The 144,179-nt window shown below is 41.8% G+C and overlaps 7 protein-coding genes and 1 pseudogene across 12 annotated transcripts; 4 read left to right on the forward strand and 4 right to left on the reverse strand.

Annotated features, from left to right (window-relative positions):
* Positions 1 to 20,504: 20,504 nt before the first annotated feature.
* On the reverse strand, positions 20,505 to 33,129 carry card14 (caspase recruitment domain family, member 14). Its single transcript, XM_076729571.1, has 20 exons — positions 32,217 to 33,129; positions 31,688 to 31,825; positions 31,279 to 31,604; positions 30,723 to 30,881; positions 30,465 to 30,584; positions 29,917 to 30,042; positions 28,529 to 28,678; positions 28,324 to 28,440; positions 27,897 to 27,997; positions 27,205 to 27,260; positions 26,917 to 26,977; positions 25,963 to 26,179; positions 25,757 to 25,883; positions 24,720 to 24,960; positions 24,503 to 24,566; positions 24,288 to 24,408; positions 23,983 to 24,147; positions 23,346 to 23,464; positions 22,150 to 22,265; positions 20,505 to 21,295 (listed from the first exon to the last, which is right to left on the reverse strand). Exons 1-20 carry the CDS (start codon positions 32,428 to 32,430, stop codon positions 21,088 to 21,090), a joined length of 2,946 nt encoding a protein of 981 aa, XP_076585686.1. The 5' UTR covers positions 32,431 to 33,129; the 3' UTR covers positions 20,505 to 21,087.
* A 1,718-nt stretch (positions 33,130 to 34,847) lies between these two features.
* ccdc40 (coiled-coil domain 40 molecular ruler complex subunit) lies at positions 34,848 to 45,141 on the reverse strand. Of its 3 annotated transcripts, none has more exons than XM_076729570.1 (18): positions 44,865 to 45,141; positions 44,462 to 44,567; positions 43,800 to 43,888; positions 43,450 to 43,533; positions 42,830 to 43,049; positions 41,994 to 42,151; positions 41,757 to 41,879; positions 40,630 to 40,751; positions 40,008 to 40,251; positions 39,711 to 39,893; positions 39,352 to 39,597; positions 39,005 to 39,218; positions 38,704 to 38,873; positions 38,520 to 38,611; positions 38,152 to 38,272; positions 36,587 to 36,775; positions 36,355 to 36,513; positions 34,848 to 35,938 (listed from the first exon to the last, which is right to left on the reverse strand). In XM_076729570.1, exons 1-18 carry the CDS (start codon positions 45,051 to 45,053, stop codon positions 35,699 to 35,701), a joined length of 2,949 nt encoding a protein of 982 aa, XP_076585685.1. In that variant the 5' UTR covers positions 45,054 to 45,141; the 3' UTR covers positions 34,848 to 35,698. The 3 variants fall into 3 exon arrangements, with proteins under 3 accessions (XP_076585685.1, XP_076585684.1, XP_076585683.1); XM_076729569.1 differs by having other exon boundaries at positions 43,800 to 43,891; XM_076729568.1 differs by having other exon boundaries at positions 43,800 to 43,951.
* An 879-nt stretch (positions 45,142 to 46,020) lies between these two features.
* Positions 46,021 to 73,259, reverse strand: LOC143319320 (testis-expressed protein 2-like). 3 transcript variants are annotated; one of them, XM_076728192.1, is made up of 13 exons: positions 73,186 to 73,259; positions 72,419 to 72,510; positions 58,184 to 59,759; positions 56,995 to 57,195; positions 56,553 to 56,880; positions 56,043 to 56,281; positions 55,659 to 55,826; positions 55,196 to 55,295; positions 50,989 to 51,115; positions 49,690 to 49,803; positions 49,150 to 49,359; positions 48,561 to 48,681; positions 46,021 to 48,081 (listed from the first exon to the last, which is right to left on the reverse strand). In XM_076728192.1, exons 3-13 carry the CDS (start codon positions 59,732 to 59,734, stop codon positions 47,932 to 47,934), a joined length of 3,309 nt encoding a protein of 1,102 aa, XP_076584307.1. In that variant the 5' UTR covers positions 59,735 to 59,759; positions 72,419 to 72,510; positions 73,186 to 73,259; the 3' UTR covers positions 46,021 to 47,931. The 3 variants fall into 3 exon arrangements, with proteins under 3 accessions (XP_076584307.1, XP_076584308.1, XP_076584306.1); XM_076728193.1 differs by having other exon boundaries at positions 49,690 to 49,797; positions 73,073 to 73,235; XM_076728191.1 differs by having other exon boundaries at positions 73,073 to 73,213.
* A 1,249-nt stretch (positions 73,260 to 74,508) lies between these two features.
* LOC143319062 (myeloid-associated differentiation marker-like) lies at positions 74,509 to 75,417 on the reverse strand. Its single transcript, XM_076727632.1, has one exon. The coding sequence runs from the start codon at positions 75,415 to 75,417 to the stop codon at positions 74,509 to 74,511; it is 909 nt and encodes a 302-aa protein (XP_076583747.1).
* A 5,512-nt stretch (positions 75,418 to 80,929) lies between these two features.
* LOC143319815 (perforin-1-like) lies at positions 80,930 to 83,090 on the forward strand. 2 transcript variants are annotated; one of them, XM_076729042.1, is made up of 3 exons: positions 80,930 to 80,936; positions 81,125 to 81,660; positions 81,864 to 83,090. In XM_076729042.1, exons 1-3 carry the CDS (start codon positions 80,934 to 80,936, stop codon positions 83,041 to 83,043), a joined length of 1,719 nt encoding a protein of 572 aa, XP_076585157.1. In that variant the 5' UTR covers positions 80,930 to 80,933; the 3' UTR covers positions 83,044 to 83,090. The 2 variants fall into 2 exon arrangements, with proteins under 2 accessions (XP_076585157.1, XP_076585156.1); XM_076729041.1 differs by lacking the exon at positions 80,930 to 80,936 and having other exon boundaries at positions 81,057 to 81,660.
* A 6,842-nt stretch (positions 83,091 to 89,932) lies between these two features.
* Positions 89,933 to 91,903, forward strand: LOC143319825 (perforin-1-like). The gene is made up of 2 exons (XM_076729054.1): positions 89,933 to 90,468; positions 90,672 to 91,903. Exons 1-2 carry the CDS (start codon positions 89,933 to 89,935, stop codon positions 91,849 to 91,851), a joined length of 1,716 nt encoding a protein of 571 aa, XP_076585169.1. The 3' UTR covers positions 91,852 to 91,903.
* A 13,250-nt stretch (positions 91,904 to 105,153) lies between these two features.
* LOC143320216 (5S ribosomal RNA) lies at positions 105,154 to 105,272 on the forward strand (annotated as a pseudogene).
* Positions 105,273 to 106,274: 1,002 nt separating this feature from the next.
* LOC143319817 (perforin-1-like) lies at positions 106,275 to 108,669 on the forward strand. The gene is made up of 3 exons (XM_076729044.1): positions 106,275 to 106,349; positions 106,473 to 107,008; positions 107,298 to 108,669. The coding sequence occupies exons 2-3, from the start codon at positions 106,473 to 106,475 to the stop codon at positions 108,472 to 108,474; spliced, it is 1,713 nt and encodes a 570-aa protein (XP_076585159.1). The 5' UTR covers positions 106,275 to 106,349; the 3' UTR covers positions 108,475 to 108,669.
* The last annotated feature ends 35,510 nt before the right edge of the window (positions 108,670 to 144,179 follow it).

Genomic DNA, 144,179 nt, shown 5'->3' on the forward strand with positions numbered 1-144,179 from the left:
GCACTCAAACAGCCTCTGGAGACCGCAGATTTACAGGATCATCTTCCTGCGTGTGTGTATGTGTGAGTGTAGAGTGGTTTGTGTATGGCTGAGGGGTATAGATTGATTTGGTTTTGTTAGGCAGAGAGGATTTGCACTGCAGCAAAGCTTTAGCTCTTTTAAAGTCTCTCTCTCTCTCTTGATTTCTCTCCAGCTCTCTTCCTCTTTTCAATAGGGACAGGGAAGTAATTAACAGCTACTTAAATTCCCCTGATGGATTTTGTGGACAGAGGAGAGAGGGGAAGAGGACAATATGGTGAAAGATGTGCTCTGTCCTCTGAAGCTTAATGTCGCCATTTGCAGACAGTAATTTTGTCCGAGAGAATTTTTTTTTTTTTTTTAAAAGACTGGTTAGAAAAAAAAAATCTATTTCTTGATGTAGCATTATTCAGTAATGAAGCAGAATAATACAAGAAGCTGCTCTTGCATTATGAAAACCTCTTTGCATTTATGCCCACTGCCATTGATTGCTTCAAAATTTCACCTCCCTCTCCTGTGGGAGAGTGATTCAGCATAGAGCTGCCTTGTCTCACACACATGCTTTTAATGCCAATCAATTCCCTTCCAGCATACTCTATATGTCAAACTCTATTTCCTATTGTTTATTCTCTAACATGCAAACCAATAAACACTGAACAGCTGACTCTCCTGCTGTTACAAACTAAAATCAATTCCCAACACGTTTTAATGATTCACACAATGACCATAAATCAACTTAATTCCTGTCCACTACATTTTTAACAGGAAAAGTCAATCACAAGCATATTTTACTCCTCCAATCAAACAATAGTCCCCAGATGGAAACGGCAGCACTTCCTGTCAACATGTTTCAGCTTCCTCTCTGGTCCCCCTGTGCTAACGGCTATGTGTCAGGGCTGCCAGATCAGATGTCCCGTGTCCTGCGCGGATATCAAACCAGACAATGGACCTCCTGCTGCAGGCAGAGAGAAAGACGTCTACCCAGAAAGCATTCATTTCCCTTCTTGGGCTAATCCTCCATCCCAGGAGAGACGAGCAGGAGGCTAATTAATACAGAGGAGGAAATGTGAGTCTGCAAAGCGCTGCATGCTCCACGCCATCAAACGCAGACTGTCTTTATGCACACATATAGATTGTTTGGATAGATGCATGCATACATGAACATATGCACATATATCACAATCTCACACAATCTCACAGCATTTTGTTCTGCTCGACTGCTGGTCAGCAGTATAAATATTCATTGCAATGTAAGGGGAAACGAATGTGCAGAGCCACACACACACACACACACACACACACACACACACACACACACACACACACACACACACACACAAATCCAGTTTATTTGCTGTGTAAATCCTATCCATTCTGGGATCAGCAGTTAGATAAGTCTCATTACGAAAGAGTGTGATTATAGAACTAACATGGCCTACTTTCAACACAGGTGTGTGTGTGTGTGTGTGTGTGTGTGTGTGTGTGTGTGTTGTATAACTGTGCCAATGAAATATTCACTTTCCATCAGCCTGAGCTAAGCTCATGCTGTTATGCAGGCAGGAGCTCGGACACACCGATTTATCCACAAAGATCATTTATTCACTTATTTATTTATTCAGTTTTCCATGTTTGCTACAAAGTGTTGTTTAAATAAAGTTTATTATAAGTTTCCAATTACATAAATTCCACAAATCTTGCAAACTACTGTGCAACTTTACGATTATGAACTTAGCTTTTCTACTTTTATTTTACCACGACAGCAAGTGAAAGAACATTAATTGAAATGATTGAATACTAACTAAAAATGAGCTCGACAGGCTTCATGTATTTGCAATGCAAGGATTCATCCAAAATTAGTGACGCCTTTCTTACAATAAAAAAAACTGATTAAATGAACAAAACATGAACATACACAGCCATGTACGTTCATTTACATAATAAGAAATAACTCTATCTATAAACAGATAAATTAATAAATCTTTAATGCTTCAGGCTGTATAAAAGGAATTAATGTACAGTGTAACAGTACAGTCCTTCTTCAAATTAAATTAGTGCTAATAATATCCATTGTTACCTTTCCATATCTAATTTTAATGCTGACTCACTGATCCTTACCTCTATTCTGTGTTGCTGCTGTGACTCATTTGCAAAAAAATCCCCCAGAGTGTGACACCAATCATTTCTGTAATTTCCCATTTCTCTGAGATTTAACACGTGACTTAAACTTGGCACACTGTATTTATCAATTTTATTCCTTTTCAAAAAAAATAAGCTGGTCTCAAACCAGCCAAGCTATACCATGGTATTAGCTGTGATGCGAGGTGGCAGACAGAGGGAAGAATCTTGATGTTGTAAAAGTGAGGTGTGACACCACTATAGCTACCTGTCCAGCCACAAGCCTGCAATCTGCCTCCATCAGGTGTCTGATAGCTGTGCATATAAATACCCACCATTACCGAGAGCCTGGCAGGGGACTGATCGAATGCAGGCTGGAACCGTTGCCATGCACACACACACACACACACGCACAAACACACACAGACACACTACAATGGAAACAAAAATATCACTGCCTCAACTGGTAACGACAAGCAAATGTTCTCAAAATAGAAGTGATAACTTCTACTCAAAGCCAATATATAGATCTAGTGAAGTGTAAAAGGCCTTGGTAAAGCTTTTAGGCCCTAACTGAAGAGCTGTGTGTGTGTGGTTGGGAGATGGGGGGGGGGGGGGGGGTACCAGGGCCATCTCAGCCTGAGGGACAGATGCCTCCTGATTGCCCATCCCCTGGATCAATAGCCCTCGCTCTAGGTTTTAATTAGCTAATCAGTGGAACACGAGCTTTTAAGAGTGGTGGGAGAACGTGGCTAAAACCTGCTGTCAATACCTATTAAAATGGACGCTTAAGCTGCGGCTGTGCAGGCGAGGCCATTGACTCACAGCCATTGTTTTTCACAGCACTCGAACCAGCTTGGTGTTGTCATGAAACTTGATGAATGGCTGGAGGGGCAGAGTGAGTTAAACAGCACAGACTGGAGACAGGCCGACACAGAGGTGTCTGCTCTTGGGTGTGCCACAAACTTGCATTACTCTCCATTACAGTTTTACAGCCAGGGTTATTTTATTATGTTATTCTTCAGAACACACACTGAGAAAAATATTCCTTTCTATTCAGCTGTTATTAATGATACCGCCAATCCTCCACTTGTTCCTCTAAACTGCACACAACAGTCAACCCATGCATCAATTTGCAGCCTTCTAATCTTTCGGCTGACATTTGTTTCCATCAGGTCGGCACAGCTAAGTCGTAACAACTGGTCGACTCACAAAGACAATGTTACACACTAAAAGTAGTAATGAAATTGCACACAAGGAGGGTGTTTGTTGTCTAAGAAAACAAAAACAAAACCACGCCCTGTGAACCCTGGCTGAATTGTCCTGTGACTGGCTGCTGGGTGAACTTGTCACATGCTGTAAATACTGCACCGGAGGGATTCGATACCACCACAAGGAGACAGGCCGAGTACTCAGCAGCCACTACGCACTGTTTCGCTTCTGTATGTGTGCGTGTGCCGGCGACATTCATGTTTACCTTGAGCTCAAGCCTGGAGGTGTTGTCTAAGTTTGGGTGACAACATACTGTTGGTTTTCCACCTGTGGTCACCCGTCAACTTCCAGGACAGCACAGGGGCCTCCGGATGAAAACACACTGACTGCAGGGCGAGAGACAGAGACAGAGAAGTTATTAGTAGATCCAGTAAAACAGGAAATGTTTGCATATTGCAGCTGATGCAACTAAAAAATTTAAAAAAAAGGGAAGGAAAAGCAAAGAATGGTCCACAATATCCAGAGTTGGAACAAGCAGGCTTTGTTACCTGTGTGACACTTTCTGTTTCCTCTCTGTTTCCACACTAACCACTGACTATCTCTGGGACAACTCCCACGTAGCCACCAGTGGCCTGTAATTAGGAGTTAAGTTTGATTTAGCTTCACTCTGATGATACGGCGCAGAGTTACAAAAACACAACTGATGCAACCCAGAGCAACTGTTTAGTCTGTCACTGCTCAGACACCATCTGCATTCCCAGCTATGACTGAGACCAACTAAAGCCTTACTGTATGTGCTCCTGCATATGTGTGTACAGACACAAACACACACACACACATATACACATACTTGTCTGGTGCCTCTGCTAGAGAATGTGACTCTACAAGCAGCATAAGACAGCCTGCTTTTGTCAGCCTACGGCATCGCTGTGAACGGTCACTGAAGTAACATCGACGCTGCATGAACACAGTCCACACTGAGTCTTTGCATTAAGCGCACTGATGAGTCAAGTTTAAGCCATTATTCCTCATTGATTTCCCTTTTCCCTTTTTAGCACCACCACAAAAAAGAGATGCACATAAAAACAAGGCAGCCACGGCGAAGAGTGTTTGAAGCTTTGAGACAAGTTTGGACATTGGATAGTGAGGTTATTCTCAACCACACGTACACAAACTGACTTGCCGTTTATACTCAAATGTTTCCTCATAACAGGGTGTTGCTATGTGATTACAACATCAGCTTAAGGCCGTCAGTCCATCAGCTGCTGACAAGTTTATCCTGTATGTCATCACTGCCGTCCAATGTACAAAGTACACATGCAACCTCTATGGGAATCCCAGTTTTATTACAAGCTTTCAAACAAACAAGCCACTGTCATTGTGAGACTTCACTGAAATATTAAACCGTCGTCAGTCGTCAGCTGGACTCGCTGGCTTCGGGTTTTTGTTTTTTTCCCTCAAGATATTATGATGTGGCTTCACTGAAATATTAAAGAAGAGTTTTCAGTAGTAATATTGGATAAAGAAGACTTCAATATCTGCCGAGGTCTAATCCAGCACTGGGCATATTTGAAGGTTGGCTGGTAAGCAGAAATATTTTAAGATGCATTTTCAACTTCTTGTCTTAGCAGCCTAATTACAATGTTCTTGCTGGATTAAATCCTTTCCCCCAAAGCAGCAACAGCTTAAGCAGGAGGTTTCGCTAAAAGGCTCAGACTGTCTTTTGTGGCCTGGGAAGAAATGTTTCTCATTTGACAAATCCACTTTCTTGTCATGAAGACGGCTGACCTTCAAACACTGATTTTAATCACTTTCAGATGCGGTGAGTTCATGGGGACATTTGGAAAAAGTCCCTGAAGCTCTCTGTTATCAGTAACAGCTTCAAAAGCTTACAGTAATGTTGTTTATTTAACCAGAAAAAAAATGGGAATTTTCTGAAAACAAAGCACTTTGTCACAGCTATTTAAATTATGATAGCATGTAAAAGACAAAGACAGAAGCCTTTCATTTTGGTTTCTGTCATAGTACCATTCACCCAGATATATGCATGCATATAAATTACTTATTAAATCAATATCTGAACTCTTTGTGTGAAAAACAATTTCAGGACAGCCCCTCTTTGACAAGCACTCAAGTACAGTACATTTCACACATGAAATAAAGTATTAAAAACACATAATATCTGAAAAATGTGATTCAATTCTGTTTCTTTCACGATACTGACACTGTATTCTGCAGGCGTACACACTGTTTGCTCTGCCACATCATCCACCTGCCACAGTGCATGAGTTCACCCGCACATTACCGCTTTACAAATCCACAGCTGCTTTTATGAGGTGTGATTGCTTGGCCCAGAGAACTCTGGGGAATTCAATATTTTTTCAAAGGTATAATACACACTGGTATCGAGCAATAAAAGAAAGAACAACAAAAGTGTCCATTTTCACTAGAAAGGAGCGAAAAAGGGAGAATATGAGGGAATTGGTCAGAGAGGGAGGAGAAGAGGGAAGGGAGTGTGTGTGTGTGTGTGTGTGTGTGTGTGTGTGTGTGTGGAATCATTCAGTGCTTTAATATGATGACACCAGGCCGGCCGAGGCCATTATCAGCCTTGTAGACTGCTCTGAACACAGACTGAGAGACAGAAAGAGGGAGCACCCCCACTTTAATAAAAGGGGCCCTTTGCCGTTGTCTGATCAGAAATATAATTTCCTGATGCCCGTTTTCCCTCCATTAAATTGGTCTGAGCTGAGCAGGGATAGACTGTATATAATAAGCTGCAGGAAAGGAGGACTGTAAAATAACCGAGGTGATAGACGGGGAATGGCTGCAGTGCCTGCTGCCTCGCGCAGGTTAACAGGCACGTGCGCACACACACACACACATCCACGTGCACACACATTTACACGCCCGTTGTGCACTTGCTAAACCTGGTGAGGTGCAGGCGCTTTAATCTAAATCGTCTGCCTTTGCTTTGATTTCCTTCCATGAGCTTAATCTCCTGCCTCTTCAGCCTGTCCCTCAAAGAAAACACAGGAATAAATTAAATATACCAGCAGCTCACACTCACACACACACACACACACACACACACACACACACACGCACGCATGCACGCACGCACACACACACACCAGGTGACCTACATAACAAACCTGATCACCATCATTAACTGCAGTATCTTCTTCAGCGTAACTCCCATAATTCATGTGTTCACACTGTTAGTGAGATGACTGTCATGTAAAGAGTATTCCAGGGTGACATCAAGCGGTGCTCTTTCATTGCTATTACTGTGATTGTTAGTATCAATTAGTATCATCATAATTATTCATGAGGCTAATTATCATGTCATTTTTCACGTGTAGGTTAGCATCACTGCCACAGCAAATAGATAACAATCACTATTATTAAATGGTTCATCTCCATACGTGTGTGTGTGTGTGTGCCCGTGTGTGTGTGTGTGTGCCCGTGTGTGTGTGTGTGGTTGCATGATTACATTATCACCACAAGGAAAAATGGTCGTTTTGGAATGAAACAGACACTCCTTCCCGGCTGAGTGAGGGAGATGGCCTGATAAGTGGGGAGGTAATAAATAGCATGATCCTGCCTAGAACAGCATGCAGACACACACACACACACACACACACACACACACACACACACACACACACATCTTTCTCTCTCTCTCTCTCTCTCTCTCTGTTCGGCCCCTGTGGCCAAAAAGGCATCTGCTGCTCATGCTGATGTCATCTGGAGATAATAACCAGGCCCAGCGTGGCACCGGGCCACAGCCAGCGTCTCAGACCCCCTCCACACTGCATGGGCTCACTATGATCTGGCAACCTGCATCTGGGGGGGACTGAGGACCTGGCAACCCACAGCTGGGAGGGTGGGGGTACTGGAGACATGTAAAGCACAGCCGCTGGGCTGGAGGGCACCAACAGTGAACAGTTAACAAGTTACTCTGGGTGTGTTCAGGGTCTGGCAGCCCACAAGTGGAGTGGATGTATGCTTTTCTCCCCTGCTATGAGCCTGACAGCCTCAGTAACTGTACAGATGAGGTAGCAGCACCGCCTGCAGCTGAGTGGGATATTTTACAAACAACAGCGACTGTAAACCGGAGACAAAGCCAACATGTAAACACAACATGGATTGTTGCTTTTGGGTGCAGAGTGTGTGCCATGTTTTAGGAGCGTTCGGAGCTGTTGTGGAGGGGATGCACGAGTGATGCCGATAAGTGTTTTTCTCTATTTTAAATTTTCAGTGTGCAGTTTACTTTTTTAATTCTTCAGTGTACAAACGCTTTATTGGCACGGAGCAGCGTGGTAGCAGGAGGGTTGATAAAATGATCTTATTGCCCACAGTCTGACTGTATCATGTCTATTCTTTAGCAGCTTCTTCAAAGCCTCCAATAAAACACTCAGTTGAACTCTGTGTGTAGATGTGTGGATATATTTGTGTTTGACTGTTTCCCAATGAACAACTGCATCAGTTGTTTCAGCAAATGGTTTTAGTTCAAGTGACAAAGCCCTCTAGCGGCCGTTGTAGTTATGATTACTGCCCATCACAAGCAAAGGAGGAGGTTGTTACATTCGAGGCAAACATCTAACAAATTGTTGGACTTAAATGCAGGAGGCTGCTGTTCATTTGCCCTTTCATACCAACACTCAATGATGATTCTTTAAACTATGAGTCTGGTTGTTCTCTAACTTTATTAAGTGAGTTAAGAGATTTTAGTTGTTAGTGGGCTCGCTATCTTATGTTATTCATTGTCTTTAAAAAAGACTATGCCGTGCCATTTTATTGTTTGTTGTTTCTTCCCAAAACCTCCCCAGCACCACAACAGGGTGTTTTCTTTTTTCTGGGACAGCTTTGGGCTGTACCCAACACAGATAATACCCACAGTGAGGTTAAGCCCGTGGAACACATTCTGGGGTAGACTGAAATAAGCTTATTTTGGTTAATCAAGAGAAATGGTGAATCTGAGTCCACTGGGAAACTGGGAGACTCTGTTATGCTTGTTTGCTTCAGAGGCCTGGGGACTAATTGGCAGAGTGCGCACACAAGGTGAAAGACTTTCTGAGTTCTCAAATTGTTGGCTGCCACTGTATTAAAGGAATAAGAGAGTTTGAGGCACTTTGATGCTTCTGTTTTCATCCTTACTGTTATCTTTTTTTAATGTGACGCACTCACAATGCATGTGATTTCTTTGTTATAAAACACTTTGTGCTGCAATTATTGCATGAAAAGTGCTATACAAAGAAGATTTATCGTTATTATTACAAATAATGCAAATCATTTTGATTTACAATTTGTCTTTTGTTGTTCATTTTATGCTATTATTACAGTGTAATGGTTTAATAATACACATAGAGCTTAAATATGGTCTCACATGAGCTGAAACGAAACAACCTGTCCAGCAGTAGTAAGGTGTAGACAGCCAAGCTCTTTCTCTTTGTTTTTCTTCCTGACACTGGAACCTTGTACTCAAGTCAACAGTTTATTTGCCTCAACCATCTGAGGGAAACACACCTAACTCTCTTTCTATTTGTTGTAACATTTCTAAAATTAGCCAGGTTTCCATTTACATGTGGGGCAAATTCTAAATGAATTTAGAGAAAATATGCAAAAGAAAATACAAATTAATGTATGTGTCCATCCACTACCATTATGCAAATATCAGAAGCTAATTAGTGGCACTATTTCTCCACTCAGTGGCCATTAAACCACAGCAGGAAAATGGGGTGCCACAAGATGTCATTAACAGAGCAACGGTGAACAGTGCAAAACAACGTGGAAATAGTGATGAAACATGACATTTCTGTTAGTTTCATCCAGCTGTTCCTATGCAGGTGATTTGAACAATGATCCTGATGATTACACAAAATTTTCATGGTCAGCTCAAATAATCACAATCACAACAGGGCAATTATGTCACAGCTGTTACAGGCCTAGAGATGATCACTGAAGACATAAACTCTCTGGTCTTGGTCTCAGGTTTGGCTGGTGAGACCACTTTTAGTGAACATGGCGCTATGTACGTAAATCTAAAGCTCAACATTACAATGGCAATGTATACACACATGGTATTAGCCTGACATACAGTATTTGGTATGTTTGCAAATGTTTGGATCTCCACTAGAATATATAATTAAGTTCTGTGAATTTGAGTGACTTTTGGCTGCACAGCAAGAGTTCGACTGAGATTTAAGGCTTTAGGATGTGTGCGTAAAAACAATTTAAATCAGACCGGAGGCCATATGAGTCGATTTATCAAGAAACAGAATCCAAATATAATATAGCTCAACCGGCGCTTCCCTCCAGATGCTGACTCTCACATTTCCCTGTAGCAAAGCACACACACAGACATATAAACGGACACGCAGCATTATGTGTACACTGTACACAAACACAAATGGACCTTCACAAAGGCAGACATGCACACAGGCGCGCGCATACACACACACACACACACACACACACACACACACCAAAAAGACACACCTCCAGTGTGCGTGTTTATGTTCATCATGCACATAATGTACAGGACCCACAGAGACACACATACACACACACACACACACAACTCAAACTGACATTACGTTACCACAAGGTCGGCCACTCTCGCCATAATTCACCTTGCCAGAGTCCTCTGCGGGCTGGTAAATCTATCTGTGTACATGATCACGGCGAGGTAAAAGCACAGTATCTGTTCACTGCCCTGCTGTGCTGAAAGGGGATGAAACAAGAGAACACAACAGAGGAATTGAGTTACTTTGGACAGGATGGCTCCCTTTCCTGCCACCCACCTAAACTGCAGTCCATTATAGGCGCTCTTAAAGGAGCTAACAGGCGTCAATCTGCCCATTTGGACAGCGGCTAGTGGGTGGACTATTAAGCAGCTGCCTGGATGGCTTCTCCTATTGTCTTCCTCTGTTTCTCTCCCACTCACACACTCAACCTTTCCCCTGCTCCGCTGTTTTACTTTCTGCTTTCTTCTTTTCGTTATTGTGCCTTTTTTTTTGGGGGGGGGGGGGGGGGGTCAATTTTAATTACCTGCGCATTTCTTTCTTATGTGTTTCAAAATGCCCTCTTTAATTTTGCCTCTATCTTGCGCTTCCAAACCGTCTCTGTCTTTATCACTCTTTACATTCATCTGCTTCTCTGTCTGTCTGTTTCTATCTGTGTGTCCTTCTCTTCTCAGACCGGCTTGTCTGCTATCAGTGAGCAGGAAACTCTCTGCTCTGTCTGTTACTTGTGGAGGAGAAGGAAGCCTTGAAGACGAAGAAATCAAATTGTCTGCTAGCATCTAATTCCCCTCGACATCCACTTCAGCCTGGCTGTCTTTACCCGCATCCTGGAGGGAGGGGGGGGCAGGGGGTGGGATGGAGGGAGGCTGTGGAGGTAGTAAACGAAGGAGCAGGGGTGAATGTGTGTATGTGCGTGTAGAGGAGAAGGTGTGTGTGTGTGGGGGGCAGTTGGCTGGAGGCGGATTCTGACTCCCTGTGCTTCTTGTCAGATCGACCGTGGATCAACCTGAGGCACAGGCCTCACCTCAGCATGAATTTACAACACGTGTACACCTGCACACGCACATATCCTACATACACCACCTTTGCACACACTGCTACATTTCTTCATGACCAGGTGTGGAGACGCTTACAAACAAGCACTACTGGACTCCTCTCTTTCAACTGCAAAGGGAGCCTTCACAGTAAAAATCTACTGGATGTGTTTTGTGAATCATTGAAGGAATTCACAAAATCACTGGAGGTTCCTCATTCATACAAATCAATGTGGACATGAATAGGTGGTTATATGAATAGGAGGTTAAATATTGGTATGTGTGGAGCTAGACTGACGTATCGGAGGGCCTTTTGATTACAGAAATATTAGTGTAATTATTGTCAAGATAAACTAAATGTCTCGTCATATTTGATGGGAATCTGTTTAGTTCATTAAAAGCACAAAACATTAAACATTCAATGTACAATCTAAAATCTGTTTAGCTCACATGTTTTGTGTAGATCTTTTTCATGGATCTAGAAGAATGTAATGTTAGTTGGAATTAAAAAAAAAAGAAAAAGCAAATCATTCAAATGCTTTAAGTCAGCCGAAAGCATGCACAGAACTCTGCAGTACAGCAGCATGCAAACTGCATGTCACAGATGTGCATGCATAGCGAGTGGAGTCTGTTAAATAATAATGCTGACTGTTGAACATGCAAATATACTGCATCCCCTACATACTCTTTGTCAGAGCTTACTGACGCACATGGTGTGTATTGCAAAAAAAGAACATGGCTGACATACTGTAAAATTACCGGCATTTTCACTCAATACCATCAAAAATCCAGTATTGAAGAATATAGCCTCAGTTTTTCTGTCGTCTATAGTTTGTCTGTGTCAATAAGCCTGTTTGCCAGTATCAGTTAGATGCTTCTACATGCTACACACGTCTTTGTCTGAAGGGTTCAACCCTGTGACACGCTCCTGTACGCGTTCATGAGAGGGTTCATGTAACAGTTGATCCCTGCATTGAGACAAAACCCATGAAATGAGGTAATAACAGGAGACCTCCAGTCTCGTCATTATCCGTGGTTTACTGTGAGTAAATGACATCATTATCAGAGGGTATTGATTGTCTTCTGGCTGGGTGACAGCAGGTCAGCTAATAAATGGTGGTTATTCCAGCCGAGGCCACGTTTATAGACTGGAGAGAGCTTAAAAGCAACACATTAGCGCTTCAGTGGAGATAGACAGTAAACTACAAGATGTGATTATCGAATGTAACATTGACATTATGTCTCATATTAATATAAAGACTTTCTGAAGAAATTAAAAAAAAAAACAAAAACAAAACAGAGCTAATACAATTCAGCTATTTCTGCAACAGCCACAGCCTGCATGTGCACAGAAAGACACACCTGTAACAGGGTTTGAGACTAATGGCGTCCTGCCATCCTGGGGACAATAGAAAATGTGTCTGGGATGAACAGAGATCTTCCCCTGGACGCCTCTAGAAGAAAAGGAACATTTATATGTATACACATGTATGTATAACCGCTTAGCAAACTGAACGGAGCGCTACGTACAACACTGTGAGTCTTCTCGTGCTATCATCACATACGACTGTGGCCTTTTTTTTTGTTGTTGTCGGTTATATCCAACAACAGGCAGCTCTTAACACAACTCATCCTCATGTACCACTAATTTACATTAGTGGTACATGTATTTGAACCGAGTTTCTTGTGAAGAGGAGGAGGGGATGGTGGTTACGTGATGACTACTGCCAAGCAGCAGACCACTGTTCAAGCTGTGTTTGTGGTGACAAAAACCAGTATTATAAGCCAGAACAAGATCTTTTCCTAACCCTAACTGGATACTATGCCTAAACCTAACCAGACCTTAACCACAGTGCTGTCACAACAGAAAACTGAAACATAAAGAAACATAAATACTGAACATAAAGAAGTGTAAAGTTCTTGGTTTACGTGCCAACATTTATTCTGGTAGCTGGGTTGTGTCTGAATAAAAGACATGAAAGACCAAAAAATGTAATGTCCTGAATGTCCTTAATGTCTCCATAAGACTGCATGAACAGGAAATTAATTCTGAATTTATTCCATCAAAAGCAGCCTTGAAAACACTGTCTAAGCCCAGCACAGAGCCATTTTAAAACTCCATTATTTTTGCATGAGTTACATAAGCATGTCATTTCAAACTTCAGGAATATTTGTCTCTGATGGTCTTCATCAGCAAGCTCATCTTTATGTATTTATTTTCAACTGTCTCTCCATTCCCATACCCCACCTACTGCTACATACAGTTTTTGCAGGCCCGACCTCTTTCTTCTGCACCTCTACTCTCATTGCTCCACTATTTAAAAGAGACTTAAACTCAAAGTGTATTTTAGGTAATTATGCTGCACATCTTTTGTGTTAGAGTATGCCGGTGCTGCCAAGTGGTCGGGCCATCACTGCAGCGACTCTGACCCTGGCATTGAGTTTCTCTGACTCTCGCTGACCTCTGGGCACAATGGCTCCACTCACAGCCTTCCAGCCTGCCTCAACCCTCACTGTCAGCCAGAGAATGGAGGGTGGGAGGAGAGGGTGATGGCGGGGGCAGGGTGAGAGGAGCAGAAAGAGGGGATGAAAGTACATGTGTGTGCGGGTCTATGTGTGTGAACATATGATAAGTTAATAAGGTAGGCTCCAGCAATTCTATCGCTTCTATTGTAAAATATACATATGGCATAATACTTATGTCAGATACCGTCCGCCCTCCACTGAAGCTATGTGAAACCCCAGACAGCTCTTTTTATTGATGCACCTTTATATCAGATGGAAAATTCTAGATATCTTTGTGCACCATAGGAACATTTCCTTGTATTCATAGTGATAGATCTGCTATTTTTAGAGGGTATCGGATCATGACTGAAATTTAAATAATGTCGTGTGGGTCTAAACAACAATGTGTCCAGACAAGTTTGCAGTAAACGTTATGTGGTGTTGAGATGCCAAACATCCTGGATCTGCCTGCTCTGATTCTGTCATTTTCACTTTTACTTTACTGTCCTTTCATTTTAAATCCAGATTTGATTTATGAGATTTGTCTTCCGAGGCATCCTAAACGTTTCTTAATTAATTGTCATTATTCATATGTGTGCTGGAGTATGACACAGCCAACAAACCAAGACATTTACCACATTTATGTTGCAAAGACAAGCTGATGGGCTTTTTGTGGCAGGTCCAAGGTGAAGACGCCAATAAAATCCATTGAACACAGAGTGTATCTGTTTTCACACACTGATCTTAAACATGGTCCAGTGTCACACCTTCAATGTTTTTTAGTTGTGTCTCATCTAAATAACCAGCAGGTCGACCTCTCACTACAGGTGGTGACATGATGGATTGTGCAGATCTCAATTTTAATGTGCTACAATATTCATCCTTGACTGTTTTATGGGATGTTATTACACCAGCTCACAGCAAGTCTCAGCTGAAGTGTTGAGGATTTGTGAAGGAGGATTCTGAACGGTACCATGAGAGTGTACTCCACCTGAAATGCGGGCTATGTTTACATAAATGACACAATAATCAGGCAACGTCAAGAACAGTCCATCACTCTCTACAGCAGAGTGAAACATTTCACCTTGTTTGGCAGCTTTTCTTTTTTTTAATTTTGCATGTGTTTATTGTGCAGTAAATCTATTTTTATTGGCACTGTGGCTTGCATCACATTTCTACTCATCCTTTGGGCTTTTGCATCTGCTGTCTTACATTTCTGCTGTGATATTTGCAGCATTTCTCAATGAATTTTGCATGTAATACTTGTGCGTTCACTGCTGTAAGTATTTTGATATATGTTTTTGGAAGTGCAGCATACGTTTAAACTTGCACTCACCACCACACTGAATGTGCTGAAGACATATACATGTTATACACACATGTGACTGGTTTCTAATTACTAAGTGTACATGCTTCTATAATATTACTGTGATTATGCAGAGAGGAGCAGAATTAGGCACAATGACACCTCTGTATGAGCCCCACTTATTCACACTGCTGCACTGCAATCATGTTTTTGGTAACATTACATTTGACAAGTACCTTTCTGGTTATATACATGCTGATAAGGAGAAGTCATTCAAAACACTGGGCAGTGCTGTGAGGCTACGTGCGTCTCTTCAGGAAACAAAAAGAAAACTTCTGATGATAGATGGTGGATTAGCTGTTGATACAGCACTTGTGCACTAAGAAAGTGTTGACTGAGCAGAGTTCCCATGAGGGCTTAATCCATGCTGGTACACAGAGAGGCAAGGCTGCCCTGAAGGTGAGCTGTGAGTGTGTGTGAGTGAGTGTGGGAGACAGACAGATGATAGCTGCAGAGACTCACACATGGGTTTCCAGCCACTCCTATGTGACGTGTTTCACACCATGCCGGGTCACCAGAGGGTCAGCGCTCTGCAAGGAGGGAGAGGGAGGGAGAAAGATCTCTGTTTCAGTTTTAAATATCATCCCCGACTACAACAATGATAAAGGAATAAAGAGGAAAAAGAGCTCAGCGGTCCTGTGAGCTTGTTAGCAGAGAGTATGTTTGTTTGTTTGCTCCATTGTGAGACTTCTTGAAGAATTTGGACACTCTAATAAAATGGTGGACAGTAAACATGGTGCACTATATATTAGTATACAAGGAGTGATTCTGAACACGGCCAGGGGTAAGTCTCTTAAGCACAGTCTGCACACTCCCACACAGCTCTGAGAAGAGCTCCAATTAGACTAAATAAGTGAAAACACCTGTGTATGTCGACCATGGCTGTGAGTGGATATAAGCAAAGGTGTTTACTGCTTACCAGTGGCAACAATGACGGAAAAATCATTATATACCAATTATTATATAATAGATCCAGTGCTTGCATTTTTGTTCAATGCTCAACACTGCTGATGCAGATTTTGATTTCACAGCCTGCTGAGTGGGTGAGTGTGTGTGTGTGTGTGTGTGTGTGTGTGTGTGTGTGTGTGTGTGTGTTTTAGCCTGCAGCTTTTTCCCATAAGTGCAGCACATATATCCATTTGCAACATTTTCACAGTTAGGTTCAGTTTTTGTTGAAAATGCTTTAGAGAGGAGTCATTTTTGAGGATGGCGTTCGCACTGCTGTTGAAATCTACTGTAATATTCTGAGAGGTAATTCTAATCTTCAATCTACAAGGCAATCAGGCGGAGGTAATTTTTATCATATTTATATCGAATTTCCAAGAAAACTCACACCCACACATATTGCCACTAAAGCTACTGCCAGTTAATCACAGCTTTTTTCCTCCAACTTTTAATAATCCTCACAGTAACGTACTGTAGAGCTGAGCCCCATTGTTTTTAATTAACGTGACAGTTTTACTCTCACATCTAGAAGAGAGGAATTTGGCAGTGAAAGGCGTTTCTGACCGTAGTATGAAAACGCTCACACTTACAGCACACAAAGACACGGCTCCTGGCTGTAAATCTCACACAGACAGACACGCACACACACCCACCCACCCACACACATATGGACACAGACAGACAGACAGATGCGCACATGCACACACACTCTGTGCACTGTGATTTAGGGTAATTGGAAATAACAAGCGCTCTGCTCTGACATCCAACCTCTATCAATTAAACATCAAATATTCTCCCCAACAGTTTTGCTGCCAAACACATTCTTCATTCCTTTAATCCCAAAAGCTCAAACTCAACCCAGTTAACATGCCAGTGGAGAGCGAGCAAGAGAGGGAGCGAGAGACAGGGGAATCAAAGCATGTTAATCGAGCCCTACAGTGCAGCGTGTGTGTGTGCGTGTGTGTGTGCACATGTGTGTGTGTTTCAGAGAGACAGTACAAGAAAGAGAAAAGGAGTCAGAGTAGATGTGCATGAAATCATTTCTATTCTTGAACCCTCACCTCTCTTTCTTCCCCCTTTCTCAAGCCAAGGCCTCTCTCTCTCTCTCTCTCTCTCTCTCTCTCTCTCTCTGTCACTGTCTATAATGCACTCTGACAACACACAAATCACTAGAATGGTTTCCCAGCAACAGGAGGGAGGGTTTGGGGTTTTGGACCCTGATGGAGCCAAAAACGTCTTCCAGGAGAGGAAATTGATTCAGTGGAAGTCTTAAAAAAAACCTTCAGATCCAGTCAATAATCACCACCAGATAAAAAGGGGAGAAGGGGTGTGTGTGTGTGTGGGGGGGGGGGTGTGTGGGGCATTGATTATCCTTGTTTTCTGCTACACACGGGCAGTAAAATCAAGAGCTGGGGAACAGCCAATGAAACAGCATGACAGTCTGATGAAAGACACTGGTGCTTTGGGCTTGTGGTCAGAAATCAAAGTGTCCCCTGTCATCTCTCCCTGCTCTTCCCTCTCTCGGTAGGAACCATGTTTTCCTCCCCCAACCACTCCCTCCAACCCACATTCATTTCTCTCTGCCTCCCCACTGTGGCCGCTCATGATCATGGCAGCTCTTTGAGCAACAAAACACTTCTCGATCTGTAATCGTGAACTGTAACTGATTAAAAGGATTATTTTTCTTTTTAAGATCCAAGGACTCATTATTTCCACCATGTGGCATCACTTTACAAAAAGGCATAATCACAGGGTTCATAAATTAAACTAATGATTGCTGTTAGTGTTACTCATCTGCAGATTAGAAATAATCCCTGATTATGTAAAGTAATAGAAACCTTTGGTTTGCCAGGTTCTGAACACAATGTTAAATAAAGGAGCCTAATGTAAACAATCACGTGGCTTGTAGTCTGTTAACCTATAATAGTATAATTTATGCACTTTTAACAGGTTTCTATGAAAAAGAATCTGTAAAGCTATAGAAACGATAATGACACAAAGTCATGACAATTTCAGCCCTTTAACTATATCCAACTGTCAAGTGGTACAAAGATATCTTGATCCTGGATGGTGAGAAGAAGAGAGGGCCCACACTTTGAAGTATACTGTAAACTGGAAGTGTTACAATGCCACAAGGAAAAGATATAAAGCCGTCCTATAACACAGAGCATAAAGCTACCTCATTTCTTCCCTTAGTACATGCAGACTTTTTCACTTTAGCTTGGAGGTCATGTCAGTGTTCCTCATATTAAACAGTGCCGTCTGAAGCCTACAGTCAAACTATCCTGATAATTAACTACAAGAATAAGGTATAATTCAAATAAAATCTTTGGTCAGTTAGATATAAGCTGCAGCTCCTCAGTTTCCAGCTGTAGCTCACAGCCCTGAGCCTGTGCTAACACCACATGAGCTCGGCTACATGCTGCTGACAAGCTTCACATGATGAGGCGGAGGATGGCAGCTGGGGTCTGAGGCCGAAATGTCAGTCACCTGCAGAGCTACAGGCTCAACCGAAGGTGTTGCAGTGGAAAGACAACACTTTGCTGGCATCCGGTTACAGTTAGCTCACACTCAACTTTCACGAAATCACCTGGAAACACTTTCACAGTTTACAGAACAAGAACAATTAAGCTAGCGTGGAAGCTACCTGTTGTCTCCCCCTCCGTCCATGAAGCTCGCGCTGCAGCTCCAGCCAGTGTCACAGTGTTTGTACTGTTATTAAACTAAGTGTCACTGAACAGACCAACCCAGGGGTAGACACACTGTAAGCGGCCTTCCGTATGTTTTATTCCCTCAAAATGTCAAATATTCCGTTTCTCTCTTGCTCCTGGGACAGTGAAGCAGTTGATTTTGTGGGAGCTGTCACGTAAATTGCGCACGCGCTGGCGCTGTTTCCAAACTGCACTTAAAAATTTAAACTAAAAAAATTAAAATAACTGAGGATATAGTTTCTGGAGACAGTAAAGTAGTAGTAGTAGTAGACTATATTAGGTCAGATTTTTACATTTGACCCAAAAAACACCTCGCTCAAGGTAATATAAAAATCTTGTTTTATACTTTATATGAAAACTTTCAATTCCAACAGGCTGTAAACACCCCCACTGAACCGACATATATTTCCAAAAAAAAAAAAAAGAAAGAAAGAAAGAGTCCCATAAATTTATGGACCTGTGTAATATGCTTTAAAGCACACAAGCGCACCATTTATCAAGTCTACTGATTGTATTCACACAGAAATATGCATGTTGCCCAACAGTTGGTTATCTCTTGGGCCTCGTTTGGCTCTGACAGCTGGTCCTGGTCTCAGGGAGAGATGTGAGCCTGTGCGCCGCCTGCCTGTCCGTGGACGTGGAGACTGAGGACACTCTGCTGGTGGAGCGGCTCAGGCCTTTGCTCCTCTGCACCTTTACACAGTTTGCGTTTTCTGCGCAACCTTTTGTGTTTTTTTGTCGGAACTCTTTGCGGCTGTCAGCTCACCAGGTAGTCTGTCAGTGTGTCGCTGCAGCCCTGTTCTGTTCTTCAGCTGTCTTGTGAGATCCAGGACGGCATAGGCGGCCATCTGTGCAGGGTGTCCATGTGCAGAGGGACCGAAAGCTTCAAATGAAGACGTGGACGGCACGCAGATTTTAGAAGCCAGGGTTTCTCCTGGAAACAACACATCCTCGCTCACATGCAGCTGGTCCATAAGCTTCAGATTCATACACAAATGACAATTAGAGTGACACTCGGGAAAATGTGGCATTCTGTCAAAGCCTTTCACTCTATTCACAGTTGACAAATCAGATCTCCAGCAGTGCAGGCACAAGAAACTTTTGTTTCTCTGCTTCAGTTTCATCTGCTCTTTGGGTGAAGACACTGTGTCACAAAGAGGAGATGAGAATCCTCAGATTGCTGTCAGTGACTGAGAACATTGAGACAGTATCACTTGAAGAATAATATATGTATGTTTTTTTTTTTTTTAAACTCACAGATATGCATTTGTCAGAGTTTTCCTTAAAGTATGATATGTGTACATTGAATAGAATTTATATTAATAAGGAATGAATGAAATCTTTGTTTTGGTGAAGCCCCCGACATCACAGAAACTCTTTGTGCATGAAGTGCTGTCTGTCCTCATTAAAGCGTGGAATTGGAATTATCTGAGCACAACATGAATATTTAGTTCAGTTACTCCAAGTTATCACTCATAAAACCACGTTCTGTTAACTGAATTTGAGAAACAAGTAATAAAGAAATGCTATTACGATGAATAAACAACTGTTTAGTCCTCCACAGCTGTGTCCTCTGTTGATGGACTGACTCTTGAACCAGCCAAATGACTGTTGGGACTAAACTTGATACAAGAAACAACCATGCCATGTATTAAAGACACAACAAGTTTAAATCATGTGTGTCTTCTTCAAACTATAAAAAGAACGGTCTCTGGAGAACTTCGGTTCTCAAACAGTGCATACTCGGAAGGCTGCAAACATGCTAATCCTGTTTCTCTGAAAACTTCATTCAGCCAGTCTCTCAGCAGGACGTTAATTCCACTCAATGTTTCAAGTAAAGAATCAAAAGTCAGATGAACTTATGTTTTCAATCTGAAGAGGTCTGAAAATGAAAACTAATTTGAAGTTGAATTCACTTAAAAACAATAAAACATACATATTCACATTAACAGTTAATTAAACTAAGCTTCTATATGATTTTTACACTTAATCCAACCACTGACACCAACATGGACGAAATAAACTGGAAAATAGTAATTTACTACATTTTTAATAATGTGGACAGTGAGACAGAAAAGAAAAAAAGGTTAAGCAAGATCACTTTAACAAATCACAAAATTCACAGAAATTCAAAAGCATGGCATGAACAGCTACTGAGAAGCTGACAGTAAAGTCATAAGGACTGAATGTTTATGGATGCTGGGCGGCACCATGAAGAAGAAGATGATGACAGTCCCTCACAGTGGGAAATGACTGACTACAACATATTGTAGAGATACAGTACATACAAGTCACTGCAGTATGTTTTAATGATAAATGCTTGTGCTTTTAGAAGATACCTCACACCAGTGTTTGATTTAAACACAAGCCTCAAAAGGGAGGCGACAAAATGTGGAAAATGTTTCTGGGTCCAGTGACTAATGATACAGCTTCATACACTCTTTGAAAGTACAGTAAATAGAACAGTATGAGAGTCCTTCATTCACCCAGTTACTCATAAGTATCATAGATACATACTCATGTTTACAAAACATGTCTTGTAAAGACTGTTTATATTCCTCTGATATATTCTCAACACTGTATAATGTTAACAAAAAGCCTTTAGAGAAAACATAAATCTCATTCTTTGTATATTTTCTGTGTCTTCTTTCCTCTCACCACAGGTCAGGCTCCACCCAGACGATCTTCTTCTGCTCCTCCCAGATGATGGTGCGCAGGCTGGTCAGCAGGGAGGTCTGGTCACACCAGGAGTCTGGGGCCACGCTGTGATACAGACACGGCAGCTTGTCCAGCAGCGGCTCCTCACTCCTCGAACACACCAGCAGCTGTTCCTCTGACTGGCCGTGACGCTGCAGCTTTGACCTGGAAGCGTGGGAGGAACGAAAGATATGCACTACAAGATCAGTTTGGATCTTTTTGTTGGTGGTTTGGTTGTGGATTTTCTCTAAAACATCAACACTGAATGTCAGGTTTTGAGAGAAATTCCTTCAGAGAGGAGGCAGAGATACCAGTTTTTTCAGTAACAGCAGCATCAATAGAGCAGAACACATTACACCCACAAGAGGACATGCCTTTTTTTTTCTCTTTGTCTTCAATGGACAAAGTGGAGAGTCTTGCTGTCTTCTTACTAATGATATGCAACAGTGCATCCAAAGCCGGATCACTCCTTTGAAGTGGAATGTTTAATGCAAATCATTTTAAAGGATGCAGTATGGAAGAGAAGAGCTGATGTTAGGCTCTATTATTTTATTATTATGAACTATTTTTATTCAATTTTTACTATTATTCAGTCACAGTCAAAATGTCCCTCTTGATTTGAAGCAACAGACAAACAACACACATATTGCTTAACATGATAGAATGTAAAATCTGTTGAGAATTAAGACAAAGCAAACTTCCACTCCAGCATGAAATCAGACATAGAGGAGACGAGTGACCAAAGACGAATTACTGTACAGTACATATCAACAAATCAAGAGTAAATATTTTGTTCTGTCCCTCTTCAATGAGTTTGATTGTGTGACAGTAACTATTTAAGGTCAATTTAAGGACAAACAGTATCTGTCTCTAAAGCACGCCAACTATGGCAGATATCTGTGAAGTCATGAGTACATATTCCCGTACCTGAGTGCCTCCAGTGATTATCTAAATGTGATGTCAGAGTCATGAACAATGAGCTGTGAGCTCTTGTATGAGGAAGAAGGAGGAGAGTTTACCTCACTTTACGTGCACTCCGAGCAGTCTGGCCAATGAAGATGATGATAGGGAAGATCTCAGCCCGGTGCAGCCTACGCACGCAGTCCAGCCCCAACGGCAGCACACAGTGAATCCCCTGTAGGACCAGGAGAAGAATACAGGAAGAGCAGTGATGTTATAGTAAGTGAAATGTATTTTAATGTGTCATCTGTGAAGATGTCACTTTAAAATAAATAGAAAAAAAATAGTGGACAAATAAACATTTTGACATGATAATGGTATTACAGAAAAAGGTCCCTATTTTAATTCCAATTCCAGAGAAAAGATTTTATTAACACATGAAATCTTTAAGTTCTTTAAGTTCTCGTCTTCCTCAAGCGCATTAAAAGTAATCAAGTAAACATTGCTGGAAAAAGAACTTGATAAAACAAAGAGATCATGTCAACAGGATAATTCAGTCCCATGAGGCAATTCCCAACTGCCAAGTTTGTTCAAAAGAACAACTGAAAATCTCTTCTCTGTGCAGCATTTGAAGGACCTGGTCACTCCCAGTGTCAAGCAATGACGATGAATCATTTCCTCACATGCAAACTCATCACTGACAGACTTAGGGAGGGGCTAAACAAGAATGAACTGGCCAGAACTGGTAAGAAAGATGATGAGATGATTTATCATTTGTTGCATCAAGATGCAGAATGAAAGATGAATGCAGAGCCACACAGCTGATTGTTGGCAAGCTCTCCCCAAACATATGAAATGTGGCACGAGTAAAGACAGCCGAGCTCTTAGCTGATTACTTGGCTTATAGAAGGGATGGATACAAACAGTACCGCAAATGTGCAGCCAAAGGCAGATATTGTAATGTTTGTGTGTGATTTAATGAAGGTGAACATGGTGGACAGTCGTGTGTTATTACACTGCGCTCTGAGGCTGCAGATTTCCCAGCAGGGATTTCTGAACTCAAGGAGAAGCTTTTCATACAGATACTGTGAAAATGACTCCTATTCATTATTCTTCGTCTGGATGAAAGCAGTGAAGCAACCAATCATACAACACTCTCATCCCCTGAGCACCACCGCTAGTGTTGCTTAAAAGAACTAAAAAGGAAGCTGACTTAACAGCCATACTCTGTATTTCCTTCCCACCCTCTTTGACACCATTCCATTCCCTACTTTAAGTGTTCAAATATAAGATCGTTCGTGTTGAATGTTCTGACCTTCTTCATGACTTTCTCAACACTCTGCAGAGTGTAGCAGCAGTTTCTTCCCTGCTCACACTCCTCCAGGATCTCGGACCTTTGCAGCTTGGCTGCATGCTCACTGGAGCTCAGCACCTCTGTAGAGCAGAGGAGTGGAGAGGAAGGGGAGGGAGAGTCAATGTAGTGGTCATATTCATGAAGTCACATGATACAATCATGTAAGAATGATGTGTGTTTTCATCAATACATTTCAAAGCCTATATGAAGATATGGCATCTTTACCTGTAGAAGTGGCCTTATCAAATTAATTTGGTAAGTTATCTGAATTTTACTCTGCATGCCATGTATTTTTGTTTTCTTAGATACGCCAGTCCTTGTAATGATCATGTTTTCCCACAAAGATCATTAAACTTTCATTTGAATTTATCACTGCAGGGAAAGCTGGCTAGCATTTACGTTCTTTATAGCCTCTATCATGTTTATTACCATTTTTTACACCTTCCTGGTTTGCAGCAACAGACAAACATGTGATCTGTCAACTCAAACAGACTTATCTGTCAGCACAGGAAAGAGTGTCTGTATCTAAAAATCTGTCTTCATTGGCACATGCTCCAGCAGGAACAGATATGAAATGTACATGCAGGGGGTTTCTTACCAGGCTCACAGAGCTGAAAGCCTTGCCAGCCTGCCAACTTGTTGTCCAGGATGCGTCCCAGGACGCTGGGCAACAGCAGGACAGGCCTGCAGATGGGTGGGTAGTGGGGGGTGACCAGAGTGTAGGGCATGAGGGATACTAAACTTTTGGCTGCAGATGTGTCATCTGCATAGGAAACAATACACAATGTGAGAAAAGTAAAATGTTTTCATTGCGAAATGAATAAAAATGTTTATCAAACAGACGATTTGAAAGGCAATAAAGCAACTGTACTTTTGTGACTGTGCTGGTGCAGGCTGTTGTACCTGAGTCTGTACTCTTGGTCTTTTCATCCTCCACACTGACCCACAGTGGGTTCCTGCCCTGGCGCCCTGTGCTGACAATCCTCACTGCCTTCTCCTTATTCTGGGGCACCACACGCCACGCCTGGTGAGAGAGAGAGGGATATTCCCAGGAATGAGTTAGCACAGTGGAATTTCAGATGGGGTCACTGGGTGGCAGTGTTTTAGAATCTTCTCACCTTCTGAGACTTCTTTGCTTGAAAGCTCATGTCTTCAATTGCTCGAATCAGAAGACGCTGTGCCCTGTGTCATCAGAAAATCATTACAAAGTTCAGTTTCAAGCCCTGAAAGCAGTGATTTAATTTCACCTTAAAGTCCTCTAATGATTCTGACTCCCTACCTGTGTTGGCTGACAAGAAACTGAAGTGACGCTACATTCTGCATCAGCGTACCAACCTGTAATAGTTGGGCACAGTTCCACTCTGGAGGTCCAGCAGCTGACAGGGGTGAACTTGGCTGGCGTGCCATGAGTCCTCAGTGCCCGTGGGTCGCGTGTTGGTCACATGAAGGATGTCGTTGCAGGACACGGCCAGGGTTCCATTGGGGCCGGCAGGGAGGGACATATTGACACGTACGTAGAAGGAGTCTCCAGATGATGTCTCACAGCTCTGCAGCTGCTGCAGCAGCATCTCATATTCTGCCCAAATGGAGGTGGACACTTGTATATTTATATCTTAGACATTTGCATGTATTGTCACCTATAACCTTCGCTTGCTGTACATGCTGTAACTACTAGAGGTTTCACCCTCTTATCTTCCTACAGTAGACTGGTAAATACCATCAGTGAGTACTGTGTAGTGGTTTGAACCAAGTGATGGACTGACAGATAATGCCACCTTTTCTTGATATAGGGGTTTTATATAGAGTTCAACATAACAAAATGGGCTGAGAAAAGTAATATACAATACCAAGATCGGCTTCGTGAGCCCCAAAGTACTTGGTAAGGTGGGAGATTCTTCCTTTAACACCAATCAACCACTCACTAAAGTCTGCTTCCGAAAGGCCTCAAATCAGATGAAGCCAGAAACTTTTATTTCCAGATCATGCCAAGACACAGTGTGTATGAGTGTTTGACCTTGCTCTTGTATGTGTGTTTACACGTTTGTGTATGTGTGTGTGCAAATGATCGATATATTTTTCTTTCTGAAAATGAATAAGTGTAGAAATGCATTATTTTGTGCTTGTTTGTTTTTTCCCCATTATTATGTAATTTCATGATACTTAAATTGCAGCATGAGCATAAATTGACCCAGTGCCGCTGTACTGGAGTTAGGCAGTATCTTTATTTGGCTCACTGAGGATAGAGTGGAACTTGTTTTGAAGGTAAAAAATGCAACATCTTTACTAAAACAAACTGAAGTGATTTATGATGAGACATACAATCTTGGTTACAAGGAGCAAAAATAGTTTTATGTACATGGTGTGGGACATACCATCTTGCCTGGGCCGAAGGGAAAGGTGACAGAGGCCTGTAATCTGGCCAAGAGCCCACATAGCTTCCTCTAAAGTGGAATCCTCCAGTACCATACTCAGAGCCTTCTGGTTCTGCTCATACTTCACCTGTAGAACAACAGAAACACCTTCATGTAGGTAGAGTAATTAGAATCAAAAAAGTTTGTTCAGAAATGCTTTAACCCACCTCTACTATCTGTGCCCCAGGACTGATGCCAACAGTATGGGCAGCACTCCCCTCTGTCACCTTGTGTACAAACACTCCCGTCTTATTGCCCCCTATCACTGCCAGCTGGCTGAGCAGTGCCTCCCCCTGGAAGGAGATGCTGAGCACACGGCCGTTGACACGAATTGCTTTTGGACGAGAACGCATCAGGAAGGGAGGGGCTGAGGTTCTTGACAGGCTGATGAGAGAGTAGATTTTCATCATTGTGAGGATCCTAATTTCCATTTATGGAAAGAAAAATGTGAGCATCTTAATAAAAGGGAACAAAAGTGATGTCACTTGGGTTAGTGTCATTTGGGGTGAGGACATAGAAAGAAGTGAGCTTATCAGACCTCTTTAGCCTGTTTCTCATCTCTGCTTGTGGCTACATTAGCCATCATTAGTATAACACACCGAAATCTCCCACTGAACTGCTAGAGGTTGAATTGTATTGAAGGTAATGTATGCACCAGGTTAGAATAATGTGTGGAATAAAAAAGGGCAATATCTCTGGTTCTGCAGCATCGATTTTTGATACTTCTTTATTATGAAGCGCAGTGCCAAAGTGGAGGAGCACTCTCATAAATGTGAGAGTCAGCATTTTCCCTCACTCATGGTTTAGTGTTGGATTAGACTGAAACACTGCCCCACACTCAGATTGCATTAAATGACCTCTTAACGTATACTTAAGTTAGCACTACAGGTAGGTAATCTGTGTTTAATTGACCAGTGATGATTACTGATAAATAACCTTTATTACCCTCTGTTGAATTTATGAGCATCTTAAGGGTTTGCAAGGCCTTCAATTTACAGTATATCACACACTTTCATGCAGACTGCCATCTGTGGTACTCAAAAAAAAAAAGAACAGAAACAGAAAAAACAAAAAACTCAGTAATATGAGACTCTTTATTTATAACAAGTGGACCGCCTTACCCATCAGTGCTGGAGCCATTAGGAGACGAAAGCCTGGGTGTCTGCTTATCTTCACTCCCCACTAAACAAAAGAGAGGCTGTTTAATGATTTGGTGTCAAGGTTGTTTCCCTGGAAATAATGTGCCACAGTTAATGTGTCACTTTACAGCCCTGGCAAGGGTTCAATGCTGAACAATAGCTAATGAAGGTCACGCCAAACAACAGCAAACCACCACCACCTGTACACAGAGACACAGACATGCAGACACTCACCAAAACAAAGAAAGTTCATATGATTTAGAAACATACCGTCGGGGAGAAACACAAAGTCATCCAGTAGAGAATCCGTCTCTGCTGTTTCCAAGCTACAAGGGAAAAAACAGACAACAGCCACATGAACACCTCTATCACATTTCTCTGTGTGTCTCTGTCAGGCACATACAAACATGTACACACACTCTGACAATACTGAGTTAAATACTTGTTGATCTTATTTTAATAAGAAAGTAAATGTTGTCACATAACTATCTGCCACGCTGCGACACAGAGACTGGTTCGATGGGTCGGAATAATTATAGCCTGATGATTGCGGAGCTGAATCTTTTGTAAACACTTTGAATGTGGGAATGCAAAAGTTCCCCTGAGCAGTAACATAAAAATGGAGAAAGTCTATTCACAATGTGCTCTCACGGGGGTTTTCTGTCTCCTCGTCACCCTCTGCTTGCAGCTCTCACATTTTCTAAAAATGTACTCTTAATCACACTTATTTGCGTCTCTCTTGACATCATTAGATTGTAGTAAAGGCCCTTTTTTTCCTGTAAATCAATAATCCACCTGGATGCCATCACGCTAGCACAAAGGAATGCAGAGGTCAATGACACCTTCAAGTCAGCCTTCTTGGTGGGTGTGCTGCCCACAGCCTTGGAACTATTAATGTACTTTCAAATAGAAGCAATGATACAAACACAGTGATTCATAAGAACACGGAAACACACGCACACCTGCTGTCTGCATATAGAGCCTCCTCCCTTCTGCGTAGAGACTCTGGACTGGGGGGCTCTGCGTTTCGGGATCGGACGCTGCTTGCTGCAGCATCCTCACACTGTACACGTACATACAGATACACATGGTAAGCATGTACACACTAATATACATTATAACAGTATAAAAAGTGCAATAATCAAAAAAACCCCCCCACAGTAATTAAGTACAATAGCTTGGGTCATTTATGTGTTTTTAATAGTTTCTGACATTAATGGAGCTCTGTAGTACAGAGAGCACAGAGGAATAAAATGCACAAGGCTTATGGACAAATTTTTATAGGTAAGATCAAGTCTGGTCTTAGTTTACTTTACTTGGTCAGTGTTCAGAAAGTGTTGCTCAATACCCAGCACCTAATAAAATAATTGTGGCTGATCTCACATATACCTCTGAATGGCAGGAATTGAGTGACGTGGGATTGACTGCGTCCATGCGGCAAAGTCTACGTCGAGCTGGTAACAGGGATTCTTCACAGCTGGATCCCTCCCAGTTCATCTCACTCTTCTATGACAAAAACACAGAGCACTGCATCACCATTATTAGCTCTGTATGTATTGTGTTCATGTGTGTGCTGATATTTGGGAGAAATTACATCACAACTCTGGCGTTGTTCCCTGGGGCTGCATTTGGCGGGAAGGCTGAAGACCCGCTGTTGGAGTTCTACCAGCTGACACCTCAGGGTGTCCTTCTCAGCCAGAACGCGGGCGATCATGGCCTGGGCCTCATCTCTGGACAGGTATGCCTAGAAGCATGGGTATTGTTCATATTTACTTAGCGCCATACTTATTTTACACAGAATCGACAGCACATACACAGGGACACCTTGTTTATTTTTTCTGCAGAACACAATCAGACTGAGTTTATGCCTAATGTCGAAACCACAATGTCACGCAACCACAGTTGCTTAACTTGTCACGCATCACCTGTAACTCAAAACGTGGAAATGCAAGTCTCAGCTATTCATTGTTTGAATGAATCAGTATTAATGTTTGTGCTAGCTTCCCTGCCAACAAGCTCTGTGGTATGCAGGATGTTGTCAGTGTGGCATCTGTGGATGGCAGCTTTCTGTCTTTTGACACATTGTTGTGAACAAAACAATTGAGGAACAGTCCATGAACATTCGAGTGGTCACTGGTCATAATGCATGATAGAGAATCTTAATTCCATTTATCTTCATTCTCTGATCTATGATGAATGTAGCAGAGCGTCTGGCATTTCAAGTGTTGGTTCAGTTATTTCAAAATTTAGGTTGGATTTTCTAGTCAAGTATGGGAAATTCCTGTCATTTATTCTAAATGAAAGAGCAAGGTATGCCAACACCAGTCATTTTAATGCAGCACCTTTGTGTCACATGTCATACACCAAGTATGATCCACTAATTACATCCAGGAGTTGTCAAGTATTATTACAGTCTTGTGTTGTTGGTTAAAGCATAGCTCCAGTGGAGTAGCTGGCAGCTACAGCATGTGACTTGCTTGTGGCCACGTGACAGTTGTTAAAGTGTGGATGGATTGTTCATTTCATTTGTCTCAGAGGACAAGCCTCAGTGATGTTTGGAGGGGCACCTGGAAGACAAGTAAGAAACTGGAAACTGGAAACTGTTCCTACATGATATTGACGAATGAAATGTGCCAAAGCATGATGGTGGTAAAGTTGGGTATTTTTACTTTAATGGTGCTCAACGACAAAAAATAGGATTTCCTGGAGGGGACAGGATAAACAATGTCCCATAATCAAAGAGGCATAGATAACTAAACACCCACACACACGACATGGAGTTACAGACAGGAAGAACCAACAGTACTGGTTGATATTTGATAGTCTTCACAACAGCTCTGCTGACACCTTCAACAGCATGATGTGATGGATCCACTCCAGGCACAACATATAAATAGAATGTAAAAATACTGCTTGAAAATGGAATTAATGTTTACCAAAGATGGAGAAGTTTGAGTGACGGGCCTGTTATGAGTTCCTTACTTGGTCTCTCTCTGTCTGCAGCTCTCTCATCTGGTTCTGGATCACAGTGTTCTTCTGCTGGTGCATGTTAATGTCCAGGGTCAACTGCTCCACCTGCAGGCTCAGGCACTCCTTCTGATCCAAGAGCTGAATGCAAATACACACTCGTTACACCAATGTGGCCTCCTGTGTTTTAGGGATATATTATAGATGTACAGGATTTGATACAGGATTTTAAGCCACACACAGAAACTGTTCTCTGGAATGGTGGCATGCGGTATTACCATTTAAACATGTCTCATAATTATAAAATTGTCATTTTTATGTACTGGTTGCTTGCTGTAACTTTCACGTTGGTGGGTGTTTTATGTAATTACTGTATCAAACAGATTGCTCAGTAAATAGCTTTAATTTCAAATTTCCCTCAGGCCAAGGGCTTCTGCATGTCATGGTGCTGTGTGGCAGTGGGATAATGAAAATGACACAGTGCCACCATAGATGTTTTGCTGAATTTGCAAGATATTTCTTGATCCACCACAACTGAAACCCAGAAAAACACACATACACACCCCTTGCTTCTCTGAGAGCAGCTTTTCATTCTCTTCTCTGTAACACCTGAGCTGCTCTGCAAGCTCCACCTGGCTGCCTATGGCCTCTGCCAGGTCCTGGGCCAGGATGTCCTGACGAGCCTGATGGAGACAGAGCGGTGACAGCAGATGAGATACAAGTAGCTATTGACTCTTTCACTGTGAAGAGATGTGAGTGAAAGCAGTCACTAGTCTACATAAATCATCAACAACACAGAATGATGAAATAATTATTCTCACTGGGTCCAGTTTTTCCGCCTTAACCAGCTGGCAGCGCAGACTCCTGACTTCCTCTTGCAGTTGTGGAGTGTCAGCATGAGGCGCACACCTGAGTGAGCGTCGCTTCTGGAATTCATTCTCTGTTTGAGCCTTCTGCAGCTCAGTCTGCAGCTGATACACCTGCCACCACACAAGAACAATGCTGATGGGCCTGCAGCTATGATGAGTTCCACTATAATTTCTTCTCAATTCATCAATTAATAAACTCGGGTCTATAAAATGTAACAAAAACAATTCAGAAATGACTTTTAATTCTTTCATTCAGACAAGTCCAACGACACTGGATTAACACTGGACTGAAATGTGTACTCTCCAAGTCCAAGCCAAGATTACTTGAATGATGTCACTTTTTCAGGCAAAGCGCCTCCAGAGCCGCAAAAGACATCAACATCATCTACATCAAGCTGCGATGCCCAAATCGACTTTCCCCTGCTTTGTGTTACAGGGAGGAGAAACTCGTTCTGTGTATTTCTGAGTTTTCTAAGGTGAGAAACAGACTTTAGTGAGGATCACTAACCTGCAGATTGAGGTCATGGAGGCGCATGTTCACAGCCGATTTTTCCTCGATGGCTGCTGTGTAGCGCATATACAAGTCGCACTTCTCATCCTTCAGCTTGGTGATGTCATGTTGCAAAGAACACAAGTGTCTCCGCATGCGTTCATTTTCATTCTGAAGGCATCTGGACTTCTCCTCTTGGCCCATTATCTGCCTAATCTCTGACTCCAGGGAGGCACAGCGTGTACTCATTCTGCCAGCCTCGCAACGTGCCTCCTGGAGCTCCTTCTGCATCCCTGTTACTGCTCTGACCAGATACTCTGTCAACTCTGAGTACTTTATCAGGCCTGCATGGAGAGCAAGAGAATACAGCAAGAGAAACACAGACATATGTTGACTTAAAATGCAGGAAGAAATAAAAGCCACTGACCACTGAATCTTGAGGGCTCAGTGCTGGGTTTGCGTCCAGTGATTTGGGTGTACAGGGTCGGGTAGTGGATCATTAGGCTCTCCAGCAAGGCCACGGCACCGTTCCTTCCCTGTGTCCTCAGCAGATCCAGCATATAGCCTGGAAACAGCAGAGGGCAATGCAATGCTATCCACAACACCAACCCTAACCTTTGAATCAACAAACTTCATCTAAAGATATGAAGTTCATGAAATCATTGGTCAAACCAAAGGGAGAAAAAAAAGTGTTTCCTCCATAAGTTTCTTATTTCAGAAGTAAACGCACTCCATTTTCATTTCTCTGATTAGTTCTCTGCATGATCAGCAATTTGAAAAATGTGTTAATAAGCAGAACAATGCAGTCTCAAAGTTTGTCAGGTGGCATAACATGTTTTACTAATAGTTGTTTTTAGTTCTCAGGCTAAGAGTACCACAGCAATCCATCACCCAATGGACAGGCTATTAACTTTCTTTAGACTCCAAGAAGTAACAAGACAAGTCAGAAATCTCACTGGTTCTCATGCTGCGGTTGGTGAGGTTGTGGCAGGAGAGGATCTCATCCTCATCCATCTCTGTGAGCACCCTGGCCTGCCTCAGGTACGGGATCAAGATGCATGGCCGCACCCCCAAGGAGATCCGGTGGCGGTTGTCGTTAATCAGTTCCCATAGTTCCTCCTCACCCATCTCACTCAGGTCTGGACCCTCGGGAACACACTCCCCTGCCATCCTGAGTGTGTTGTGTCAGTTTGAGAGAGACGGTGGCTTGCTGCTGAGATGATGGCCACAACTGGAGCGAACAGAGCGAACACACACCCTTAGCTGCAAAGATACAGACTCATTCCTGAAAGGAGACAGAGCAACAGGCTGACTGGAAGAGGCAGAAACGCACTATAAAAGGCTCTTTCCACGCCCCGTGGGTGTCAAAGCATGTGTGTGTTTATGTGTGGGTGTGCAGGAAAACCTGTCAGACAAGGCGTCTGTGAAGCAGAACAACAAAAGACATGTGAGGTTGGCACAGACACATGCTGGTGCAAACAGGGCTGAAACACACTCACATTTCAGACAGACAGACAGATGCAAACACACACTCAAAAACCTTTAGTCAAGTGAGCCACACATATTTCTCTTCCATTCACACTCTTTGAAACATTTGTTTGCTTTCAACAGCTAATTCAATATCTAATCACATCATAAACTTCCACCTCATGCTATTAAGGAGTGCAGCCACCTTTGTTGGATAGAATCAAGCCACAGCCTATGGCGATAATAAATAAAAGACTCTCGCTAACACAGAAACATTGGATGCATTAATAATTTGTGATCACAGGAAGGCAAACAGACATACCACACAGCTGACGAGAGCAAACACTGAGCTATGAAGTGCAAAGTCCTCTGATAAAGAAGGAAATAAGGCTGGGGCCATAGCTCACATGGGGCTTCTCATACTGTTGACTAACTTACCACCTCTGTGTGTGAACTTACGGTTTACTGCCCTGTAAAGGGTTTATCCAAACAAATGGAAACTATTACAGCAAACAACTGTTAATGATGTACTGGCATAAAGACTTTGGAGGGAAATATGGAAATTAACAGAAAAGTTTGAAAGAACTGTCTCACTCACACAGAGAGCTATTTCTGTGTTTCCAATTATTGATGTAGTTTAAGATCAATTAAAGGGCATTAAGGTACGTGTGCCAGTATATTGCCACTGTGAAACTGTCACTGAAAATGATATGGCAGTCATCCAACAGACAACACTAAAGCACAAGCTCACTGTGCTTTGACAAATGACAATGAAGTTCATAAAACTTCCAAACCATATCACTGTGCTGCTCAGCACGGCAGCACATGTTCACAAAACTGTTATCGACAACAAAGAGGATTTATAAAATATGATCCTCTCGTTCCCGACAGTATACCATCCAGTATTCCGTAACCTGACCAGCCTTTGTTAGCGGTGCAGAGCTTTCTTATCTCCATCATATCATTTCATACAGTGTACACTACTAGGGATTTCCCCATAGAACTTTTATGATAATACAAAAGGAAAACAGGGCAATAACAATAATAATTTAAAAAAAAACCCCAACAAAAAACCAAAACTGGTGGAACAACAGAAATTCTATCCTGAAAGCATATTTACCCCCATACATTTAGCACCAGAACAAGGGACAACTCAGTGAACTGACTCCCACGATAAGCTACTGGTCATACAGGACCAAGAAGGTGTCATAATCAGGTGACTGGGAAAGGAAAAAGGAAAAAAGGAAAAACTGAAAAATGGATCTTTATTTTCTCTTTAGACGAGAGCAACTTCAAGGAGGTACGTACTATCTATAATAATGTATGAAACGATTTATGGGAGACCAATTCTTAAGGTGCTGTTAACCTGAAATTACAAGAAACCTTTTGCTGTGTCACTGTACTCTGCACAAGAGTGCACTACTGCAGATTGGGCAGAAGCCATGTCCATATCCACTCAGTTAGCATGGGTTTGGAGTGTCAGAGTTCAGATTTAGGTCTGAAATTTAGGTGCGAGGAGTGTGAGAAGGAGTTTGAGTAAGAGGAGACTGAGCTCTTTGTATCAGCTGCTTGTTTTTACCAGTGCTTCAGGGCCAATGCGCACAAGCTAGCAGTTCTAGTCTGTAGTGTACCCCTGGGTGCTGTGGAATATGCACAGTCACAGTCACAGTGTAAGATGAATGCTCATGGAGAGCACGCAGTTTGAGGAACTGGTTCTACAGCATTGCATGGACAACGCTTGGCTGCACCCATTTCTTCATGTTACTTATGCTTGAAACATATACTGTGCATGGTGTTGCTGTAGGTCAATCATGTTTTTTCATAGATGTCATGTAAACACTCAGTGTCAGGTGAGACAACTTCCAGGTGAGGGTCCTACTTAGCATAATGCTAATGATGCAGAATGGAAAAATCAATCAAACCAACATTATTTAGCTACATCCTAGTTTTCTATCATATATTAATTGTCCATAATACAAACTACACAATAGTAATAATACTCTTGATCTTTTTGAAGTGAACATACAATTTTTTTTTCTTTTTTTTTACCATTTTGTACTCACAGGAAATGATGCAATATGCGCACTGATATATGGAAACCAAAACAAGAGAAAGCAAAATGGATTTCCAAAGATTTATTACTTTTTTTTTTTTTTTTTTAACTTGCTGGAGCTGTCTCACCACATCAACAATTTGAATGTTGCTCATTACCTTTGTGTATTGAACTGTGGGACACATCAACAGTACCTAGCATACTTAACGTTTTGAGTAAACCTCGTTTAGCCACATCTCCAACATGAATGCACTAAAAAACCTGCTTCGAATTATTGATATGGAATTGAGATTTTTGGGTAACACTGATATACTGTGAAGAGCGTACTGTATGTTCATGTTTGTATATTGTGAGTAAAGAGGGATTGTGTTTGTGTTTGTGCACAAGTTTACCTAAAATTAAGAAAACCGAAAATGTCATTTATGGAATGGATTTAAAGAGCTCAAATGTGCTGCTATCTCCACTTTTTCAGTAATGATACAAAAAAAAAAAAAAAAAAAAAAAAACGGTGTATGAGTTCAATACACAATTCAGCTGAATGGTTTCAGATATCCAATTCAATTTTTTGTCATTGCTGCATTAATGGCTGGATCAATGTCACGAGCAACACTTTACGTGTTAAACTAAACATTATTTGAAAGTTTCCATACCGGCAGCTGCATTGAAAAGGCCAAATATCGTTTAGTTATTTGTATTACAGTTTCATAAATCTTTATTTCTTGACATTGTTTCACAATCAGCATTTCATTCAAAACATAAATAAATGCAAACACTAAAGCGAACGACCTCTCATCCTTCTCAGGTTACTTATCTAATCTTTCCCTCTTAACCTCATTTTTACTCCCTTTCCATCCTCAGCACTCCTTCTCCTGTACTCACTGTCATGCCTATATCCTCCCCTCACTCTCAGGACATCTCCTACTCCATGGTCTGTGTGCGCGCTGCCAGTGCTAGTGAGAGCCTGCGGAGTGCCCCCTGGTGCTGGGGGAACTCCACACACACGCGGTGCAAGATAGTGCTGGCAGCATGTACACGCTCCTCGAGGCTCTGCAGAGCGACTCCAACGGATTCACTGGTGGACGAGGCTTGGTAGCTGCCCTCACACACCCGCTGTAGCTTCTTGGTCCGGCTCTGAAGAGCCACTAGGTGGGCTAGGTTCTTCAGGGAGGAAAGGATAAAGAATGAGTGCGGCAATGTTTTGTACTTTTACTTGTTAGAAAATGTACACAGAAGGTGGAGGAACAATGCCTGGCTGTTTATGGTATACTTGGCATGTGGGAGCGGTTTTCATGAGTGGAAACTGTGATGCTCAAGTCAGTAAGAGCATATCTTTAACTGAGTTACAGGCAGAAGATTATGGGATGGTTAGCATTAATTACTTTAATAGCAGAGAGAATGAACAGGATGTACTTATGTATGTGCATTAGATTTCAAGACAGTGAAGAGTCAGGTACACACGTAACATGCTACAAACCAGTATAGTACACATATACATACTGGCAACATCACAGAAAGCAGAATTACATGGCAGCATGTGCTGTAATACAGTGCACTGTACAGCATGGGCTCCTCACCCTGTCTTTGGTGTCCTGGAGATTTAAGAAGTCGGGGTCAAGGACATAGCTGGTACCGCAGAGTTCTATCAGCCGCTGCTTCTGCTGCGTGAGCCTGTCGCTCAGACCGACCTGGCTCATTTGTAGCTCCCTGGTCACCTGTTCACACTCTACCACATGCTGAAGACAAACAAACTGCATATAAGCTGATATATATGCACATATGCATATATGGAAACTCCATGTCTCCTACCTTGTGAGTGTCCTGGATCTTCCGCTGCAGGCCCTGTATGATGCGGTTCAGCTCGCCCTTTGTAGTCTGTTTGTGGGAGCTGTGGACCATGGCCTCCCTGCGCAGGACGACGGTCTCCCTCCTCGCCACTGTTGCTTCACTCTCCCTCAGCAGCCAATTCTGCTGCTTCATTAGCTGGTTGAATCGCACCTGCATAGACACACATATGCTGAATAGAGTCCCCAACTCTAGGTACAACTAGCTGAGGATGGAAAGAGTCAAAAAAAGCATACAAATTATTTCTAGGCTGTGATGCCTTATTGTTTTAACATGTGCAGAGCTCCTAAGAAGCTGTACATTGAAACATCTGATATGTAAAAGGTTAAATGCTAATTGTACAACTGTTATTTTTATGAGGTAATTGCATTGACCTTGACTCATCACTGACAACATGACCACAATAAGACAAGGGTGCTGGATTGTTTTCAGAAGTGTGGACAAAAAAGTGTGTGTGTGTGTGTGTGTGTGTGTGTGTGTGTGTGTGTGTGTTTGCGGTAGACAAACTGGAGTCTCCACATACAAGCACCAATTCACATGAACTTTCAAAATGTGTGTGTTGACTGGCTGGTTGCCTGTGCATGCCAAATACAGTTCTTCCTTGAGTGTAAGTGTTCAATTAAGAAACAGTCACTTCATTTAGAAATAAGGTTTCAGCAGCACATCAGATGGTCCTCTCTAATGTGGAGAAGATGGCGAAGAAGGGAAGGGATTCTGGTAACATATTTAACAAATTTTATTATGGAAAAACAAGCATAAATATCGTATTTTATTTCCTAACTGTGCTTACATGAAATGTCAACAGTTAAGCTCCCTTTACGCACAAGGGTTAGGCTACAAATTGGTCCCGCATGGACAAGCCTACTAAAGCCTTCAAAGCAACGTCTCTTCCCCACTTTGTCATGGTTCAGTGTCAGCTTGGATCAGCTGAGGACATTGATTTTCACCTAAAGTAGGCCATTAGTATGTAAGGTAATCCATGTGTAATTTAGCAACTTAATCTGTGTGTGCTGTGTTCCTATTGATGTTACAACTAACTAACAAAGGGCTTCAACAGATAGAGATTGGGAGCTTTTTGTAGAGATAAAGGAGATTAAATCCAAATATGTGACCTAAAGCCTTTTTTCCTGGTCAAGATATCCCCCTCTGTTGGTGAGTCACACAACAGCAATTAACATTTTAAAATGTGCCACAGTGCAAAAAAGCATTGGAACCCCTTTCACACATAATGCAGAGAGTCAGCCATTTACACTGATGATGTAATATCAAAAGTATGTGCTACTTTGCCGGATCATATATCTTTAAATCAAAGAAGAGGTTACGTGTTAACAAATGATCAAATCTTGAGACAGACTAGTGTTCAGAGAGGTGTTAAGGGTACATTTCTGTGTTCACAAAGTGCTCTTAAAATTTTACTACCTCAATGTACATACATGCATGCACATACAAAGGCAAACAGCTGGAGGACGACCTGAGATTACAGTTTATTGTCTAATAAAATCTAATCATATAGGGTGCAGTGTGCTTACCTCCATACGGTGTATCTCAGCCTTCATCATCTGGATGTCTCCCTGGCCCACCTCTGAGTCAACAGCTGAACGAGTCTCTTTTAAAAGCTGTGTTTTCTTCTCCCACAGCATAATCTGCCGCCTGTTGACCACATGCACAAAGGATGTGTGTAAAAACCAGCACACAGTATGTGAGGAATAAGCTGTTAATGTAGATGGAAGCAATGAAGAAACCAGATTGATAGGAGCTAAATGAATGATTGCATCCCAATAGATGTGTATTAATTATTGGAATAAAATGTCAATATTTATGAGTCAGCACATTCAAGTATCTAAAATATCCTGGAGGTCACTGCTGTTGAACAAACAAAAATGAATAAGTGACTGACTCAGCCTCCACCAGACTGTTGAGGAGTCTCTCTTTTTCCTCCTGGATCTTCTCGTGTTTCATCTGCATCTCGATAGACTCCCGCTCTGCCTCCTAAACACATTATATCATGCTTAATAATCATTTACTATTAAAGGCTGCAAAAAAGAACAAAATGAAAAATGCATAAAACAATCACACTGTGCCTTAAGTCTGTGCAGGAAGTCTGTCTCCATCAGTGCGTTCTCCTGCTCCAGCGCCAGGCTGAGTTGTCCGTTCTTGCTCAGCAGCGTGTTGAGCTTCAGCAGGTCTCCTCTCAGCATCTTCGCATTCTTCTCCAGCTCCGTCTCCTCACGGTACTCAACTTCAATCTGACCTGGTGGGGTTGGAGCTGGTTTAATAGCAGCTCATGTATGAACACCATGTAAGAACAGTCTGACTCTAAAAACTGTTGTTTTGAGATTCAAGACCACTAAATAAATAAATCTGTAAAGATATATTACGTACTCTCCAGTCGTATTTTCTTCTGCTGCATGACAGTGTACTCTGTCTGCAGTTTCAGCATGTCCTTGCTGTTGGCTTCTATCTCCCGGGTCAGTCCGACTAGAGTTCCCTGCTGTTTCATCCAGAGCTGCTGGTCACTCTTAATGTTTGCTGCCAGCTCCTCTATTTGAGCCATTAATGCCTGCACCTTGATTTGCAGAGGACTCAGGTCCTCATGCTGTGGATGGAGGCACACACATCACAAAGTCAGCATGTGATTTTTAAAAATGATTGTAAAGAAAGTTTCCAGTGAATTTACATTCCACATAAACAGCAGACAACCAGGAATTATTGTATCCCCAGAACCTCACCCCAGTCCTGGCCACGATTTGATAGATCTTTTTCTTATAGTTGGCGATGGTGGTCTGCTTCTGCCCGATGAGTGTAACAAAGGATGAAATCTTAGTGTGGTCAGATGTCAGTAGTTTGTTTTGCTTTGCGACCTCCTCATCTAGGGCCTCCTGGGTGAGGGCCAGGCTGTCCAGGTGTTGGCCGACCTCGCTGCTCTCCAGTCCCACTGCTGCTACATAGTTCTCCAGCTCCCACAACTGAGAAATCTAAAGTGGAGGGGGAGAAGATGAGCGCAAATATAATATCTTTACAAATCTTTATCCTTAGCATATTGTACATGTGTTGTTTGCACTGTTTCCTTTCTAAATCCCATCTTTACCTTCTCCTTCTTGAGTGTGGCTAGCTTGTTGGTCAGCCTTTCGGAGTACTTGGCAGCTTTGTTGTGGGTCAGCTTCTGTTGCATGTGGGTCATGATCTTGTCCTCCAACTCCAGACGCACAGCACTCTCTTTCTCCAACTGCCTCCTCTGATCAGTCACTTCGGCCTGGTGGGTGCTGGTTTCCTAGAACAATGGAGGAATAGAATTGGAGAGTGAAAGAGAGAAGGAAAGGGTAGAAAGACATCATAACAGGTCAGTGCAGAGCTGTCAGAACAGAGGTCTTTGTCCACTGGCTACCTTGGAGAGCCTTGCGAGGGTGTGCTCCGTCTCCCTCAGAGTGCGCAGGCAGGTTGTGTAGTGGGCCTGCACAGCCTCTTGCTGGGCCTGCTTCTGACTGATCAGCTTTTTGGAAGTGGCACCATCCAACTGGGACCAGTTCAGCTGCACAGTTAGTGTTTCATTTTTCTCCTGCTCTTCAGTGATGGATTTCTTGTAGCCTTCAATCTCTCTGTCCAGCAAGATCACCTGGTGATGGAGAGCGCTAAGGGACAGAAGAACAGCAGTAAAGAATGAATCGACGCACACTTCCATTTTGATATTTGTTACCTTTCGGTTTCAATCTGGGGTTATCACTGTGTGCCCTACAAATATTCTGTGTATTTTCTACACTTATTTGCATATGTTAAAATTTGTGGACAGTGACTGTATTTGTGTTTTCATTTCCCTTTTTTGCTTTAGCCTGAAAAGCAGAAGAAACCAACAGTCTATTACTGCAGAGAGACACCGTCCTCCAGATGCTATTCAAGAAGCATGACATGCAGGGACAGTGTTATTTACGTGTACATTCAGAATGCATTAGCACATTTTAAAAGGATCAGTAGCATATTAACATTCAGCCTTCCTTTGCCCTCATCCTCACCGCACGGCCTCCTGCATGGCAGTGAAGGCCTCATCTCGTCTTCCCATGCCCACCAGGCTGCTGCTCCACTGCTGCAGCAGCTGTTTACGGACCATTACCAGAGACTCCATTTCCATCTCAGCCTGCACACAGACACACACGTAAGCGGACATGTGTTGGGACTGATGTATAAATCACCAAAAAACCTGTTGGTTAATTTAATCTACAGCAATGCTTCGTATCCTGTAAGATCATCAAGTGTTTGTAGGGCCACTGGTCTGTGGGCACCACGTATCTCTCTAAAAAAGTCAACTATTCATAATCTCAGAAAAACAGTTTTCAGCTTTGTGACAATGCATTTTCCAGCTAACCCACAAAGGAACACTTCATCCCTCAGCTTATCACAAATATTCAAAATCGACACATTTGGAGATACATGGTTTTCACTGGAGAGGAAGGATAAAATTCTATTCTGAAAGCGAACTACAGCTGTCAGACAGGTATAGTGGAGTGCTGTGAAGTAAAAAGTGCAGTATTTCTCTGAGATGCAGTGGATGTGAAGCATAAAATTGCATAAAAGTGGAAATACTGAAGAAGTACAGTACTTGAGTAAATGTACTGTCACATTCTGCTACTGGTTACTGTGATATATATTCTTTATGCCAAAGACCAATTTTCAATTACTAACTGGATTGATAAATAATTTGAATTTTTGCATGTTTTACAAACTACACTAATTCAACTCTCTACTCATCAGTCATTTTAGCCTCTTGTAGCTCACTGTTTTGATTTTTTGGCCACGGGCGATGAGCCAGATATTTATCTCTGGAGGTGAGCTAAAAGAAGAGTCCAGATTGGACTACTGGTCAGAAATACAACTCCAAATAAATGATAATGTAGCTCTGTATCCACTAGATGGTAAATATACAGTTTGCTCACAGGGTGGCCATAACTTCATAAGGAGATCATTTGTCAGTGTTTTCTTTAGACCCTTGGCACCCAAGTGACTAAAACAATCTATGAATACCACTTTGATCTTTACAAATGGCAATCTATTAAATGCAAATGGTTATGGTATTGATAACTGCACTGCTATTTTACATGCTTGGTGATTAAAGTTATACACTGTCCTATGCCATCATAGTTACCTCGGAGAGAGTGTCTCTGGCTGCTTGTGTCTCCTCTGCTTGAGCACTGGATTGGGCCTCATACATAGCTATCTGCTGTGTCAGCCTCTCCATGTCCTTCATCAGACGCTCTACATACAAATCCTGATGACACAGGAGTATTTTCAATCAATAACAGTCAATTAATCAATGATAAAGACTAATAGGTAAAAACATTTAAGTATATGATGTTGATGAGCCCAACTTCAGCCTGTCCACCTGCTTCAATTTCTGCTCTTCAGCCTGGTTCTTCTCAGCTTCCGCTTTGCGTCTGACATTCTTCATGGCTTTGACTTCAGAGCGCAGATCTTCACTAACTTGTTGTGTAAAGACGAGGTGCTGCATCAAGTTGTCTATCTCTGTCTGTAGCTGGGACACTATAGAGAAGATACACAGGAGTTAACATTAACACAATGCTTCATATCTGTAGTTTGGAGCCATGGACTGACATTGGTGCTGTCTTACTGTTGCTGAAACATCTAATGGACCAAAGTACAAGCGGCTTTTAAAACAAAGCCTACTGTGCAGTAACAAGGATGAAGTTAAATCAGTTTAAAATTAGGCTTAACTGTTGTTCATCAAATCTAAACCTAATTCTAAATAGGATTTAATCAAGCTTTATGTTGCAATTTGAAGTGAGTTAGTTTAATTAGGTTACACCAACATCTGGTCCAGTGGGTTTAAATCCACATGGCTTCTACAATCAAATTGTGCAGCTGTATCACTTTTCAGAGATTGAGTTACCATCATAAGCAGAACAAGTGAAGTTACAGAACACTCAGCTCCAAACTCTGAGGAAATTTATTCAAACTTCTGATAAACCTAATATGTTTTGCTCTTTGGTGTGTCTACGCTTCTTTACCTGGACAGAGAGTGTAATTATTACAATATGATTGACAATTTTAAGAAATCTGACCAATATTTTGCTTCCCAAACTTTCCAAACATGTCAAACATGATATCACCATGGATTAAAGCAATAATCTTACATTTGTTCATTGGACTTTAAAGTAGATAGTACAACAAGGTTGACCACAAATGGCAACTCAGTCTCACCATTGGCTTTGGCTTTGCTTTCCTGGCTGCTAGTACTGGAATGCTGGCTCTTCATTGCCTCCAGCTGATCCCCTGTCTGCCAATGTTTGGCTTCAGCCTGTGCCTTGGTATGATGACGGTCCTCCAGTTTGGTCTGGAGTCTGGCCAACTGCTCCTGAATCTTGAATATCTCAACACCTGTCTCCTTTCTATGGTTGTCATTTTCCTTTTCCAGTGCCAACTGGGTACAGTCAGAGAGAGAACACAGACAGAAGAAAAGTGTCAAGACTCTACCCTTGTATCTGACTCTGGTTGCCTTATGCCCACACACAGATATTTTGTTCCACTTCTAGAAATGTGTTGATTTAATCAGTTATTTTATTGTTAGCATTTTGATGATTAAATGTACTGCCTGTAGAGAAATAAATCAAATTAAAAAAGTGCAAAATTTAACGTCTATACAGGTCAACAGCACCATCTGCTGGACATATTGAGACATAAGAGAGGAAAGTTTTACCTGTATGTGTGCCTATGTGAACTATGTGGTTTGCTTCTGTGCATGAGTACTAACGGAGCAAATTTTGGAAAAGAACAGAAGGAAGCATGAAAAAGCATTTGATGTTGACAGAAAAGGAGCACACCTTTTCCTTCAGTGCCAGGTTGATCCTCTCCAGCTGCTTGCTGAGCTGGATGCTCAGAGCAGCTTGCTGCCTTCTGACCAAGGGCTGCCAACAGATGACAAACATGACAACAATGATATGCCACTGGGAAACATATCTATTCTAATGTTTATACACTCACTGTACTACAGACGTCATTGACATAGAAGTAGATTCATCACCCAGTACATCTCTGTGCCAGTACACTTAATACACTAATATCATAGAGCCACTGATTCTGATAGCATTATTTTCTTTGAGGAGTAGGTAATACAAAATATCATCCTTTAATCAAAATTGATTGCATAAACATTGAAGGAGAAGCTACAGACATGTTCAGAATTGAGAATGACGAACTCTTCCTCCTCCTCCTCGTCTTCCTCCTCCTCTTCTGGCAGCGGCTCCCGATGCTCCATGTATCCTACTGATGTGTTAAAGTTCAAGAGGTAAGGTATCAATGGCACCTGAGCAACATTTTCTTGCACTGAAACACAGAAAATAAAAGACATTCTCTAACCAAGCAACAAATTCAAATGTGAAAAATTATAAATATTGTGCAGTGATATAGAACTAATATAATACATATAATATAATATTCACTTGGAAGTATCTTTGGCTGAGTCTTCTAAATGGAAATATGTGTTTTCCTCCATGTACATAGACATTTTGTTGCCATGTTTTTCTCCCTGTTCATTAGGAGGTTCCTATAGTTCAATTTCTGAAATGTTAGGCATGGAATCTTGCCTAAGATCTACAGTTATAGTTTTGTGTATTCAATCCGAACTAACTATAGATAGTTATGGACCTTTGAACTAAGGAATCTTAAGCAAGCCAGCCTAAATGAGCTGTTTCATTGCACTTGCTGTTTTTAGTTTGTACTGATTTCTGAGCTCAGGATTCTTAATGATGTTGTGTTGAACTGTGCTATGTTGTGTCAGGCTTTGTTGCTTTGTATTGATTTGTAAATCTCAAACAGGGCTAGTGTGTGACTGACCTGAATTTGTGGCTTCAGTGGAGTATTCATCTGCACCACTGTGGTCAGGATGACTGTAGAGTGTCAGGTCATCAGGCTCTGGTCCTGACTGATCCTGTGAGCCATGCTGGAACAGACAGAAAGCATGTATGAGTGACACTGATTATGATTTCAATAGCATGTGTAGTTAGACACACACAACAGGTCTACATTTTAGACTTTTACAGGAGCTGGAGTCCCACAGGACGGACACTGTATGAAACAGTATAACTGGTTGAAACTCCTTGTTAACTTAGATTATGTGCATCCAATAGCAAAGACTGCAAGTGCAACATCAGCACCTGGACAACAGCTGAAATATCCCCCTGTGCCCATCAGGGTTTACAAGGGGCCAATGAAACACTATGATCCTCAGATAACATACCTCTTGAGCAGGTGGGGCAGTCGCTCCATGGTCCTCTGCGGCTTCGTCACTTCCATCCTGCAGCCTGCTGTCTCTCTCTTCTTGGCTGGTGCTTTCCTCCCGTCCCTCCTCCCCGGCCCCTTCATCGCCAGCGCTCTGCATTGAACCTGACATGACAGGCAAATGGTCTGAAGACAGCTCCGTTAGCATACTTTGAACACATAGCTTTCTCTTTACTAGCTAACTGTTATGCAGATACATAACAAATAGATAAACGTGCTGTATTTCTATTGTCCTATGCGTTTTTTTTGTGCTTTCAAAACTCGTTAACCGTATTACAAAGCCACTATAACCGAACGCTAGCTTAGCGGTAAGTTGCTAGCCGTAGACCAACGTTAACTTAACGAGCAATGGAGCAGGGAGAGAGAGAGATAAAGAGATAGGGAGAGAGAGAGAGGGAGAGAGAGAGAAGAAAATTAGGAAACAGTTCCGAGAGTGGACAGCTAACTCATGAACAAGTAAATATAGCGTATAACTGAATAAAACAGGAATTATTTTCTTCAATTTTGACAACACTGACAACGCTTTAATTACTCACCACCGTCACTTGCAGAGAAGCACTAATGTTGCCAGGCAACCGTAAACTTCCGTTGGAGGAGGACGTGCGGCGCTCTCGTGCGCATCACACCAGTCTGGATGGTGTGGTCAGTTCAATGCAGCTTATTATGACATGTAGTCTGGTGCGTTCTGTTTGTTCTACGAGTTATGCATGCTACGTTTCATTACACAAAAAATGGTCATAACTGTTGAATCTAATGGACCAAATAGTTTATGGTTGTTCAGGAGCGTTCAACTGCAAATAAAGCATTTCAGACAGAGATGGAAGGCAAAATTACATGGCTACTGGTAGCTTTTTTTTGTTTGTTTGTAGGCCTATATAGAAAATCTCTCAGGAGTTAATGATATATCTGATGCATTGGCACTTTCACTACCTAACACTATATCAATGCATTAAAAATCATAACCCAATAATACATGATAGTGTAACACTGACATGAAGCCATTCTGCTGCCTAATGAATATTTTTTATCAACTCACTAGAAGAAGCTTTACTTTAACCTCGAGCTAATCAATACAACAATTCAGTTTGGAAAAAGGGAAGTGAAAAACAGAAGGCTTTCATCAACAGATTTATTTTTGCTCTATAAATAAGGCAGATACACATAACTGAATTTGGCCTTAAAATTACATGACAATTTTAAAAAGTCATTAATATTTCACAGATACAAATCATGGCATGTCTTCATATATCCTCAGAAATCTCCTTTCATTCTGTTTATTCCAAAGTAGACAAAAATACAACCATAACTGTCCTCATATAGCCATTCAAATACAAATACTTAACAATAAGCAACCAAATCATAAAGAGAAAGACGATCATACAGAAAAAAAAAAAAAATCAATTTTGTGCTACAGTGCTTTAGTATCCTAAGAGAGAAAACAGGTGAAGAATTCCTGTAAACAATGTTAATGCAGGTATTGTAGCGCATTTGTAAATATTACCTCACAATGCTATATCAATACAGGATGTGTACCTTTGAGCAGAGAGAGATCTGGCACTATAGGCCCAATCAAAGGACTTTGGTTAAAATCTGAAATATGACACGATTAAAAAGGTATTTTCAGAAAGGGAATTTGTAGATGAGGGTATACATTCTTGGCAATAGATGCTCAATGATACAGTACGTACCTTAACTTCATCCAATCCTGCACATACAGTATGGCGGCTAGAGTCTTTTTAAAGCACTGTCACATATCAAAGTTGGTCATTTAAGCTCTCTTCCAACCACCATCGTCATCAACATCCACACCGTTACGTATAAATGATGTATAGATAAACACAAAACCAGCTATGCATAAACATAACGATTGAATGACACACCTGAAAAAAGATATGCAAGATGAGATAGTGTTCAACATAAGAAAAACAAAAAGGAAACTTCCACTTCTGTTTGTGCAATAATTTGCATACCACAGCCAAAATGTGTAACTGTGGTTATACGATAACAACAGGAACCGAATACTATCCATACATACATTCAATAGACGTGTTAGAGGCGTTGTACTTCTCATCAGACGTACACTTTTATGTAATATCTATACAAGATCATACTCTAGCCTATGTAGCGTTTCTATCATTGCACTTATTGTGTTTGTGTATTTGTCATTAGTATGGAAATTACATAGTGAATGACACTTTTCCTAGATGACGTACGTCCGCTCTTAAGCATTATGTCCATACAGACAGAGAAGGGCATCATTGGCATAGAAAACGAGGTCTTGGCAAATGAAGGAAGGTGTTCAGGGCACGATCACAGCACAAATGAATACTGTTAACTGTTAACACCCGATCCAAACCCGCTGACATAAAGCCACTTAAAGGTTTAATGTTTCATATCGTAAATAAAGTATCTGAGCTTTTCCAGTACACTTTTTTAACCTGCTTACTCTCCGTCACACACTCATCATTCAATATGAAATACCTCTAATTTACTATCAAATTGTAAATCTCCACTTACTTCATTTCTAGAATAAAGGGGCTACCGTGCTCTCTCACTCTTTAGCCTTAGCAGAACCTTGTCATCTGCAAGCTGTAAGGTATCTGGTGAATGCTTTCACATCAATGGACATCACAGGACATTATGTACTTACATACTGTAACCCCACATATCCCCCTTATTAACTTAAATTAACCCCAATTCTGAGCCGAACACGACTCTCTTCACATCTCAGTCCCTATTCAATAGGTCCTCATCGGTCTACAAATCCTTCAAAGGTGATCACCTTTTCCTCAGGCAAGATAAATACATCAGAACAGAGCAGCAAGCAACAGTTATTCTTTAGTGTTTCCTTGGACGACTCTACATTGTTCCGTTAAAATTCATATGGTATGGTCTCCTCTATTGTCCGTGAGAAACAAACTCACCACGGGAATGTAATTGTGGTACAGTAGCGTCTGACCTATCGACTTTGGTTCCAGTTCCCATTTTGAGACTTCATAAGCTCTAGGAAATACTGTAAACAATCTTCATGGCTGGCTGGTGCTGTCCCTCTCAGGCTGGGGAGGCTCTGGGTCCACTGGGGGGCCAACTAATGGTCCGCCGGCTGTGCGTGGGTCCATGGCAGAATGCATGATAGTTAGCCATACATCGTCCATGTTTGGCATTACAAAGATTTTCTAAAAGAGGAGAGAGAGGTGGACGGACAGTCAGTGGTCCGTGAATTTTTAGGATTTTTGACACATAAAATGTCTTAGAATTTGAACCACAAATATCGAGCACATAATAGGTAGTGTGCAACTGTTCATTTAGCAAAAGATCAGTCTTTGATCATGTGAATATTGTAAGGATGGCTTAGGTTTCGTAATACTTTTAGCTTGAAACATCTGTGAATGAGGAGCTGAATAGAACTCATCCTTTAAATGTATAACTGGCAGGCTCATACTAACATTTGTGACCAAATGCAATTACTGGAATGACTCCAGTGAATCACATGGTGAGTTCAATATTGGTGAACTTTAGAACTTGTCTTCTGTCTTTAAGTGTATTCTGTCTGTTAATGTCTCATGGAGTGTGTCAATACATCCTAAAAACAAAGCAAATTCCAGTGACCGGGCACTATGTCTCTGAATTGCAGAAGCTGAAGTGTTATCAATACCTGGAACTCCTGGTCCAGTTTTTTCTCGATCCAGTCTGTCACATGAGCCAGAGTGACTTCTCTTTCTCCCAGTTTAGGTCGTGCCTTCAGTTCCAGGTGAGGCGGCGTCCTAAAGCCATACCTGCAAAACAACAGGTCAAAACCATTCATGATATACTTACAAGCACCAGAGTGACACACGAACACACGCAGAGTGTAGTCACCACCAGCAGAGGGCAGTGATGTACTGAACAAAGTGCTTCATTAAACGTCTTTTAATTTAAAAAAAAAAATAATAAAAAAAAGCATTTACCATGTAGAATGAATTTCAGCTGTTCTGAGTACAGACATCATTATTGCAAGTGTTTCACATGAATCATCCAACATTTAGAAATATAAATATGTGTCTTGTAACAGCGTAACTGTTGACACAAGACAGGAAAATGGCTCATTAAGAGTCATCTGAGAACCACTGCTGTGAACAGAGCTGGCTGGGTTTTCCCAACTCAGATGAAGATGTGATTATTTGCCACTCTGACAGACACAGAGCTTCACTTTGCACAGCATTCCATGAATTATGCAGTCAAGAAACAACACTTCCTCCACATACCATATCCTGTCAGTGGGTGGAGGGGGTATGTTGACAGCCAGCGTTCCTCGCAGTTCCTGCACCTCTACTGTGAGCAGAAGGGGTGTGTTCGACACTTCCTCCATCTTCTTTTTGATGAACTCTGTTTCTGTGGCCTTCTGGAAGTATTTGGACTTGGTGATCTTGTCCACGAAGCGCATGATCTTGCTGGGTTTGTGGCCTCCAGCCCAACTTTTATTCAATAAGATGAAAGATAGGGTTTAAGTGACATAATACATTTAGTGTAGCTGTAGTTCAAAGACATCTAATGATATCAATTTCTCATTTTATTTTATTGTTATCAAGAATGAATGAATTCCTTGCCATGTCTGACAGTTATATCTTCTCTCTAACTATAATAATTCTCAGTGAGTACTTTTATCACCATGAGGCCAACCAGAAGGTCTGACTCAATGTTAATTACAAGAAAGCTTCTGTCTCCACTTTATTCTTATTTTTATACACATATCTTTTTGAAAAGTGAGTAAAGAGCACAGATGATTTATATAAACTCATCCTTACCCCTCTGCTCCAGCAGAGTCATTTGAGAGCTCTGAGGAGTCTTCCTCATCTGATGAGCCTGCACTGGACGACTCTTCATCACTATCAGCCAGGCAGTAAGTCCGTGGCCTGTATCTGGACACACATAAACACAAGTGGATTAAAGTGAGCGCACACACACGCACACACATACACACACACATATGCACACACATGCATACACACGGTTCTACTGTGTTTCTTAGCACCTGAAGTCTAACATACTGACCCAAAAAGCAATGCACAAATGAGAGTAGCAACAGTCAGAGGGAGATATGAGTGTGCATATCCATGACTGCTCAAATGCATAAACATTAAACCTTTGGAAACATAATTGTTTTCAAACTGAATACAGCAGGTTAGCCTAAAAAAACTGCTCAGTATGTCCTCTGCAGTGTTTCCACCGCCTTGAACTCTCAGATGTTATCTGATGTGAAACTGAATTTAAACTTGTTTTTTTGTGAGGACTGGCAGAAATGAGCTCACTTCTCATTTAACTGGCAAACAATGTGGCCCTGAGAGGTACATAATATACATACACACTGTACTGTATGGATGCACCAGTCCAATACGGAGGATTAGTAATGACACAGTCACTGACCATGTTACGTGGATTGGGAATCAGCCATGAACACGTCAATGCCATTATAGAACTGTGTGCTTCGCCTTTCTGTTACATTCATATAGTCAAAACAGGCCAATGATTCAGTTCTAGTTCCACAGTAGTACTCAGTAATATAACACACACTGAGGTATTGTTATCGGGAGAGAAAAGGTTTGATCTGTGCACTGTCACTGCCAGCCTGACATGCAGTATGTTAACATACTCTGTTCCTCTTCCTTGCTCAGAATGGATCTGGGGGATGTAAACATGCAGAAACACTGATGAAGCGTGTGAACACAAACAGAAATGAATACTGAATGAGATGAAGCACTGGGTGGCAAGATGCAATGAAACAACCCCAAAGCTGTAGATGCCCAAAACTAGAGAATGAGAGTGGAGCAGAAGAGATCATTGTTGGAAGTCAAGCAGCACTCACCAAGAGCAGAAATACATCCGATTACCAGCCGCATAAAGGCAGAATCCAGAGGGGCAGAGAGGGAACAGCAGAGAAAAGAACAATGTAAAAAGAGAGCAAAGATATAGACCACTGAGTGAGAGCCAGACAAATGTAGCAGAGACCCGACAGAGACACGTTTTAAGGCATCTAAGCCAACCCAGAAACATCTTGAGGCTTTTCTGAAATGACTGCGTGGCATGATGGAGTTTGCCTGTCCTACCCATCTTTGCCAAATTCCCCAAAGCGGACGCTCTCTCCCTCCTTGCCCAGGCGAATGAGGTTCATCTTGGTTTCCAGGGTCATCAGGAAGGAACCGCTGTAGGTAATCTCCAGGTCAAACCACAGACCTGCAGGGGCACACAGCAGTCATTAGAAATGTTGATCTGAGATAAAAATGAAGGAAGTGAAACTGTAAAAGGGGAAGTTTTGGGGATATGAGCCAAATATGCAGTAAAACAGGTCACAGCCATGATACAGTACTGGCTGACAAATCTCTACTATTTCATCTTATATCGGCAAATCCTCTATAGGAGTGAAGAGAGCACTTCAGGCCACAGTCCTTCTCCCTGCCTGTTCAGTCTCTCCTCCTCTCGCTCCTTTGTTTCCTGACTTCTCAGATTCCCCCCAAAGCATCACAGAAGTGGGGACCCCGACAGATTATATTTTCTTGATCCATCCATCCGCTTAGACAAGAAAGACTCATTGAAAGACTTGGTGAAGGAAGTGGAGAGAGACACAAGACGAGATCACAAGGACCTTTGAACAGAGGAGAAACAGTTGGGGGTGCACACAATCTTCCCCCCAGCCCCCGTTTGATATCAGCAGGGGTGACTGGCTGCATAACAGGGCTCTCTCTCTCCTTCTATTCCTTTTGGTCTGCTCTACCAAACCGGCTGTAAACTGGATTATACAAATACCTCAAAAGCGTGCATCAAATTTTTTATTTTTATTTTTTCTCAATACAATACAGGGTCACACGGTGGTTTACAAAGACTCATCGCTAACCATAAAGTGGGTGTTGTTCCACTTTACAACACCAGGGGGCAGCAGAGAATGAGCTGACGCAGGAAAGCTGACAGAGGGATGACAGCCTTTTACAGGTTCTACAACTAAACACATCATACTTTGCTGCAATTAGAACACATGTGCATGTAAGTACTGACATTTAGCGCACAGATTAGATTTAGATTTAGCTTTCAACAGCATACATGGCCATGGTGCATGACTGGAAACACAATTGTTCAGATAGGATCAAGAAATGTAGTCTAGCAAAGCAACAAACAGGAGGACAGACAGCACAGAGACTGGGTGCCCTCTCCACACCACTCTGCTGAGGCCTGAACACCAGCTGGTTGTGCTAAATGACGTGATAATGCAATGAGTCTGGTGTGGCAGACAACAACAATGAGAGAGCGAGAGCGAGTCAGAGAGGAACGAAGTGGGGGAGAAGAAAGAAAAGAACTTGAAGGAAAAAGAAAGATGGTTTGACAGTCAGAGAGGGTGTGAGTAAGCACAAAGTAAAAATAGACCAATAGGCAGTCAGACACAGGGTGAGCAGGCTGGGTCTGCTGAACCCAGTGGGCTTTGCTCCACCTGCCTTTCCTGGAGGGTGTGGAGGATAATGAGACTGTGTCTGCATGGGTTGGGGTTTATGCAGGGCACTGAGGTTTCTTAGCTTGGGGAGAGGAGAGAAGAGAAGAGCCTCAGTGCAAGCTACTAGACCATGGCAGTGCTCCCTTAATTAGGGTGAGGCCACGTTAGGCCGAGTGAGGAGCGTGTGTCGCGCATATCGCAAAGAAATGCCTTCACGCATGCCGGTCGACTGCATGTATGCATCCAGAAATGGAGATCACAGACAGAGCAGAGGCAAGAAGCGAATGCAAAAACGAAAGTGCAGGGACATAAACGTACAAGCGCGCAGACACAATTCCTTGTGGAGCTATGCACACATAGGCAGCTGGAGAGCTTCATCGATCCACTGCACTCAGCATGCTTGTTCCAGGAAGGAGCAGGGTGAGACGAGGCAGAACTTGATATGCCTACAGGATACAGCCACTAACACAAGTAAACATAATAAAAAAAAAAAAAGCAAAAGTAAACTGATCGTTTCCATTCAAAGTTTTCTGATGACCACTTCACAGTAAAAATGAAACGCTCTGTAGAAAACAGAGACATTCACAGGGCTCAGTAAAGCTATGTAATGTCTGCATTTACTCTGTCTTTTGTCTGGAACATGTACCTCTTTCCTGCTTCCTATCACTTCAAAGAAATACGTCTAAAAATAAAGCACTTTGTCGTTTAAGACTGACAGTGGGTGACCTGGATCAATTCACTTGAAACCTGTAACAGCAAAATCAGAACAGTTGACAGCGTATCATCATGTGTAAATAAAGCTGACGACCTATCCACAACATTAACAAAATGGTGGGCCATGCACACGATGTTGGAGCGGCTGTCGAGGTGTGTTCGCCTGGAACTGTTCCAGTGAATGCCGTTGCCGTCTCAGTTGGAGATGCAATCAATTCTTGTTCTGATTATAGGGTAATGCAAGTGCTGCAGCGATAAAAACAAGTCAGTGACTCATAGTAGAGGAGGGAAGAGGAGAGAAAATGAGACTACAGTGTGAGTAAAGACACAAAGAGGAAGATGAAATGAAAGGGAATGCAAGAGGAAGAGAAAAGGAGGAAGACAGCTGGACACTGTACACACGAAACAGATGAAGAGAGATCTGTCAAAGCTCTCTCTGGTCAAAGCTTGAACACAGGTAGCTAAGCACTGCTTGAGTCAACACAGTTGTGCAACTGCAGCAGGCAAATCTACAGTCCTTCATCAAGCTAAGACCCCGCATACTGCAGCTAAGCCTTGATTCATACGATCCACAGACAACCGTAAGACCTGCTGAGGTGCTTAGGGCTTGGCTGTATTGTTCTCAGCTAAGAAGCTCACTGACCAATCACATTCTATTAAAGTTGTGTAAACAAAGGTTTCAGTTAAGAAGCGTTTCCTACCATCTATAGTACATGACACCTGAGGTGAAGGGGATTTCTTCATTTTAATCGAGCCCACGTCCTGTAAACAACATACCCACTGAACTTTGAGCAGCGGTACTGATGGTCAGACAGTCTTGGCAGCAGCTGCAGAGGAGGGGAGAGGTTTCCTTTATTTAGCCAGCCGAAAACCCACAACTAACAAACATGTCTCTCTAAACTCAAGGGCACCACCGCCTGACAAGCTGAGTGGGGGTAAGTGCATGTTACCGTCCAGTGTGATGCACAGTAAACCTTACTGAATGAAGCCGTTATTGGCTTTACCATAGCTCACGTACGAGGCCTCATAAAGCACATGTTCTGGGGCTTTAGCCTTGCTGTAATCAGAAATGCTTGTGTGTATTTTTTCCAAAGAGATTTCCATTTCTGGTATTTTAAAAACGTGTGTGCCGATTCACATGTATATGAAAGTCTTGCCACGAGCAACGAACCAGAACAAGATGAGGACGTGGCCCTTCCTGCTCACTTAAATTATTATCAGCATTCTAATTGGTTGTTAGTTATGTCTGATGGTTAATGTTGTGAGCATCTCCGGACACTGTTGATTTCAAAGGAGAGTTAGGACAGCACTGTATTCTGGAAGGAGGGTGAGTCAGAGCCATTTCCACACAGCCTCAATACTGTGAGCTTACGTGACACAGTGAGAAGACGAGAGAAAGCAGTGGATGCCAGTCAGGAGACAAAATGTCCCTTCACAATGAATTTTAACTGAGTACAATTGAAATGAAACAGAGGCGATTGTAGACCACATTTAAAATGAACCAACCATGAAAGTCCATCCATTGTTACCTGTTTGCACTCTGTGAATACTGCACTTCTTTATGTTATTTAGGTAATAATGAATAAGCCCTTGTTGGGCCTTTTTCTCTCTTCCTGCACATTATATTTGTTATTTTGTTGGATGGATGTAATGTTGTAACTGCTTTTCAATTTGATTTTCATTCCCTCATTCACACAGACACACAGACACACACACACACAGACACACACACACAGACACACACACAGACACACACACACACACACACACACACACACACACACACACACCAATGTCTGGCCCAAAGTTATTTCAGCTTACCAACTCCAACCAATGTCCTGGGGGACATCCAGCACTGTAACTACTTAATATGCATAAACTACTCTGTATCAAAAGTATACTGATAGACAACTAGCTCGTTTTACCACCTGTTGACACTAAAATGTGGAAGAACAAATACGGCACAATGACGGGAGGATTCCCAGAATATAGTGAACAGAGCTCACCAAACCACACAGTCAGTGTTACTGGCCAAACGTGCCAGTATCTCTTTACAGATACCACTGAGTGTGTGCGCGTTTTTTTTGTGTGTTCATGTTTGAAAAGGATTTCTCTCTTGCCTCGGTAGTCGATGGAGGGTTTGGATGCCCCGAGGATTCTGGGGGTGGCCGAGCCCATGTCCAGTTCTGTCAGGGTTAGCTCATTCATGAAGTAAGGCAACTGAAAAAGACAAAAGAATACAAATGAGCTGAGCATACTGTACATGAATAATTCACTTTTTTTATTAAAACCAAATTGGACAAAACTGACTGTGCTTCACAAATGTATGTCTTTCAAAGAATGGCATCTTGAAAAAAAAACTAGAAAAGAAAAATAGATACACGCATCATGAAATAAATACATCTAATGCGCATCCAGACCTCGGCATCTCATGTATCTCCCTGTGCTTCTAAACCCAGTGTAATGTGAGAATGACTCCTTTTTAGTTCAATTCTTTACTAATCTAACTTTTCCTCTTGTCTGCTTGTTTAAATTTCAACCACTTTCAGAGTAAAAGGTTTACAGGGGCTTTGCTTCACTCACCCGTATCTTGCTAAGTTTCATCTGAATCTTCTTGGAGACCAGTTCAGCCCAGTAGGACTCACTCAGGAAGTCCCAGAAGACCCGGCCAAGAGCTGCATTCACCCAAGCAACAGTATCCTCCTCCTCCTCCCCACTGGGCTGCACCTGAGCTGAAGTGGCGCCTTGAAGCTAAAGACACAGAACAAATATTAGGAGAAAAGATTATGAAATGCATATGATGTAACCCTGCGGGGTAAGGATAACACAATATCAGCTATTTGTTGCTGTTTGTGGTTTCACAGCCTGTAACACAGTAAGGCAAATCTGCAAATGAGATGACGTGTTTGTCACCTAAGACAGGAAATTAGACAGGAAGAGGTGTTCTGTACGATGAGCATGTGCCACCTTCTTATCAGCCCCAGGGCTGCTCTGAGGACTCTGGAGAGCCGGGCTGGCAGCTGCAGGGCTGACTGCCGCCTGTTTTGGCAGTATGGAGGCCATGTACACACTGTAGTCCAGTAGCAGCTTGGTTTTGGCACTGCCTGCTGTTATTGAGGAGGTTGAGGAGTTCTTTGACCTGGGCTGAGATGCCAGTGCCTCATCCAGACTGCTGCGGCTGCTGCTGCGACTGTGAGAGCTCAAAGCTGTGGGCCAAAGTCAATATTAGAAAAAGGTGAGGAATTAGATGCTGGACTCAGTTTTTGCTGCTTCGAAAACACTAAACCTTAGATTGCCATTTCTCGAGGTGTATAGTGTATTAATACATTTTTCATAAATAAATAAATGAATGAATGAATGAATGACTGACTGACTGACTGACTGTGACAAATGAAGAAAAATCTGTTATCCAAAATTATCTTCTACAATTGCGGAAGGAGACAAATGTCTTGTGGCCAAATCATCAGTTTTGCTCACCACTCCTTGTCCCTGCAACGCCTGAAGCGTTCTTTACGTCTGCCTTGAGCTTGGAAGCAGCTAGAAACTGCTGGAACCACTCCTCCTTCTCCCTGCCAGTCCTTCCAAACAGATAGAGTGTCAGGTCTCGACCGGAAGAAGATGAGCCCCGCTCCTGTGCCCCTGATGTCCCCTCTCCTCTGTCCTTTGTGCTGACGCTCTCGTTGGCCTCCCACTTGTCACCCTCAGCCTTTGACATGAAGTCATCCTGTTTGCCAAGTTCAATGCAGATGGGGTACTTTTTGTTCCATAAACGCTTCCTGGCCAGGCTGTGCGGCACTAAATACACCTGGAGGAGGATTAAGGAAGACAGTGTTGGCTTTCAACACATTTCCACCAAAGACTGTACAAAATTTAATTTTCTTACAATTCAGCCTCATTTTTTAATCATACTATCACATACTTTGCTGTTGGTGAGGTCATAGATCTTCTGACTGATGTAGGTGACATCAGGTTTCGGTTCATTGTGTGTAGCACGGCGGGAGATGTTGTGGTTGGGTTTGGACAGACGAATGATGGAGCCCTCCAACCGGATGTACACAGAGTGCGTCAGCGTGGCGTGGTATGTCTCCGGGTCGTAGTTGGAGATCTCATTCATCCATCCCTGGAGGGAAGACATAACCATTTTACATTATATAGATGACCTACCTAGAAAACTGTTTCAACCTGAAGTTCAAATACATACATTTTCCTATATACAAAGAAACATAAGTAAAGACAACGATCAAAAACTGTGCCTTAAAAATGAGGACATGCTAAATATCTGCTAACAGTGTGCTGTTACACACGTATCATGTTTCCACAGTGATAGAAAAGGTTACTTGTCTCTACAAACTCCATACTTAAAAGAGAGTGTCCTGTAAAAACTGTCTTTTCAAGTGGGGACAAAAATAGCTTGCCGTCACTGTGGTAGACTTTGAAGTTTTTCTGGCTAAATTAAGCCCAGGATCCACATCTAGTTTATCTGCTGCATTGACACTTCAATGCAAAAAACTGTCACAGAAATATGCATCTTAAATTGCATGTTAACCTTTATTCACAGCATTCCATACATGGAGCTGCACAGATGATTTTTTTTAAACCATTTTTCATAATTTAAACAAAACATCAAAATCCTGTAAATTAAAATGTACTCCTAAATTGCAGATAGGTGTGAAGGTATGTTGTCTTTATGCAATATTCCTATGACAGACAGGTGCTCTGCCCACGATGTAACCCACCTCTCGCCCAGTGAGTAAGAGGCTAAGCTCCGGTCCACCATGACATTGCACAGGTTCAAAAAAAAAAATGAATGGATAACTTCCACATTATGTGATTTCAAACACTGTGAAAAAATGGGAGATATTGTACGGAGCTCTACAGTCAGTATTAGACTGATTTCCATGAAGTACTAATGCAGCAGTGTGTGTGCAGGTGTGCTATAATGTAATCTCTTATGTAATGCTGTCAAAGAGGATTGTTTCAGTACTGAATAGGCTTATCAACACTTAAGAAGTCCAAAGTAATCAACCAACCAACAAGATTCTTTAAGGCATTAAAGGCCTTTGCAACATGACAAAACGAATTCAGGGAGGTTTGACAGACTCACTGACCTTATGGATTTCTGGTTCCTTAATGTCCAACTTGGTCAGATTCCACAGCCTGCCATGGGGTCTGGAATGTCTAAAACTACTGCCAGAAGGCTTTGGTCCTGTCAGCCACACAACACCAATGGCTAAAAGGAATCCCAGCCCAATCCCAAGCAGCATTCCTCCTATGTAACTGGGCAGAGGTAATACGAAATATCCATAGACCAGTACAGTGAGGATGATAAGAGTGTAGTGTGGAACACTAGGTGCTGGCTCAATACTTTCCGATTCATCTTCACTACATGGTTCAGTACTACCACTTAGTTGCACTTTAGTTTGACTCCCAGTTCCAGTATTATCTGTTCTATCACCCCCATCACCTTCTGTGTCAGTACAAGTCTCAAAGTCCTCATTGCACAGGATGCAATAGTCCTCATCCTCTTGTTTAGCAAGAGCAGACATGGAAAGTAAAGATGATTTGTTGGGGCTCTTAGTGTCAACGGTGAGGGGAACGGGTGATTCAGCTGGACCAGATGCCCCGCTGTTGGGGCTCTCAGCCTCCCAGTCACCTCCTTCTTCCTCCTTGATGCAGTAATTGTTGTTGCTCTCCAAGTGACCATTGATGGCAGTAATGCTGGAGAGCTCTGTGGCACTGGCAGAGAGGACCTTGGGCCGGTAAAGGCCGCTGCTAACTAAGCTGCCACTCTTTTCATCCATGATCTTACTCAGCAGTTGGAGCGGTTCTGAGATGACCTCGGAAAGACGGCGCTTTGTGTCTTCAATTTTTGCCTCGACTTCTGAGACTTTGAAGAAGCTGCGGTTATCTGGCGACGTTAATGGAGAGGAAGGGGCAGTTTTAGAATCACCGGCTGATGACACGGTAGCTGACGGCATCCGGGACTGTGTGAATTGCTTGAAGAGTTGCAGGTTAAGTCGGGGTTCTGGAAGACGGTAGGGTGTGGTGGTGGAGGAGGACGAGGAGGAGGAGGAGGAGGGGTCCTGGGATGTATCTGAAGATAAAGATTTGACAAGAGTCTTCATCAGGTGCCTATGCCTGACTGCAGGAGCAGCAACAGATGGAATCCCATCACGAGACTCCATGTCAGAGGACAGAGACTTCACTAAGCTGAGGAAGGGCTTGTCACTGGAGGGAAAACTCAAAGATTTAGTAGGAGAGGAATTGGAAGTTGAGCCTTGTTGCTCAGCAATACGTGATGATGGAGTTTGTGTGGGAGAAGTGTAAGTGTGATGTCTAGAAACTGGAGAAAGTCTGGATGATGCAGGAATGACAGCAGCCTCGGCTGCAGAGCCCAATGGCACCCCTTCGAACATCTCCTCACTTGCTTCTAAGGCTGTCACAATGTTAGAGTCATCCTGAGTGGCTGAGGTTGTGGAGGCAGTTGTCATGTATAGCTCCTCTTCCTCCTCCTCTTCCTCCTTCCCAAGAGCTGAGAAGTGGATGGTGATGGTCTCCTTTGATGGCGATCGCTGGACATGGAGCTTGGGGGACACAGCGAATGGCTGTTTTTTTGTGGAGTGAACACTCTGTGCATGGCTAGGATGCTGGCTAGTCATTGCAGTACTCCCACTGAGTTGTAATCTGCAGAGAAGGAAAAAGATGATTCTAAGTTAGAGCTGTCATCAGTCAGTCAGTCAATAGACAGAAAAAAATACGCAGCTATTTAGAAAATGGGATAATCTTGTCAGTCATTTTTCAAACAAAAGTGCCAGAGATTCTCTGGTTCCAACATCTCACATGAGGATTTCCTGCTGTTCTTCTTCAAACATAATAGTAAACTGATTATTTTTGTGATTTCAACTGCTGACAAAACAAGTCCTCTGAAGATGTCGCCTTTGGCATTTTCACTTTTTTCCGACATTTTATTACACATAGCAATTCATCAATCACTCAACATATTGAGAAACATATTCAGTATATATCCCAGCCCCTCTGCACAGAGGGTCAAAGTCCAGATGACAAACTGAGGTTAGAATGATGTAACATTGCGCAAAGATGTCTGAAGTAAAACAATCTGACCCTTTAAAGGGTAAAGAATAAAGTTCTTGAGACAAAGCTCACCTGATGAATTATAAGGGAACTCTCCAGATTTTTCACATCAAAATCTGTTCACAGGTCTTGGTGGATACTACTGCATTAGTGAAAAAAAAGTTGTATAAAACCGTTTGTGGCTCCAGAGGGAGCTGTGAGAAATCTGATAAACTGCCTCAAATGATGTCACTTAAGTCGGGGTCATCTCTGTGCTGCATGGACTGCATGGATGAGCTGTGTATCGCGAATCAGATAATGTCCTAGTAGTCGTTGTAAGTCTTAATCTGTGGAGTACTCTTAAGTAATTACACGTTTAGTTGATTCTACAAGCATATGGCTGTGTCACTGCTGTAACAGCTTTAGCTTGATGCTGCTAATGCTGACCCCACACAAGAGAATAATTTGGCAGATTTTGGGTCTGATTTGCGCTGAATCATCTGGTGTGTGCATTCTACTACAACTGAAATACTGAAAATCTGTTAAATCTGTCATTATGCCTGTTTTAAGATAACAACATGTTTTTAAAATCAGTTGGGACAAGATCAGTTCATTCCAAGTAAAGCACAAGGAAGTAAGTGCACCGTTTGTAGTCTGGTACTGTCTGTGCAAATGTAAGAATTTGTGTAATCATGGAACAGTGTTCAGACATCCAGATCTCCAAATTTATGCATGGCATCTATAGCTATGAATTTAGTCTGCCAGTAAGCTGCCCAGTGTAATACAGAACAATGCGCTTATGATGGAAAGGAATTCGTTCTTAAGCTGCACTTTTCCTTGTCCACAATACTGACCCATTCCCATTCAACACTTTGCATGTGGCATTTTGCAAAAGCCAAAATACATTGCTGACAAAAACAACACACAAGTAATGATTGGTGTATTCAGCGTTTGGAACTTCATAGCTGTATACAGGTAACATTTTTTGTACTGTTGGCAAATATATGCCAGATCACACAGTATCTGGCAACTCAACGTGATCAAACTGTTGCCTCTATTCTCATCTATGTGACATCCTCTGGTATTGAAAATAGAATTATGGTAATGTCTTGTTGACATCTGGCAATGGCATCTTTGTCCCTTGTCTGGACAACAGAGGTGGCATGAGGTCATGCTGGCTCACTCATATACAGACTCAACTTGTCCACTCATTGTCACAAGGGTCACGAGTGAGCTTGTTACCCAGCCTGGCAGTCTGCCAGCCACCTCTGTCCCTCGCTAGCCAGCCTTCAGTCAGCAGCAACACAATGAGGCCATTCTAGTAGATCACCAGTTGGACATGGATTTCATTAAAACATAAGACTCAAAGGACCTAGCAGCATTTGCTAACAGCACATTAGGATTAGTGCTAAAGTATGTATGTATGTATGTGTTTGTATGTATGTGTGTATGGTCTGTCAGGTGATTCTAACTCCCAATTTAACACTATGTAACTAGAACAAACAAACAGAGCAAAAGACTGAGCATTTACATGAGCATGTTTACGCATTTGGCATCCAAGTGTGTATATGTACACATTGACAATGAAGTCCCCGTTTGCCTTGTGTCCCCAGGGCCTTTCCCTGAGCCAACAGACTACACAGAGAGTGCAGAATGAAATCTTGCCATTGATGCTGATGAAGCCAATTACAGAAGCAAGCAAGCCTCATTAACCCTATCTCATTAGAGACATGTTCACAGCTCACTTCTTCTGTGTCATGCTGTACACACTGGCAATGAGAAGAGACTCACAGAGCTATTACACAAGCTGACAATATTCATGCACATGAACGGAGTAGCTATGCATGGCTTTGTGTGTTTAGCCATTGAATGCAATGTTCAAATGAACCGGAGAAGGACTTGTTGGTGAGGCAACAGACGACAGCAGTTGTAATTAGAAATTGTCATGTAATATGCATTTTCTTTTGACACAGTGATGTTTTATAATATGGAGTGGCCTAAAATTGATTCATTTAATGTCTAAAGGGGTGGGTGAAATCTCAAAATTTCATCTTTCGTGCACTTATTAATCAAACGTGCGTGGTATTTTAAAGCAGAAAGTGTCATAGGGTGTAAAATCAAGGTGCAATTTTTCACAGGATCTACATATGGCAGGCCTGTATCAATCCCTGAAAGCAAATAAAAGTTCTGTTTACTTTCAGTATTACTCACCAAAATTCATCACATGTATCCTTGAGGTCTACCAAATGTGCTGAATTTCTTTCCTCATAAAACATTTGCTAAGTGGAGAGTATTATAAATCCAGCTTTGTTTCCATCCATGTTCCAAATCCACTTATCAATAAAGGGTAGACAATGAAAATAAGATGAATGTAGCATCCTTAATAGTGACAGTGTTTATACAAGAATGTCAGTAAAAAAGTGTCAAAAACTAAAACTGCACAGGGTAGACTACAGATTGTGAGCTACAACCTTCATAATCAAGGCCAGGATCTGAACCAGTAGTCCTGCCTGGCCTCTCGACTGTGATGCTGCAACTATCGAGTTGCTTTGAGAGCAGATTCACTGACTGTTGACCCCTTGTTTTCTTAGTATTGTTTGCTGAGAAAATGACCCCTTACCTCTGTTGTCCTGTCAACAAAGCAAAACAAAGCACAAACAAGCCTATTGCCAGAATAGTTGTCAAAGTTAAGAGGCGGTAAACATCATGATTACACAAACACTGTGCACTACAGCAGGACATTCAGATAGCTTGTAACTCACAATCAGACAGTTATGCTCCTCCATTCTCATTTTGTTATTTAGAGGTGGAATTTTACTATTCCTCCCTACATCTGCCCAAAAATAAATCCTTAAAGCACAGAGAAATTTTAAAATGGGCAAAGTTTCAACTACGTAGAACTTCCACAATAATCATCATATATGATAAACCAGATCCTTGTCTATTCCATCACAGAGAAGGATCATGCGTCATTCAATGAAACTGAGAGGCTGGATAAGCTACCTAACTTGCTTTCATCTTAAGAGTACTTTGAGGACATCAGTGTTCTTCTACTTGTGATTTAATGCTGATTAATCTTTTACAGGTAAATGTATCGTAATTCAACAATGTTGGGAGAAATTCCTGGTTGTCCAGTAGACAAAGATCAATGTGGCCACAGGTCGTGTTGCCTTATTAGTGAGCAATGTAACTTTCAATTTTTCATGACTTGACATGACTGAATCAGAATCAGATGACTGAAGTTCACAACCATCCTCTGAGAGTTCATAATGTCATAATAGGCAATATGAGATGTTCCTAAGTGAAGCAGATCTAGGTAAATGTAGTCACATGAGGAAAAGTAGATTTACCACCATAGAAACAGGAATTTACATAAATTTATATAAAGGGAACATTTCAACCATCATTGACAGATGTTATAACACTGTGAGTGCATACAACGGAGGATCCTTCTTTCAACACTGCATGTTTTCTTGGAATGAATCCAATTAAGATGCTATGATTGAGAAACTTTGGGTTCCTGAAAAAAGCACAGTTTTGCATGCAGCATGACTCAGTGTCTCACAATTTGACCACCTCCTGCATGACCTCATCAGAAGATGCAAAAGCTAAGGATGTGACTGTCGGGAAGGAAAGAAACACTCACTCATACTATGCCATAGGTCACTCATAGGACAGTTCACACTTTCCTCACAACACATTATCCAAGAGAGAAACATGGTGAGACAGTGAATCATGTTACTCAGAGAAGCATAGTTATGTTCACTGAATGGGAAGCGATGACTCCTGGATCCTGTATCATACAGGAGGATCCTTCGGAACAGAGGTCCGATTAACCAATGAGTGAGCAAAAGGAGGGCTTATAAGACTGAACCTATAGAGAACCTGGCAAAGGAATAGGCTAGGACCAACCTCTGCTGTGTGATTAACCTGAGTGGAGACCCAACGGAGCCAACAGTGGACGAAGGAAGGTGCGTTCAGCACCCCCTGGCAGCTATAGGCCCTTCAGGGGTCCGTATACTTCAAAATAAAGGCTTTTCCAATTGTTAAACAATGTCAGAAATCCCCTACCCAGTACCTTTCCGGTGTTGAGAGGCTGCCTCCAATGAGCAGACCCACATCATAGCATAGGCAGGATTTGAACTTCTCTCACATGCTCTCTTTTTGAATCTTCACACATGCTGCTTCTCAAGGACTCGCCACACTGTGGAATGCACCCTTTTAAAATTTTGTACTTTACTACCTTTATTAAAAGTACCACATCTTGAGCCTAATGTGGCTCTTCAACAATCCAGTGGGAAAGAAACTGCTTGACAGCTTGAGCAGCTTCCTCATATAATGCTTTGCCCAAGACACAAAAAATTGGTCTCCTTTCTTAAACGCCTTCAGTCTGTCTAACTAAATCCATTCCATATGATGAGCTATGCAAGAGCCTTGGACCAGTAAGAAAGCAAATATCAGTCAAAAGCTCTCTGCAGCTCATTTAGGAGTGATGCTGAATCATAGTAAACAGAACTGTTAAAGTAATTGCTGCTATGTGGCTATGGCAAAATGCATGCCACCTGGGACACAGCCTTCACAGTCTACAACAACAGACAATGGTCAGGCATAGTGTGTCAGTTTTCCAGAGGCTAAAAAGGTGTGTCTGCATAGAGACTGAGCATGTGCCTTTTAATCTCTTATGATTCCTGCTTTCATTGGTTAAACGTTTACCTAAGCAAATACAAGCATGAATTTCGATGTCGCCCTCAACACATTACTGTCCTATCTCCTACATGCACGCGTGCCTAAAATATCAGCAGAGCTGGCTAAGAGTGTTTCCGGCGTCTGCAGCTCAGTAGCCACACTGAGAGTATTTTTGCAAGTCATCCTGCCTGTTGCTTTCTGCCAGTACAACACCACATGCCAGCCCGCTCAGAGCGTCTCAAATGTCATAGACCACTGTCTCAGAAGACAACAGAGGCATTAAGAGGATGCTTACAGGACAGATATTAAACGGCAGGAGAAAAAGACCTTAAAAAACAAACACGCCTCATACATTCCCCCGATGGAGGACGTAATTAAATCCCAGACCACCATACCTTATCCAGGTTGCCTAGGAAGGGATTAGAGGAAGTCACACTTTAAATCCTGCTGTTTATTTGCAGTCGTAATGGCTTTCCCTGTGCTTACACTGGCAGTTTAGCTAATGACTTGCAAAGTGTCTCACAGCCCACTGCTCACATTAATGCCACTGCCAACATTGCAGCTACAGTAGCTAACAGTCAATGGCCCTGTAGGTATCTATAAATATCAAGTATCTGCACAAAAATCATATGCTCCATTGTTAGGGGTTGTTATTCAAAATTAAAAGTGAGGTACAATGGCTCTTTCTGCCTGTCTGAGCTCTCTGTCATTATGTGAACACTTCAAGGTCCCGTATGTGTTTTAACTGCATGATGAAGATAAAAGACAGGGCAACAATCATCATCAATTATGTAAGTCTGGTATGTAATGAGCCTTCATGTTCTGCATTCTCTCGCTCTCTCTTTGTTTCTGTCACTGTAGAAATAAATACAGTGTAGATGAGTCAGCAGAGCAGTACGGCAGCGCTCGATGTGGCTAACTGCATTAGCTGAGACAAAGGTGTGTGTGTGTGTGTGTGTGTGTGTGTGTGTGTGTGTGTGTGTGTGTGTGTGTGGCTGGCTGGCTGGCTGGGCATGTCTGAGTGATTAAGAGGCTGTGGCAAACTGCTAAATGCATTTCACAGTGTCCTTTCAGATTCCAGGTTCTGGAGACAATCAAACAATAGAAGCTCAACAGAATCGAAACTGTTCTCAGGAATGCTGACAAACTGGTGAGACAGGTGGGACTGAAATGTTAGGCAGTGAGATCACGACAGATATCAGCCATCTCTCAGGCTTCCTCTGCCAAATAGAGCACATTTTGCTGCTGAAACAAGAAAACCAACATGGTGTATTGACATAATCTGATTTTGTTATTGCTTTGAGAAGGTCGGTGTGCTCTGGTTATCCTACAGTTAAAACAAACTAGCAGTGCTCCGTCCTTCTCTAGCCTCACTCACTGTCACTGCTGTGAAAACCTAAGGGCTCCTTTTGTGCTCTTCCTTAACTGCCGCTTGGACTCATAAAAACTAATAAGCCAGGCTGAAAACCTCAATGCATGAGACATGACTTCATATTTTAATCGATTATTTAGAGGATAACTACCTTTTCTAACTACAGATAGAGGACATTCTTAAATACAAGAAAGTACTTAAAGATTTTTCTTCTTTATGGTGACATTAAAACATTCTGATAACAAGGCCATTATGAAAGACTTGTGCTGAAAAGGCCATCAGGGTAGTTGGATTGCTCAATGATTGCCTGCAATGGCTCAGCTGTTGTGGATCACAACAGTGAGAACACCCTGACTTGTGGAAAGCATGTGACAGAGCGTCCACAGAGGCTAGGAAGTAAGAAAGAATCCCGTATTTAAAGAACAGAGGGTGAAAGAGGTCGTAACAGTAGCACAGTGACCCAGACAATAACAACAAAGAACATAAAGAAGCCTTGTGTTTCTTGAACGCAATTAATCCTCTGTAAGGTCCAGGTCATTTCACACCACGTTAATTCACTGACCCAGTTGTTGTTCATGTTAAATAATGCACTGCTCACTTAACTGCTTAATCCCTCAACAAGCCTTCATTACTTTTGAATGAACTCCTTGGCTGCAGTGGTGACAAAACTGTGACATAGATGAAGCACAGAGATCTGCCTCTCTGCTCCAGTTACCGACACCAACTCAGTCAGACTTAAACACCGGCTCCCACGGGAGACACATCTCTTCCAGTTTTAAACTAAAGAATGTGCCCTTTAACTGGTTTTCAGAGAAGACATTTTAGCTTTTGTTGTTTCCTTTTTAATTGTGTTTTTACTTTATATTCTCTTCCATTGCTATTTTAGCTTTGTTCAGCTGCTGTTCAATAACCTTGTAGGAGCGAGTCACATGTGCAGCTCTTAAAAACAAGTCAGTCATTAAAAACAAGACAGCGTTTTCATTGCTTGCGAGAGGTCAAGCATGTAATCATGTTTTGCAGAAAGGCTATCAAGACAAACCACAGCTCTTTTCATCATGCCTTCGCCTGGTGCTTAGTGTAGTTATGGTTTATATTTCTGATAAAACTAGTGGAAAAATGAAGGGGGAAAACAGTCAGCAGCTACACTGTATCCCATCGGCACTTAGCACAAGTTTGACTTGTTTAAAACAAACGAAAAACAGGTTTATAGGTAGAGATTCATCCAAAAACGAGTCACAAGTGAAACTAAGCCTTCAAGCTAACAAACGATCATGGGAATGGTGCAGTGAGCCAAGGCAGTCTGCATCCAGGCCTTGGGGCAGCCAACTGCCCAGCTAGCCACATCTGGTCTAACCCAGGAGAGGCCTGGACCAACTTCCTGCTTTGTCTTCACAAAGACTGGACTGTTTCCACAAACATCTCCCAAGACATGCCAAATGTCAACATACTACACTCATTAATTTCCATACTGAATGGAAAACAGACAGCGACATAAGCCATTGGGATTGTCTCAAAGCAGAATGAAACCTCTCTCTATTACATTGGGCGTGTGGATTTTTCTTGTTTCTGAAGTCAATCACCACACCGGTCTAATCGGTCTGGATTAATTCCATTTTCGTGCCACCCAACAGTTTCAAAACGGTATGTCTTGATGAGGAAAACAGACTGTTGAGCTGCACATTTAATCATGACTTAATGTAGAAAACTGATTATTTTAAATTACTGAAACAGTTCATTTACAATATCTGATGTTGGTCAAAAGAATCTTTCCATCAGAATTTTTGTAATGTATCTCTCAAAAACTATTTTCTCATTTAGCAATAATTGTGCATTCCTGGCCAACAATGAAAAAAGTGTGGAATGCCGTAAACATGCATATATTGTTATCAGTGTTGGACAAAGCGAAAAGAACTGGGGGAAAGCATTTCTGAGCAAACTGAAAAGACAAAAGACTGCATTGTTATGAAGTGTGAGAACAGCTCATGTGAGACTGAAATGGTCTGTGTTATATCTGTAGACCATGGTGAGTGACTGCTTGAAATTGGAAAGGAGTGGCTTTAATCTTATAAAAAGGCAGCTGCACTATTCCTCAGGGCTCAAATTAACACAGCAAATTAATTCACGGTTGCTCAGACATCTCTATTTTTTTTTTTCAGTGTTTTTGCTCTCACACAAAATACGGCCTGTGAACGTACTGTAGCTTTGTGAATATTGTCTCAGGTTCAAGTGAGAAACTCTGAAGTAATATTTATGGACAGGCTATATTTATACCTCTTCCCACCTCAGCCCTGTCTCTTTCCTCTGGTAGTGACTCTTACGACAGTAGGCAGATGAATGGTACTGTCAGCCCAAAAACAGGCCTGTAAACGTTGCTGGCTGACACATTCTCCTGATGTCTCAGTAATGGTCATTATTTCAGCAGTTGGATAGGCGGGGGAGCAGCGCTCGTCTGCAACGACAGCGAGGTTTGCTGGCATCTGCATAAATGAGCAGGAGGCTCAGGAGAAGCAAGCTACACAACAACAGGCTTCCATGTATGTCCAACTTTGAATGGCAGGTCTTACTTTCCCTTATTTTAGAAAAATGATCATGTCAACACAGTTAAAGTAAAAAAAAAAACACTAACACATACCTTGGTTTTGTATATATTACACTGCTAGGATCTTACTGACAGACATCACATTTGTCTACAGAAATCAACAAAGACACACCCTGATGTGGAATTCTGGAAAGATCATATGTCCCATAAAGCTCTAACAGAGTTTGTACTGATAAAAACTAAGTTGCCACCGGATGCATACACTCATGTGACAATAAGCTAGGCTTACTGCTTTTCAATCACTGAGGGTTTGCTAACTGTGTCAAGCTGGGCATTGACCTGTCTAGCCTTCCCATCAATATCAGATCCTGAAAACTGTAATGTCTTAAAGCACCAATGGCTGAATATGGTTTCCATATGATAGAAGGTACACTGAACTCAACTTGCCTAAAAGTTGTAGGTCTGGATTAAAGGTAAAAACAGATGACAGAGGAAAGATACTGATTGAGCAGAAATTATTCTCTATTGTAAGGTGTCACTGTACTGTATGGTAATGGGTCATTGTGACAGGAAGAGATCAATTTCAACAGTGGTGTTAACATGTACAAGGTAGTCAAATTGTCATGTGAATTCCATATCAGCAGTCCCCAAGAGGGCTATACATACAGACAGCAAACATTTTCACTTAAGATTAAAAAATATATTACACTGTCGACATGTCAGTTGGACAACGCTTCGACTGATCCTTGACTGAAATAGGAAAATATCAGTTTCAAAAGTTAAGTTCAAAAATAGGTTACACCCAGTGAGACGTTGGAAGGCCACAAAGCGAGTCAAAGCTATGAACAGGTGTACAGTCAACAGGGTGTGGGCCAGTTCCTACGCAGAGCATGATAAGCAGCACATGTTCCTCGTCTCAGTGTGAGAGATTAATATGACATACACATTGGAGGAAAATATCACCGTGAAAGGTCACCGCACCTGCTGCTCTCCAAACCCCCTTCTGTCTCTCAAAGGTGTTAAAATCCTACTTTTGTTTTTGCTCTCTCACACACTGACACCTTCCTCACTCAGCCTTTCTAACATGACAGCCAAGCCCACACGGTGTACTGTGCCATGTGCTTTCTGTGACAGATGTCTGGTAAAGGATTATTTTCTTTTTATGATCAACAAATCCCATGAATCTGTGTGCAAAACCATCATAAAAAATAAAAACAACAAAAAAACAAAGTAGCTGTACCACTACATTTGGATAAATAATTTTGGGCAATTCCATCAAATCCAACCCTTTTTTGAGACATACTGATGGGAGTGTGGCTCACTCTTCTATAAAAAAATGCAAGCCTAAAGCAGCTAACTGTAAGTATGAAAAAGGGAAAAAACTGAGAAACTGGAAGGATGTCTCCCTGTAGCCAATGTACTTTCCAGAGATCGAAATTGCCCTCATGCTGTTATTTGGTATTGATCATAAAGAAAATGTAACTCAGTAAAATGGCTTTTTATGCGTTTGCAGGCACATACTACATGAGGCTGTGTTTTATTAGACTGGTAGTTCATTTTAGGTTTGGCCTTGTTGTGGGATTTGTTGATAGAGAAAAAAATGATTAACTGCAGTCTTATCTTTTAACTTAGCCTGGACTCATAATGACCTGATTCACTCCATCATCCCCTCCTGTTTTTTTTCACATCAATTTCTTACCACGTAGGTCGCTTTTAAACCAGCCATGACCTGTTTTTCTGTCACATAAACTTCATTTAACATAAGAAATATTGTCTTTGTGGATTCAAAATGACTTCTTTGAAAGGACCACCATGTTTTTGAGAACTACAAGGACACATTTCAGATTAGCAGTTTGGATGTATAAAGGGCAAGGCCAAATTGTTGAAACCTATATCATATCTTGAAAATATGGCAAATATGTATGTTACATTTCTTTTATATACTATATCAGTTAATTACATTCAATTCAATTAAGTGTCCCACTTTCCTGTATGAGATAAGACCAACTTTGCATGTGTATAAAACTAAAACATTAATGTGTGGCTTTGTTAGTATTTAATTCCATCTTAGATGGAATCAGCTATTAGGGCAGAAATATGTAGAAAGCTAACACGAAACCTTACCGTGTATGTGGTGAGTGTAAACACAAGCTTCCAAATTAGACTACAATGGTGTTGGACTTCTTTGCCAGCCTTAATATGTACAATTTATTACAGACCTAAATGCCTCTCTCCTAAAAACAAACAGGCTTTTAATAGGGTTACTCAGAAAAAAGTAATGAAGGTATTGTGCTGAGGAATATTTTCATTATGGACAGTAGGCCATTTACATTACACAAGATCTAGTACCTCATGTTTCTTGTAAATCTGAAAGTCAAATCACCATTTACTGACCAAACAATGCAGCAATGGTTTTCTGAACTAAGCAGGACTTTTAAACCTTCCATGATCCTAAACAAATAAATTAGAGAAGACAACATTACAAGCTGTATTCCAAAAACGTTACAACACTGCGTAAAACACACGAAACAGTAGGAGTGCAGCAATATACCTGAGACCAGGGAATGATCAAATGATAAATTATTATGACAATAAGGAGAGAGACAAAGGGAATGTTAGAAACCCAACAGGACCAAAAAGCGTGGCCTTGTGTGAAGGACTGGGCCATGGCTGGGAGGTATGGGGGTGCAGATCCCTTCAGCATATTTTGTGATCAATAAATCATCATTACATGGTTTTGGCCCCAAGATACCAAAGCCTGTTTACAGGTCAAAAACAATCTGTCCAATAAATGTATTCTGGGGGGCAGCAGTTGGAGCGACGTCCCCTGTAACACTAATGTGACATGCTGAAATTCCTTTAGGAGACCCTGAACTTCAGACAGCATTATGTCTTTCAGTTGGCCATAGCTACATGCCAAACATGTAAACTGAGCTAGGAAAAACTAGAGAGACCGCTGTTGGTAGAAACCTGCTTAAATGGGAGAGGTTATTATGTGGAAAAAGCCTGCATGGCAAGTTACTTAACATTTTAATCATACCTTGAGGTCAGTGTGTGCAAAGAAACCTGTAGAACACCTTGTTGCTATTGACTTTAACCTTTCATACTTCAGGGTTTTCCTTGCAGGTCCTGAAGTATAATTGAGGGCTCACACTTCAGGTCGAAGCTTTGGTCTTCATTTGTATCTGTTTCAATACAAAACAAGCCTGTCCTCTCAGTCGAGGCCTTGAAGTTCACGGCATTTCTAAAAGCTGCTGCACAGAGGTCAGGATTGTTGAGAGCTAATCAGCCTAATAGATTTCCAGACGTTCACCAGCATCACTGCAGGTGATTGACAAAGGTGGCAGCCCTGCTCTTTGCAGGTATGATTCCCATGTGACAAGACAAACACAATATTTTGTAATCTCCCACGTGTCTCTCTGTTCCTTCAGGCTAAGAATATCACGTGTATGGACTCTAAAGCTTTCCCTGAAAGCATTTGTCTATGCTGAATATTGTGTATTCCTGCTCTGATCCTGATTCTCCTCAGCTGTGTTTGTTCTTCCTCTCGTCCTTCTCTCTCTCTCTCTCTCTCTCTCTCTCTCTCTGTCTATCCAGACTTTGCCCTCACTAAGGTCATTTGTAGCCCAGGAAACGGATCAATAATGAGTTCAAATTTACTGGCAAAGTGCTTACCTTGTATCCTCAGTGCCATTCAATCCAGCCTGGGACTTGCATCTGCCAACCGGAGAGTCAAATTTCACATGTTCGTGGTGCTCAGGGGGCTTCTGAGAAACACATTAGCAGCAAGGGAAATGCAAAATCATTAAAGATGTAAAAAAAAAAAAAAAAAAAAAATCAGACTGACAAGACAATACACATAGGTATTTGTTTCTTTAAGTGCATGTAGTTACATTTTATTCTTGATGCATAATGTTTGTAGACTGTGACCTAACCATATAACAAAAAATCACAAGCGTTCACCGTAGCCTTTAGCATATGGATGATGCTGGAAGAGGGCATGTTGGCTAATGAGCATGCTAACGTGCTCTACATTGAGACATGTCACGCTTTATTGGCAAAAACCTATGAACGACTACGGAAACCAGCCTGTCTTGTGATGCACGTACGATTACAAGTTAACTAGCAACAACGTTAACTAGCACACTTAATCTGCCTTTATTAGTTTAAATATGACTTCCTATTACACTACACACAAAGAGTGACAGAAAAGAAAAACTAGCTTGCTACAAATTGAATCGCGAATTTGTTTTAAAGTCCCTGCTGGCCGAGGTCATCTCACCAAACTCGCAGACTGTTTCAAAAAGAGGCAAGTCAAAGGTAGCTTACCGTGACCAGGGGACTTCATTTCTGTCTGGACACACCGAACAAAACTGAACTTCCAAACCGAGCCTTGAGGCTTTTCTCGACACGGTAACGTTTGTGTTATCAGTCCTACGTACCAAGTTGAATCGACGACTCGTTTTCTCGCTCAGCCTGTTGACAACTAACTGGACCCAGTTCCTTAAAGAAAAAACGTTTCAGTCTATCAAGGCCAGAGCAATCGACGCCGGGAAGCGGGATAACTGGCTGGCTGGCTGGTCGAGGCTTCGTGATCGATGTTTCGATAGAGCTTCTTTTAAGGCCTAGAGAGCAGATGGGGCAGATGTGAGAAGGTAAACAGTAAAATGTAAATAAGTTATTCTAATGTTGCCAAGCGCTGTCTGGCGTATCAGTGCAGGAAACAAGATAATACTACCTAATGCACATGACGTCAGAATTAGCCCAGGTGATGAGGCCTTGTTAAACCAAAAGCTTACCTTACAAAACAACCATCCAACAAAAACTAGATGTTTTTCTCGGTTTTGATCAAGTTATCAAGTGTCTATCCGATAGACAGATCAATATAATGCTTAACTTAGCTTGCTCGTGAAAACCCCCCACAACTATTTCCTCTGAATGAACTATTTGTGTTAAAGGCTTATGCGATTTATCTAAATAAAACCCTCCATAATAAGACATAGTTGAGACCAATGCATTTCTGCTGTAAGAAAACGATTGAAGTCCAGTTCTGCCATTTCAAGAGGTGTACATGCTATTAGAGTGTTGCCACCTAGTGTTAGTGAATTGCTGTTCCCATTAAACTGGGGCCAGTGTAAAATCAACGGTAGGTTTTAAAGTTTTTTACGTGAAAGAAAACTTGAAATGTTCAGGACTTTTCAGTGACAAGACAGAAACACTTTAATCATTAGTCTGCACCTTTTACAGCAGTCTTCATTTTTGTACGCCCTGTGTTCTATTTTATGTCACTCAACAGTTCATATTTTAAACCTTATCTGTACTTACTGCTATTCAGTTACCACTACACCCATAAACCACCTTAGTATGTCCGTAAAGGACTCTGTGTGTTTATGAGTCGGTGCACCTCTTACATAAACCAGGTTTTTTGGTTGTACATCATGTGTGTCATAATAAACCGCACCATAAATACCACATTGCTGTCTCACATGTTCGTCAAATCCGTCCCATTTGTAGAAATCACCAGAACAGCACAGTGCGATCATGATGATCAAGCTTTAAATTTAATATGTGAGCACCTTGTATAGGTCTTATAAGTAGCAATTCATAGGTCTATGTAGAGATAGTTTGATTACACAGCAGTAGTTAACAGCAGTAAACGTCCATTCAGTTTGACTTTCACACGCTTGCCATAGACATGTTCTTCTCTTAAACCTTTCAGGACTATACATGATCAACTTCACATGCAATATATTTCAAATATTATTTCATGTGTGACTCCTGTCACACAACAGTTTGATGGAGAAGGCAAGATCCACTGTATAAGCTAACAGTGTAATGCTGGCTACCACAGTTTCTATGATGACCAGTTCTGGACTTTTGTCCGGTATAGTTTGTCTGAGGTCTCTCAGCTGCAGTATCTTGGTAAAACAAATCACTGTGGCCACCATGTAGAGCAACACCCCAATCAGACTGAAGCCAGCCAAAAATCTGTCAAAAGGCAGAAGACATCGCCCAGCAAAGTCCCCTAATATTACCACTAGTGTCACTAGAGACAGGAGGACACAGATGCCGTATGACATGCCGGAGACCCACAGCTGCCAACTGTGTACTCCATGAGGCAGCCCACAGACTGCCTCCACCACCAGGGGTATCATCTGACAGCCTCCCCAGAGTTGGAGTATTTTCAGGAGGCCAGGCATGCTGCCCATGTAGCCTCTTTGCTCATGGGCTTGGGTGCAAAGTACGTAGGACTCTGATGTGTAGGCCAGGAAGGTGAGACAGGAAGCTACGGCAGCCCCAACAGAGTGTGGCGACGGCCTCTGATGATCCATGACGATCCAAGGGAAAACCACAGAGGCGCTGAAACACATCAGCGCCCCTAAGACTGCGACGGTCATGGTGAGGTTCTTCCAGGATATTGGGATGAGGCTGTGAAACTGGATGACGCTGAGGATGTGGATCAGGAGCGTAAGGGTGAAGAAGAAGCACCAGGTGAACATACAGAAGTTCTTGAACATGTTGAGGTGTTCGGGGTTCGATAGGTTTTTGTTTAACTCAGAAGGTCCCAGCGAGGCCACAAGGCTGAAGGTGGTACAGCCAGATAATACTTCCCATGTCCGCACCAAAAAAAGGGGACTGGTGAAGTCTCTGGCCTCGAGTACAATCACAGGCATTGTTACAATGCGGAATATGAGTGATCCAGTATCCAACCAGACAAGATATCCACAGGTGCATCAAATTGCTTCAGTTCCTCAAGATTTTTTTTTAAATCCTGTGATTTAAAAGTTTTTCCAACCACCTGCTAATGTTGAGTTCTGAGGAATAGTCCAGCACAGTCCTGCAAAAGATCACCTCAAACAAACCATCGCTCGAACCGTCAGATTTCATCAGAAACACATGCCTTCTCTCGCTTCTGTTCACCAGTGCTTCATCCTGTTTACGTGAAGAGTAAAACTTCAAAATAGTATCTCTTGGAATATATTTTGCAGCACCGTTGCTGACAAAATAGGCCTCGCCTACTTCCTTTTTGAGGTTGCAGCAGTGCTTTCAGTCTCACTGGAGGTAGGTGCAAATGGCCACAATAAAAGCGTATGCAAACAATGCTATCTTCCTCCCACCCTTGATTCTCATGAAATGTTGTTCCTTTTTTCTGAGGTATCAAACCACTGTGAATACAGGTTCTTTTGAATCGACAGTCATTACTTCTACATCACCTGCCTGCCTCTTTTTGACCACTTTGACCGCACTGTCGGGGGCATAAAGTATGGTCTCAGGTAGATGTCTGAATAGTTGTTGACATGAGGTTTGAAGCTGTCTGCGGAGCCTCTGTGTTAGGACAAGATGTGTTGATTTATTGAGTGCTGTAGATCATTTGAATGAAGTGTTGCAGGGGATCTGGTTGTGGGTGTGGATCCGCTCTACCCTCAGGGGAGAAGAAGAAGCTGATATTGTGAAGAGCATGTCTTCGTTTTCATTTGACAACATTGGAAATGTGTTTGAGTTGCTTGGATGGAATGGATGGTGTTGTTTTGGTCTGTGTGGGTGCCATCCGCAAGCTGTAAATCTTTTATTGTCTGAATGTCTACATGAGGCATGAGAGGCATGAGAATGCCTTTGTCTTCTGTACAAAATATGGTTGTGCATGCAAAATGTCAGATCAATCCATGTGTATGTTTGTGTGCATGCATGTTTTCATATGACAGAAGTTACCTGTGTGTGTGTGTGTTTGTGTGTGTGTTTGTATATATTTACACAAGCACAGAGTCCTCTGAGGATCCCAGCCAATCACTTTGCCTCTTCTCTCTGTGATATAAATAGACGGTGGATACATCAATTCCCTCGAGTCACAGCTGAAGTTCAAAAACTTCTGTTTTGACAGAAAGGAGAAGACACACTGCTCAAAGACAGCCAATAGCTGATAAACAGCAGTAACCTGCTCGTACAGAATCATGGCTGTGATGAGTGCATTGGGGGTTTATATTCATTTGCCAACATTTTACTAAAAGTTCTTTCATTCATCTTCTATACGGCCTGTCCCTTTTGGGGTTGCGGGGGCTGGAGCCTATCCCAGTTGTCAACGGGCAAGAGGCGAGGTACACCCTGAACCGGTCGACAGTCGATTGCAGGGCAACATATAGAGACAGACAACCATTCACGCTCACACTCACACCTAAGGACAATTTAGAGTCACCAATTAACCTAATGAGCATGTTTTTGGTCTGTGGGAGGAAGCTGGAGTGCCCGGAGAGAACCCACGCATGCACGGGAAGAAAGGCCCTGCCCGACCCGGGGATCGAACCGGTGACCTTCTTGCTGTGAGGCACGCGCACTACATGCTGCGCCACCTTACTAAAAGTTGGGATACAAATAATCAATTGGGCATGCTAGTTTCTCTAAATCATGTCATATTTAAATATGTTTTCATTTATTTCTTTGCATAAAAATGTACTCTACCAAAAATAAAAAAACACCAAACTTAAAACTACACTGTGGCAGCAGTTTCCTGATAATGGCTCGAGAGAACTTTTAGAATTTGCTCTCTTCTTTGCCAGACGGCAACATTGTCACTTCATTGTGTGATTATTTTTCCCAATTAATTTAATTAACATTAAATACTGAAAATGACTTGAATTTCTATTCATTTCTATATGAAAGTAGTGCCCCTCTGTGGTAACAATATGATTTGCAGCTTTGTAGAAGTCCCAGAATATTTGAGTAGTGATGCCTGTAGTACTGACTGAGCAGCAGCAGAGGGTGAACATCTTCACATGAACACAGACTCCGTGGAAGGAAACTTCACCTGCACCTCTTAACTTGCAGAATACAATGTACTCACCTTCCAATCTTCATTGTAATGTAGATAAATACACATCCTTAGTTTATTTGCATGTACTGGTTTGTGTAATAGGTGTACATTTTAAATATCATCGCTGCCTGTTGACGACTGCACATTTCTAAGTTGTAATTTTGGAACTCCTAAAGGATTTCTATTCAAGGCCGTTGAAATAGGGAAATGATAAAGAATATTTCCTGAAATTAAATGTGTTGTTGATCAAACAGTGCCGGCCGATGATGCTACTTACGTACAGTCTTACATAGATATACATATTCACAGACCCTACAACTATGGTATTGTAGCACTGCCTAATTGAAACAGAAAGGAAAAATGCTAAAACTGTGTTTGTTTCTTGAACAAAAACACATCTTGCTTTTCATTACATTACATTTATTTAGTAGACAGCATCATCTAAGGTTAAGAACTGCAGTACAAGGGTTTAAGGTTTTTAATTGAGACGTAAAACATCAACAGGAAAATAAAGCTTCCTCTTTCCAGTAAAAGAGATTGACCACGTGAGACAACGTGTGAAACACGTCAGATGAGCAACGACCAAACGTGTGACATTTTGTGTTTTGTGTCTTCTCATTCTGCTTGAACTCGATGATTAATCCAACATGAGGCAAATTTACACATAAGAAACTTTCCAAAACAAGATTTTGTGATCATTTCACTCATTGTAAAATATATACTTTTATAATTGTCTTGCTGTATTTTAAGGTGGGATGCTTCCATCAGCTTGCAGCACAATTCCCTCATACGACACTGGTAGTCTTGTATGCATCTCTTGAGATGACTGTCACTGTTCCAAATTCACAATTGTGATTTTTACTCAAAATGCTATAAGGACTATAATTCAGTGTGGCATTTGTTCAACCAGGTGTGTTTACAGTGCAAAACATTCACCCCCTCATTTTGGATGTTTAATTGTTTTACACTCAGTCACCATCCATCCATCATTTATTACCACTTATGCGTTGCATTGGGCTGAAGCAGATCCCAGCTGACAGTGGACGAGAGGCAGGGTACAGCCTGGACAGGTCGCCAGTGCATCACAGGGCTGACACATTCATACAAACAACCATTCATGCTCACAGTACGTACGGACAAATCACCAGTTGACACCCAGTCACAATGGATATAATTAGGATCAACAGAAAACAAATCTCATCAAAGTGATGCAAAAGAAAAAAAAGGTCTAAACATAAAATGCAAGACATATGATTGCAGACACATTCACCCAACAGTATCACACTGGTGTCACACATTACATGCACTGTATCTTGAAGGTGCAACACGATTTTCTACCAGCAAATATACAGTTTGCAGTTAAATGGCTTAACCTGCAAAGACAATGATATAGCTCTTTACAATAATGTGAAAACTTATTTACATACATACATGGCCTATTCAATATATTGACAACTTTTCTTCTTGGTTCAAGCTAAAGTTCCATATAACAATAACACAAATCAAAAGGAGGCACATGTTGGCACAACTGGTTTGTTTATAAAATGCATGAAGTTAAATTCTTAATATGACATTTAAGCCATAATAATAACAATAACGTCCTTTAATATTGTGGAGTAAATCTATGACAAAATAAAGCTTCCTCATTAAGGTAAACGAGTTCGACCGAGAGTCACAGTGAGAAATACACAGTCAAACAAAAATACAGTAACACCAAATGTGTGACAACAGTTTCTGCGGTAGGGGAACAGGGCAACACTATTGCTATGTGGAGAACCATACAGACAATAAGAGAAAGAATGTGATCTTGGTCGTCTTATTCTGCTCAAACGTCACAGCTGACGCAGATTTTCACTTTACAGGCAGCACTTGCTGCTTTTTGTGCTGATTCTGGTTTACTGTTGGATGCATTATTCTTTGTATTACAATATATACATTTAGAGACTGTTTTATAGTTCTTAAAAGTGGGATGCATCTGCAAACCAGCAGCCCTAACACAGAGCACAGTTCAACTGTGTGACACAGGAAGTCTTGCATTTCTGCAGATGACTGTACTGTTCTTTATTCAGAATCACTACTTTTACTGCATGTTTGAGTGCCTTGCACTTCAAGTTTTGCTGCTTTGCATTGAATCACAGTGGGTCAAATTAGATTTTGTTAAGATAAACAATAAAGGACAGCCAAAGTGAAAACAAAATCCAAATCCAAAATCCAGTACAAATCTAAAACAACACTAGTATAATGAAACACAGAAATAGTGCCTCATGCAGACAGTTGTTTTTAGAAGTCACCAAATCATTTTAACAGAGATCACCTGTGTGTAATCGAGGTGAAAAGAGATCTGGAAGGTCCAGCTGCTAGCAAAAATCACATCACAGTGATTAAAGTTTTCAGTAGGAAGCATTTAGTTGTTGAGAGAAGTCATTAGGTTCGCCATATGTGCCAGACAAGTATGGTGCTATCCAGATCTATGGTATCAATGGAGACATTGGAGAGGTATGCACACAAGTGAGTGAGTGAGGGAGGATGAGAGGAGGATTGACCTGAATCAGTGAGGATTGGCTGAAGGGATGGATGAATGAGAAAGAGCCATTACAACTCAGTATGATGACCTAAATCAGCCAAATATGATTAGGCCTGACAGGTGAAGCGACGCATGGCTGAAGCGTAGCCTTTGCTCCCAAACTTAAAGGACAAGGCTGACTTACGGCCGTTGTATGTGGAGTTTGCATGTACTCTCTGTGTCTACATGGATTTCCTTTGGACACTCCCACTCCCTCCCACAGTAATTGATGGATGGATGGATGCTCTTGTATAGCATTTATTATGTTTGATTCTTATTTTTGGCACTTTTAATCATTTATTTTCTTGAGGTTTCTCTATTTATCTATATTTTATCTGTCCTTGTGCTGCTCTAACACCTGAATTTCCCAATGTTGGATCAAGAAAGGATAATCTTGTCTTATCTGATTGTATCTTAATCAGACCAATGTGAAGCGTTGTACATATTCACATATATTTTACATATTTTTACACAATTGAAATGTGATCATTCTAAGTTTGAAGTCTTTCCTTCTCTAGCTATCTACTCAATTATTCTTATTTTGCTTTTTTATTCACATGCTGTAGCACATTAAGCTTCCATAAAATGCCAGTTTCCCCTTCTGGTCATTTAAGTTCTGTGTTATCTCTCATCTTAATAGGGTGTGCAGGAAGTAGAAGTGCCACACATTCTTACAGCAGGTATAACACATTTGCTTGAATGCGGATGGTTAAATATAAAATGCATGACAATCACAAAGGCAGCCAAGACTCCGCCTCCACATCAGTACTATAACATAGGTTGGACAGCAGGCTCCTGAACAGATCTTGCTGTCAACAGTCATGGTAAGACCCCTGAGTTATCTATCTGAAACTAATACTTTGAGCTGAGTAATCTTTCACATCAAATTCTTCCTGTTCATTCGTTTAGTGCCATCCAGTTTATATTGAGATGTTACATTCAAAGTTTCCATTGTTTAACTGATTCTGCCCATGCCATTTCTCCTCTCTCGTTGTTTAACCCTTTCATGCAGATGGCAAGGCTGTGGTATCTGATGCTCCTGTCCTGGGCATGGAGTCCTCTGTGTCTGCCATCCAGTGTCAGCTTCATTGGTACACCACAGGAGTGTGAAAAGGCTCACTTTGTCCCTGGTTACAATCTGGGTGGAGAAGGCTTCGACATTGTCACAATGGAGCGCAAAGGTGCCTATGTCATCGACACCGAAACATGGAAACTTGGTAATGGCACTTGCAGGCTATACAGAAACAGCTACATGAATGGAGAGAAGCAGAAGGTCCCAGCTGCTGTGGTGGACTGGAGAAATCTCCCCAGTTGCAGCTTAAAGGTCTCCAGTACAGTCTATGACTCTGCTGAAACTCTTGTCAATGATTCTACATCATCTGTGTCCAATGACTGGAAAGTTGGCCTTGATATTCCTGTAGATCCTTCTGTTACCGTTGGGGTTGGCCTTGGAGGCTCCCACTCCAGAGATTCTCTCTTTGGCATGCAAAAGTCAAAGCAAGACCGCTACAACTTCTTTCGGCATTCTGTCAACTGTAACTTCTACCGGTGAGTATGTGGACAGATATTTGACTTTTTGTCATGAACTCTGAAGTTACTTGGTCAGTTAACAGAAAATGTTTACAGTACTCTGGCTACTTGCCGATAATTACAGTAATTTTGCTTTAAACAAAAACAACATAAACAGTGATGTGTCAGTAAAATGCAACTGATTGGCTGTATCTTATCTGTGTATTTTGTTTGCTTCACAGCTACAGACTGGCAACAAACCCTCCACTGAGTCATGAGTTTGAATCAGCCGTGAACACCCTTCCTCCATATTCACGTGAGGCCGAACCATTATTTCGCAGTCTGATCGACACATATGGTACACATTACATCACACAAGTGTCTCTGGGAGGTGAAATAAAGGCAATCACCTCCATCAGGACCTGCGAGACAACCATGAATGGACTTTCGGCAACAGAAGTCAGTGACTGTTTGTCAGTCGAGGCCTCGGCTACCTTTGCCAGTACTGCCAGCATTAAGGCCATGAATAAATATTGTCAGGCAAAGAAGAAGAAGTTAAACTCTAACCAAAGTTTCAGCAGCATGTTTAATGAGCGTAGCACAGAGGTCATTGGTGGAAATATCAACGGCGCCGATGTCCTCTTTCAAGGTCAGTCCAACCCCTCCATGTATAACAGCTGGCTTGACTCACTGAAAAACACCCCTGATGTGATCCGATACAACATAAAGCCCCTGCACACCATACTGTCAAGAGGTCATCCTGCCTCCACCGGACTGAAGCAAGAGGTGGAGAAGTACATCAAGAAAAACGCAGTGTTGAAAAAATGCTCAGAAGGCTGTAAGATTGGACACAGATCCAACAAAAGGGATCCTTGTGCTTGTGTTTGTGACAGTAATCAGAATATCAAGTCAAACTGTTGTCCTGCTGGGAAAGGTCTTGCAACATTAAAGGTCTTTGGGCTCTATGCACAGGGTCTGTACGGCGATAAGTGGACTCAGACAGACGGTTCAGTTCTGGTGACATACGGTAATCAGGTTAAGCGCACTGTCATCATAAGTAATAATGACAATCCCAAATGGCCGGAGACATTTGAATTTGGACCCATAACCATCAACATGAAAAACAAACTCATGTTCAGTGTTTATGATGAGGATACTTACTGGAACAGTGATCTGCTTGGCAAGTGTTCACTTGATCTGCGTACAGGGAAGGTGACTGACAGCTGCATGTTAAATCATGGTACCTTCTTCTTCTCCTACATAGTAGAGTGTGCACCAAGTCTTGGTGGTCCACAATGTCAAGAGTACATTCCAACCCCCCTGAGTCCCTCTCTAGCAATGGTCTTCCACACCAGAAATGGGGTCCTTGCTGGAGAGACAGGGAAGTGGAGTGCTAAATCAGTCATCGGTCAGTCAGGTTGAGGTCAGCTGTTGGTATGAGATGGGGTGATGAGAGAACAAGGATTTGACTTGATGATCCTGCATGTAGTTTATAGCATCTGTGGTTCTGTTACTCTTATCTTTTTTTCTTTGACTTTTGTTTGCAAAAATATTTAGATTTGGTCTCAATTTCACAAATGTAATCTAAATATGTGTTTGTAAGAAACAGGGTTTGATAATATACCTTTTCTTCTGCTTCTTATTTGTTAGTTTTAAAATCTGCTAATAAAGCATCAACAAAGACAACACAGGTGTATGTTTGTTTTCTATTGAAGAAATACTTATAAATATTTATCCTGTGTAAGACACAGGATAAATATTGTTTCTTGGGGTCATGAACTACAGGGATTTTCAATTTTCCTCCTCCCACCAATTAGGAAGGACTAAAAGAAAAATTGTTTTCTAATCAGAACATTATCAGAATGACATTGCTGTGTCTAAAGGAAATGCATGTGATGCCACAGGAGTCATAAAATGTGCTTGAATGTGAGGAACAGAAACCCCAAATAAAGGAAGAGGAGCACATTTGAATAAAAGAGGTTGGGTGAGGAGTAGGTGCAATAAGAAAACCAAGTTAAAAGAAAGACAGACAGAATGAAGAGTACATTATGTTTGTGGGCCTTGCCACTCCACCATCCTACAAGGATATTTAGCTGTGATTCACATTAGAGCATCTCAAAACTAATAAAAACACCTGTATATGTCAAATAACTTGTGCATTTCAGTCATCTGCTTCATTATGTGCCACAGCTGTCCCAAGTACAGACAGTAACCTCTGTGCTACCGACTGTGAACAAGGCAACAAAAGCTTTCACGTGCTGGGATGGAGGAGGAACAACTTAACTGTGGTTGCGCGCGCGTGTGTGTGTGTGGTCATTGTGTGATGAAGTAGGATGCTTCAAGTGTGCAAGTACTTTGACAGTCTGAAGCTGAGACGATGGAGCAACTGGAAATGGAACAAATTGCATGCACACATATGTGCAGACAGACATGCAGACACTCATCCATGTGTGCACTTAAAAAAGGAAACAACATGTGTTATAAAATGCAATTTAAGTTTGTGTTGTATGAAAATAATCATGTGAAAAGTTGGATCTTGACCAGATCAGACCAGTATCGGGCCACAGAACGTAAAAAAGTTGAATCATTTGTAAATAATTTCATGGACTATTATATTTCTTTGCAGTAATTTTTAAGAATTTTTTTTTTTTTTTTTTAGTAATTCTTGAAAATGTCTGTCTGTATCATGTTTTGCTTCATCACTCTATGTCATGTCTTGTATTGTCATGTTTGAAGCTATCAGAGATGTTTTAAGTGTAACTTTATACTGATGCACCATCAGCACCAACACTGATTATGAATCAGAGAAATAACTGATCGTGTTAGTTCTCTATGTAATTTCCTCAAAAATGATGAAAATATGACACAGTCATGTTTCCATCCATTCCATGCGCACATTGTGTTGTTTTTGGGTTCACTTGCATTAAAAAACAACAACAACAAACCCCCCAGCTATATTTTCACTGTGTTTAAATCATAGAGGACAAGGGACACTGTGGTTTAGCAAGCAGCAAGCCAATAATTTGAGAGTATGTCTTGACCATCACCAGCATGGTGCTCCCCAGCCTTGGGATTGATACTCTTCCATCTCTGAATCAAATCCTGCTGACTTATAGATGCACTGACTGCGAGCCAGCTGAGAGGACACATGTGAGTAAGACAAATGTGGAGTTCGTGGTTTCCTCCCTTTATGACAGAAACTGGCTGGGTTAGAGACAGATATCCCAGCCATTTTTTCTACAATGCACACTTTGTCATGGATATTTAATTCCAGTTTGGGTTCTGTTTTCCTCTACCTGAGAATCATTCATTCATTCATCTTCTATACCCGCCCATCCCTTTCAGGGTTGTGGGCTGCTGGAGCCTATCCCAGAGGCGATTGCAGGGCCACACATATACAGACAGACAACCAACCACACTCACACCTAAGGACAATTTAGAGTCACCAACATGCAAACTTCACACAGAAAGGCCCCCGTCCAACCCGGGGATCGAACCAGCTACCTTCTTGCTGTGTGGCACGCGCACTACCTGCTGCGCACCTGAGAATCAATCAATTACTATTATCAAGTCAATGGCACCATCTTCTGGACAAACAGGGAGCCCATAGATTCCAGTTTTGATCGCTAACTTACATTTCTCTGAACCAAGTCAACTTTTTCAGTAGGTTTCACACAGTCAACACACCAGCACTGCACAGCCCGAGAAGGTAACAGTAAAGCCATTTCTTTTGAGCCAACCATGCCCAGGAAAAGCTATGAGATAGCTCAACTTGTAGCCCAGCACAGAAAACCATTTGCAAATGACTTTATAAAGGAGTCTCTCACTAAAGCAGACCAGTTGCTTGCACTGATCAGCTCCATACATCCATGGGTTTTGAGGCTATCAGATGTCAAAAACACTGCACGGCAATCTGTCATTCTGAGTACATGATGCTCCTCTTTTTCTAAACAGCGTAAGGACCCTGTGAAGAAGCACTGAAGCCTACCACAGCCTGCAGCTCGAGAAAAAGAACCTGGTCTGCCACTCAGCTCTCTGACCAAACCAAAACTCTTCATGCAATCTTGGGCTCACTGGAGAATTCTCTTTGGCTACTTCACAGGCAACAATAAGGGATCTTTAAAATCAGACACCTACTGCAACACAGCATCACATGGTTTTTGCAAAAAACAAGTTGAAAAGTTTTGACTCAGCATTTCTTCAGCAGCCCCATTGTGTTAAACCATCATCATTGCTCCATGTGTTTTACGTCAAATACCAAACCTTCTTGAAAAAATATTTTGCAGTGCTCACTGTCAAAGCAGGTCTTCCTGTTTGAGGTTGCAGCAGTGCTTTCAGTCTCACTGGAAGTAGGTGCAAATGGCCACAATGAAAGCGTATGCAAACAATGCCATCTTCCTCCCACCCTTGATTCTCATGAAATGCAGTTCCTTTTTTCTGAGGTATCAAACCGCTATGAGTAGAGGTTCTTCTGAATTGGCAGTCATTGCTTCTGCATCACCTGCCTGCCTCTTTTTGACCACTTTGACCACACTGTCGGGGGCATAAAGTATGGTCTCAGGTAGATGTCTGAATAGTTGTTGACATGAGGTTTGAAGCTGTCTGCGGAGCCTCTGTGTTAGGACAAGATGTGTTGATTTATTGAGTGCTGTAGATCATTTGAATGAAGTGTTGCAGGGGATCTGGTTGTGGGTGTGGATCCGCTCTACCCTCAGGGGAGAAGAAGAAGCTGATACTGTGAAGAGCATGTCTTCGTTTTCATTTGACAACATTGGAAATGTGTTTGAGTTGCTTGGATGGAATGGATGGTGTTGTTTTGGTATCTGTGTTGGTGCCATCCGCAAGCTGTAAATCTTTTGTTGTCTGAATGTCTACATGCATGAGAATGCCTTTGTCTTCTGTACAAAATATGGCTGTGCATGCACAATGTCAGATCAATCCATGTGTATGTTTGTGTGCATGCATGTTTTCATATGACAGAAGTTACCTGTGTGTGTGTGTTTGTGTGTGCGTTTGTATATATTTACACAAGCACAGAGTCCTCTGAGGATCCCAGCCAATCACTTTGCCTCTTCTCTCTGTGATATAAATAGACGGTGGATACATCAATTCCCTCGAGTCACAGCTGAAGTTCAAAAACTTCTGTTTTGACAGAAAGGAGAAGACACACTGCTCAAAGACAGCCAATAGCTGATAAACAGCAGTAACCTGCTCGTACAGAATCATGGCTGTGATGAGTGCATTGGGGGTTTATATTCATCTGCCAACATTTTATTAAAAGTTGGGATACAAATAATCAATTGGGCATGCTAGTTTCTCTAAATCATGTCATATTTAAATATGTTTTCATTTATTTCTTTGCATAAAAATGTACTCTACCAAAAATAAAAAAACACCAAACCTAAAACTACAATGTGGCAGCAGTTTCCTGATAATGGCTCGAGAGAACTTCTAGAATTTGCTCTCTTCTTTGCCAGACGGCAACATTGTCACTTCATTGTGTGATTATTTTTCCCAATTAATTTAATTAACATTAAATACTGAAAATGACTTGAATTTCTATTCATTTCTATATGAAAGTAGTGCCCCTCTGTGGTAACAATATGATTTGCAGCTTTGTAGAAGTCCCAGAATATTTGAGTAGTGATGCCTGTAGTACTGACTGAGCAGCAGCAGAGGGTGAACATCTTCACATGAACACAGACTCCGTGGAAGGAAACTTCACCTGCACCTCTTAACTTGCAGAATACAATGTACTCACCTTCCAATCTTCATTGTAATGTAGATAAATACGCATCCTTAGTTTATTTGCATGTACTGGTTTGTGTAGTGCGCGTGCCTCACAGCAAGAGGGTCGCCGGTTCGATCCCCGGGTCGGGCAGGGCCTTTCTTCCCGTGCATGCGTGGGTTCTCTCTGGGCACTCCGGCTTCCTTCCACAGACCAAAAACATGCTCATTAGGTTGATTGGTGGCTCTAAAAATTGTCCTTAGGTGCGAGTGTGAGCGTGAATGGTTGTCTGTCTCTATATGTTGCCCTGCAATCGACTGGTGACCGGTTCAGGGTGTACCCCGCCTCTTGCCCGTTGACAGCTGGGATAGGCTCCAGCCCCCCCGCAACCCCGAAAGGGATAGGCGGTATAGAAGATGAATGAATGAATGGTTTGTGTAATAGGTGTACATTGTAAATATCATCGCTGCCTGGTGACGACTGCACATTTCTAAGTTGTAATTTTGGAACTCCTAAAGGATTTCTATTCAAGGCCGCTGAAATAGGGAAATGATAAAGAATATTTCCTGAAATTACATGTTTTGTTTTTGGTTGAGCTGGATTTTGTTGTGGTGATCACTAGCACTAGATCTTAAATGACTCATTAAATTCATCTGTGGTTCCAGTGAAGCACTTCAGGTGGCATTTACTCATTATTTTAACTGGCAGTAGAGCTTTTAATGCAATTTCAGATCAATGCAGATCAAACAGTGCCGGCCGATGATGCTACTTACGTACAGTCTTACATAGATATACATATTCACAGACCCTACAACTATGGTATTGTAGCACTGCCTAATTGAAACAGAAAGGAAAAATGCTAAAACTGTGTTTGTTTCTTGAACAAAAACACATCTTGCTTTTCATTACATTACATTTATTTAGTAGACAGCATTGTCTAAGGTTAACTTCCAATAAGTGCATTCAAACTCAACAAGAATAAGAGCTAGATATCATTAAAAATGGCAAGCGTGACCCTCTCAAATAAACTTAAAGTGTGTTATAAGAGCTGCAGTACAAGGGTTTAAGGTTTTTAATTGAAAAGTAAAACATCAACAGGAAAATAAAGCTTCCTCTTTCCAGTAAAAGAGCTTGACCACGAGACAACGTGTGAAACACGTCAGATGAGCAACGACCAAACGTGTGACATTTTGTGTTTTGTGTCTTCTCATTCTGCTTGAACTTGATGATTAATCCAACATGAGGAAAATTTACACATAACAAACTGTATGATTACCTAAGTCAGCCAAATATGATTAGGCCTGACAGGTGAATCGACGCATGGCTCCCAAACTTAAACAAGGCCGACTTCCGTCTGTCTTTAAATTAGAGAGGTATATCTTTGCAAACAGCCTGTCCTCACCAGAAAAAACAATGTCGTGGTGAAGGTCTGGAAAAGTTAAGGTACAAAAAACCCTTGGTTATGGTTAGGAAATGATCACGTCACGTTAAAGATACCTGGGTCAGTCACCACCAACACAGCTGAAAAATATCCAAATTTCTCAACATATATATGGTTTTGTAGCCACAAACGTGGCTCAAAAGCAGTCTGCTGTACAATGCCAATATTTTATTCTCCTGACTGGGCTGCTGCAAAGCCCACTTCAACTGTTGCCCCAATCATTGGCTGACAAGCGAAGGGTGAATGGTAGGCCAGCACAAAGGCCAGCTGAGGCCTTTGTATGTGGAGTTTGCATGTACTCTCTGTGTTTACATGAATTTCCTTTGGACACTCCCACTTCCTCCCACAGTAATTGATGGATGGATGGATGGATGCTCTTGTATAGCATTTATTTTGTTTGATTCTTATTTTTGGCACTTTTAATCATTTATTTTCTTGAAGTTTCTCTATTTATCTATATTTTTTCTGTCCTTGTGCTGCTCTAACACCTGAATTTCCCAATGTTGGATCAAGAAAGGATAATCTTGTCTTATCTGATTGTATCTTAATCAGACCAATGTGAAACGTTGTACATATTCACATATATTTTACATATTTTTACACAATTGAAATGTGATCATTCTAAGTTTGAAGTCTTTCCTTCTCTAGCTATCTACTCAATTATTCTTATTTTGCTTTTTTATTCACATGCTGTAGCACATTAAGCTTCCATAAAATGCCAGTTTCCCCTTCTGGTCATTTAAGTTCTGTGTTATCTCTCATCTTAATAGGGTGTGCAGGAAGTAGAAGTGCCACACATTCTTACAGCAGGTATAACACATTTGCTTGAATGTGGATGGTTAAATATAAAATGCATGAGAATCACAAAGGCAGCCAAGACTCCGCCTCCACATCAGTACTATAACATAGGTTGGACAGCAGGCTCCTGAACAGATCTTGCTGTCAACAGTCATGGTAAGACCCCTGAGTTATCTATCTGAAACTAATACTTTGAGCTGAGTAATCTTTCACATCAAATTCTTCCTGTTCATTCGTTTAGTGCCATCCATTTTATATTGAGATGTTACATTCAAAGTTTCCATTGTTTAACTGATTCTGCCCATGCCATTTCTTCTCTCTCGTTGTTTAACCCTTTCATGCAGATGGCAAGGCTGTGGTATCTGATGCTCCTGTCCTGGGCATGGAGTCCTCTGTGTCTGCCATCCAGTGTCAGCTTCATTGGTACACCACAGGAGTGTGAAAAGGCTCACTTTGTCCCTGGTTATAATCTGGGTGGAGAAGGCTTCGACATTGTCACAATGGAGCGCAAAGGTGCCTATGTCATCGACACCGAAACATGGAAACTTGGTAATGGCACTTGCAGGCTATACAGAAACAGCTACATGAATGGAGAGAAGCAGAAGGTCCCAGTTGCTGTGGTGGACTGGAGAAATCTCCCCAAGTGCAGCTTAAAGGTCTCCAGTACAGTCTATGACTCTGTTGAAACTCTTGTCAATGATTCTACATCATCTGTGTCCAATGACTGGAAAGTTGGCCTTGATATTCCTGTAGACCCTTCTGTTACCATTGGGGTTGGCTTTGGAGGCTCCCACTCCAGAGATTCTCTCTTTGGCATGCAAAAGTCAAAGCAAGACCGCTACACCTTCTTTCGGCATTCTGTCAACTGTAACTTCTACCGGTGAGTATGTGGACAGATATTTGACTTTTTGTCATGAACTCTGAAGTTACTTGGTCAGTTAACAGAAAATGTTTACAGTACTCTGGCTAATTGCCGATAATTACAGTAATTTTGCTTTAAACAAAAACAACATAAACAGTGATGTGTCAGTAAAATGCAACTGATTGACTGTATCTTATCTGTGTATTTTGTTTGCTTCACAGCTACAGACTGGCAACAAACCCTCCACTGAGTCATGAGTTTGAATCAGCCGTGAACGCCCTCCCTCCATATTCACGTGAGGCCGAACCATTATATCGCAGTCTGATCGACACATATGGTACACATTACATCACACAAGTGTCTCTGGGAGGTGAAATAAAGGCAATCACCTCCATCAGGACCTGCGAGGCAACCATGAATGGACTTTCGGCAACAGAAGTCAGCGACTGTTTGTCAGTCGAGGCCTCGGCTACCTTTGCCGGTACTGCCAGCATTAAGGCCATGAATAAATATTGTCAGGCAAAGAAGAAGAAGTTAAACTCTAACCAAAGTTTCAGCAGCATGTTTAATGAGCGTAGCACAGAGGTCATTGGTGGAAATATCAACGGCGCCGATGTCCTCTTTCAAGGTCAGTCCAACCCCTCCATGTATAACAGCTGGCTTGACTCACTGAAAAACACCCCTGATGTGATCCGATACAACATTAAGCCCCTGCACACCATACTGTCAAGAGGTCATCCCGCCTCCACCGGACTGAAGCAAGAGGTGGAGAAGTACATCAAGAAAAACGCAGTGTTGAAAAAATGCTCAGAAGGCTGTAAGATTGGACACAGATCCAGCAAAAGGGATCCTTGTGCTTGTGTTTGTGACAGTAATCAGAATATCAAGTCAAACTGTTGTCCTGCTGGGAAAGGTCTTGCAACATTAAAGGTCTTTGGGCTCTATGCACAGGGTCTGTACGGTGATGTGTTTACTCAGACAGACGGTTCAGTTCTGGTGACATACGGTAATCAGGTTAAGCGCACTGTCATCATACCTAACAATGACAATCCCAAATGGCCGGAGACATTTGAATTTGGACCCATAACCATCAACATGAAAAACAAACTCATGTTCAGTGTTTATGATGAGGATACTTACTGGAACAGTGATCTGCTTGGCAAGTGTTCACTTGATCTGCGTAAAGGGAAAGTGACTGACAGCTGCATGTTAAATCATGGTACCCTCTTCTTCTCCTACATAGTAGAGTGTGCACCAAGTCTTGGTGGTCCGCAATGTCAAGAGTACATTCCAACCCCCCTGAGTCCCTCTCTAGCAATGGTCTTCCACACCAGAAATGGGGTCCTTGCTGGAGAGACAGGGAAGTGGAGTGTTAAATCAGTCATCGGTCAGTCAGGTTGAGGTCAGCTGTTGGTATGAGATGGGGTGATGAGAGAACAAGGATTTGACTTGATGATCCTGCATGTAGTTTATAGCATCTGTGGTTCTGTTACTCTTATCTTTTTTTCTTTGACTTTTGTTTGCAAAAATATTTAGATTTGGTCTCAATTTCTCAAATGTAATCTAAATATGTGTTTGTACGAAACAGGGTTCGATAATATACCTTTTCTTCTGCTTCTTATTTGTTAGTTTTAAAATCTGCTAATAAAGCATCAACAAAGACAACACAGGTGTACGTTTGTTTTCTATTGAAGAAATACTGTCTGATTCATGTGTAATATTGAATTGCGTACTGATAGTTTGTCCAATATATGATCCAATTAAAATAATTTCCGTAAATAATAACATTTGTGGATCTCCTTTCATTCCTGGAAACATTTTTCACTGTAATTTGCAGCTACAATTTCAATTGTAAGGGTCTTCCCTGCTGTGGAGAGGGGAGGGATTAATGCTGAGAGAACACATGGACATATACAAGTGTAAATGACTTATTTGAACTTCGCCCATGCTCACTGATAGCTCTTGCACTAAAACCATATGAAAACACTTTGATCCCCAAACAAGCATAATTCAAAATGACCTTCCATTTAATCACAACATGTAAGACACAGGATAAATATTGTTTCTTGGGGTCATGAACTACAGGGATTTTCAGTTTTCCTCCTCCCACCAATTAGGAAGGACTAAAAGAAAAATTGTTTTCTAATCAGCACGTTATCAGAATGACATTGCTGTGTCTAAAGGAAATGCATGTGACGCCACAGGAGTCATAAAATGTGCTTGAGTGTGAGGAACAGAAACCCCAAATAAAGGAAGAGGAGCACATTTGAATAAAAGAGGTTGGGTGAGGAGTAGGTGCAATAAGAAAACCAAGTTAAAAGAAAGACAGACAGAATGAAGAGTAAATTATGTTTGTGGGCCTTGCCACTCCACCATCCTACAAGGATATTTAGCTGTGATTCACATTAGAGCATCTCAAAACTAATAAAATCACCTGTATATGTCAAATAACTTGTGCATTTCAGTCATCTGCTTCATTATGTGCCACAGCTGTCTCAAGTACAGACAGTAACCTCTGTGCTACCGACTGTGAACAAGGCAACAAAAGCTTTCACGTGCTGGGATGGAGGAGGAACAACTTCACTGTGGTTCCCAAATGTCTTTAAACTCAGACATATTTTTCCTGACAATATAAGTGAGTCTTTCCAAGGCCAGACTTGATGTTAGATTTCTCAACCAAAGGCAGAGGGTTGGACCATTAACATTTTTTCAGCACAAGGCAATTGAGCGTCTAGCCTGTTGTAAACACAAATCTACCATCTTTTTTTCTCTATTAGCCAGAGAACAATTGGCAGGATAGATACCCAGAAAACACAATTTGGGATTTAGAGGAATCAGGGTAGAGGTCATTTGTGAGATATATTGTGTCACCTGTCTCCAAAAGTTTTGAATTTCTTCACATCCCCACAAGCAATGGTATAGAGTACCTTGATATTCACTGCACTTATAACAAAGATCAGGAATATTAAGGTTAAATCTATTCAATTTTACAGGGGTCGTGTATAATCTCATTATCCACTTGTATTGTCTCAAGTGCAGTCGGGTGTTAATGGTCTGTGATTGGGCCTTTGAGCATATTATACCCCATTCCTCCAGTGATATTTCCTCATTTAAGTCTTGTATCCAGTCTTGTCTCTTTCTCTCCGTCTTATCATTATTGTCATTTATCAAAATTCTGTATACTTGAGCAACCAGCCCCTTATTGAAACAGCACTGTGTGGGAAATAATTCCAGTGTGGACAGTAGAGGTTGCTGAGATGATTGTTTGAGGCGAGTCGGAATAAAACTTCTAAGTTGCAAATACTTAAAGAAGTGTTTGTTTGGGATGTTGAACTTCACTTTTAGACCGTCAAATGACATCAAGGTATTGTCCTTATATAGGTCTAACAACTTAGTTATACCCTTATTTAACCAACTTTTAAATCCCAAATCATTCTTGGCTGGGCTGAAATATTCATTGCCCCAAATCGGTGAAAAACAAGACAACATTGGTAAGTCCTCTAGATATTTATGTGCCTCATACCAGACCACAGTAGTGTTTTTCACAAATGGATTGGTTGCTTTTTTCAACAAAATTTTTAGGGGGCCAGAATACAAAAAGCTATGTAGTGTCAAATCACTCGAGGTCAACAATTCAATTTGTAACCAGGGCAAATCTGTTCCTTCAGAAAACCAAAACATGGCGGCCCTCAACTGGGCAGCCCAATAATACCACTGGATATTAGGCAGTTGTAATCCACCCCTATCATTAGGCAAATATAGAAGACATAACCTAAGTCTTGGCTTTCTCTTGTTCCAGATAAAATTCAAAAAGAGCTTTCTGACTTTTGAGAAGAATGAGGGTGGAGGCGCCAAAGGGATTGATTGGAACAAATATAATTGGCACTGAATTGTCAAGACACACCACTCTCTTCATCTCTCTAATTTCTATGTGCAATTTGTTCATTTTCTGTTTAAATTTATTGAATTTGGAACCAGTAAAACTTATCATTTGGCCTCGGATATATGCTTTAAAGGCCTCCCACCTGGTGGTTGCAGACGTCTGATCTATATTAGTAGAAAAATATACATACTGTATATATGTTCACCAACAAACTGGATAAACTCAGAATTCTGCAGCCATCTTGGATGCAATCGCCATCTTTTGGTCCTTCTGGGTAGCTGGGATTCACTGTAGAACAATGAGGTGGGGGAGTGGTCTGACAGAACAGTGCTATTGTACTGACATCCAGTTATATTGGGCAGCAGGGATCTGGAAACTAAAAAATAATCTATACGAGATTGGGTTTTAAATGATGATGAGAAGCATGAAAATTCTCTTTTTGTAGGGTTTTGCGCTCTCCAGGGATCACAGAGGTTCAGTTCGTCTACAAAGTGTTGCAACTTCTTCCTACTTTGAGGGTGTGAGGTGTCCACCCCGGAGGAGCGATCGAGTTTCGGGTGCAGAGTGCAGTTAAAATCTCCTGCTATCAAAACAGTACCAGGAAGGGTGGCAATTAACAAAAATAAATTCTCAAAAAATGAGGGATTATCATCATTGGGGCCATAAACATTAACTAAGCTAATATTCTTACTCAAAAGTGTACCTTGTACCACCAAATATCTACCAGCGGTGTCTGAAAAAGTATTATTATTATTAGTATTATTATCACTTGGAATGGCACCGATTTGTGGATCAATACCAGGACTCCTCTAGAGTGTGATGAAAAACAGGAAGAAAATACCTGGCCTGGCCATCTCCTACATACTTTCAATAGTTCGTCTTTGAGTAAATGGGTCTCTTGAATGAAGACAATTGAGGAATCTAGTTGTTTAAGCCTAGTGATAACCTGCTTCAACTTGATTAATTTGGTCATACCCCTCACGTTCCAGGAAGTAAATTTTAAATCCTTGACTGGAGTCATCTTATATAAATTTTAAATACAAGAAGATAACTTAATATTGGTCCTCTGACACGCAGATACACCTGGTATTTTGTGATGAAGCATACCATGGTGAATGCGAAAACAAATGTATACCATGAGCGATATAAGAGGGTACAAAAAGAACATAAACAATAACAAAATGCTGCCACAAACTAGTCCCCTTACCGGTTATCCCGAACAATACAACTACTTATGCCGTATAGTATCTTGCCTTTGGTCCTGGCTGTTTGCATTGCTCAGACTTTGTTTTGGAAGTTTAGAAATTTAACAATGAGGACTCTCGGTCGGGGAGAACGGGTGTTTTGTGCCCCAGTGGGAATCCTGTGGGCTCTCTCAAGAACAGGTGGTGAGGGAAACGTTGCCTGGCCCAGAGCTTCAGGCAACCATTTCTTGAGAAAAGTGATTGCGTCGGATTTTTCGGCCTTTTTGGGCAAGTTAACTAACCTGAGATTTGATCTCCTTGAGCGGTTTTCAAGGTCGTCTAACTTGCACGTGAGGAGATCCACTTGTTTAACTAGCTCTTCGGCTCTGCCTTTCCCAGAGTTAACCGTGTCCTCAACCTTGCTGATTTGTTCTTCTGCCTCGTCCATGCGGCCCGAAAAGTCTCTCACATCTCTCTTAACGTCATGGATTGCGTTCAGAACTCCGTCAAATTTAGTGGCAAAGTCACTTCTCCTCAGGTCCAGTTTTTGGATAACATCCAGGTTTGGGGCCGCATTGGCAGGTGCGGTAGCTTGCTGGGAAGATGGACTAGCATTTTCTGTCAAGCTAGTCATACTGTTAGCATCCCACTCATCGTCATCCACGACTGGAGCGAAGTCTGATGCGTTTTTACTCTTATTGTTATTTTTCCTCATCGGCATTTTAAAACGTGGCGTAGACTGCAAGGTTGTTAGCGCTTTTTAACCGCGGTGTCCATGTATTTTCCAGGATATTTAAGGATTTTACCCGGATATCGCCGGGAGCTCACAAAAAGACATGTGCTCTGTTCAGTGGCATGGCCACGCCCTTTTAAGGAAGTTTTTTTTTTTTTTTTTTTTTTTTAGTAATTCTTGAAAATGTCTGTTTGTATCATGTTTTACTTCATCACTCCATGTCATGTCTTGTATTGTCATGTTTGAAGCTATTAGAGATGTTTTAAGTGTAACTTTGTACTGATGCAACATCAGCACCAACACTGATTATGAATCAGAGAGATAACTGATCTTAGTTCTCTGATTTATCAAATAGTGAGACATAATTATCACATTCAGAAGTTGTAATTAGAAGATTTCCATTTTTTTTTCACTGATGAGTATAAGGCCCTTTGGTACATTGCAGCACAGTTACAATATTTCAATATGTCTTTCTGTTTGGAAATATTTCATTTTGTTCTCTTTAGTTCTTGTCATGATGTGAATACAGTTGTTTGAGGGGTGAATATTTCTATAGTCATCTCTAAAAATGCCAGGTCCTATCAACTTATAGATCATGGGACCTGCAACCCACAGCGCTGAAATCTGTGAAAAGCCACAGACACATTGTGTTGATACGATGTTTTTTGCAACAGCTTGTCAGTTTTGCAACAGGTTTGTACAACCACAGACAGCCACAATATCGCACTTGTGCCCAGTCCTTGACAGGGCGGTGCTCAGTGGTCATACATAAAATCCTGGCGAACTTATGAGGGTAAAGTATGAGAACTATGGCTCTGTGCTTCTCTTAAACTTCGACAAAGACTTAAAATGTAAGTTCACTTTAAAACAGACAATACTGAATTGTTGTCTCATATCAATCATAGCAATGCACATTACATCTTTACTGATTGACTGATTGATTGTGAGCAGCTCACTATTCAGCTGTGGCTTCTCAGTATGCACAAACAGTTCTTCTGTCCATATAGTTTCTGCATTGGATAGGAAGGGTTGTACACACTCAGACAGTCACCAGTCTGTCACAGGGCTGACACTTACAGGAAGACACATTCACAAGTAAAAATCATTCCATCTCACTTAACTTGCATGTCATTTAGTGTGTGGGAGGAAAACTCCGCTAAGCAGTTGTGCAATCAATGGGGCTGAACAGTTTATGCCTGCAAGACCATGAATGATTTCATTTGTAAAAACAAGAGCCAGTCCAACATGTTTATGTGTTCTAGTAACAAAGACCCGGTTACCAACCAAGCTTTCCACTAGCATCACAGTTGCACCACTAAAATGAAATTGTGTAAAATAAACACTATCAACCGTGATGAAAATCAGCTGCTGCACAGTGTGAGCTTAATCTGTCTACACAATCACATTGTGGGGACTCGCCTTCATTGTGGGGACAAAATGCATAATTCCAGTTCGGGTTCTGTTTTCCTCTACCTGAGAATCAATCAATTACTATTATCAAGTCAATGGCACCATCTTCTGGACAAACAGGGAGCCCATAGATTCCAGTTTTGTTTGCTAACTTACATTTCTCTAAACCAAGTCTACTTTTTCAGTAGGTTTCACACAGTTAACACACCAGCACTGCACAGCTTTTCATTGCTATCACCCAAAATGCATTCAATGACTATATCTTTCAAAATTCATGAACAGTTTTCTCACTCAAACTCAACTGTCACTTTGTTCCATTCGTTCCTGAGAATGATGTAGGGCAAATAAACTAATTTCATTAATGGAAAGTCTTCGGCACCTTTATTGGCCATTTGGTGCTGGGTAGGTGGTACAGAACGGCTTTATGGTTTCTTTGGTCATTATCAAACAAGTTGATTAACATACTCTTCAGTAAAATATTCAAGTAGCATGAAGAAGACTAAATAGTTTCTGTGGGCTTGGTTACAATTCTGGTACTAATGGCCCCCTCATTCAAAAAGAATTAACTGTGACACATAAAACACAAAGGATAGGATAGAACAGTGCAGACCAGATCGTTCTAGACCAAAGAGATTTTACCAGTCACACTCGACACCACACATACCCCCAATGCCAGACAGTCTCTTTAATTTGTCAAGAGTAAATCGTTGTGATGAAGGAATATAACATAACAGTCATACTCTGTAACAAGAGCTGAGACATGAGCGAGATGCCAGTGAGACGAGAAGGTGACAGTAAAGCCATTTCTTTTGAGCCAACCACGCCCAGGAAAAGCTATGAGGCAGCTCAACTTACATCCAGCACAGAAAACCATTTGCAAATGACTTTATAAAGGAGTCTCTCACTAAAGCAGACCAGTTGCTTGCACTGATCAGCTCCATACATCCATGGGTTTTGAGGCTATCAGATGTCAAAAACACTGCACGGCAATCTATCATTCTGCGTACATGATGCTCCTCTTTTTCTAAACAGCGTAAGGACCCTGTGAAGAAGCACTGAAGCCTACCACAGCCTGCAGCTCGAGAAAAAGAACCTGGTCTGCCACTCAGCTCTCTGACCAAACCAAAACTCCTCATGCAATCTTGGGCTCACTGGAGAATTCTCTTTGGCTACTTCACAGTCAACAATAAGGGATCTTTAAAATCAGACACCTACTGCAACACAGCATCACATGGTTTTTGCAAAAAACAAGTTGAAAAGTTTTGACTCAGCATTTCTTCGGCAGCCCCATTGTGTTAAACCATCATCATTGCTCCATGTGTTTTACGTCAAATACCAAACCTTCTTGAAAAAATATTTTGCAGTGCTCACTGTCAAAGCAGGTCTTCCTGTTTGAGGTTGCAGCAGTGCTTTCAGTCTCACTGGAAGTAGGTGCAAATGGCCACAATGAAAGCGTATGCAAACAATGCCATCTTCCTCCCACCCTTGATTCTCATGAAATGCAGTTCCTTTTTTCTGAGGTATCAAACCGCTATGAGTAGAGGTTCTTCTGAATCGGCAGTCATTGCTTCTGCATCACCTGCCTGCCTCTTTTTGACCACTTTGACCGCACTGTCGGGGGCATAAAGTATGGTCTCAGGTAGTTGTCTGAATAGTTGTTGACATGAGGTTTGAAGCTGTCTGCGGAGCCTCTGTGTTAGGACAAGATGTGTTGATTTGTTGAGTGCTGTAGATCATTTGAATGAAGTGTTGCAGGGGATCTGGTTGTGGGTGTGGATCCGCTCTACCCTCAGGGGAGAGGAAGAAGCTGATATTGTGAAGAGCGTGTCTTCGTTTTCATTTGACAACATTGGAAATGTGTTTGAGTTGCTTGGATGGAATGGATGGTGTTGTTTTGGTATCTGTGTTGGTGCCATCCGCAAGCTGTAAATCTTTCATTGTCTGAATGTCTACATGCATGAGAATGCCTTTGTCTTATATACATGTTGTACACGAATGTGCCAACACTATAAAAAGGTTTTCTATGTCAGATCAATTCAGATCAATGCATGTGTGTATATTTGTGTGCATGCATGTTTTCATATGGCAGATGCAAGTGTGTTCTGTGTGTGTGTGTGTGTGTGTGTGTGTGTGTGTGTGTGTGTGTGTGTGCATGTGTGTATGCATGTGTGTAAGTATATGTACATGTGTGTGTTTGTGTATTGTTGTATATTACCTGTGTTTTGAAGAATGAATCTGCTTACACAGTTATATTGTGGGGACTTGCTTTCCTTATGAGGACAAAATGAAAAGGAGAAGTCCCCATAATGTAAATCCTGACATTTTAAGACCTGGGTTGAGGTTAGGTTTAGGCAAACAGTGGTTATGGTTATGGTCAGGGTAAATCTCCAGGAAATGAAAGTAAGTCTATGTAAAGTCCCCAAAAGTGATGGAAACACAACTTTGTGTATGTGTGTTATTTACCCAAGCACAGAGTCCTCTGAGGAGCCCAGCCAATCACTTTGCCTCTGTGTATCGGCACACCTTCTCTCTGTGATATAAATAGACGGTGGATACATCAGTTCCCTCGAGTCACAGCTAAAGTTCAAAAACTTCTGTTTTGACAGAAAGGAGAAGACACACTGCTCAAAGACAGCCAATGGCTGATAAACAGCAGTAACCTGCTCGTACAGAATCATGGCTGCGATGTGTTTATTGGGGGTTTGTATTCATTTGTCCACAGCTTAATAAAAGTTAAGATATAACCAATCGATTTGCTGTGGTAAAGGTTCAGCTGTGCAGTAAACACCTAAAATGTATATCACATCGTGATTTCCCCAGTGGAAACTAAGGATAGCACAATTTCATGGGTAATGGTACAACGTCTCATTTTGATCTGGAGTTATTTCTCCAAAATTGAAACCAAAAGAATTATTATTCAGAATGATTTAATGATTCTTACACAGATTCTAACTCATAAGTCTGAAAATTTGCTGTTTGCCACAAGAGATTGCTGATGTGCAACGCCTCACATGCCTGCTCATTTTTGCATGGCATTAGTGCCCCTCTGTGGTGAGATATACAAATTGCAACTTTTTTAGAGGCCTCAGAGTATTTGAATGATAATACTGAATGAGCAGCAGCAGAGGGTGAACATCTTCATGTTTTGCAGATGCAAGTGAAAGGAAGCCCCATCTGCATTTGATGTGTTGTGCTTTATGTGTAGAGCACCACTTGCCCCAAAAGTTCTTCATAATGAATGAATGAATAGCACACATATAGCAGACATAGAGTATATCTGTGTGTTACCTACTGTACTGTTTTGTGTAATACATCCAGTGATGGATGAAATATTCAGATGCTTTACTTATAAAAGTAATAACACTACAGTGTGGAAACTAATATATTATTATTGCTCATTCATAAACATGTCAGCTGCATGTTTCATTATAGCTGCTTAAAGTTGAGCTAATTTCACCAGTTTTATTAATAACATGCACTGTGCTTTATAAGATGATCACATGTTTTGTCTGTTAAACCCTAATCTGCATGGTAGCTTTTAACTGCTTTATTAAAAAGTACAGTAATTCCCTCTGAAAAGTAATAAAGTAGAATTAGAAAGTAGAATAGTAAAAGTACCTCATAATTGTACTCAACAACAGTTCTTCTGTAAATGAATTGATTTATTTTTCACCACCAAACAGTATGTGGTTTGTAACAAATCTGATATAATTCACAGGAACAAATCTTTGCTGTCACTTGAATTTCTTGTAATTACAGTTTTTGTTTATTTGTTTGTGAAGTTAAAAAGTAGGCCACTCATGCACTTAATTAAAACATCCACATGGAATGGAAGTACAAGCAGAGCAGTCTTTAAGTGAAATTGGCAGGATGATAGAACTTGGAATACAAAGTGACACAGGCAGCTTCGCAGTCATTTATTCCTTTTTTAAGGCAGCTCTTGTATCATTTACTGAAGAAAACGGTAACACTTTAATCTCTACTCGTTTCCTTTCTACACACAGTTTTGCGTGAGGCATTGTAAAGCCTTACCACATACACTTCATCGTCTCATTTCTGTGGCTCGCCTCATGGAGCCTGATAACAAAATGAGGATTTGGTTGACAAGGTTTGTTCACAAAAAGGCGTTGAATTGAATTCTTAATATGTAACTGGAGGCAAGCTACACAAGCTTGTAGTGTTAATAACAACAATAATAATAATTTACTGATCTTGGAGTGAGGCATCGTTACAAGCCACTGAAAAATTAGTGCAAAATGAAACACTGTGTGAAATCTGTCAGATCAGCAAAAATGAGTGATTTTTGCTTCATCTGTGGAAACAGGTAAATCAGAGTCATTTTGATGAAGAACCATTTACTGAAGAGATGCTACAGCTATGCTTAATCCAGCAATTTTAAAGATAAGTTTACTTTTTAGGATGAACTTTTTCAACAAATCTTAAAGTCGTTGTTCGTTATTTCATGCATCATTCAGTTCACTTGCAGCACAGACAGCGAGCAGTGTTTCATTAAAGTAAGTCTTGTGTGCATCTCTGCAGATGATTATCATTGTTTTTAACTCACAATTGCATTTTTCACTTCACGTCTAAGTGCTATGAATGCTATCATCAAGTGTGACAGTTGTTAAGCCACAGGGACTTTCTCATGTTAAAGGCCATCCTTGTTTTTTATTGTTATACACTAAATCCCAGTGGATGTAATTAATTTTTTTGAATGCACAACATTGACTCTTTAATGTAATAATAATGCAAAAAGAACTCTCACATCAAAATAATCTAAATAAGTGCACACAAGTCACGTATTCATTCATATGACAAGTGATCTGCAGCCAGCGGAACAGCTGGTTCATTGCTTTCCTACTTTACTAGAAATACCCACAGCACAACAACTGATGATTAAAGCTTTAACAAAGTGAAGATAGTATTTAGCTATTGATGATGACTGGATATAGTAATGAGGAGGAAACTTAGGCTTGGTTGGGTGAAAAGAGAAGGGGCATTCCAAACAAACCTGCAGCAGGATTACTGGAAAGAAACCAGGGGAAAGATCAGGGGAGAGATATAAGAAAATTCAGTATCAAAGCTCTGAATGTGAGTCAAAGTTTAATATTTTCTGGGTCTGGATCATGGCGGGAGCAGCTTAAGCAAGGTAGCACATCATTGAAATGTAAAGAATATGGCAAAGCCAAGGTCTCAAAATGGAGTCTGTGTGAGTGGGGCACTGATGAGGGGCCACTGAGACCTGTGGCAACTTTAAAGGAGCTACAACGTTTGATGGAGACACTGTACATACAACATGCTTTGACTTGCCTGGTTGCTTCACAAGTTACAGCTTCATGGCAGAGTGGCAAAGACACAGACTTAAAGGACAAAAAAAAAAAAAAAAAATCTGAAGGCAGGGAGCAGACTGTGAAAGAAACTGCAGGAAGCTTCTATGGCTTGATGACATTTAGCTCTCTGGACATACTAAACACTATGTTTGGTGTGGGCTGCCAGAAATGCACCATTCGCTCTATGAAGCCTGGCAGTGATGTGTGGATGCTCCTATGCAGCTCTGAGGACAGAGCATCAAATGAATACATGAATACAAAGGAGTTCTGGAGAAAAACCTTGTGCAGTGTGATTGTGGAGTGTGGAGCAGTTTTGCTGAGGAGAACGTGGAAAATTTGCTGTGGCTCGATACATGTATTCACATCACAGACTCATAGCTGTAAAAGGTTATCTCTGGTAAATATTTACTTAAAGATGGTGAATACCTGTGTAATCAGTTATTCTGTTGCATTTTTGTAATGACTTTGTGATTTGTTTACTCATTGACATTAAAGTCATTTCTGCCTGTTTTGTGCCAAAAACACCCCATTACATATACAGAAATTCAATGAAGAAAAAGTCGTGGTGGTGTGGATACTTTTCCACACTCACTCGGATCAGGACCACCTGTGAGAATAGGGAATGTAAAGGTGTGGATATCTTCAGATTACTTGCTCTCATCAGCCTTTTGGAACAGCATCCCAGGCTACTGCTCGCTGGCACCCAGCAACCTGTGAAAGTCTACAGATAGAAATAATGTATTAACATTAATGTTGTTCTCAGCTGGTTAGCTGTGCAACAAGGCTGTAGAGTCTCATTATCACATTTCTATCTAACCATCAACAGAAGAGTGCCCTGTGATCATATACAGGGTGTTGGTGAACTTGTGAGGGCGAGGCGAGTGTTGTTGGTGTGAACTCTCACTCTTTTCGCCTCACTGACTCGTAGTCAGGCTTTCTCTCTCTCTCTTTTTTTTTTTTTTTTTTTTTTTTACAGACATCATTAAACCATTGTTTGTCATCATTTTTGAAAGCATATCCTCACTGATAGTTTCAGCTGTGGGAAACTCACTATTACGCTTCTCAATAGGTTGAGTTCATCCATGCATTATCCATCATTCACTCATGCTGTTGTGGGATGCTGTAGTCTAGCCTAGCATGTGTTGGATGAGAGGGTGGCTGGGGGGTGGGGGTGGGGGGTGGGGGGGTGTTGGATTGATCGTGGAAGGGTCACCAGTCGATCACAAGGTTAACACACATTCAGTAAAGGCAGACAAACACATCCACACTTATAAACACCTGTAGGCAATTTACAGTTTCAATTCCATCCATTCTCACCTGCCTGTGTCCATCACTGCCTGGTTAATACTCATGTTTTTCAAGCTCCATCTCTGAGTCTGCAACACAGACTCAACTAGTGTGAAAGTTTAGCCATGCTTGCAGCTCTGTGAGGTTGTATTGTACTTGTAAGCATGTCAGTATGTTATAATTAGCTGCATGCTAAGGTCAAGATGCTGACATGCTCACAATGCTGAAACAAAACATGGTGTATTGTTCATGATGTTTAGCAGGTTAGCCTGCTGACATTAACACTACACACAAAGTCCTGCTGAGACTGATGGGAATGTCATTAGTTTTGCAGGGATTTGGTCATAAACCAAAGTAATGGATGACTTGAAATTATGACCTGATGATGATGCTAGATAGAGAGTCAGGTGTTGATCAAAGTGATCACTTTTCATACCAAGGAGAACATGAACGTGTGGACCAAATGTAACGGCAAGACACAGAATAAAGTTGTTGAGACATTTCACTGAAAACCAGAAACTGTATCTCATGGTGGCACCAGAGGAGAATGCAGGCGATCATCAAAGTCAGTAGGATTTTATCCTCTGTGGACCATGAATGTCTGTACAAAATTTCACGCAATTCCATTGAAGGACTGACTGGCAGACACTTGCAGGACCATGGCAGTAACATAAAAAGTCTCAGGTGGTTTAAGATTGTCTTCAATGCGAGTGAGAAGCCAGTAGATAGAGTAAATACTGCTGCAGTTTTGTCTCTGTACCATCTCTTTATGTAAGGTGTTTTTTTTTTCACAGACTCAGAATCTGAACCTTAAATTTTACGAAGGTTCGGACCTATCATGGCAAAACTACATTTCACAGAATAACATTACTAGAGGCCTATGGCCATACCAGCCTGACAATGCCCGATCTCGTCCGATCTTGGAAGCTAAGCAGGGTTGGGCCTGGTTAGTACTTGGGTGGGAGACCGCCTGGGAATACCAGGTGCTGCAAACCTTTGAGGCGGCACGGTGGCGTAGCAGGTAGTGCGCGTGCCTCACAGCAAGAAGGTCGCTGGTTCGATCCCCTTTCTGTGTGAAGTTTGCATGTTCTTCCCGTGCATGCGTTCTCTCCGGGCACTCCGGCTTCCTCCCACAGACCAAAAACATGCTCATTAGGTTAATTGGTGACTGTAAATTGTCCATAGGTGTGAGTGTGAGTGTGAATGGTTGTATGTCTGTATGTCTGTCCATGTTGCCCTGCAATCGACTGGTGACCGGTTCAGGGTGTACCCCGCCTCTCGCTCATTGACAGCTGGGATAGGCTCCAGCCCCCTGCAACCCCGAAAGGGATAGGCGGGTATAGAAGATGAATGAATGACTATTACTAGAGATGCATTCTGGTTCTGTCCTTAAAATGTGCCAAATGATCCTCAAGTTGTTTGCCTGGCACTCATTTTGACAACCTTCTGCAACCTGGTGCCCTGACAGAAAAAAAAGCTTTATTCTTGTTTTCTAAAACAGAAAAAGAAAGTCTGGTTGCTTTTATCTGCATCACTACAGAGAAATGCCTGTTTTATTGGACAATAAATGGACAGCTTTTTAAATTTAAGCTTGAAATGTTTTAACCAGTCTCCTTTAGCTGCATTCTCAATTACACACAATTACTCACATATATGTATATATGTACATATACAGTACATATATACAGTATGCACACACACATATATATATTTATTTCATAGGCATATGATAATATGTCACTGCAAAAAGCCTGTTTTTTTCACAATATGTTTATGGTTATTTTTTATGAACCAAAACAGTCAGTAACATGAATGCACATTCATCACACATACACACACTTACCCACACCATCTGACCGTACCAAAACTAATGACAAGTAGCAAAAACCCCTTTTTAATCGTATTTCTCATCTCAACATGGTGTGAAGTAAGTGAAAATGTGTGAATGCAGTGGATATAAATATAAAACTTGACTGTTTGGATTGGCAGTAGACTCCACCTTCAAGACATTATAATACAATATAAGTCAGACTTTGAAAGCCACTCACCAGACTTTGCTCTCCACAGTCAAGGTAAGGCCAGAAACCTGAGTCCTTTCTTCTCTGTTACCAGTCGCATTGAATATTGCTTTATCTTCATATTTATTCAATTATTATGTATTTATTCTTCTGCTGCATTTTATTTCTTTCATGCAGATGGCAAGGCTGTGGTATCTGATGCTCCTGTCCTGGGCATGGAGTCCTCTGTGTCTGCCATCCAGTGTCAGCTTCACTGGTGCACCACAGGAGTGTAAAAAGGCTCACTTTGTCCCTGGTTACAATCTGGGTGGAGAAGGCTTTGACATTGTCACAATGGAGCGCAAAGGTGCCTATGTCATCGACACCGAAACATGGAAACTTGGTAATGGCACTTGCAGGCTATACAGAAACAGCTACATGAATGGAGAGAAGCAGAAGGTCCCAGCTGCTGTGGTGGACTGGAGAAATCTCCCCAAGTGCAGCTTAAAGGTCTCCAGTACAGTCTATGACTCTGTTGAAACGCTTGTCAATGATTCTACATCATCTGTGTCCAATGACTGGAAAGTTGGCCTTGATATTCCTGTAGATCCTTCTGCTACCGTTGGGGTTGGCCTTGGAGGCTCCCACTCCAGAGATTCTCTCTTTGGCATGCAAAAGTCAAAGCAAGACCGCTACAACTTCTTTCGGCATTCTGTCAACTGTAACTTCTACCGGTGAGTATGTGGACAGATATTTGACTTTTTGTCATGAACTCTGAAGTTATTTGGTCAGTTAACTACAGAATATTTAATCTTAGTATTGTATAAACTCATCCCACATCCCAGTGCTGTAGTTATTTCGTAAGTGCGCTGTTAAATACATACAAAGATGTACTGTACTGTACGTAACAAACAATGACATTAATTTAGGTGTAAGTGAATAACACGAACAGCACTGTAACACCTCAATGAAACAACATTGTTACTGGATGCAACTTACTTACCAGACTCCTTTGCTTCACAGCTACAGACTGGCAACAAACCCTCCACTGAGTCATGAGTTTGAATCAGCCGTGAACGCCCTTCCTCCATATTCACGGGGGGCTGCACAATTATATCGCAGTCTGATCGACACATATGGTACACATTACATCACACAAGTGTCTCTGGGAGGTGAAATAAAGGCAATCACCTCCATCAGGACCTGCAAGGCAACTGTGAATGGCTTGTCTGTGACAGAAGTCAACGACTGCTTGTCAGTCGAAGCCTCAGCTAGCTTTGCACATTCTGATAGTATTAAGTCAATGATGCAACACTGCCAGAAAAAGCGGAAGAAGCTCTCTATTCCGAGTTTCAGCAGCATGTTTAATGAGCGTAGCACAGAGGTCATTGGTGGAAATATCAACGGCGCCGATGTCCTCTTCGAAGGTCAGTCCAACCCCTCCATGTATAACAGCTGGCTTGGCTCACTGAAAAACACCCCTGATGTGATCCGATACAACATAAAGCCCCTGCACACCATACTGTCAAGAGGTCATCCCGCCTCCACCGGACTGAAGCAAGAGGTGGAGAAGTACATCAAGAAAAACGCAGTGTTGAAAAAATGCTCAGAAGGCTGTAAGATTGGACACAGATCCAACAAAAGGGATCCTTGTGCTTGTGTTTGTGGCAGTAATCAGAATATCAAGTCAAACTGTTGTCCTGCTGGGAAAGGTCTTGCAACATTAAAGGTCTTTGGGCTCTATGCACAGGGTCTGTACGGCGATAAGTGGACTCAGACAGACGGTTCAGTTCTGGTGACATACGGTAATCAGGTTAAGCGCACTGTCATCATACCTAACAATGACAATCCCAAATGGCCGGAGACATTTGAATTTGGACCCATAACCATCAACATGAAAAACAAACTTATGTTCAGTGTTTATGATGAGGATAATTACTGGAACAGTGATCTGCTTGGCAAGTGTTCACCTGATCTGCGTGCAGGGAAGGTGACTGACAGCTGCATGTTAAATCATGGTACCCTCTTCTTCTCCTACATAGTAGAGTGTGCACCAAGTCTTGGTGGTCCGCAATGTCAAGAGTACATTCCAACCCCCCTGAGTTCTTCTCTAGCAAAGGTCTTCCACACCAGAAATGGGGTCCTTGCTGGAGAGACAGGGAAGTGGAGTGCTAAATCAGTCATCGGTCAGTCAGGTTGAGGTCAGCTGTTGGTATGATTTTACACTGATTTTTTCGCAGTAGTTGCTTTTATCTCTTTGACTTTGAAATAATCTTCATTTTTCTTTAACTTCTGTTTGCAAAAACAAATTTGAATCTTTGTCACTACTCAAGTATGTTGTTTTGTCAGAAACATTGATAATGTAGATCTTAGTCTGCTTTCTTTGTTACATGTGTGCCACAAACTCTGCCAGTAAAGCATCAGCAAAGACAACACTGGTCTCTGTGTGATTTTATAATTTTAAACATAACATGTCCCTTTGTAGTGTATATCTAAGTCTCAAACAAACATTATGCATACTTTGTCCTGCTGTTTGAGGGGTGTGCAAGGACTTCCCATGGCCAGTGATAGCACTTGCATTAACAGTGTAGACCTAGTGCTGCTGAGAGAAGACCATGTGGATCACTGAAGATGTAGCCTGTATTTTCCAATGACCTGGCCTTTAATCATAATATGCAAAATATAGTTAGAAAAGTTTCCTGGGATGAGATTCTGTATATTGATCCTCACAACAACTACTCAAATTAAGGATGTCTGAAACGGATCCTGGTCAGCAGTGACAAACTAATTTGACTCAAAGAGATCCAAGAAAGAGAAGAAATACTAATATTACTAGTAATAATAATAAAAGACTGTTTTAACTATAACACATACAAGCACTTACTAGCACTTACAGTATGAACTCTTTAGTTAAAATTCTTATGTATTTTTTTTTTTTTACATTACTATAGAAGGTCGCTGGTTCGATCCCTGGGTCGGGCAGGGCTTTCTGTGCACTCCGGCTTCCTCCCACAGAGCAAAAACATGCTCATTAGGTTAATTGGTGACTCTAAATTGTCCCATAGGTGTGAGTGTGTGAGGTGTGTCTGTCTCTATATGTGGCCCTGCAATCCACTGGCGACTGGTTCAGGGTGTACAGCCCGTTGACAGCTGGGATAGGCTCCAGCCCCCCCGCAACCCCGAAAGGGATAGTCGGTAGAGATGAATGAGTACACTGATAGCACTTGACCTCTCTTGCTCATACTGAAGCTTGTTTTTTTTGAGCTAAAATGGATCTATTTCCAAAATCTGACAAGCTGTGATAACGATCCATCACAGTAGTCACAAGAACATGAAAGAAAGAAAAGTCTGTTAGATATTTTGTCCGTTTGTTTGGTGTGACTTACTGGGTTGGTTCCCTTGTGAGGCAGCTGGATTCATAAAATTACAAGATTACGAGATCATGCATCGCAAGAATCCATCCTGCCAGGCTTCAAGTTAGGTACTTGTAGCTGAACCTCAGTGGTTTGTACCAATCAGTGTCCTATCAGCAACTACTGGCAGCTACAGGTGTGGTTTCTGTGTGACACAAGTAAAACATAGATGCAGCTATAGCATCAGCTATGTCAGAACTGGAGAGTATTTCTTCATTGAAAGATGAGCAAAGAATGGCGCTGAGGGCTTTTCTCCATGGAAAAAATGTTTTCACTCTTCTCAGACTGGCCTTGGCAAGCGTTTCACTCTCCTACTACATCACAGGGCTCATCGATCTGACTGGTTGAAGTAAGCCTGTGATATACAGTGATAGACCGATGGTTCATCCAGTCAGCCCTTTTCCAGATAGATTCCATGGACGGCTTCCCGGATGGTTCTGTGTAACAAACCATCTAGCTCGTCATGTTACTCAGATGGGAGTCCTTCTTTATACCAAAAAAATAAAAAAATATGAAAGGAATATTTTGAATAGTGTTGGGAAATACACGTATTTGCTTTCTTGGCTACAATTAGATGAGAATAGTTGACAAAACAAAATACACAAGAGTGAAAATGATCATTTTATAAAGGAAAAAATATGCATTCATCCATGGGCAGGGTGGAGCATAAATGCCAATTCAAGGCACTCAAGTGGATAGTTAAAAAAATAGGTATGAATATGGCAGCTACATAATTATCATAGTTCCACAGTTCCATACTTGCTACAGCTCCATATTGCTTTTGCTCTCTTTTGAGAGATCCAATCAAATTGGAAGGATCCCTCCTATAATTGTACCTCACCTACATATTCCATTCCATATTCACTTGAAAATACATCACATTACTGAAGATACTGACTTCTGTTTCACTGTGACTTAAAACATAGTTCTGCAGCAGTCCATTATCAAGAATTAATGGTTGAAGAGGATGCCAGAACTGTCCAATGAATCTGCTGTCAGCCTGACATTGAATTCAGTTAAATGGCAATTAATACCAGCTGGAAACGCTGTATCCGTCCTGCCTTGGTGGACTGGACAGCAGCAGAAGACTCCTGCAGGGTCTCATTCAGAGCAGTTAGTTTTCAAAGTTGGAGTTGTGCAAAAAGTCTCTCAGTGTATTCAGAACCCCTTTGGTTGTTTCTCTGTGTGTTGACCTCAGCTCATCTTCTATTTCATTTCATTTTCCTGATGTTAACTTCTTGTGCTGACTTTCTCCAGCTGCATCCCAGGTCATCACAGTCTTGTGAACACGTGCTGAGCTTGACGTTGCACATTAATCTAGACAGTTTTACTGGAACTACTTAGTAGGGGTCTGTTTTCAGGAATTAATGTACACCCTGCAGCCAATCAGAATCAAGTATTCATCCACACCATGGTATAAATTACAATAAACTGCAGTAACCATAACAACAGTACTTCTTTGTAATTCATCATCAGTTAACTGGCACTGGTGAAATGGACTTAATCATGTGCTAAACTGACTAGAAATGGATAATGATGTCGGCACTGGTTATCTTTACTGTAAGCGGTCGCAGGAGGTGTCCTAAATAATGGATATGGCAGAGGAACTGCAGAGTCCGGTATAGATATACACTGTAAACAGATGGATAGATCTGGATGCACAATAAAGGAAAGCAGAAGGAGCCACATCAAAGTGCTGAGATCCACCCCTATATCCTTACTCTCCTCTTGCCTGCTATCAAACAATGACCCCTTTACCAGGAACCATTATTCAGACTCACCCACTCCTCCAAAACAGGTCATCTTAGTTCTTCAACTTGACAGTCTCCTGCTGGCCTGGCTTATCCACACCCCATTCCTTTCTCCTTCCCTTGCTCCGAGAAGAAAAGAGAGAGAGACGAGGGGATTTGCCTCACTGTAGGTAGCTGTTTTATGTGAAGCATATGAGAAAAGAGAGAAGAAAGGAGAGAGGTTTTTTGGTGAGGCTTGGCAAAGAGAGCCAGGAGCCCACTTGAGGAGCAGTGGGTCTTAGAGCTGGATGATTTGTTTGGAGAAGCCCTCTCCAGCCAAAAAGGAGGATTAGCAGCGCACAGGTTCCCATGAAACCAAGGCGAGGTGGAGAGGGCTTTTAGAGGTTACCACACCCCTGCTTGACTGCATGCATGTGGAGACGCATGCACAAAAACATGTACATAAATGCAGACATTAACAGCAACACACACACATGTGAGAATAAGCACCTGTCCTCAGAGTATATCAGCAAGGGCACAGAAACAATAAAACTACAGTAGGGGGGCCTGGCATTGGCTGGTTTGCACGACACCATACTTTCTACTACAATTTAGTTTAATGTACAGCAAAGCCAAGATATAAAAATAAGCTGCTGGCTACTGTTATAAAAACAAACAAAAAAATGTCGTCAAGATCAGAAATAGGATCAGGATAGACATGTTGAACAATGTCGCTATCATCACAAGTGACATTTCCAAAGGAAGTCGATCAGGTTAAAATCCTCTTGAGCCAACTTCTCCACCTACTGTTGGGAAAAATTGAAGACCAAAACACAATCAAAGCAATGACCTAGCAGAAGATCCTTCCAAATACACGTGGGAGTTTCAGCCTTGGTTTGTAATGCAGACTGGTTCATCCTGTGAGGCCTGTTTGTTTTCTTAATGCTTTCTGAAGCTAAACGCAGCAGCAGGGTGACAGGGCTGAGGCTAACACACAGTTTGAGAGTTTTCAGTCTCAGTGGGCCTTTTTTTAAACTGAAGACACTTTAACAGTTCACAGCAGGAAAAGCAGAGGTGTAAATAAAAAATGAATGATGGCTGAATTCAGTTTAGGTGCTTCAGTTTAAAAAAATCACACATCTGCCCATGTTAATTAACTATTACTACTATAACTACTATTAACTATTTAACCATTTGGGAGCACACAGAGGCCTACTAATTGTCTAGCATGCAGGGCAGCCTATATGACACTTAATGATGTTTTCTACACTAGAGGGGCACTTCATCACATTTTCTTGCACAGAGTCCACTTTGTCATGTCGTATCGACCGTAGGGGCACTTTTTTTTTTCGAACAGTGCCCGTCAATATTCATGAGCATTGTAAGGTTCAGTTTGTACTGAAACTGTTTTACAGAGTTGTTGTTGGAGGATGTAGTTTGCGATGCTGCTGAACTGTGTTGCATCACGCTGACAGGTGTTGCTATTATTTTGCCCAACCCATCTATATCAATGAGGGTAGGCAAAATAACAGAAACATCTCTTTATATAATGCAGTACAGTTCGTGGCATCATGGGGAATGTCATGTCAAAAACCTCTGCTGAATGGACCAGGCCTTCAAGCATCATTGGTCCTGTCTAACATCAGCTCTGTGGACTGCCCAGCGCTGATGGTTCATCAGGTGTGACTGCTGCCATCTGCTGGACCAGCCAAAGAATTGTATGTTGGTGAGAGAGAATGGTCCTCACATTAGAGGATCCGCCATGAGCTGAAGTTTACTACGTCTCACTCTGTAAACAGTGAATCTACCAAAGGTGAATGATAAAACATTCTGCAATTTAAAATAAAAGTTAGGATTTCTCAGTGTGTCGATACTGCAGTCAGAAGTTCCTACTGTTTGTCTGGAGAGTCTTACGCATGCATTTCAGATTTGTCTGTTCAAATATCCTCAAAGATGTTTAGTGGGTTTGACGTCTGGTAACTGTGAAGGAAATAAGAAAAGTGCTCTTTCCTGTCTCTTCCTTGAACCTTGATGAATCCTGGCATAGTTTTGGTGCATCTCTAGGGTGATTGTTCTGCTGGAAAAAGAATCGTTTTCCACACAAAGCAGAAGGAATGACTCTGCAGGACAGAGTCACCCAATGAGAAATCTGCAGAATATCCCCACACCTGAACATTTCCTCGTTCAGGTTTGATTGTAAGCATTTTCTTGAATAAGGTCTACAGTAGAAAATGAAAAAATCAAATGTTGATTCATATTTTCTTTTGATCTTCACGGAGAGTTTTAAGTATTGTTTGGCCCCAGCTTAAAATCTTTCAATTCAAAGTCAAAAAAGTGGTTTGAAAACCACTGCTCACCCATTAAGGCCCTTTTCTAATCGGCAAATGCACTTGAAACGTAAAGGAGCATTGTCAGCGTATGGTGTACTTGTTAACAGAACAAAACATTTTAGAGTATATTAGAAAAATGTATGTGTCACTGAATAATATTTCCGAAGCATATGTTCCTAAATGTGTACGTAAGATATCCAATATATCACAAGCCTGGCTTTACATCAGATTCATATTATCTGTGGTTTTCTGATTATGGTGAATTCTGTCACTTCTTTCATAAACCTCTTCATCTCAGTGACAGCTGTGCCAGTTACCTTTATTTAAGTGCTGTGAAGACAAGCACGACACTCATATTCATCTTCTGAAATACTGTCTATGTGGTTGTAATATTGTAGCCTGCATGTCCTAGGCTGGTGGACCCCCATGGTGGCATTGCCATCGAAGCAGCTGCCATGACTACGGCCCCTCCCTCCATCCACTCACCCAGTTGCTGTGGCTGTCCACAGCAACCTGGGAAATCTTTGGTCCCTTTCATCTCCCAGTACCACCCCAGTGGAGGATTGAACAACTGGTAGCACTACTGTCAACACCTCCCCGTGCATGCCACGGACAGCTCAGCTTAGCCTTGTGGCAAACATAGCGCAGATTAGCATGCCAGCAGTTCTCTTCCCAAACATCTCTGACAGCATTAGCACATGCTAAGTCAAGGGCGTGCGTGAGAGCCAGCTGTCAAGTGGAGGGAATTCCTGGTGCTTCACTCAAGGTCGCTCCCACCATTCAAAGCAATGGTGCTCTGTCATAGCTCCCACGCTAGGTGTTAACTCAGTATCGCTAACAGTTTAGCTTGGATGTTCTGGCATGTTTGGAAGAGGGTCTTAACTGGTGCTTTACATTCACAAAGAAGGGCTACAGTGTGTGATCGTCACCTGTCACATAACACGGTGTGTTACGAGGAGGTCACAGGCAAGGGAACTGGGACCATACAGTAGCCTATTATTTAAACTGGAAACTTTCAACCCCCTCTTGCGTTTCCAAGTGGTACTGCCACTGCAATTCTTTCCAACTTTCTGAGAAGAAACGATCGACTCCGCTTAAACAAAAGAATCAACTACGAAACACGTAACTACAGCAGGGGTTGGGGTTGGGGTGGAGGGGGGACGGTGTGAGTTCATTCATTAATTTGTTGTCTATGATGGAGACATGGGAGCAGATAGAGACACTGGATCAGCCTTCATCTTCCCTGGAGATCGTACCCTGTGACAGAAAATTGCACAGTGAAAGCAAAGCTTATCGGAAAGCAATCTAAACACTGATGGGGTCATTATTCTACAGCCATTACACGGTGCTGATGAATGATATGTTAAAGCAAAAAAGTTGTCCATTGCCATTTAAATAAAAATGGCAAAAACTGTTTAAAGAACACAGATGTCCTCAAGGTAGTTGAGACAATGGCAGACCAGATAGGACAAACAAAAATATCAGTGGTTTATGTAAGTTCTTGGTTAAGGAAATGTCATTTTACACGCTGATACATCAGTAATAACTTCTAAGGAAGAACTGCATGTGAATGTTGTGTGAAAGGATTGTTTGCAGGGCTTTACTGTAAGCCCTCAGTGGATGATGGTGGTGAGATTCTATGTTTTGTTCTTATTATCAAATAATCCCAAAAAGACCAAAATCAAGAACTAAACTGATCCTGCTAACAATCATAGTTAAAGCATAGTTAAAGCCTGTTCCATACAGCTCCACTGTATGATTAAAAACACATTAATGAGTCACATAATTATGTTGGGTGACGTGTTCCTTTAATACCATGAACACAGCACTTATTCTGAGTTAATCCCACATACATTCTGCACAGACTAGTGACGAGAGCGTCAAATGTGTATCACTCTGCAGCTGAAGCCCTCAACAAATGCACATCCTGTTTGAGTCAGTTTTGGAACAAGAAACAGTGCCCAGCTGTTTTAGGAAAATTATTAAGCCTTTTTTAAAAACTAGAACTCGACTTTTGTGGTGTGCTTTTAAAGATTTATATCGTCAGTAGGAACAAATGGGCTCATGACCACAGGCAGAGCCAAGGACAGGGTGGGGAAGGCGAAAAGTATTGATAGATGGACTAAGACAGTTTTGGTTTTTGTGTTTTTTTGGAATTTGTTGACGAAAGGAAAAATATAAAATATTATGAGTCTTGTTCTTTAAATCTCATTGACCATGGACCAGTCATTTCAAAGCATGCCAAACACTGCTCCAACCCAGAAAACTTTACCTAAGACTTTGGTGGACATCAAAGAACAATATATATGTGTGTGTGTGTGTGTGTGTGTGTGTGTGTGTGTGTGTGTATATATATATAAAATCTAAGATGATTAAAATAACATTAAAGCTCATTAAAGGCAGATAAAGGAGAAAAATGGATGTTACAGAGTTACGATTTGATCTATTTGGAGTCATGTGAGTATTAAGTACTAAGGTACACACCTACTGGTGCGCTCCTAGTAATGCTTTCACATGCATGAGCATAAAACACATGCAGAGTCACACATGGAGATGTGCTGTCTTACATTCTTTTCGAGGGGAGGTTCGTATCTGGATTTGATTCCTTTCTGTCTCAATTTTTTTCGAAATTGTCACATTTTTCTCTTTGCTGCTATTTTAGCTACTAACTTCTCCAATATGTGGGTGAGCACAATTTGAAAGAACTGAATCTTAACCGAAGGTCTTTAAATGGTCGGGGTCTGTATTTGCAAAGGTGACATTTATCATTCTGCATGCAAGTCTGAACACAAAGCTTGTGCAGTAAGCAGGGCCTGAATTGAGTGGGTCGGCTTTAGACAAATTCAACAATTCACGCTGATTTTAATTACAGCCAACAGGGCAGTGCATGCAACATTAAAAGCACAAAACGCACAGGGCTATGTTTCAGACAAGTCGTCCCACCCTCGGTTGCCCCCTCCTTCACTTTAATCCAGTGGCGGAATTTCACTCGACAAGTGATCAAAGACCAGTCGCACGATGCCAGGTGCGGCTGCAGCTTCAACCGTTGACAACCACCTAGCAATTTTTCCCCCTTCCTTTTCTCTTCTCTGAAAAAAAAGAGAAAACCTAAACAAAGCTGGGCGAACTGCTGTGTGTTTGAGTCAGTGAAAAACAGTTTCTTTTCCCACCTCCATTATTTTTAAGACTTTTTTCTTTTTCTTTTTTTTTTCCAGAGGGGGAAGTAGGAATATTTTTTCCTTCTTTTTGACACTGATCTGTGTTACCTAGTCTCCCGTCCCCCTCAGCGCACTGTGTGGTGGCCGGTTTGAGGAGTTCTGTGACAGTAAATTACGGCACTCTTGAGACAGACGACCAGCAGGAGTTGTGGAACAGAGAGAGGATGCACGGCAGGGATTAGGCTTTATTAAGACTCAGCCACCACAGATGGGCACAACAACACAGCGTGTGTGTATGTGTGAGTGAATAAGAGAAGGATACGGCACAAAGTATCTTTCGGAACCTATAGGTGGTCCCCCAGTGAAGTAAGACACACATCAGCTCTAATAGGTATCTTTATTTCTATACTTTATTGTGACAGTGCAAGAGTTAATGTAAATTTACAGCTGCATTACATATGATGATGTTCATACTTACTTCATACTACATTTTGTAGTGAAAAAATAATATCAGTGAAAATAATGACAAAAATAATATAACAGGTGGGTATTATATACAAACTGACTCCCAAAAAAAGTTGGGACGCTGTGTGAAACATAAATAAAAACAGAGTGCATTCATTTGCAAACAAACTGTGTTCACTGACATCAGTTTTAAAGTGTTCCTCAGTTCATGCAGTAACATCCTTTATCCAATCATGTGTTCACAAAGTGGTGAACCTCTCTCCATCCTCGCTTGTGAATGACTGAGCCTTTCCAGGATGCCCCTTTCATACCCAATCATGATACTATCACCTGTTACCAATCAACCTGTTTACCTGTGGAATGTTCCAAACAGGTGTTTTTGGAGCGTTCCACATCTTTCCCAGTCTTTAGTTGCTCCTGTCTCAACTTTTTTGAAACATGTTGCTGCATCAAACTCAGAATAAGCAGATATTTACAAAAATCAATGAAGTTGATGAGGTGAAACATTAAGTATATTGTCTTTGTATTGTTTTTAATTGAGTATATGTCAAACATATTCTGTTTTATTTATGTTTATTAAAGAATATTTGTTGTTCAGAATTGAAACTGATATCTGCAGCAGACACCTCAGCGCACATCACATTATTCACTTCGGAACAGGCTGACAACACAACAAAAACATGTACACAAGTAGATCTTTTCTGACCACACACAGAATGTAAAGAGTGGAGAGCTGTGATGTTGCCGTATTTCGGGTGGAGTTTTGGAGGCTCGTTACACTTGGAATAATGCTGCCTTCATGTCATGGATGGATGGGAAAGGCTCCTGTGTTCACGACTTCTTGTTAACGTTCATGTCATCAAGATGGTTTTATGATTACAGACTTGGTCGAGCGGGGATTAAAATAGTTTGTATTGGCAATAGAACACCATATATTTGGGTTTAATGACATTGAACGATGGCCTTTGGCTGATGTGAGGCATTCATATTTGTTTTGTTTTCAGGCAGTCCTATATAACAAAGTGCCAAGTCAGACATATTGCAGCTTTCTGAAAAAAAAAAAAAAAAAAGAGTTCCCCAGACGTAATTACGACTTGCATGTTGACGTGAGCGCTATTTAGAAGTTTAGATGAAACTCATAATTATGATAACTCCAATATGACTTGAACGCGGCATAAGCAGCTTGTAGGCTTTCTGGGTTGCCCTCTGCCCTATGTAATCACAGCGAATGTGTGTGTGAGCCAACTTTGCATATATCTTCATATTAAACTTGTGCTTTGTTCTGCCGGGGGAGGTTACTGACAGGTGGGAAAGCAAGTGAAGCGCCGTCGGCCTCCAGCTGTCGTGAACCCCCTCCCAAACACACTTTAACACTCTCACGTCAAGCTCACCGAACCCCCCCAGTCTCATGCCTTAACTATCCTCTCTCATCTAACCACTGCTGTGTCCAGCTGGAAGCTTTGAACCAGCCCAAACAAACACAAAAATCCCTAGGCTGGAGAGAGTTGAATAAGTAGAGATCACTTCTTATTGATGGGAAAAAAGAGTAACTAAAATACATTTGTTTATTTTCAATTAAGACGTTTTTCAACACTATTCCGTCTTCCCATGAACTAAAAGTGCAAGAAGTGGGTGCATTTATCCTCACAGCTGATTAAAGTTAACATCCAGAGAGCAGGAACACAGGAAGACAGTATGATTAATGTCAGGGGACGATCACTGACATCAAATCAGATATTTATGCTTTAAAATTCCAAACAGTTACTGGATCTGGCCAGGGCCGTAATTAAAATATAACTGCTGGAGGACATGCTCAAATAAAATTGTATAAATAAGTAACTATAAGCAAAGAAAAAAAAACAAAAAACAAAAAACCAACTGCTGATCGTGATAGTTTACGCAAGGTGTCATGAAAATTGTCATTTTATGAATGTTATCATCTCACAATAAATTCCTGTTAGAACATTTGCTAGCTAGCATACATTCCATGCATTAGCTAGCAAACAGCCCATAAATTCCGAGTATATTCCACTGGCTTTGCGTAAAGTGAGGATCGGTTAATGGTCCCATCAGCTGTTGATGTTGGCACTTATTATTGTATTGAATTAATAAAAACATGTCACTTCAGCGAGGACAAGCTTGAAAAGATAATGCTAGCATCAACACTTAATTTTGAGCTGGAGCTGTAATTATGTAAACAAATTACATTTTGCTAAAAGGTGTAAGTAATTGCACAAAGTAGAAAAAAAAGTGTTTGGATGAAAACAGTCCAATTGCAAGTGCTAATCAATCAACCATCACTAACGTTAGCTATTCTAGCTACATTACCTGGAAAGTTAATTAGCCACAAAGGGCACCTTTACACATGACCAACCAACAATTGTGCTTGCTGGCATCTTCAACTAATGTTAATGTCTTTATTACTTTATATTTGCCAGAAAGCCCATGTGAGTGCTGCATGTTTAATGTATGTAGCCAGAAGGAGTTTTCATTTATTGCATATTTATACAGTATACTGTGCAGCTGCACCTTGCTTATGATTATGATTATTATTATGATTCTTCTTATGATAAATAGCATTTATGCATTACAAGCATTTATGTTTGTTTTACTAAAATGCAAGCAGTTTTTATAACAGCTTGAGACGCATCATGCCCATTCAATTTAATTTTAAGTTTTATTTTATTACTCTCATTTTTCTTGATAATAAATAACCATGATGATTTTGTATGAGTTAAAGGTATTCTTCTAATTATGTCATAGATCAAACCTCAAAAAGTCACACACGCCTTTTTCTTATGGCATCCATTTCTCCCAAAGGTTGCAGTCTGCATCAGCTGCTATAGAAGTTGTAGAATAAGTTGTGGAGGAGATGTGATATGAGTGTTGCTGATGTGGCTGGCAGAACATCAATCACTTTTTTTTGATGTCCGTCTGCAGACCTACATTGCATGAAAATGCTAAACTTGGCTGTTACTGCTTCCCCTCTCTTTCTCTCTCTCATGTCATATCAGTGTGTATAGGCGTGGTTACAGGTTATATGTACTCAGTGGTAGGTGATAGTGGTGATGATGGATCCCTCAAGGAGGCAGAAAATAGGTTACTACTGCTCAGTCCGAGCTTTTAAAGGCCAAGGTGCAGACGCTGGTATGTGATGTCAGCACAGTCTCATCTGTACCTGCTGCTTCCCATTTCCCATACACCAACTACCATGTTGATAAATTAATTTCATCTGTGGCTTTATTGTGTTCTGTACATTCATTTGCACTGTGGATATAGTCTATGTGAATTTCTGCCCCACAAACATTTTGAGTGAAGCAGACAGGAAAACAACAGGTTGATTGGTAACAGGTGATAGTGTCATGATTGGGTATGAAAGGAGCATCCTGGAAAGGCTCAGTCATTCACAAGCAAGGATGGAGAGAGGTTCACCACTTTGTGAACACATGATTGTATGAAGGATGTTACTACATGGACTCAGGAACACTTTAAAACTGCTGTCAGTAAAAGTTGGCTTGCATGATGCCGTGGTCAGCTTTCATTCACAGTGAGTGTCATCTTGAGCGAGAGGAAGGGTGGCAGTGATATTTTGCGTTTTTTTTGGTGCTTCACTCAGAGCAGAAGAAAAGCAAGTTTAGAGCAGTGAGAAAATGAGTACCCGCCAGATGATAGAGGAACACAGTAAGATATGATTATGGTTAAAGTTGTACTTTATTAATGATCTCTGCCATCACATACGATGAAACAAGAAAAAGTCAAAAAGAAAAGAAGAACAGAGCAATGTAATACAAAACAGTATTAGACCTTATTGTAATAATAATTTAAAGGACAGAAAAATGAATTCATCCAGATGTTAGTATATTTTTAAACATTTCAGAACTCAAGGATCCGGACCCGGCAGCAGACTTGCCCCCCTCCCATCCAGTGTTGACTCCATGGCTACGGCCTTGGCTCTGTCTTCTCGAATGTCATGTGGACTGACTGACAAAACAAGTAATCTGAAGACGTCGCCTTGGACTTTTTGGAAGTCCAAATTAGGGAAGCCACTTTTCACTATTATCTGTGCCTCTTTCTTTCTTCAAACTTTTCTTCGCCTCTTTCTGCTGCAGTCAAGGACGGCAGACAGGGAAACTCCACTGACCACACTATGTTGTTTACCGATGCCTGTCGCCCACATCGGATGCACGGCACAGACAGAAGAAGCAGTCGGTCTGTAGTAGCTGGGATTTGTAGATTCTGGGAGTGAACATGATCAAATTGCTGCTTTTCTGGGTCAAGATGTCGCCACTGTGTTTACATAGAAAACAACAGGCCTTGTGTTCTGATGCGCATCTTACGCTGTCAGCATCCCACAGAAAATGAATGTGGGTGAGTTCGGCTTTGCCACAAACTGCGGCCTGAGGGTCGCTGCTGTTACAGGACCAAATGAAACTAACATTAGCTCAATTTGGACACTGCTAAGTTAAACAGCCATATTTAAAATAACTTCATCACAAACATGAGGATGTACACCAGGACTGCCCAACTCGCCCAACATCCACAAAGTCCTTTCTGTCAAAATAAAGGAAAAAGAAGAATTGACTAAAAGTGATGATGTAGGTTTGGATGGTACAGTGATTCTCACATTGTCATCCTTTTAACATTCTTCGCCTGTGACTTACAATCTAATTGTGTTTGACCCACTGAAAAGGATAATCTGGAGCTGTAAACGGGTTAAACGAAACACCAGAAAGTTATTTTCAAATGTCGTTGGACCCAGGAGTTTGGACATGTGCCAGGAATGAAAAGACAGGTTAAAGTTTACAAAATGAGAGAAAAGGTTATTGACAAGGAGCGCAGATGTTGTCCTTCTGAGAAGTTGCTTGTTTTCCCCCGTTTGAAGAATTGGGTATGAGAGTAAATCTGACAGAAAATTACCTTACTAAAAGAATGTAGCTCCAACACGTTGAGCGACGGAAACAGTGATGATCACATTAAAGAAAATCAAGCAAAAATATTCAGCCAAGTCCTTTCAAGTTGATATGAAAATGGATTGTTGCGAAAAAGAAAAAAGGGGGCCAAAGAAGTCTTTTCTGGCTGTTAAATTGGATGTGCATATGACAAATTTCAAAGGCTGTCAAAATAAAAAAAAAAAAGGGGGGGGGGGGAAGAAGAAAGGGTTGGAAAAAAATACATTTACATCATAAATGCACAGGTTCCCTTTCAATAGGCCTCTTCAAAACTCTGTCAGGCTTTTAATGGTAGGCAAGTTCAAAGTGGCACTAGACTCCCACTGCTTCCAGAGATAGAAGTAGAACAGTGTGTAAGTGTGTGTGTGTGTGTGTGTGTGTGTGTGTGTGAGAGAGAGAGAGAGAGAGAGAGAGAGAGAGACCGCATCCGAATGTGGTCACACACACATGCACTCACACAGTAGAATGTGAACTAATACCTCTTCCCCTTCTGTCCCGGATCCTCACACCAAACCTCCTCTCGCTACTTGTGCTATTGTACGGTTTTGTACATGTGTGTCAATGTATGCGTGTGTGTGATTGAAGGGTGTATACAGAGACCTGATAGCAGCTACTTCTTTGTCACTCTCATTGTTCCCCTCCTCTGCCTCTGTGATCACTCTTCTTTTAACCCCCCTCTCCTCTTTCCTTATCCACTCGGCGCCACTTTCTCCTGTTCCATCCACTTTTCATTCTCTACGCGATTTCTCCGCTTCTGCTTCTCTTCCGCTTCTATCCCTCCTTCCTCCCAGTTTGTCCTGGACTGTTGGCGAGGGATTGCTCGAAATGGTGTCTTGGGGAACGTTGCAAACACTCTGAAAGCGCTCCGGATCCCTGTACCAGCCAGCACCAGCCAACCAGCCATGCCCCACGGTGATATCCCTGCATCAAAGCCACAAATCTTCCCCTTTTTCTTTGCCTCCCTCCCCTTTCTCTGTCTCTTTTTCCACGGTGGCACTTCCAGCGGCTCCGAATGTTTAAACTTCATATATCAGCCTCATTACAGAGCCTCAAAGCCTTCCATCGATTCTAAAGGCGCTCATTTGAATTTTTAATCACACGTATGTACGAGTGCTGCGCTCAGCAACTATCCGACGCGAGCGTGCACATACACACCCTCGCGCTCTCATCTCCGCTCCTTCAGCTCTTTCAAAGTGCTCAGCCTGTGAAGTTTCGGAGTTCAAACTTCCACTTAGAAAAAGTCTCAGCTAATATTGCTCCGATGAGTTTGAATTGGGAATGATAAGCACGGGCACACAGTTCAGGCTCCATTGTGAGCACAGTGGCATTGCTTGTGGGCGGCAGAGTGCTTGACTTGCGTTAACAGTAGCATTTGATTGCCTAGCCGAGGTGTTACTTTAGCGTTACTGTTCTCTTTGATGTCAAATATGTAGTTTGAGCGTAGAAAATATTATATATAAAATATACACTTACACATCACTCAGTCCCCTTGGTGCATGTACTGTAGCTATGTAGGGCCTACTCACGCTCAGTTACCATGTGCATACAAAGTCCTGGCTAAGCTACAGAGAGACTTTGTCACTCAAGCAATAACAGGGAGAGGGAGAAAGAATCCTTTAGATCTTCCTGCAAGAAGTACACCTTTGAATCTGAATTTCCTTGCAGAAAAAAGCGCTTTGAAAATCTAATGCATAAACATTATCTTCTTTCCCCCACCCTTCTACTTCTTGCTCCCTCCATTCCCTCCCTTCACCTAAAGCGCACAAGCTTCTGAGCGACTTTGGAAGAACTTCCCTTTTTTAGAGTCCTCAGTAACTTAAATAAGAGGCGGTCTGGGATTTGGATATTGTTATGTCTCATCAAAGGCAGAGATCCTCAGCTATCCTCCCTTGCCTGTTCTCTTGCTGTCTGTCAACGCCCAGTCTTCAAGAAAGATGCTTCTCCTCAAGACTGATGTACTGTAATTTGATATATCCCCCGCTCCATCTCCCCTACTCTGGGGCTTTTTGAAAAATCTTTGTTAGGGCACAAGCTAGCTCAGGGGAGTGCAGGCGAAGATGTTAGCACCGGTTCAGTCAGCTAGTTATCCTATTTTACGGCATAATAATACACAGTAACCAATGAAAAAGGTTGCCCTTGGTTAGCTACAGTCTCTTCACGTGAAAATATGTATTTTTCATGAAAACATGTGAACACCATTGTTTAAAGGTGGAATATGCAGCTTTCTTCACATGATTTTAAGGGTTCAAATCACATTTTCTCCCAAATCCTTGAACGTTGTGCTTGCAGAACTGGGTGTGACACCCTCAGCTGGCAGAGAGGAGAGAGCAGGCAGACAGGGGTCTGCTGTGGCCACGTGGATCACATATTTCAAGTAGCATTAAAGACTTCTAGCATGTTATTTGAAGATGCTGCACTCACAATCTTCGACCTGGTCAAAAGGTGTTTCTTCATGTGTCTTTGTGCTTGACAGCCACTCCTGTCTCTGTGTTTTCCCTTCACACAGCGGGCAGCAGACAGTCGTGCCTTCCTGCTGTTGTCCGTGTTGGCTTTACTGCCTCTCGCAGGTCAGGGCGTCATCAGAGCGCCTAAGTTCAATGGATCATAATGAAAAGGCTCATGGTCGTGCAAAATCAAACACGGATTCCATTTATTGGAACCCATGCAGGGGCTGCGTCTCATTGGCTTATAGGCGCAGAGTTTGATTCAGTGAATGCTGCCCATATGTTACCCCCACCTCACTCCCCCCTCACACGCTCTCTTTCTCCTGTCCACAAAACCGCTCGTACCCCCTCCATCACTCCCCGCCCCCCCTCCTCTCCCTTTGCACCTGCTGCTGTGAACAGCAGGATCCCAGTGTGTGTTTCTGTTCATCCCTCGCTTTTCTCCCTGCTCTCACCACTCCATCCCTCCATCCCTTTCTTTCATGTGTGCTCTGCTGTCAAGCCCAGCTGGATCAGGCCTGCCAGTCTAGTCACATGCAGTCTTTGTTGGTGTGGAGACAAGCAGTGCTCAACTACTGATGGTAAACCGGCAAAATCTGTGTCTTTTTCAAGGCCTTTCATGTCTATAGAAGATGTTAGTATTTATGTTAAAATGATGTTGGAAACAGTCCATAATCACTTAGATTCATACTTAGATTTTGTGTTGACATTGTGCTGCGGTTATGGTATTTTTGGTTTCATTTTTTTATGCATGTGTAACCTTCATGGCACATGACATGGCTTTCATACAAAAGAAACATGTTCTTTTTTTTTGCCTCTGTCTGCCTGGAGAGAACCACACAGGTCAGAAATCTGGGAGCAATCCTTGATTCTGACCTTAGTTTCCAGAGCCACATCAGGAACATAACAAAACTTTTTTTTTTTTTTATCTTCAAACATATTCAGAGTAAAAGGCTTCTTGTCTCTGGCTGATGCTGAAGAACTCCACTGTTAGCTACACTTGTCCTCCTTGCTTGACTGGCAAAAAAGACTGCAAGCTGACTACAGCTAATACAAAAGAGTCCTAACAAGGAAGAACAAACCTGGTCTTAGAGTTAGTTTTAGAACTTATGACAAAATATTACTTTGTGTGTAGAAAGCTTACACGGCCTACTCGACTGTGTGTGATGAAGCAGCTTTGCCAGTTTGCATTAGAAGTGCTCCATCATTAACTTGATCCACAAGCAGACTGAAAACAATTAAAATGTCCCAGAAAGCTGCGATGTCCAGGGGTGGATATTAACAACTGCATTTACTGTTGTTACTCTAGCAGTCATTGTTTGTGTACTTGTACTTTTTCAAGTATTTTCAGTCATTTTGATTTTACTTGCTTTATCTCAAGTATTGTACTTTCAGCTCACATCTGTTCAAGTCAAGTGATAAAGTCCTGATAAACTGTGTGACAGTGGAATAAAAGACAGGAGTCCAACGAGCAGCTGCAGCAGAGAAGAAGCTGCTGCGTGTCTGCGGCTGCAGCAGAGCAGAGCTGCAGAGAGCTCCACGTCCAGAGAGGAGACACAGGTGGTTTCCAGATGACTCTCAGAGAATCACGTTTTAGATCTATATGTTCACTGGATGAGCGTCAGGGGGAGTGATTACACCCAGCCTGGGCGTAGCAGTTTGTGAAAAGTACAACAATGCAATGAACAATGTCATTATGGGATAAGATTAGCATTATTGTACTTTGGCTTTGGTAAAAAAGGGTTCTTCATTAATCACTGGTCTAATACACCACCCAGAGAACAAGTGATGCTACTCGAACACACCCACGATGTTGTGAGACCAAAAGGTGCACACTGTGTCTAAATGCTCATGGTGGTGCTGACTTGTGTGTGAGGCCTTTCTGCTGTTTCTTTTCTGTTTGTGGACTGGTTCCAGGGGGACAGAGAGGCTGGGTGGACTGGTTACACTCTGTAGTGAGAATGAATGAGCAGAGAAGCTGAAACTGAAAGTTGAAAGAATGTGGAGGGCTTCGTGGTGCACAGCACTCGTAGAATGACGTTCAGACAGGTGAGCAGAACAACAGACTGACTGTGATGGATGGAACTCAGTCAATGTTGCTCAGCAATGTAGCAGTTTGTAAGTGTGTGTACGTGTGCTTGTGTAAAGTACATATTATGCAAAAACTGTGCCACTCTTATTGTTTGAATATGTGTGTTTGTGGCTGCAGCTGCTGTGCACTTCATATTGTTTCTACATGTCTGTGTCTCAGCCCGTCTCCCAGACCCCAAACAACAGGTGTGTCTCCCATTTTATTCAGTTAGTGGCAACTGATTAAAAAAAACAAAAACCTTCATTTATTAACTCTTATTTCAAACACCCAGTAGCTGGAATACTTATTTAAAAATAAATGGAGCACTTTAATGTCACAAACTTTGGTAGATGCTACTTTTACTTATTCTAATGTGCACCTCAGTGTTGTGGTTTGTTTCATCTGTTTCCTGTTTGATTTTCAAGGTTACTCACCTCATGTCCCTTCCTATCTTTCTGTGTTTTCCTGTAACACCTGTGTTTCATTAGTTAATTAGCCTCATGTGTATTTCATGCATGTGATTTCCCTCTTTGGGGTGCTCATGATGGTAGTTTAGTTGCTTGTCAGAATTCTTGCCTGTGTGCTATTCTGGTTTGATCTTAATCTAGTTTTTGCAGTTCACTGCAGTTCTTGGATCTGCATTCTTGCCTTTGTCCTTTTGTTGCCTGTGTTAGGCTTTGCCTCTTAATATTTTGCTGGACTCAAAAATGCCGACTGGTCAGAAGTCAGGATGAAATAACAAAAGTACATTTATTAATCAAGCTTTCTCAGCAAAAAGTACACCCGCAATGAGCGAAAAAAACACAACTGGACGGGCTGAGGCAGAGCAAATATTGGACATGGCTGGAAGGCACACATAAATTGCAGTCCAAAAACAAAACCCAACTTAAGATTTCTTAACACACCCAAGGGAAAGTTTGGCAATACTTGCACAAAGACAACTCAGGATGAACTGACCACAAATAGTGCAGAGAGCCAACCTTAAATACTGTTGGCCTGATGAGCCTGATGCACAACAGGTGTGCAGGTGATTAGGCGGCAGCCAGCTGAGAGGGTGGGAGACCACGCGCAGCCTCAGACGGACAGGGGAACAGACAGACAGACAGACAAATAACATGAAGGGAAAAGGGGAAAAGGAAAACAGTAGGGACAGACAGATTATCAGATCCTAACAGCCTGCCACCTTTGTGGACTGTATCTGCTTTATGTATTAAAGCTCGGTTTTGTTACGTCACCTGCGTGTTCTGCATTTGGGTCCAACCACTTGCTTCCTCGCACCCCCACTTACTCAACTGGGACACCTGCACTCATTCAAAGACTGCAGGGCCAGGACCCTGATCTGCACTCATCCTAAAACCACTCCTGGTTGCTGTGTTATGAAATGTAAATCAGAATCAGAATCAGAAAAAGCTTTATTGCCAAGAATGCTTTTACACATACGAGGAATTTTTTCTGGTGAAATTGGTGCATGACACATCTACTAAAATATGACACATCTACTAAAATAAGAGCATAAAAAATAACAATTTAAATATATATACAGAAGTCTGTTATTGTTAGAAACACAGTACTGTTTTTCAGAAAGAAGTAAGAGATAGTATTAGAAATAGTATTTGAAGTGTGTAATCTCCCCTTCCTGAGCACCTGATGGACCTGTCTAAAAAACACTGAGAGAGAGGATGAGAAGATTATGTCAAGTGACAAAGGAGACAAACAGCAGGGTGTTTTCAGTTGATGCAGTGTACCATACTACCTTCATGCTCTGTGTCATATGAACTTGAGATGTATACTTATACATATAACTTGTTGAACTGCTCGTGGTTCTCACCTGTCTGACCTGTTTTTAGTGGTGATGCTGCATTAACCTGTTCTCAGCGACAGATCATCATCAGACTCATCATAGCAGGTAAAGCACACATGAAACGTGTTCACAATTGTTCGGTTCCATCAGCCAGCGAGCCATGACAGTGAGTCAGCGTGCACAACACCAGGACCCTGGAGCTAGTTCACCTAAACTGAATGCACTCCTTATAAATGTTATTAATTACATCTGTGCTTTTCCTGCTATGACATATCAGACTGTCTGCTGTGAAAGAGGTCTAATATAGTAATCAACCAACTGCCAGAGATACAAAAAGTTTGACTGGAAACCTGAATTTTCTGACAGCATTAACAAAGCATTGGGTTTGAGAAGTCATAACAGGGCAAATAAGTCTGTGTTACTTGTACTTTGAGTATTTACTTATTGTTTACTACATTTCAAAAGAAAATATTGTACTTTTTAGTCCACTATATTAATCTGACAGCTATATTTACTAGATACTTTTCTGATTAAGATTTCAATCAGGAGAGACTTAGAAAAACAAATAAGAATGAGACATTTTGAAGTAAGATTAAATTTATTGTGAACATGAGAAAAGACCCTGGCAGGAAGTAGATCACCATGCAAAGCGGTCTTATGGATTAGGTGCTTCCAAACTCCTGTGGAGCTTAAACACTGGTGCTGGTAAAGAGAATGGAGCTGGCGATTGGAACAACGTAATGAGAGGTGTGATCGGAGGGTTTGATTGGAGATGGCCTCCACAGCTGCGGTGGTGAAGGCGTGCAGGCGGGTTACATGAACATCACAGTGCTACTGAATGACAAGACAGACCAAGAGCGTTTTTTAAATTTGACAGCTTACAGATGATACTACTTGGCAGTTGATTGGATGAACCATCTGTCTATCACTATTTGTCACGGCCAAACTTCAACCAGTCAGATCAACAAACTATGTGACATGGAGTGAAACTCTTTTCAAAGCCAGGCAGCAGAAGTCTGAAAACATCTTTTCCGTGGCGAAGTGTTCTTTGCTCTTTCAATGAAGAAATACTCTCAAGTGACTGATGCTACAGCATATAGCTCTTTAGGAGCAGAAGAAAAATTCAAAAGACTTTGTTTTTTCCTCAGATTTATCTGTAGGGAGGGGCCTGACCCATAGGATGGGAGCCACTTATCTATATCTAACAGTATATGAAGTAGTTCAAACTTGCTCCACCTTGACCATCTACAACATGATGCTGCATAATGAATCTGTCTGTTGCTGCATCTTTAACACACAGGTCTTTTTATGTGCCCCCACTTTATTCAGGAGCAGCATGCCAACACACACACACACACACACGCACGCACGCACGCACGCACGCACGCACGCACGCACGCACGCACGCACGCACGCACGCACACACGCAAAATATTCTCCTTCAAACTCCAACTTCATCCTAATTCCTTGCAAAACATCTGCCACTTTCTTGATGTTTCATTTACATCCGCAGAAAAAAGAGAAAAACATCAAAGATGAGCACTTCAACAATCAGCTATCACTCAATTAGCGCTCGACAATTTCTCTCTCATGCACTCCAGAAGGAATATGTGGAGGGTGTTGAAGAGGAGCGGCGAAGTCTTTGAAAAATCATACTTTTCCCTTTATCACTTCATCTCATAGCAAAACAATTTCTTCCTATTATCCTCACAGCAGGGGGTCTACTGTCCTGTAAAGGTGTACCGTAATGCTTTATAGGCAGAGAGGAGAAGACTCTTTTATTCTTTGCACTTTGCACCCAGGATACATTAAACAGAATCAAAGACGACATTTACATACCATTTGTGATTCATGTTTGAGGAGTTGAGACAGAAACAGCGTTCATCCTGTGTGAAAGTAGGGATGCTTTGACTTTCTGAACTTTTGCAGAAAGCGAGACAGGAGAGGGGGGTGATTGAAGGATGGAGAGGGAGGGCGGGAGATGAGGAGCAGTATTGCTCTCAGAGCTTTTCAGTGCAATTTTCTTTTGTCATCTCGTCACCACTTCTCCTCCTTTTTATGCAACTTTGCTGTGAACATGTCATAAATTAGTGACAAAAGCCTTTGAATGAAACTCTGTAATTCAGCAACACTAAACAGTCTTCATGTCTGGAGTACTTCATCACACACTTGACACGCTACAAGACACATTAGCATTTATCTTTGCTTGACTAATGCGTGAGATCATCTTAAAGAGAATGGGACTCAACATGCAGAATTGATCACATTTGGTATGTTTCATTGGGTGAACATCTCTCTCACATCAAGTGGCGTCTGTAGGCCTGGGTGTCCAAGGCAACATCATCCATCTTTTATGGATGATCTCAGATTTTAAAAAACATCACAAAAAACCCCCAACAAAAATAAGAATAATAAAAAACTAGACCTTTTTGGGTCCCCTGCTTGTCATTCAAGCAGCAGATAGAGAGAAAGAGAGACTGCACCTGCTACAGGGCCTGTCATTGTCGGCATCTGATGGTAGCTAGATAGCTAATTCACTAAGGAAAGACTTGAATTCTATTCATATAAGAAGCTTTTTCCAAAAGACATAGGCTGAAAGAAAGGAGGTGCAGGAAAGGCTAGAGGAGGTGGAGGAAGAGGCATCTCCTGTTGATGATGAGTCAGGATGCAAGAGTGCCACTTCCTCATCTACAAGCTGAGGTTGGTGAAGAAGAGCTTGCTAGTCTCGCTCAGTGGTCCTCAAACATTTCTGTCACAAGGCACACCATTTACAAACAGAAGCAGGATGTATGAGTTGTCACGTTTCAAAACTGAATAAATCATCAGCAACATACAATTTTTACAAGGCTGCTTCATCAACATCGAGGCTCTTATCTTTATTGTTTTGCTCCTGCTGCTGAAAGTCAAAATAAAGTTGAACATGAAGAGCCTGACATGGAGAGCATGGCGCCACACATCACATATGTATTCACTTGATTGTGAAACAACTTGAAAGTGCTGCAACTATTGGGTGAAAATCTAAGATTTCTGGGATAAGTCCCCAGTGTTTCAAGATGCTAACAACGCCTCGGCTCACACATATGTATGACCTCTGTCTTTCATTAAAACTTGTGCATGCAATGCGTCTGTCTTGGTGTAAAACATGTCCATTGTCACTTCATATCGATAACCCATAACAGAGTTTGGCTAATCATGAAATGCTTTCTTGCGTTAGATATGATGAAATCCAGCTCCACATCTCACAGCAGCAGATGTCCGTGTCTGCTCATAGCTCGTCTCTTACAATACGATCACACTTCATCCCGCGCTGCTCCCCAGCGGTCTTGGTGTTATTTTAAAGCCTGTCATTTATGAGCTGGTGCTCTACATTCTCCATACGGAGTGTGCCGTTATGTTTACATCCCTCCAGCTGTTTGTGGATGGACGTTGAACATCAGACGGTTGCACAGGAGTTCCCTTCAGTCCTGCATTTGCCTTATATAAATACAGCATTTGAATAGGCAGTGTGGCTGTGTCCCTTCTTTAAACTTTCCCTCGATAGATGAGGTGGTGGGATTCATCTACTCTGTTACGTAGCTGTCTTTCATGTGATTTAAATGAGGGCTTAATGCAGGCATACTGTAAAAAGACTGCACAGATTTTAAGTGAGAAATTACAGAGATTGTTTTTTTTTTTTTTTTTGGACAAGCAGCACAGTCTGCTTTTAAATGTCGTTGCAGTCATTTTTTTTTAGGTTACTACACTCCCTGGCCACTTTATTAGGTACACCTGTACAATCTCGTGTCATCTAGCACAACAGTTCAGCCTCATGCTGCATTTACAAAGCTTTCTATGAGATGTTCATTAACTATGTGTGCTTATTAGCATTTATTATTATTTACATTAAAATGTGTTTCTACTATTCTCCCCCCCCCTCATGTTTGTAATGGGATGGACAAAACATTAGAAACACCTACAACCTTAATGATAGACATAGTTAGATGAATATGTCTCTGAATATGTCTCTTTGTAAAGGTAGAAAATGTGGCCGAGTTGTTCTATTGGACTGAGTTACATTTTACAGGTGTAACAAATAAAGTGTTGATTGTTAGCTACAGACTACCACACATCTTAGAGATTCATGCATTTTACTATGAATAAATAGATAAATATCAGCCATAAACTTGAAACAGGTTCACAATATGTCGCTTGCTGATCACAGTGAACAACATGCTTGCTTTATTTTTCTTCAGTTATTTCATCACAAGATGAATTGTGTACTGATGGACTGATGTAGAACATGTTAGTTGGAAAAACTCCCAACGGTAGCAATACATGTTTTCAGAATCATTTTAATGATCATTATTCATTTGATTGTCGATTGTTTATTATCCAGGTAAGAAGTCCCATCAGCGCAGACTGAACACCACATGCTTTGAGCTACTCTGAAAGCTTAGATGTCACAAGACTCAAATCATGCTGCTGTTTCAATTGCAAGCACAATGGTAATGTAACTTTGACAATAATGAATAAAGAATGGTGTTCACTGTAATGGCTCACCTACAGCATCTGAAACACTTTTTAAGTCTTTACACAGCAGATATTTTGACTTGTTGTTGCAGGAATAGAGCAGATGTAACCAACAGTGGAGTGAAACTGAGGGGAATGCTGTCATAACTAATGTTACTAATTACACCTGTGCTGTTCCTACTATGAGCTGTCAAAATGTCTATATAAGCTCTACAGTGGAATATAATGGACTGAAAGCAATAGCTGCCTGGATATCAAGCAGAAATTATCATCACAACAAAGCTGTGCATGTTTGATAACACTCCTGACATTGCCCTTCGGGGCCCTCTGACCTTGGGTTGGTTCCTGGGCATGGCGCTGTCACTTCCCACTGCATCGAAATTGTTAAATAGTCCACAGTGTCCACAGATGAAATATCGAACGACACTTGTGTTTTTTAAAAAACATTTTCTCTACATTTGGAATTGCCATTTTCTCTCTGCTCCTGTTGCAGGGTATAAAACCCAAAATGTTCAATACTAAATAAATCAAAGAAGACATTGTGGAAAAAAAAAAATCAGAATTGCTTGAATTATTTGACAGTGTATTCTTCCAGTTATACGTTATTTCTTCCAGAAGGATTTTTTAGCTGGGGAGACTGTGTTTTCTCCTCTGATACACATGGAGTCACCAGTTACTCCTCTTCACCTGCCAGCAAGCATTTTCACCAGGCGGGCATATCTCACTCTATCTTCCCGAGTCCATTCCTCCTCTACACAGGATGATAAGGGTCTGATCCCTATCCGGCTTCCCACCCACCGGAACACTGCAAATTGTTTGCCTGCCACCACTGTCAGATGGTGAAGTGTTATTTTTGACTGGTTCAAGAAGGTTGTCACCTAAAATGAGCCTGTCAGAGGACAAAGGCCAGAGAGGAGAGTCTGGATATGGATGCAAGAGAATGGCGTGATGAACAATGAATGATAACCCTCATCTTTGAAATGTCTTGCTTTGTTTTCCTTCTGCTGCAGCAACTCAAAGTTAGTCAAGTTTAGAAGCAGTTTCAGCACAATATATCAAATAAAACAAGCTCTTAAAGCAGACTGTACACTGCCTGCTAAGCACGTTAGCAACTAGCTGGTGAATGCAGTAGACCATTTATCAGACATTTTTCTGAGGAGTTAGTAGACTTAGTCTTTTTCAGAATGCTGTAAAACCTAATTGTGAATTCTACATGTAAATAACTTCATAAGATGGTAATATGTCAGTATTCACACCCTCAGGTGGTTAAACTAAATCCACTGATTCATGTTTAGAGAACAAGTGCCAGTGAAGTGAAGTTTTGTTGATCACACTGAGGGTGTGGTTTGTGTCGCCACCTATCCCATCATGCCATGCACACAGGCACGCTTCTTGTAGACAAAGGAGGCACAAAGCGTTGCACCTGTTGCACCTGCTGTGCATCCACAGTCACCTTGACTCCTCTGTCCTCACATAGTTACACTAGTTTTCATTCGACAGTCAGCTCCCCTTGAGACTCCAACCCTCCACCCTCCGTTTCCACTTTCTGCAGTCCACCATGTCCTCCTGGTATTTAGCCCCTCTCTCTCTCCCTCCATGTCCCACTCTCCTTCCATCCCTCCCTCCACGTTCCTGCACCTTTTTTTTTTATCTCTCCCTCCCCTCCTCTCCTCCATCCCTCCATTGCCCCCCTCAGGTTTAATGAAGTCGGCTCTTGTGTAATCTTCCTGCGATTGGGCCCTCTCACCTCCCCTCTCTGACTCAGGTGTGTCCTCCAACAGAGAGCCATTGTTCTCCGGATCCTCCGCTGAAGCCTGCCTGGCACAAGCACACACCTGCAACCAACAATGATACCTTTATTCACCTTACACACACACGAGCACACACACGTGAACTCTCACATGACATGCCAACACGCAGAGGAACGAGCTCTCTGACAGCACCTGAATACAGAGGGTTTGAAATCGCCTCACGTTATCTCCGGTGGAGGAATGAAAAAGAAAAGGCAGCCGGGTGAGGGAGGAAAAGGTGGGAGGGAGGGGAGGAAAATAGCACAGGTAACATGGCCAAGTTGTTGTTTGCACAAGCTGGTGTCATGTTCGATTATGCTGGACAGAGGATCAGCTAGGTTGGTGCACAGAGGAGGAGTTATTACACCACTGGCGATGCACGGTTAGTGTTTAGTACAAATCAGTGACAGAGACGCAGCTCTATTTGTATTCCCTGACACATAGTTTGGCTTCACATGCTCCCAGGCAATGCGCCTCAAAAATCAAAGGTGATCTCCGCTGCACAAAAGCATGACAGGGGGATTTCCAATACACCTGCTGCAGTTTATGCTCAGGGAAATGGTCAACTAATCCTCTTTTTCCTGTGTCTACCACTGAAACCTGAAGTCACTGCGTACCTTAGGGCAGAAAAGGGGGAAAGGACAATGACAACAGGGGCAGAAGGGAACGAAACGAAAAAGGCAACAGAAAGGGGGGATTAAAGCAAAAAAAAAAAATGGGGGAAATGACATGGAAGAGGGGCTGAGGCAAAATAGTGTAAAGGGAAAATGAAGGGTAATAGTAGTACAGAAAGAAGAGCAAAGGAAGGGGCTCTGTCTCTTGTAGCTGAGATGTCACATCGGCATCACCTGTTAACGGGTGCAGGCCTGCAGGCAGGCTTTTCAAGGTCTCAGATATCAGTGCATGTGTGTGTGTGTGTGTGTGTGTGTGTGTGTGTGTGTGTGTGTGTGTGTGTGTGTGTGTATGTGTGTGTGTGTGTGTGTGTGTGTGTATGAGAGAGAGAGTAAGATAGTCAGCTCCTGTTGTGATAGGATTTCACCTTACCGTATACAGTAAACACACCATCTTGCCGGAGGACGACATGCAGACACCAGGTAGACTCTCTCCACCCCTCCCTTAGATTAGATAGTGTGTGTGTGTGTGTGTGTGTGTGTGTGTGTGTGTGTGAGAAGAGTATTTTTCACCTTAGAGCTGCACTGATCTTCACATATTTACAACAATGGACTCGAATGGGGGGCTTCAAGACAAGGCAAGAAAACATCCCATAAGACTGTTACCGTGTGCACGCGGTGTGTGGCACAGTGGCACTACAGTACACAGGAGTGCTATTATTTTCTGTGGAAGGGGGTGACTGGGGTTAAATTAGGAGATCGGCTTCAAACCAAAAGAAGTTCACAACCTCAGCTTTCCAGTTCCAGTTCTTTGCCTGAACTCCAATTTGCGGTGGGAACACTGTAAAGTTGTGAAGTATTTTGAGAATAATCTAAGTGGGTTATATGCCTCTCTGACGTTGGAACATGGGGAAAAGGGGTGGGATATGAGTGAAGAGGAGGGGTATGGGAGGGAGGAGGGGGGTATAGGAGGCCTTTTGTAATTCTACATGTGACAGGAGCGAAGCGAGGGATGGAAATAGAACAATGGAAGAAATGCTGAGCTTCTGAGGAGGCCCTCAAAGACTTCCAACTCAGAGGCTGATAAAAGCCCTTCTACTTCATATCCCAGCACCCCCTCTTCTGTCTCTCAGACACACACACATGCACACACACACACACCCATACTCGCTCTCTGAAGACAATATCTTCAAGCTCTGCGCGCGTGCAGCTGAGCGACAGATCGCCAGGGTGTGACAACGATGATGGTTTCAAGCTGAGGAGACGTCTTGAAACAGAGTCACGGCAGTGTCACATCCTGATCGTGGTGTGATGAAAGTAGAGTAAACATGGTAAACATGCCAGGAAATTTTGGTCAAAACTCTGAAAGTGAGCAATACAATAGGAGGATGCAAGTGTCTGAAAAGTGAAACAGTCTCTATTCCACAGTTGGGTTGACAGTGGACTAACTGTACACTGTCTCTAAGGCGCAGTCTGTGGGTGAATGGGAGTGTGAGTCCTTTGGAAGACAATGGAAGGTGAAACATAAAAAAAAAGGATTTGTAATTAGCAGAAGTATGGACTGAGTAAGATAAAAGACTGTTCTGTATTGTATTTATTCCCTTCATATATCTTCTCCCTCTCTCTCTCGCTCTCTCTCTCTCTCTCTCTCTCTCTCTATATATATATATATATATACATGCAACATTTGATGTTGTAGTTTGCAGATGTGAGCTTCTGAGCTTCATCAAAATGTTGAATTCAACAGTTTTTCAATGGCTGATGTCACATCACTAATGTAATCAAAATCATTTTCTTTCATTTTGTCTTTTTTCAGTTTTGTAACTGATTTGATTAATTATTCATTTTATTATTGATATTCAACTTAAACTAGCCAGTTACTTGAAAAACTGAATAAATTCCTCATTACATGTTACACATATTACATGATTAATTTCTCATCAGTAAAAGTAATCAATTACATTACGTTCTAAATTACTTTCATTTACTCACCCTTTGAAGGGTAATTGTCACATCTTCAGTATTTTACATGACTCTTTGGTGAGCTGCTTGTTGGACATCCAAATGCTTAACTCGTTAACTTTGTCCAAGTGCATTTGTCCTCACAGCTCATCCAGTTCAGCATGTTTCAAGCTGTAATGTCTCTTGAGATCCGCCCTTTTCATCACTGTGAGCTCGTCCCCACAGACTAACTGAGACACACTGATTTGCCTTTTAGGTCAACCAAAAAATATATAACTGTCCATTTCTCATTCTGCATCCACTTGTGTTTTGTTGACAGTCACTATGATGTCACCATGATCAACCTCACTGTGTGTTGCATTCAGGGACTGCTTGGAAGAGCAGGATACGTTACTATTTTATGTTTATTTTCTTTATCCCTGAAAAAAAAAGTACTTTTTTTTTTAATGTATGATTTGCCTTGCAGGCTGGACCAAACAGTCTTGCAGAGGCTGGAGGTTCTCCACCCCTGCTTTAGCCACTTCCCCAACATAAAATGTCTATCAGACCAAAAAAAAAAAAAATCATAGTAGCTGCCTTTTCTCCTAAAATGTGTGATAGTGTGATGTGTTACTTGTTAGTGTGTTTCATGTGTCTGGTGCCACAGAGTGTATTTAGTGCCTGCACTTCATGCTGTTGCTGAAGAACTTTCTCTCTTCATATCTTTCTTGGTTCCCTCCTTCTGAACCATGTTGAGAAAGGGAAGCTAATTAGAGTTGCGCAGCCTTGGAAGTTGAGGAGTAGGGGGGATAGTTAGCTGGCGGACTCATGGCGGCTCCCTGTGACATGATTGATTTGGACTGTCACAGCGCTCAGCTGGGTGTCATTGCATGGCGACAAATAAAGGATTACATCGTCTCACGGTAACGCCCCCCCACCAACGCTGCCACCATTGTTCGTCCCACATCAAAGCACAAAGGAGACACATTAGCATTTTTAATCAGAGGCTAGGCTGGGCGCTGTGCAGGCACCCAGCGCTGGATTGTTTCTTTAATCTCTGGGTGCCCCCACTTCTCCCCTTAAAATGATCTCACCCAAAACACTGGGTACACACACACACACACACACACACACACACACACACACACACACACACACACAGACTATCACTACACACACATTTAGACAAACACACATTCACTCATATAAAGGGCGATGCCGGGGGTTACACTGTGACCCAGTGGTGGAAAATTAACGAGACCCATCTGCAGTCAGACTTCAATTAGCACTTGAGAGTTTGTCCTCATTTCGCTGGACAAAAGTCTTCCTTTTTTCTAAATCTTTTTTTTTTTTTTTGTTCAGCTCAACAAACGAGGGCCAGCAGAGGGGCCAGAATGTATTTGTCCTCCTCTGCCTTGTGTATGGCCTCCCTTGGAACATGCAGATGGATAATTAGGGGTATACTCCTGGTGAGAGGACAAAGATGATGCTAATTCCATTCATAAAGGGGTCTTCCGCTAATTACACACGGAGTTGCTCTCTCTACTGAGTGAACAATTGCACAGCTGAGTGGTTAAGGTTAAAGGGAGCAGCGTTCATGTTTGGAATCAAACGAGATTAGCTCTGATTGGTGTGTCCCTTCAGCCCTCTCAGGAATAATTTACCCAATAAAGTACCTGAACTACAGCTTTTCTTGGAGTCAGCCTGAAAGGGAAAGAAAAAATGATGTAAAACTCTATTGACAATTTAGATGTTCAGGCACAGTATCTTTTGTCTAAACCTAGATTTAAGCAACACAGCACAAACTGAAGGATTTTATTTTTAATTTGGTGCAAATGAAATGGCCCACAGACTCTCTTTTGTCAGTGTTTGGGCCCAAATAACGAGTGACTCATTAATCAGGAGCTGGAGGAATAAAAGAGAGGAACGCAGAGCAGAAAGAGAGCTCGGAGACAAAAGAGAAAGAGAGAACAGAAATGTTCTGAGGCAGATTAAACAACCTTTCTCTTTCTTAAACTGTGGTTTTACATGTTTAACTGATTAACTACATATAATTTGTATATTAAAGGCGACCAGTTTGCAGGACATATCAAGAGTTTGTGACTGATTTCCTGCCGTCTAGAGGGACGTCAACCCATTCATTTTACTGCAGTGTGAAAATGTGCTTGCAAATACAACTTGCTTGAGATAAGAAATATGTCCCATTTTGTTGTGTGACAATACACATTCTACTTCAAAAATCCTCTTGGTGATGCATTCAAGGACACTCTGACATCCAAGAATTACTCGTCTGCAGTACAAGCACTGTATTCATGAGTGATGTTGACACAAAATCAAAGCTAACATTAAGCTAACATGGAAGTTGTCAAAAGTATACAAAGAATTTGATGGTTTATTGCAGTACACAGGTTGCTGTTTGGCAGCTGACTCTCAAATCTTGTCTTTGAAGGTACTGACAAGGAAACTTTTCGAAACAGTCCCAGTTTGTAACTGCATCACACAGTATGACAAAAAATACATGAGATGGATGCAACACATTTTATTTTGTACCTCTTGTGTTATATTATCTCTTTCACATGAGGAACAAATTGGCAACATGACACATGAGAACACCCACGGTCAATTTTCAACATTTGCATTTAGCAAAATAAAATATAAAACTATCCCTCTAGATCATCCCATATGATAGCTGCTAAAAGAGCATATGGCTCATTGGTAAACTGTGATTTATTGCTTATCTTGGCAGCAGAACCAGTGGCTGTCTGGAAGGAAAGGAATCTCTGTTGGAAAATCACCATCACTTGTGTAAAGCATGTGTAGTTTTACATATTGCTTAACATATTGATGTATTGCTACCTAACGAGCTACAGTGTCAACTGTCCTTTGGAATCATATCGCTCTTGAAAAATCGCCACTTATACTCATACTGAACATCTGCAAGAGAGGCAAAAATGAAGATCCCAAAACAATAAAAGTAAAGGGGTTTAGTGGGGCGGCTGGAAGAAACAGGCCTAATCTGCATGATCATCACTATGGCACGCGCGAGTGATCAAATACGGAGGGGGCTAAATAATAGATCACAATGGGGCTGTCACTGCCTTTTGTTTTGATGTGTGCGCTGTGATGAGGCAGAGAATGTGCCTTGCAGTTTAACTTACAGACTACTGCTCATCTACAGTAGTGTGGCACATTTGCCCTGTCACCCACCGCACATGACTCGATTTGGGAAGAGAAAGGAGCGGGATAAGAGAGAGCTGTCACGCCGAGAGATGATATGATTGCTACTAAAATTAGATAGTGATAACATTTTCTGGAGAGAGACTGAATGAAAGTGAACAAACCGAGGCAAAGGTTGTCTCACCCCACCGCAACTGGTAAGACGACTTTGAAACGGTGACTGTGATGTGCACGGAAATGAAAGAGACAAAAATACAGGAGGGAGCAAACGGGTGCTGATTACAATGTTGAGGAAGAAAGAGAGAAGAGGGGAGGGGAAAAAACAAACTCGAGTCATCATCGCTAATCGTGTTATCATACTTTGATGTGTCAGTGGCATACACAATGTATTTCTATCATTTATGACTTTTAGTGAACACATGATGGCAGAGGATTACATTTGTCAGTCGGGGAGGGGGCTTTGAAAGAGATATGCTAATTTAGCCAAGGAGCAAAAGAACAACATCAAATATGTACCAATGAATAGCCAAGGGACTTTCAAGTCTTAATATCCTTCAGAAGTGCTTTATCTTCATACCACAACCTGCATTTACAGTACAAACAGGAAAAGAGCCAGTTGTAGCTTCAAAGCGCCGCTGGTCCATGAGTTTAATTCCAGATCAGGCTCAATAAAGGTTATCAGCTGGACCACTAATGAAACAAAGGCGAGTACACATATGCAAACGGCGTTAGCATGTTCTGCACTGCCCCCTCTTTCTCTTCTCCTCTCCCACTCTTCTCCTTTTCCTCTCTCCTTCTTTCATGGTAGACGTTTGATTGTTTTTTTTTTTCTTCCTTTTTTTTTTGCCAGCGTTTTAAGTTCTGCATCAAAGTGACTGGAAACAATACGCGACCCGACTGACTCTGACTCTCTTCTTGCTCTCCCGCAGTCAGCGTTTGGAATCATAGCAGGGTGGTGCTTGTTTGATAGCTTGATAGTCATTTGTTTTGATCTGCGACTCCTTTGTCTCTGTTTGGGTCTGAAACAATAAGAGATTAGAACCCTAGACTGAGGGTGCAAGCAGAGAGAAAGAACAAATGCTTTCTTTGTTGTTTTCCTTTCAAGTTTGCTTCTTTTTCGCCACAAATCTTGCAATCTTTTTTTCGCCTCCGAGTGACTTGCTGTGCTCTTAAAGCCCCCCAAAAAGCCTCTCTCAGAGGGTTGTTATGAGCTCGAGCAATAATGATTCTGAGCTGTTGCATACGCAAAAGGTTGTCTCGCTAACTTTCCAGCACACACTGACAACAGGCAAAATTGGTTCCTGTGGTTCAGTGATGGTATCCCAATTATGAAACCATGAACACAGGGAGAAGGGATGCATCGCGGTGAGGAGAGTGGTGATCGAATGGGGACCATATTAAAGATCTTTTTCTCCATCTTCACCATCAAACATCAAGGCAAGAGACAAAGAAGAACAGGAAGAGAGAGAGAGAGTGCAGTCTACCAGTAGAGGCCTTGACTGAAGATGAAAGCTTTCTAGGAATCAAAGAAGCCCTATCACTCATTATACCTTGGTGGGATGCCTCAATCCCCATTTGCCACAGTCACAGTGCAGGATGCCACACGAGAGGTGGACAGAGGACTGAATGTGAAGGTCACAACTTAGAGCAATCTGTTCTTGGGGTGACAGTGGTCAAACACAAAGCCCGCACATCTCAAATATTTTGCTTTTCCAGGCTGAAATACCAGGAATTCCATCCTCACTTGGATGAGATGGATCAAAATAGGAATTACAAAGTCCTGATGTGACTAAAAAATGACTGAGGACATTCGGTCAAAGGCCGTACAGCTGAGACTGGTGGCTGCAGCAAGGCTGCTGCAGCACCTTTCCCTCGTATGAAAGAACTCAGACACAGATGTCTCTGTCTCTTTACCCAGAAAGCCCGGAGATAAGGCTGCAGGGACAGACAGAGAGCTCCGGTGAAGAGAGCAGGAGTCGTGGCGTGGTTGGCAGGCGGGTCAGCGATTTTAATAAGTAGGACACACAATCTGATAAGGATGTGACTCCACATTGACACGCTTTGTCTCTCCGGCTTGTCCTGGACAGTCACCTACCCTGGCTCATTTCTTCCCATCATGCCTTCTCCCCGTTCCCCACCTCCCCTCCTTGTCCCCTCCCATCCCTCTGTTGTTTCGTTTTATCTCTGTGAAAAATAATGAAAGCAAGCACTTGCAACCACGTCTCCATTGATGTTCGAATACACAACCAGCAGATTCAAAAACACATTCTGGGATCAAAGTAAAAAGGGGTGGGAGGGGGGGGTCTTCGTCTTTCCAATGAAATTATGAGCGCAGAGGAGTCTCGGGTGCAGAGCTCATTTGCTAAGACTGTGAGGCAAATAGTCGTTAAAGAATGGCCTATAAGTAGGCATTAAATGGAAATGCCTGTGATTCCTGTGGATTAGCATAAGAACCTTTTCTTGCCAGGCCAGCTAATAATATTCATTTAAAATAAATACATGAGAAACGAATCTGTTTGAAAAGCGGGGCGATTGCACATATTTACTGAAGGGGCCGTCGAAATGAAAGAATGGAGATTCACGGAGCGCTCGGAGGGATGTGGACTAGCGAATCGTCAGTTCTTTGAAGTTCCAGAGACTGGAAAATTAAAGTCTTTACAAAAAATTAGAGGAGGAGAAAGGTTTTATGATTCAGTAGGCTCGCGAAGGAACACAAGGCTGAAGATGTCAAGCACTTATAGTAACGCTAAATGAACGCATTAATCGTTTTTGTCATAATTGTGCCACGCAGCAGATGGTAACCTTTGATCTCTTACCTATGGCAGCGCTGACTTCCTGTCAAACTACAGTATGAGGAACTTCACCATACTGCCCAGAGTTTTTGTCCCTGATTCAGCATGTAATGGCATCAATAGATGTGAAAGTTTCAGTTTGTTAGCAAAGTCTTAAATCTTTGACGTGAAAAAGTGAGTTCTCAGTAGTCCAAACACATCAGGCCTCTGTTGCTCATAGGTTCTCTGTTGCTTGTAAGCTCGTAGGCCAAGCCAATTAAAATGACCCCCCTACCCCCCTAAAAACAAACACACCCGCACATACACACTTCCGCAGGGCCTTGTTTATACACCCTGTGTCAGCAAATGTGTCAATATGTGTCCTGTGTGTGCTGGCTTCTAATGATGCTGGCCCATCATGATGGCCCAGTCAGACACTGACAGCCAAGCGCTAAAGTGGAGGAACTCCAGCCGTTTCTATAGCTACTGTGGAGTTCAAAGGCGGCCATCTTTTTCTGAGCATAACAAGAGAAGAAAGAGGCCATCACAGAGCAAGAGACCAAAGACGACCTCCAGGGTTACACGTCAAACCTAGCCCCCATGACCCACAGACCCTCGCAGCCCCCCTTACCCCATGGTGTGAAGGCACGGTCCCAGGATCTGTGGCTGGGCTGTCAGAAGCTTCAGACGAGGTCAACAGAGCCAGGTAAAGATTCTCCTATCAGTATTATATTAGCCCACTTTC

This window comes from Chaetodon auriga, chromosome 4, assembly GCF_051107435.1.
Source record: "Chaetodon auriga isolate fChaAug3 chromosome 4, fChaAug3.hap1, whole genome shotgun sequence".
Classification (NCBI taxonomy): Eukaryota; Metazoa; Chordata; class Actinopteri; order Chaetodontiformes; family Chaetodontidae; genus Chaetodon; species Chaetodon auriga.

Coding starts and splice junctions, on each gene's coding strand:
- card14 (XM_076729571.1), bottom strand. CDS start 32,430: ATGGCAGGGGAGTGTGTTCCCGAGGGTCCAGACCTGAGTGAGATGGGT. Junction 30,882..31,278: donor TCCATGACCTCAATCTGCAG/GTTAGTGATCCT, acceptor GTGTGGTGGCAG/GTGTATCAGCTGCAGACTGA. Junction 24,961..25,756: donor CCTTCGGCCCAGGCAAGATG/GTATGTCCCACA, acceptor CCATTTGGGCAG/AATATGAGATGCTGCTGCAG.
- ccdc40 (XM_076729568.1), bottom strand. CDS start 45,053: ATGCTAACGGAGCTGTCTTCAGACCATTTGCCTGTCATGTCAGGTTCA. Junction 43,534..43,799: donor TCATTCTCAATTCTGAACAT/GTCTGTAGCTTC, acceptor ATCTGTTGGCAG/CCCTTGGTCAGAAGGCAGCA. Junction 36,514..36,586: donor AGATCCAGGACACTCACAAG/GTAGGAGACATG, acceptor GTTTGTCTTCAG/CATGTGGTAGAGTGTGAACA.
- LOC143319320 (XM_076728192.1), bottom strand. CDS start 59,734: ATGACTAGCCAGCATCCTAGCCATGCACAGAGTGTTCACTCCACAAAA. Junction 55,296..55,658: donor TGAAACTTAGCAAGATACGG/GTGAGTGAAGCA, acceptor TGTCTTTTTCAG/TTGCCTTACTTCATGAATGA. Junction 49,360..49,689: donor GACTCTGCTGGAGCAGAGGG/GTAAGGATGAGT, acceptor ATTGAATAAAAG/TTGGGCTGGAGGCCACAAAC.
- LOC143319062 (XM_076727632.1), bottom strand. CDS start 75,417: ATGCCTGTGATTGTACTCGAGGCCAGAGACTTCACCAGTCCCCTTTTT.
- LOC143319815 (XM_076729041.1), top strand. CDS start 81,119: ATGCAGATGGCAAGGCTGTGGTATCTGATGCTCCTGTCCTGGGCATGG. Junction 81,661..81,863: donor GTCAACTGTAACTTCTACCG/GTGAGTATGTGG, acceptor TTTGCTTCACAG/CTACAGACTGGCAACAAACC.
- LOC143319825 (XM_076729054.1), top strand. CDS start 89,933: ATGGCAAGGCTGTGGTATCTGATGCTCCTGTCCTGGGCATGGAGTCCT. Junction 90,469..90,671: donor GTCAACTGTAACTTCTACCG/GTGAGTATGTGG, acceptor TTTGCTTCACAG/CTACAGACTGGCAACAAACC.
- LOC143319817 (XM_076729044.1), top strand. CDS start 106,473: ATGGCAAGGCTGTGGTATCTGATGCTCCTGTCCTGGGCATGGAGTCCT. Junction 107,009..107,297: donor GTCAACTGTAACTTCTACCG/GTGAGTATGTGG, acceptor TTTGCTTCACAG/CTACAGACTGGCAACAAACC.